The sequence below is a fragment of the Antechinus flavipes genome, chromosome 2 (assembly GCF_016432865.1).
Source record: "Antechinus flavipes isolate AdamAnt ecotype Samford, QLD, Australia chromosome 2, AdamAnt_v2, whole genome shotgun sequence".
NCBI lineage: Eukaryota > Metazoa > Chordata > Mammalia > Dasyuromorphia > Dasyuridae > Antechinus > Antechinus flavipes.
The window spans coordinates 616,408,748-616,552,926 of NC_067399.1; the positions used below are offsets into that span (position 1 = coordinate 616,408,748).

Here is a 144,179-nt window from a genome sequence, read left to right on the forward strand (position 1 = left end):
GACATATAAAAATATTGGGTTTGTTTTAGTAAGGGTTGTGATCATACAGATAAAAATCACATGTCCTTAGAGTACAGAAACAACTTGAATTTTAATCATTTGATAAAGCCATTGTTTTAAAATTAATTAGCCAAATACTTATCGAGCAATCATTATGTATTCATCACTCTTTTAAGAACAGTAGAAGTAGGGGCAGCTAGGTGGAGCAGTGACTAGAGCACCAGCCCTGAAGTCAGGAAGACCTGAGTTCAAATTTGACCTCAGACACTTAACACTTCCTAGCTGTGTGACCTTGGGCAAATCACTTAATCCCAATTGCCTCAGGGGGAAAAAAAATCAATAGAAGTAGATGTGCTCACAGAATTTAAAACTTTGTTAAGGAGACATTCAAAACAATTAAATGATAACTTAATAGCCATATGTGTGGTATAGTGTAAGTCAATACTATGTGTCAGGCACTGTGCTAAGAACCAAAGATACAAAACAAGACAAAAGACAATCCCTAATCTCAAGGAGTTCATAATCTAATTGGGAAAACAACATGTTAAAAAATTATACAAACAAAATATGTACAAAATAAGTAGGAAATAGCAGAAGAAAGGTGATGTGATATAGCATTTAGGATGTAGCAATAACTCCTCTGACCTTAGGAATGATGAAGATGGAAATGATGTGTTTCTTCCCTTAGCCTATCCTGTCCCAATTTATTCTACATGACCAAAATGGTGCTCCCACAAATATTGCTGGTTGTCAGATAACAGCCTGTTGTTCTGTAATAACAGGGTTTCTGAGACTAATGAGCAACAATAATGAGCAGAACAAAGTTGGGTGTCTGTCACTTTATCTAGTGACATTTCAGGCCTAAAAACTCACCTCTGGAAAGTTCCCCTATACATTCTTCCTTCCATGTAAGTGCCCTGGTCTTTTATGTGCCTATGAATTCTCCTCTTTCTATGTGATTCTTAGGATATATCTATTTTTTTCTCTATTGGTGGATATATTTGTGAAAGAGTATGCCCCAAGTCAATAGGAGAAAACTCTTAGACTCATGCCCAGAGAATTATGGGTATTACGCCTGTGTACAAAGTCAAAACCATAACACTCTTCAACTCCACCTCTAAACCATAAAATGAGCATATCAGTGACATGAAGCCCTTGGTTTCTCTAACTTTTCCCTATAAATTTAATTTTCTGCTCCTGGATCTTTGCTAACTTCTTTTGGGATTTAGTCCACTTTAATTGGCATTACAATTATAATAAACTTTGCCCTATGACTTGGAGATGGGTAGGAGCCAATCTTGAACTCCAACATTTTTGGAGTCCCCCTTGAACTCAAATAAAGGTATTAGAATTAAGAGGGTTTAAAAGAAACTTCCTTCAGAAACTAGAATTTTATCTGGGAATTGAAAGTCAGAAAAGTCAATTTTCCTATCTGTGAAATAAGGGAATTGACTTCTTAAAGTCCCATATAACTCTAAATCTGTGTTCCTAAGTCATAGGTAGATTATTAGGTCTGTGTAAGCTTCTGCAACTTGAATATTTCTCTGAGTTCAACCTGCTACTTTGCTCTTATTTTTTTTAATCCAAATTTTGACTCTTCCCCAAATCCATGACCTATAGCTTTTCATAGAATCATTGCTGATGGTGTGAATGGCATCATTTCCAACTATATCACTCCCAAGGCCACATTGCTATATTCTACATCCTAAGTGCTATATACCACATCATCTTCCCTCTGCTATTTTCTACTTATCCTGTACATATCTTGGGTAGAATTTAGAATTAGCAAGAAAAAAGGAAGGAAGGAGAGAAGAGAGGGAAGGGAGGGAAGAGGAAGGAAAAGAGGAAGAGAGGGAGATAAAAAAGAAGAAGGCAGGAAGGAAGGAAGGAAGGAAGGAAGGAAGGAAGGAAGGAAGGAAGGAAGGAAGGAAGGAAGGAAGAAAAGAAGGGAAGGGAGGGAGGAAAGGAGAAAGGGAAGGAGGAGGGAGAAAAAGAAGGAGGGAGGAAGAAAGAGAGGGAGAAAGAAAACAAGAGAGTGAGAGAAGGGATTTATTAAGTGCTTACTATGTACCAGGCACTAAGTGCTTGGGATACAAATATAAGCAAAAAGAAAGACATTCTTATGGATGAAAATACGCTGCAAGAAACTGAAAAGGAGGGAGAAGAAAGAAGAAAGTTCTTCACTCCACTCCCACCCCCATAGACTGGAAATCCATAAAGTCAGAAGTAGGTCCAAGAAATGAATGACATCAAGCTGAACTTGGCGCTTTTCCACAAAATGGAGGCTCCAGGAAGAAGTCGCCAATGGGAGAAAGGGGATAGACCTTGTAGAGGAGTATTCCAGGATGAGCAGACCCCAGGGGTAATAGACTGTTCCAGGGCAAGGAGTCCCTAGACACTTAGGGAAATTCTAGGATCAATAGAGAAAACATGGTTTTAAAATACAGAAAATAAGACTCAGGGATAGGAGCATTATGAAAGAAGCAAGGAGGGCATTCGACTGGGAGGAACAACATGAGCAAAGGATGCAAAACTGTCAATAAATAGGATAACTAAGTAGAGTGGTGAGAAGACTAAAGTAGCTGGAGCACAGGACAGGAAATGATATTAAAATTCAAAGGAATTGAAGTCAGGTAGGTAAGATAAAACTAGATCATGGAAGGCTTTAGATTCTGGGCAGAGAAATCAGAACAATATCTTGTAGAGTCATCACTAGATATTTTTGTTCCTGTGGTAACATAAAATGTACCTGGGGCAGGAGGTTCAGTGTGTCCTTCAAACAAATTCACTGGCCTACTAGTAAAAACTGGAGCCTGGGAGGAGTCAAAGCAGGGTAGAAAGAGAGGAAGGAGATTAGCCAACTGTTAGCTTCCTCTTTTATTTTTCAAAAATATGTTTTTCATTGATATCTTTTGTTTTACCTACATTTCTCAGTGTATCCCTTTTCCAAAGAGTTGTCCTTTCTAACAAAGGATAAAAATGTAGAGGGAAAAATAGTTTAACAAAGCTAACCAAAAAAATAAATAACATTACAGAGTATATTCCACACCCATAGTCCTTTGCTTCTACGAAGAATTGAGGGAAGTGCCTTTTCATAACTCTTCTTTGGAACCAAACTTGTACATTCTAATTTCATTCCATTCAGATCTGGTTGTTTCCTTTTTGCTATTCTTTCCATTTATATTGTTCTCTCTGTGTGTGTCTCTCTCTCACTGTGTATATATGTATGTATATGTACATATCTCTCTCTCTCTCTCTCTCTCTCTCTCTCTCTCTGTGTATATATATATATATATTCCATTTTTCTTTATTTTGCAATAATTTATTTCTTTCCACTATCTCTCTGTATTCATCATGTTTATGGTTTCTTATAGGTTAGTTGTTTTATAGTTATGAATCACAATTTGTGTAATCATTCCTAATTCTTTTCACTAAAACTAAGTGCTAAACCAAGCTCTGCTATTTCTCTTCCTGAATATCTGCAAAGTGCTTTCAGATTCTCTAAATACCTTTTAAAGGCAGCTAGGTGGCTAGTCCTGGAATGATACAAATGTGAATTTGAATCATGCCTCAGATTGCTAGCTGAGTGACCCTGGGCAAGTAATTCAACCTCTTTCAACATCAGTTTCCTTATCTGTACTTATCACTCCTGCAGAATGCAACTCTGTTGGGCTAACAATATTGTTCAAATACCAAATGTATGCTTGCCAAAATGACTGTTTTCACACAGGGTAAGCACTCACATGGTGGTCAGAAAAAGGTGATATGAGAATACTTTCCAAGTTTCTCTTATGAACTTTGGAATTGATTGTGCAACATGGGAAATACTGGCACACCCAATGACATACCCTCATCAGAGAAGGTGCTGTGCTCTATGAGCAAAGCAGAATTGAATTGGCTCAAAAGAAATGCGAGCTGTGCAAAGTTAAAGAATCCACCCCAAATGTTCATATGGAGGATCTGTGGTGGGGTATTCTGAGCTTATATTGATCTAATCAATCAGCCTTATTTGGACATACTGTAACATACTGATGTCATTTTGGTCCTCTTTGAGAACAAAGGACAAGAACCAACCAACCAGCCTTATCTGTAAAACAAGGAAAAATAATAGGAAAATAATAGGAGTTCCCTATTATTTTTCCTTCCTCTTTTATATATCATGAGGATCAAATAAAATAATATGCATAAAGTACTTAGAAACTGATCATCACAATGACCTATCTCAGTTACAAAAAAAAATTGGCTTTTTACTAGGGGTATAAATTAAGTAATCAAGCCATTTTATCTCTCTGGGATTTGTTTTCCTCATATGAAGTAAAAGAGTGAGACTTCTTGGCCCTTGAGATCTCTTGCAATTCCATGGCTATGCTATGACTAAAGTCATATAACTAATAGGAGGTGGAAAGTGGAGCAAGGAGATAGATCAAGTCTCACTTTGAATAGAATGAAGAAAGCAATGTACACAGGAATAGCAATATTCTAACACTGATCAAATATGAAAGACTTGGCTATTTTGATCAATACAGTGATCCAAAACAATTCCAAAGAACTCATGGTAAATAAATACTATCCATCTCCAGAGAAAGAACTGATGGACTCAAAAATGCAAGTTAACATTTGTTGTTTTTTTCTTTTCTTTTTCTTCCTTTCTTCCTTCCTTCCCTTCTTCCTTTCTTTCTTCCTCCCTCCCTTCTTTCTTTCTTCCTTGCTTCCTTTGTTCCCTCCTTCTTCTTTTCCTTCCTTCTTACTTAGCTTTCTTCTTTCTTTTTCCTTTCTTTTTTTAATTGGACATCAATAATGCTGGGATTTGTTTTGCATGACTATACATATTTGTAATGAGTTTTGATTTTCTTGCCTTCTCAGTGGGTGGAAAAGGAGTCTGAGGGAAAGAATTCAGAATTGAAAACAAAATAAAATTGATTTTAAAAAAAAGTACTGCTGACGTAATATTTCAAAGAGGCCTGGAGAGACATGCATTGATGCTAAGTGAAATGAGCAGAACCAGGAGATCATTATACCTGGCAACAACAAGACTATCCAATGGCCAATTCTGATGGACGTGGCTCTCTTCAACAATGAGATGATTCAAACCAGTTCCAACTGTTCAGTGATGAAGAGAGTCATTTACATCTAGAGAGAGAACCATGGAAACTGAGTGTGGACCACAACATCGCATTCTCAGTCTTTCTGTTGTTGTTTGCTTGCATTTTGTTTTCTTTCTCAGTTTCTTTTTCTTTTTTGATCCGATTTTTCTAGTGCAGCAAGATTGCTGTATAAATATGTATACATATATTGAATCTAACATATATTTTAACATATTTAACATGTATTGGATTACCTGCCGTCTAGGGAAGGGTGGAGAGGAAGGAGGGGATAATTTGGCACAGGTTTTGCAAGGGCCAATGTTGAAAAATTACTCATGCATATATTTTGTAAATAAAAAGCTTTAATTAAAAAAAGGACTGCTGAGTGAAGTATGGAATTAGTACTAGGCTCAAAGTGAGAAATTTTTTTAGACCTATAGGTCTTCAGGATTTTTATATTTTAATTTTTATGTTAGTTTCAAATTCTCTCCCTCCCTCTAACTCCTTTCCCACCCATTGAGAAAACAAGAAATACAATATCCATCATACATATGAAGTCAAACAAAATATATTTCCATGTTAGTCATGTTGAAAAAACCATAAAAATCAGGACAAAAATATGCTTTAATCTGTATCCAGAGTTCATTAGCATTCTACTTCTTTGGAGTGGTTAATATTTTTCATCATGAGTCCTTTGAAATTGTCTTGGATCTTTGTATTGATCAAAGTAGCCAAGTTTGTCACGTTTGATCAGTGTTAGAATATTGCTGTACCTGTGTACTATGTTCTCTTCATTCTGTTCAAAGTGAGTTTTATCTCCTTGTTCCATCTCCTACTAGTTGTGTGACTTTAGTTTACCTTATCATAGCATCATGGCCCTGGATCTGGAAGGAACCTCACAAGCCAAGAAGTCTCACTCTTTCACTTTATATCAGGAAACCAAGGTGCAGAAAGATAAAGTGGCATGTTGACCTAATTTGTATCACAGTAAGAAGCCAGTTGTTTTCTGTGTGCATTACTGGGTCTCATAAATTCAGTTAAGTTTTGCATAACTAAGGATTTATAACTGTGGTCCAGGATTGAAATAATAATCTAACCTGTTAGCCCCTGATAGCTGAGAGTTTATTGGACTTCCTGAAGGTGGATGAAATTGGAACCTGGTTTCTCTGCCCCAGCTGAGGATAATCTTTCTTCATAGAGAGGTTTTTCCTTCAAATGTCAAAGCAGCTATAGTGACAGCATCCACTGTAATAGACACCTAGTTACTTCCCCTTTCTTTCTAACCCTTCACACTTCAAACCCACCAATATATTCCTGAAGAGAATATATAACTTCATAAATAATTCATCAATGTAAGATGATTAGAAATATAAATAAAACTATCCAGACCTTAGATGCCCAAAACTCTAATATCTATTCTCTACTATTTTCTAGGTCTAGTTTAGATTCTCTAGTTCTGGATTAAATGATTTTCTCTTGACTTTTGAAGAGAATGGCAAATCTGACCTACTTCAAAAAGTCACCCTCCAATTTGTCACAAATGACATGAACTGGTTGTGCTAGGTCAGATTCATTTGACCCATTATCAGCCAATTAAACAGATTCTGGATTGCATAGTACATTTGTTTGGTACACTCCCAGCTCCACATCACTTGGCTGACAAAGTAGATTGTTCCCTCTTTCTTCAAAGAGGGCCGGGAATAAAAAGAAATGTCACATATAATTTTCTAACAACCTAAAAAATAAAATACAATATAAAATACAAATTAGACTCACTTTTAAGTCCTCCAAAGCTTGTGGGAACCATATTTTATATTTTCAGTTATTTTTTCCATCCTTTTGCAAATTACTCTGTGCTCAGCTGGATCTGTAACCCAATTTTTAAAAAATGTGCTTGATCTTCCTGCTTATCACAATCTTTTGGAATTTCCTTCTAGCTCCCTAAGTTGGCACTTTCTTGCTTCAGTTTAATATAACTGTAAATTTATCATAAACATTCTTCCATCATGTAAGATGGCATCGGGCCTGTATCTATGACCATTAACAACTTTTCTTAGATACATTGCTCCTTGGCTGACACTGACAATGGCTTATTAAGAATGACTTGTAATTATTCAAAACAATTCCCATAAACTTGGAATGGAAAATTTCAATCATATCCAGAGAGAGAACTATAGAGACTAAATGTGAATCAAAACATAGTGTTTTCACTTTTTGTTTGTTTGTTTGTTTCTTCTCATTTTTTTTTCTTTTTGATCTGATTTTTCTTGCACAACATGACAAAAATGTATGTTTAAAAGGATTGCATATATTTAACCGATATCAGATTGCTTGCTGTCTTGGAGAGGGGGGAGATAAAGAACAGAAGGAGAAAAATTTGCAACACAAACTTACAAAAATATACATTGAAAACTATCTTTACATTTACATGTATTTGGAAAAATAAAATACTATTTAAAAATAATGGCTTTTAATCACCAGTACACTTGCCTAGTTGTCATGCCAAATTGATGACTGATATAAGGCAAGAAGTCCAAAAAAGTCCCACAAAATGAAAAAAGTTAGAGTGACATTGCGTGTCTTAGCAGGAATAGAGCTAAGTTCAGGGGTTCAATTGAGAAAGGGAAGAATCATTCTAGAAGAGGCAAGCAGGGTTCAGAGAATTAGGGAGATGCCATAGAACTGACGAGAGATTCCCTGGTGAACAAGAATGTTAGTAACTCCTGATCCCTGGGGGAGAGGCAGTTTGTTCATTGCACTATTTAATACTGCTTTTTATATATAGGTAGTCCCCACTTACATGAGCCAGAAACAATTCAGAAGGAAAGGTGTTAGATATAAGTTCAGAATGTGTTTCTATATTACTTACTCCTCTGTCATTTTCCTTTATGTCACTTACTCTTCTATCACTTTCCTTTATGTTACTTACTCCTCTGTCATTTTTTTTTTTTTTTTTTTGCTGAGGCAATTGGGGTTAAATGACTTGCCCAGGGTCACACAGCTAGGATGTGTTGAGTGTCTGAGGCCAGATTTAAATTCAGGTCCTCCTGACTTCAGGGCTGATGTTCTATCCATAAATAGTTGTCCTCATTTTTCTTTATTTTACTTATTTCTCTCATTTTTATGTTACTTACTCTTCTGTCATTTTCCTTTATGTTACTTACTCCTGTCATTTTCCTTTGTTACTTACTCCTCTGTTATTTTTCTTCATGTTAGTCATTCCTGTCATTTTTATGTTACTCCTGTCATTTTTCTTCATGTTACTTATTCCTGTTGTTTTCCTTTATGTTATTTATTCTGTCATTTTCCTTTATGTTATTTACTCCTCTGTCTTTTTCCCTTATATTTCTTACTGTCATTTTCCTTTATGTTATTTACTCCTCTGTCATTTTCCTTTATGTTACTTACTCCTCTGTTATTTTCCTTTATGGATGTGAGTTTCCTCATATATAAAATGAGGGGAATAGACTAAAGCAGGTATGCTTCACTCTTCAGACTTTGCCACCATGCCTCGGTGCTTTCTCCATCGTTCCCTGCAACAAATTAGTAGGTTCTTCCCAGAATCTTCATTTTGAGGAAAGACCCAAATCAGCCATGCTTCATTCTCTTGACTTTGCCACCATGCTTCCCTTACCAAGTCCACCTTTTCAGCTCCCTTTTATGTGTTATTTTCCCTCATTATAATGTAATCTCCTTGAAGGCAATAATTTTTTTGTATACTTTTATTTTTATACCCACTTAGTACAGTACCTGGAATGTAGCAAGGGTTTTATAGATGTCAATAATTAGCTATTGACTAGATAAACTCTGAGGTTCTTTCTAGTTGTAAATTTCTATGAATCTTGCTTTTGGCTTAAGGCAGAAACAGAGCTAATGGGATTGGCCCATATTAATATTAATAGTAAATTAGAAAAATAATTTGTTCTGGATATCAGGAGGCTTGGTTCCTAATTTGGCAGTCAACAAGTAATTAGGTGGTATGTAAGCACTGGAGATATAAAAAAAGAAAAAACAATCTTCATTCTCAAGGAGCTTGTAGCCAAGTGTGTGGGGGGTGGGAGTGTTCAAAATGCAAACAAATATATACAAAGCAATCTATATTCAGGATAAATAGAAAATAATTAATAGAGGGAAAGCTCTGGAATTAAGAGAAGTTGGGGGAAATTTTCTGTAGAAAGTGGGGTTGGTATGCCCAATGGACTATGCATATCTTTTGATTCAGTAGTGTCTCTACTACGCCTATATCACAAAGTGATTATTAAGAAAGGAAAATGTGCAAAAAATTGTTTGTAGTATCCCTTTTTGTAGTGGCAAGAAACTGGAAACTGAGTGGATGCCCATCAGTTGGGGAATGGCTGAATAAATTATAGTATATGAATGTTATGAAATATTGTTCTATAAGAAACGATTAGCAGGATGATTTCAGAGAGACCTGGAGAGACTTACATGAGCTGATGCTGAGTGAAATAAGGAGAATCAGGAGAATATTGTACACGGCAACAAGATTATACAATGATCAATTCTGATAGACATGATTCTTTTCAACAGTGGGGTGATTCAGGCCAGTTCCAATGGACTTGTGATGAAGAGAGCCCTCTGTACGCAGAGAGAGGACTGTAGGAACTGAGTGTGGACCACAACATAGTGTTTTCACTTTTTTATTAGTTTGTATTTTGTTTTCTTTTGATCTGATTTTCCTTGTGCAGCATGATAATTATGGAAATATGTATAAAAGAATTGCGTGTGTTTAACATATGTTGTATTACTTGTCATCTAAGGGAGGGGGTGGGTGAAGGGAGGGAAAAAAATTTGCAACACAAGATTTTGCAAGGGTGAATGTTGAAAATTATCTATGCATATGTTTTGAAAATAAAAAGCTTTAATTTTTTAAAAGTAAGAGAAAGTGAGACTGAGGACTTTGTGTAGGTCTGCCTCATTTAAATCCAATTTATGCACAAATAAAAAAATAAAAGAAAGTGGGGTTCAGTTAGGACTTAAAGGAAACCAGAGAGGTCAGTGGTTGGAATGGAGGAGAGGAACTGTTCCAGGCTTGATAGACAATTAAAGAAAATGCCTGGAGTTGAGAAATGGGGGCAGAGGGGTCTTCCTCAAGGAATAGGCAGGAGAACAGTGTCAATGTATGATACAAGGAGTAAGAAGACTGAAAAGGTAGGAAGAGGCTAGGTTTCATTTGATTACCAAACAGAACATTTTGTAGTTGATCCTGGAGGGATATGGAAGTCAATTTAGTTTACTGAATGGGGAGGTGACATAATTAGTCCTATGCTTTAGGAAAATTACTTTAGTATTTGAATGGAGGATAGAGTGGAACGGGGAGACTTGAGGCAGGTAGACTTCCATGGTAGACTGTTGCAGTAATCTAAAAAAGAGGTAATGAGGATCTACAGTAGAGTGGTAGCAATGTCAGAAGAGAGAAGAAGGCATATTCTTTTTTAAATGTATTTTATTTTTCCAAATATATGCAAAGATAGTTTTCAACATTCACATTTGCAAAATCTTGTATTCTAAATTTTTCTCCCTCTTTCCCTTCCCCTCCTTTCCCTAGACAGCAAGTAATCCAATGTAGGTTAAACATGCGCAATCCTTCTATATATATTCCCATATTCATTATGCTGCATAAGAAAAATCAGATCAAAAGGGAGAAAAATAAGAGAAAAAAAACAAGCAAATAATAACAACAACAAGGTGAAAGTACTAAGCTTTGATCCACATTCTGTCTCCATAGTTCTCTCTTTGGATGCAGATAGCTTTCTCCATCATAAATCTATTGGAATTGCCTTGAATCATCTTATGTTGAAAAGAGACATTACAGTTGATCATCAAATAATCTTGTTCTCTGTACAATGCTCTCCTGGTTCTGCTCATCTCACTTAGCATTGGTTCATGTAGGTTTTTCCAGGCTTTTCTGAAATCAGTCTGCTTGTGAAGAGGATATATTGAAGAGAGTTGCAAAGATGAAATCTGAAGATCTTAGCACAATATTGGTTAAGGATATGTGAGATAAAGTGAGGAATTCAAGATTGCTCCTAGGGTGTTTGTTAGCCCAAAGGACTAGGAGGATAGTGTTTCACTCTAAAATGATAGGAGAGATAGGAGGCAGGGTGGAAGATAAGAAGGTCAGTTTTAGACATCAATTTCTAATTCAGTCACTGTTATCTTAATTAAGCAAGCTATTTAACCAACCTGGATCTTAGGAGAAGGTTGGAATAGAGAGAATTTAATATCCCTTCCTGCTCTAATTCAAACTATGTAATCTGGATTAAGTCAGGTCACTTTCTTGGAGCTGAGTTTCCTTATCTGTAAAATAGGGTCAGAGGTATTCAAAAGGATCAAAGAAAGAGGAAAAGGTCCTAAATGTACAAAATATTTACAGCAGCCCTTTTTGTGGTGACAAAGAATTGGAAACTAAGGGAAGAATGCTTTAATAAGTTATGTTATATTAATGTAATAAAATTTTATTCTAAGATGTGATTAAAGACATGGAAATCAGTTCCATGTACAAATCAGTTCCAATAGAGCAGTAATGAATTGAACCAGCTATACCCAGGGAAAGAATTCTAGGAGATGACTATGAACCACTACATAGAATTCCTAATCGGTCTATTTTTGTCTGCCTGCATTTTTGATTTCCTTCACAGGCTAACTGTACACTATTTCAAAGTCCGACTCTTTTTGTACAGCAAAATAACTGTTTGGTCATGTATACATATATTATATTTAACTTATATTTTAACATATTTAACATGTATTGGTCAACCTGCCATCTGGGGGAGGGGATGGGGGGAAGGAGGGGAAAAGTTGGAACAAAAGGATTTGCAACTGTCAATGCTGAAAAATTACCTATGCATATATCTTGTAAATAAAAAGCTATAATAATAAAAAAAAACATGGTTGTAGAGAAATCTGGGAAGACTGGTATGAACTGATGCAGGATGAAGTGAACAACACTAAGAGAACAATTTAGAGTATAACAACAATATGATACAAATGAACAGTTTTTAAAGACTTAAATTATAGAAACATTATAGAAACAAGTGATCAATCATGATTAGTGGCATTAGTGACAGAAAATGCTATTCATCTCCTGACAAAGAAAATATATATCTAAAGAATGATACACATTTTTAGACATGACTAATAGAGGAATTTTTTTTGCTTGGGTACACATATTTGTTACAAAGACTGTTTTTGTTTTTCTTTTTTCCCTCCAATGTAAGATGGGGATAGGAAGGAAGAAAAAAAGCTTAAAAATTTAAAATGTTAATTAAAAAATAAGGGGAGGTAGAATAGAATAGGTCTGTCAAAAGAGGTAAGACAGCTAGGTAGTGAAGTAGTTAGAGTACCAAGCCTAAAGACAGGAAGACTAATTTTCATGACTTCAAATTTAGCTTCATACACTTACTAGCTGTGTGACCCTAGGCAAGTCACTTAACTCTGTTTGCCTCAGTTCCTGTTAAAAAATGAACTGGAGAAGGATATGGCAAATTACTCCAGTATCTTTGCTAAGAAAACCCCAATTGAAGTAACGAAGAGTTGGACACAACTAAACAACAAGAAGAGGGGTAAATGATACATTGGAATACATGAAGAAAATATAAAAATTTCTATTTTACCTTAATGAATTAAATTTTGTTAATATTTAATATATATTCAATATGTTGGAAGCCTCATTTGGTCTATATATAAAAACAGTCACATTTTCTATACAAGATGTGAGGTATCGTGAGGGAATAGTGGGAGATCCATAATATAAAGGAGCTAAAATGGGGCCAGGCCTCTTCCATTTTCAGTTATTGCAACAGTTGGCAATTTACGTTTACAGGTCAAGTGGGTTTAGATCCTATTATCTAGTTTTCTCTAAACTAAGTCTCATAAAATAGATGAGTGGATTTAAAAGATTGCTACAAAGAAACCTTGGAATAAAGATAACACAGATAATGGGGGTTTTGAACAATAAGAAAAATGGCAGAGCTGTTAATTCCACTAGCAAGTTTCAAGATAAAAACAACAATTTCATCAAATCTGTCAATAACTCAGAAGAAAAAAACAGAAATTATCAAGATTATTAGAAATAAGAATTCATGTCTATAATTAATAACAATAAACTCGGATCTGAGTTTATATTGTACCTTCAGATATAGGCTATTTATAGTATGAATCTATAATGATTTGTGAAGGATTTTTAAACTTTAGGGACACTAAGCCCCTAATTCTAGTATACTCTTCTTTCATATTTTCTTCCTGAAAAATTAACTTTACTGTTTTATAGTTGTACCTTTATATAATGCCATTTAATATAAATAATACAATTTTATTGTTTTATCATTTTTGTTTGTGTAAAAGCTTTTCAGTTTTGTGTAATTTAAGTTATCTAATTTTTTGTCATCTCTATACCCTATTTTGTCATTAATAAATTTTTAAAATACAATGTAGATTTTTGTTGCTGAAGTTTATATTAACATGTTACTCTTAAAAATCCTCATTCTGCACATAAAAAAAAAAAAACTCAACTTGGAAACAATATTTTCTAATCCACTTAAAAATCTTCCAAAGAATTTCAATCAGTGTTGAACCCATTTGTTAAAAATATACAAATAAAAGACCTTTTGATTAACGTTAGTGAAAGTGGAAATTTACTAGCCAGATTTCAGCAGAAACCTTTGCAAGCTCTTTGAATGAGATGGAAAATTAAGTATTGTGATTTAGAAAGGGCAGCCAATGTTGTACTTTTTTCATTTGGGTCTGTGTATCTTTGTGATTTTCAATTATAAGAGGCACTAACATTAAACATTTCTCCAGCAAAGAAGCCTTCTGGCAAAGCTCTGCACTAGTTACATATAACATTAGTAACTTCTCCTGTGACTTTGATATCCTATCATCCAATTTCTCCCCTTATGCATTAGAGAAGGAATGCTATAAAACGTGGAGAGGGGAAAACTTCTTTGATTTGTTGCTCCCCTGTTCCATTCTTGGATCGAGCTAATATTCAGGCTCTGAAATGACAGATCTGCCACCTGCATAATTCTCTTTAAGATCAGTTTATAGGGTCACCTCTGAAAAAAAGTACAAGAAAGTGTCACAGTCAGGCAGTAGATGGTTCTTATATTCTGGAAGGATGGCTTGGGCAATGCAAGATAGATCATTTTTGTTACTGTTTGTGTTAGGGAGATTTGGAGTGGTCTAACAGTAGGTCTTGGGACCAAAAAGATTTTGATTTAATGTTAAATGATGGCTGTAGGGCTATGGCCTTAATCTCTCAAGACTCTTGGCAGTTCTCTAAGACAGTGAATTTTCAAACTTTTTAATCTCAGGACTCATTTACCCTCTCTTGTGTAGCATGATAAATGTGGAAATATGTTTAGAAGAAATGCACATATTTAACCTATATTAGATTGCTTACTTTCTAGGGAAGGGGGAAGAAGGAAAGGGAGAAAGATACGGAATACAAGATTTTGCAAGGGTGAATGTTTTTGCATGTATTTTGAAAAATAAAAGGCTTTTATAAAAAATTGTTGGGGACCTCTCCCCAAAAAGAGTTTTTGTTTATGTGGTTTATATCTAGTATGTTTACCATATCAGAAATTAAAATGCATTAAGATCATGATTAAAACACTGCTATTATTTATGGTTTTGACTTCACACACCCTCTAAAAGGGTTTCTGGGAACTGTGCCTAAAGAGTTATGGAACTGTTTGATTCAGCGGTGTCTCTACTGGGTCTGTATCCCAAAGAGATCATAAAAAAGGGAAAAGAACCCACATGTGCAAAAAATATTTGTGACAGTCTTTTTTGTAGTGATAAAGAACTGGAAACTGAGTGGATGCCCATCAGATGGGGAATGGCTGAATAAGTTATGGTATATGGATGTTATGGAATATTACTGTTCTATAAGAAATGATGAGCAAGATGATTTCAGAAAAGTCTGGAAAGATTTACAAGAATTAATGCCGAGTGAAGTAAATAAGTATCCAAGAGAATATCGTACACAATAACAACGATTATGTGATAATCAGCTGTGATAGATTTGACTCTTCTCAACAATGAGGTGATTCAAGACAATACCAATTGAATTCTGATGGAAAATGCATCTGCATCCAGGGAAAGAATTATTAGAGACTGAATATGGATCAAAGGATAGTATTTTCACTTATTGTTTGTTTCTTTCTCATGTTTTTTTCTTATGTGGTCTGATTTTCTTGTACAATATGACAAGTGTGGAAATGTGTTTAAAAGAATCACATATATGTAACCTATATCAGATTACTTGCTATCCTGGGGAGGGGAGAGGGAAGGGAGGAAGAGAAAAATTTGGAACAAAAAATTAATGTTGAAAACTATCTTTATATGTTTTTAGAAAATAAAATACTATCAAAAAATATTTTTTAAAGATTAAAAGTTACAGAGTTCCTCATGTGGGAATAATAAGAAAATTCCAGGTCCTTTGTTATCATCTCCAGTTGTTCTGATCTAGCTCTGGCCGTTGTACCTAGATGACTCTGGAAAAGACAATAAGGCTGATGACCTTGCATAAATCACTCAGCTCCAATTCACTTGCACATCATGGCATCACCTTTTTGATATTATGGTTGTCTTCAAGAATGAAGAATAGGGGCAGCTAGTTGGTGCAGTGGATAGAGCACCAGCCCTGAAGTCAGGAGGACATGAGTTCAAATCTGACTCAGACACTTAATACTTCCTGGCTGTGTGACCCTGGGCAAATCCCAATTGCTTAGTGAAGAAGAAACAAAATCAATAACAATGATAATAATAATTTAATCTCTTTTCCCTCAGTTTTTTCTTCTATAAAATGCGGATAACAATAATAACAGGCTTGTTGTGAAGATTAAACAATACAATAATTGCAAAGCTCTTAGCACAGTGTCTGACATAGTAAATACTATATAAATATCAGCTATTAATATCATTATTAATGACTATGAAAATACTTTGTAAGTAATAAATGCTTTATAGATATAATGTATCTTTATTATTTGATCCATTTTGCCCCAGCTGGAAGTGATCTTTTTTTTTTTCTTGAAAGAAAAATATTACTTTGTTTGCACCTCTCTTGCCCAGCCCCTACAGTCAATAAGCAGCAAAGCAAACCCTGTGGTGATGGGACCTGGCCAAAAACCGTTTCTTCAGACACTGGAGGCCTCACTTCCTCAATGACTACAGCAGCCAGCTTTGCAGTAAATATAGTTCTTATCACCAAAATCCTTGGCACTGACAAGTGGGTCAATATCAGAAACTGATGGGAATTTGGCAGTGGAAATGACTCTAAAGGAGATGCATTATTTTCTCTTATTTCTGTACCCTAAGGATCATGGTGACCTTCCTTCTGACTTGTAGCTGAAACCTCTTTTCCCCTCTATATATTATCCCTTCCTATGAGCATGTGACCTCCTTCAGAGCTGCTCAGTTATGGCAGTAGATTAGCTCTGAGACCCTAGACAAGACACTAAACCTCTCAGACTCAGTTTCCCCATTTGTAGCACCTTGACTCACAACACTTTGGGGATGCCTTTTATATTAGGATAGTGGAAAGAATGTAAGATTTGTAAGAAGGGTCTGAGTTTGAATCTTATCTCTGCTTCTTTTTCCTTATGTGAACGTAGACAAATGACTTCCAAGAGATATAGGATCTCTCTCATCTCTAAATCTATGATTCTATATGTAGTTCCTCCTATTCCTCCTTCATTAAAACATCCTTTTCTCTTGGCAATCTGCTTAACTTTTTGATTGTCTTTTGTATCCACATTAAAAAAAAGTTTAATCAGGGTGGCTACTTCAGAGAAACAAGTAAGCAATATGCATTTATTAAGCACCTGCTTTATGCCAGACATTGTGCTAAGCATGAGAGTTTTGAGCAGGAAATATTTTTTCTTGACCCTAAATTTATTCTTCTATCAAGGGCTAAGATCAGAGATGACAATCAAAGATTTACTCTGGGAGTCTGCGAGATAATAGGCTGAGCTCTGTGAACTTTTCAAGAATCAGGAAGAAATCCAAATTGTGATAATTCCAAGGGCTCACTATATGACCTAGTCTATTGCCTAGACTACAATCATCAGGATTTTATGAGACTATATGTTGATAACGGATGCAAAGCACTTTACAAATCTTAAATTTTTGTTGTTTAGTCATTCCAGACTCTCTATAATCTCATTTGGGATTTTCTTGGCAAAGATACTTAAGTGGTATGCCATTTCCTTCTTGAGCTAATTTTACAAATGGGGAAACTGAGGCAAACAAGATTACGTTGTGTATGGAGATTGCACAACCAGTAAGTGTCTGAGACTGAATTTGAACTCAATTCTTCCTGACTCCAGTCAGATCAGTCCAGTAGGTCAGTAACTCTATCCACTGCACCATTTAGCTGCTCTTGTAAACCTTAAAGAGCTAAATAAATGTTAGCTATTGTTACATAAATGTTTAAAATAAGGGATTTAGGTATTTCCACAATTTAAATCCCATTCAGAAGTTATCCTCTTCCTTTCTCCTTTTCATTTTTTTCTTCTTCTCTATCTATCTGTCTGTCTGTCTCTGTCTCTCTCTCTACACTCTGGTATTAATTCTACTGTAATCATATTGTAGCCAAATTATCATAATGGTTTCTTCTCAAACTTGAATTCAAAACAAAATACAACACAACAAAAATTAGTCCTCTCCTTTCTTTAAGTCTCAACTTAGGAATTTTCTTCTGCTTGTAATTTTCCTGGACAGCCTCCCATCTCCCCAAGATGAAAAAGACCTCTGTCTTTCTTCTCTCTGTTTCAGTCAGCAAGTATTTATTAAACATCTAATAGTGAATGGATAATAGCTCCCAATGAGATTGCCCCTAACAGTGCAGATCAGCATCTGTTTAATAATCAATATTCTTAGAGTTACCTTGAGCAGTGGCAAGATTAAGTGACTTTCTCAGAGAAAAGTAACTCAAAATTATTTATTGTTTTGTTGTTTTTAGTTGTATCCAATTCTTTGGGATCTACTTTGGGTTTTGTTGCTAAAGATACTAGAACTATTTCTCATTTCCTTTTACAGATCATTCTATAGATGAGGAAACTGAGGCAAACAGAATTAAGTGACTTGCCTAGGTTAGCACAACTAATGTCTGAGGCTGGATTGGAACTATGCCTAAAGTTATTAAACTGTGTATACCCACCCTATGACTCAGCAAAACTATGGTGTCTACCACAAAGAGATCAATGAAAAGGACCCATATGTATAAAAATATTTATAGCAGCTCTTTTTGTGGTAGCAAAGAAATGGAAACAGAGGATGTCTGTCAACTGGAGAATTGCTGAACAAATTGCAGTATATGAATGTGATGGAATACTCTTGTGCTATATAAGAAATGATGAACACCAGCCCTGAAGTCAGAGGGACCCTGAGTTCAAATATGACCTTAGACACTTAACACTTCCCAAGTCACTTAAGCCCAATTGCCTTAGCAAAAAAAGAAAGACAAGAAATGATAAAGAGGATGGTTTTAGAAAAAACTTAGGAAGACTTTTATGAACTGATGCTGAGTGAAGGAAGTAGAGCCAGGTGAATAATTTCTATAGTAAGAACAATATTGTAAAGATAATCAAACTTTGAAAGATTTGTGACTCTGATCAACACAATGACTACCCATAATTTCAAAGGTTTCTTTGAAATTGTTATCTATCTTTAAATAGAGAACTGATGGACTAAGTAGAGATTAAAGTATGTTTTCTCTCTTTTTTTCTTGTGTTTTTTTAAAATATGGTTAATGTAAACATCTGTTTTGAATATCCATACATATTTGCAGTTGTTTTATTTTTCTTTCCCTCTCAATGGGTGGGGTACATGGAGAAGGTAGGGAGAGAAATTAGAACTGAAAATGAAATAAAACTGAATTTAAAGGAAAAAGAAACTAAAAGCAATGACCACATTGATTTGATTCCCAGAACAAGATTTGGCGGAGCAGATGCCCAGGCTGAATGGGACATGAAGCATGAGCTGGGGCCTTTTATAGTGGGCTAAGAAATTGCATTCACTCATTCACCAGTCAGGAAGACTCAGCCCCAGTGTGAGGTTCCAAAGCTCAATAGATTGACTTGGAGAAGGGGGACTTGAAGAAAGGAAGTGGGGATGCAAGATCTCTAGAAGCCATGTCTAGGAGTGCAGGTCTAAGTTAAGATGATTTGCACATGGAGAAACAAGATAGTAGGTGTCCAAGATGAGACTTGAAGCTAGGTCTTGCTGACTCCACACCTAGCACTCTTCTCCACCATTATTCTACTGTCTCTTCAAGTCCTTGATGTTTTTATGATTTGGACTGCTATCTTCTTACTTATTGAGTTAAAAGAGTGACCTTTTCATGGCCTATCTCCCAATCCCAAATCTTAGCAGCTAAAGGGGGAAGGGCTATTACTGACTCCTTTATTCCCACCAGTTGTTGGCAACCAGGGTGAGAGAAAACAGAGAGCTGTATTGTCCCTTGTCAAGGCCCTTGTGCCCCAGAACAGAGGCTGGGGCCTATCCTCAGAGCCTGGGATTATTCTGTGGCTCAAAGGCTCCTCTGCCAGTCCTGATGATATAAACCTGCTGAAAACCCCAGAGAAGGATGCCTGATCAAAAATAACTGAAGGTCCTTTAAATTCAGAGAACTTCTTATCCAGGCAAGTTAGCTGTACTCTGCCCCAGTTGTCACAACAACTGTCTCCAAGGACTTGTCAAGGCAACTGTGGCAGCTGACAGTTATGACCCCAGACTTTTAGGAGCCCTGCTTCCTTAACCGACTGCTCCAGATCCTGAGCTATGCCATGGACCCTCTAACTAGGGTTTAGACCACTCTGACTAGCGACCCTTCTCCACCCCCTTGCCCCTCTACTTGACTTTGCCATGATCCTGACTAGCACTTGGCACAGTGCTTAGCATATAGTAGGTGCTTAATAAATGTTGATTGATTGACTTATGGGGAACACTGGACAGCTTCACTTCCTTTGGCTCCCAGTGGATAGCTGTAACTACAAAATCTTTTACTTTGGATAAAAAATTTAAAAAAGATTAGGGGTGAGGCACAGCAGTACAGATAGACAGGACAATCTGACCATTGGACTGTAGATCCAATGGAAAGATAACCTGTCCTTTTTATATCAGGGGTGTCAAACACAAAATGGGCCACATTTCCAAATGCAAGCCTGAAATAAATTAAATATAATTAAATACTTAGCAAAATAAATAAAATACAATTGAACATTTGTTGTCACTAAATCATTTCTGTCATGTCCAATTCTTCATGACCCCATTTGGAGTTTCCCTGGCAGAGATATTAAGGTGGTTTGCCATTTCCTTCCCCAAAATAGAACATAGAAAATGTCAATATGTGGTTTTCTAAGTCAATATACAGCCCACAGGGATCTTTAAATAAAATTTAATGGCCCCATTTTTATTTGCATTTGACATCACTGGTCTACATGAAGCATGGAGACTGTTCAGTCTCTGGACCACAGGAAGTAAATGAGGAATCCACAACCCAGGCATTATCATCATAGTTAACTATGTAATCCTTAAGTGGCATAGTGGATAGAATGCCAGGTCTGGAGTTAGGAAGAGTCCTCTTCATGAATTGAAATCTGGCTTCAGACACTAGACAGACAAGTCACTTAACTCTGCCTCAGTTTCCTCATCTGTAAAATAAACTGGCAAAAGACATAGGAACTCACTCCAGTCTCTCTCTGTAAAGAAAATCCAAAATGGGGTCACAAAAAATTGCATATGACAAATAACTGAACAACAATAATATATGCCAGACACTGGACTAAATGTCTTACAGATATTATTTTGCCTCAGTTTTCTCCTCCTAGTGATGGCTCTGTCCCTAATTACTTGAACCATTGATCCTGGACTAAAACACAATTAAATACTCATATCAGAGCATAATCCTAACTTTATCAACTGCCTAGTCATAAGTAAATTGGTTCAGAACCTCCTGCTAGGTCTAATTAGACACAGGGTTGAACTGACCTGGGAGACAAGCTTTTATGTCTTTTGGAGGAAGCATGTTTTCTATTCTCAAGGACCCTTGTATCTGGCAGGAAACCAAGAAATTTGTCCTGCTTATTCTGACCTTATTTTCCCAAAGTCCTTCCTTCTACCCATATACCTCAAGTGCACCCTGGATTTATATGGATAGAGAGGTGGAAATATAGTTTTTACTTTTTTAGAGTAGGGAAGCTTTGGCATTTGGATGATCATGGTGCTTCTACCAATCATCTGTTACAAATAGGAAGAACAGGTGTATTGCTGGAATATTCCTCCAGGAAGGAAAAAGTTGGACGGTTCTTGCAAAGCTGGAGGGAGCAGGGGTAATATCACTTACAAAGCTGAGGTGTCTGTAATGTATTGGGTCATCTTGGACCCTGCAGAAAGCTGAAGGATGCTGTCTCAGGCTATTACAGGTGCTTTGCTTTGGGGCACAGGCTAGCAAATGAAGATTTAAAAAAACAAAAACAAAAACAAGAAGTCTTTATTATGAGTGTAGTTTCCCCCAAGAAAATAGCTTAGGGACCAACTAGAGACCACAGGGGTGTGAAGGAGCAAAGCAGGGGAAGAGGGGTCCTGGGCAAAGAATACAGACAGCTCTCAGTAGCAGGAGGAAGCTGGTGGATGTTGAGGGCCATGGTGAGAGGAGGAAGAGCCTTGTCTACACTGCCCACAGGATTTGGAATGCCCAGGTTTCATACACTAACATCTCAGGCTCTTCCTGGTTTCACGAGAACATCAGGATTGTTTTCTTCCCACCAAAGCAACTTAGACCTTGCTTCTTAGGGAGGAATGGGTCTTGCTCGGGCACATCTGATTTGTTTCCTATCTTTGATGTCACAGACAGGAGGACCTTGGGGGCATTTGTCCAAAGTATGTGCCCACCTTTTAGCAATCATGGGACATGCAAATGTCCAAAATGGGTAAAGCTGAGTTGTCATTTAGGAAGAGAGGGTGTATCTATACAGAAATAATCTGCAGGACATAAAACTTGTTTATGGAGACTTCAGTCTCCAGGAGGACCATGACATCTGGGAGGGGATGCCATGATGCAAATGAATTGTATTTAAGTGAGGGAGGGCTGTGTAAGATTACCTGCCTCAGCTTCTTCTCCAGAACCATCTGGGTCCAGTGGCCAGATATAGATCAGGATGACTGGAGATGTCCCTGGATGCATGGGAGACCTTGGACTTTTTAAAATTAAAGTCTTCAAAGTCAGTTTAACTGAGGGCTGATGGTGATTAAGGCTAGGTAACAACTGAGGCAAAGAATCAACTCTTTTACCTAGTCCAAAAAAAAAAAATCTAAAAAAACCAAATTAATCTGGGAGGGGAAGCCCCTTAGGGTTTCTGGACAAATCAGAAAAGTCTGCTAATTACATTTGATCTAAGTCAATAAAGACCCAAACAATGACCAAAATGGGTTTAGCTATTAGTTGTCAATTAGAATCAGATTGGTTTTGGTTTAAGGCCTGGTCTGAAAAAAGAAATCTAGTCAGTAAACCCCAAGATATTGAGATCCATTGATTATCAATTCTGGTCCCAGAAAAATGAGGAGAATAATCTTGATCTAAGATCCTTTTGAGTTTTTTTTTTTTGATGCCCTTAAGTGCTAAACTGAAAGATTGTGTGATGATTCACTATTATAGATTTAGCTTTTCTCAACAATACAGTGATCCAAGACAATTCCAATAGACTTGAGATGGAAAATACTATCTACATCTAATGAGAGAACTGTAAATTGAATGTAAATCAAAGTATATTATTTTCACTTTATTTTTGTTTTTTTTCTTTCTAATGGCTTTTGCCTTTTGTACTGATTTTTTTTTCACAACATGACTAACAAGGAAATATATTTTAAAAGATTGTATATTTAAGATAATTGTCTTGGGGAAGGAGAAAAATTTGAAACTCAGAATTTTACAAAAATGAATATTGAAAACCATCTTTACATGTATTTGGAAAAATAAAATACTGTTGAGAAAAAAATTAAATGAAAAAAAATGAATGTTGACTTTGTGATATGGTGTAAGTCATTTAACCCTTTGTTTGCTTCAAGTACTATATCTGTAAAAAATGAAGATAATAACAATACCTACTTTACAGAGTTGTGAGGATCAAATGAAATAAACAATGTAAAAGTCTTTTGCAAACCTTGAAGTGCTTTTATAAACATCATTATCATTATTGTTAGAAAAAATAAAGGCCCCAAACTATCTTTACATGTAATTGGAAAAATAGAATGCTGTTAAGTTGGGAGGGCAGTGCTAAACTGAGTAATTGACTGTAAGTAAATGGGAACCTCTTGTAAATTTAGAGATTTTAACTGAAATACTGAGTATAACCCCAGTCCTGCCCAAATCTGGGTGGCTTTCCTGAAGGAAAACCCCATAATTTTCCCAATTGGAGGAAAATATGACTCCTGATTGGCTGAGAGGCCATAATTGTGTCTACTAAGCTGGTCCCCTCCCCTCGAGGTCACTCAGGGAAAACAATTTCTATTGCAAATTCTTTATCATATTATTAGACTATAGATATTTGCTCGGTGGTATATAGATATAATTCTGCCCCGATAACTCTCTTGGAGGTAAAAAGATTAAGGAGAGATGGCCCATCCAGTGGAGTGCTAGATTTGGTAACTCCCTAACAGGGCTGCAGGCTGTCCTTGAAGGGCATCTTTTTGCTCTCCACAAAAGTGGAAAGAGCACTTTCCCTTGGAGTTAAGTTGGGCCAATCCTTGTTACTCATAGGGGCAATGGTGTTTATCAATTAACAACCAGACCTTATCTTACACAGAAAACATTAGTGTTTCATGAAATGTCAGTGATTTTATAGTATCCTATAAGTATCATAACTAGGTGATACAGTAAATAGGTCTCAGATACTTATTAGCTATTTGCTTCTGGATATGCTTGAATCTCTCTCTGCCTCAGTTTTCCTCATTTGTAAAATAAAAATAAAAATAGCATTTACTTCTTAGTCTCGTCTTGAGGGTAAAATGAGATCCCATTTGTACTGTACTTGGCTAAACTTAGTTATATATACTTATATATAAAATCATCTTCATCATCATCATTGTTATTGTTGTAATTATTATTATTATATTCTAAGTTACCAAGATGAGGGAACTTGATCTGGAACCCCATGATATATATACAAACAGATCCTGGTAGGCTACACATAGACTTAAAGAACCACAAATTAACATTACCTTTATTTATTGTATTTTTATTTATTTTGATAAATATTTCTCAATAATCTTTTAATCTAATTTTGGAAACTCTTGGGAATTTTGCAGGCTCAATACAGCTGGGAAGAATTCAAATCCTACCTTAGATGTTTACTTGCCATGTGACTAGCTAAGCAAGTCACTTAAACTCTCTCTGCCTCAGTTTCCTCCTCTTTTTTTTAAAGGGAATGATGAAAATGATAACATTCAACTCACAAGGTTGTTGTGATAATAAAATGAGGAAAATATGTGTGTGTGTATATATATATATGTATGTGTAAAAAAGCTTTGTAAATCTCAAAGTACTATATAAATACACTAATAAATATTAGCTATTATTCCTCGAATTTTATTGTCAACATAAATATGTTGGAGGTAGAGAGAATGTATTTGGGGGGGTAGGGATGTGTAATTGCTGATCCTGTAACAATTGATGGTCACATCAACAATGGGCAGGATTTGGGAAAAAATCAAAGAGTATTCTCATGTCTGTATAGTTATATAAGGAATGGATACAGCAGAGCAGAGTGCACCAACTGTTAAAATCAAATCAGGGTAAGTTGGAGGGGGTGGGTAGACCACCTTTTTTCCTGTGTTTTTTTTTTTTTTGTAAAAACCTGTTATTTATTTTAAAGCTTTTTGTGGGTGGGTGGGGGTGATAAAGGAGAAAGAAGTGGGAAGTAAAATGACTGTGCTTTATTTGTAGGATTTTCTTTGGGGAAAGGGAAGAAGGGGGAAATTAGTAATTAATCAAATAGGCTTTGTGGATTATTACCCCCTATTTTTTCTTCCATTACATTATCTCTTTTAAGAACCAATTTTCCTGCTGAAATTAGGTAGGTCTGCGTATTGAGGGGTCAGGTTCCAGTCTGAAAAATTCAGTCTCTCTGGGCTTAACAAAGACATTCAATCATGGGCCTTTTTCTTAAGCAATTGGGGATTCAAACTAAGGCACTACGAAACTCCACAATCTCTCACAAGTTCTTTACCCCTTTTCATGAGTCCTATGAGGTCCAACCAGACTGAACTACTTGCCATTGGAGCCATTAAGTACCAATTTTGACTTTCATCAATATGGAGTGATGGGTTGGGGGATGGGTACAAAGGTAAGAGGGGATACATCTGAGAGAATGCTCAAGCCTTGTATATAGGTCTGTTGTAGGGAGAGAGATAACATTCATCTTATGGAGGGGAAAGGGGACTTGAGCTTACTCCAATACTGTATTATTGTTATGTCCATTTTCCAGATGAGGAAACTGAGGTCTGACTTCTTCAGAATTATACCTTGGACCCAACTGGAACATGACAAGATCCAACTGCTGAGGAATAAGGAAAGAGCAGAGGAGAGCAATGTTGGGAAGGAAATAACATGGAATCCAAAAGAACAATAATTGAGAAAAGAGAGCATTTTAATTAATTTTTTTTGTTCAGATCTACATCTTCAAATCTAATCACTTTTATAATTGCTAATTACTATTCTTTCAATGTAAGTAGGATTTACCTGGGATACCATTGGTTTAAGAGATTGTCTAGTATCATAAAGAAGCCAAGAAAATAAGATTGAACCAGGTCTTAATCTGAGGCTGGCCTTGTATCTATTAATCCATGTTGTCTCTTTAATTATTCTTGGCAAATAGTTGTCAAATACACAGGCTGTCAAAATTTAGAGAATGCATGCTGTCAATATCTTCTAAATTTTGGTGCCCTGGGACAAAACTCCAGTCACCACACCTTAGTTGTGGCTTGGCTTTGCCTTTACTTATAGTGACAGTTACTGAATCAATAACTTTGCTATTTCTTGCTCCTAGATTAACCTTTCCTGCCATTCTCTACCTTCACCAGATGAAATTCTACCTAGTTGAAAGCTGGAGCTAGAATGGGGCACGTGGGATGTTCAGGGAGGACTAAATACCTCTGGTGTGAGGGTCTTCGGAGCCCTTTTCAGTTCTGCTCATCCACCTTTAGTGTTTACCTAGCAGTGACTCTAAGAGGCAGGAGCATGTATACCAAACCACACCCTGGTAACACTACCTTGGCAGACAGGCTAAACTGGATTGAGAGTAACCAACACTGACTCTTCATGACTCCCTTTTGGGGATTTCCTGGCAAAGAGTCTTGAGTTCAAATGAGACTTCAGATACTTCCTAGCTGTATGACTCTGAACAAATCACTTTGCCCCGATTGCCTCAGTTTCTTCATCTGTAAAATGAGCTGGAGAAGGAAATGGCAAACCACTCCAATAACTTTGCCAAGAAAAATCCCAAATGAGATCATGAAGATTGGATATAACTGAAAGGACTTAATAGCAACAATTCAAGTCCAACTTAACTAGTGGTTTGGAGTTTGCAAATGGGCTTGCTTATATGGCTAATGTGAGCAAGCACTGGAGCTTGGTAAAGGTGTAAAGAGTGGGGGAGGTGAGGAAATTGATTCATCCTAATGTTGGTAGTTGTGGGGGGGGAGAGAAATGAAAGGATGAGGGAATTAGATCCTTCCATTCTTAGTCCTTCCCCCAGGACAGAGCATGGACATCAGTCAGCTTACTAAATCCACCAAATGAAGTAGAAAAGGAGAGATGAGAAGTGAAAGCAAAGCTCAACTTTGATGAAGCTTCATTTCATTTTTCTTGTCATGGAGATCTATTGCTAATGCTCTGATGGGGTGGATTGAATCTTTGGACACTCTCTTTTCTAAAACCTAAATTCACCTAATCATGGAGAGTCAGAAATTTCATTATTCTTCCATTTATTCATTTCCTAAAGCTTTAAGTTCTTAAGACAACTAGAGAGGAAAGGAAAAGGGTAATTCAAAAGAGAGGTAAGAGGAGTATTCAGTATTAGAGGAAGGCAAGTTCAGCAAGTGCTGAGTCTACAATAGCCAGGGTCCACATGTCAGTCCTTTATTATGCTTTTTAAAATAAAAATTAAAAATATACACATAACATACATATATGTATACACCTATGTACACATACACAGATACTTGTCAAAAAAATCTTGTTTCCCCTGACACATAGGTATTTATTTTGTGTTCCATCAAGTCACAAGTGACCAGGGAGCCACCTAAGGACAGTAAAATGGTGGTGGTAAGGAAAAAGGGACAGTAGAACTTAGTGTTCAAATCTTTTCCAAATAGTTTTTCCAAGCTCTAATAAGAGCTAAGAGGAAGGCCAAAGGGAATATTTCAACTGGGAGCATGTTGGAAGGTCTTTGAAGTCACACAATTCACATACATGTGCATACCCATCTTCTTAGGGAGACTGGCCTAAAGCCAGAGAAGATTGTGCTGTTATCCCTTTTTGTAATTGAGCTTGTAATGACAATAAGTTAAGGTCAGGGAGACTGAGTCATTCAAACTGCAAACCTGCCTTCTCATGTGTTGGCTCTGTGTCTAATTGTTTTTATTTGCTTACCTAATATTTTGTGAATTTCCTGCCAAGTCTCCCCATATTTCCTCACCCTTAAGACTCAGTGTTAATTTTCTACATCTCTAGCATTTCGGATTTACTTAACCTCACTCAAGTTAAAATTCCACCATCTATTTGCTGCTTGATCCTATGAACAGCTGGTAAAATCAAAATATATATGGGGAAAAAAGCAAACTTGGAGATAGGAGTCCACATGCAAGTCCCATCTCTGCTCCTGAATTCTGTGACTGTAGGCAAGTCACAATCTCTCTAAACCTCAGTGTCTACATTGGTAACATGAAGATAAGCCTGATATGCCAGCCTTGCCGTGTTGCTGTGGAGAAAGTGCTTCGTCGATCAGTGGGATGATTTCAGAAAGGCTTGGAGAGATTTCCATGAGCTGATGCAAGAGATCATTGTACACGGCAACAAGATTATATGATGATCAACTATGAAGAACGTGGCTCTTTTCAACAGCAAGATGATTTAGGCAAGTTCCAATGATCTTGTGATGGAGAGAGTCATCTGCCCCCAGAGAGAGGTCTGTGGAAACTGAGTGTGGACCACAACAAAGCATTTTCACTTGTTGTTTGCTTGCTTTTTGTTTTCTTTCTCATTTTTTTTCTTTTTCGATCTAATTTTTCTTATGCAACATGATATTTATGGAAATATGTATATAAGAATTGCACATGTTCAACATATATTGAATTACTTGCTGTCTAGAGGAGGCAATGAGAGGAAGAGAAGAGAAAAATTTGGAACGCAAAGTTTTGCAAGAGTATTAAAAACTATCTATTTGTATGTTTGGAAAATAAAAATGTTTGTTTTTTAAAGAAGCTGCTTCATAAACCTAACAATGCTATAGAAATGAGTAATTACGATAGGATCTTCACTAGCTACATTCTAACATCATGGAAAGAACATTGGACTTTGGAATCAGACAAACTTGGATTTTATGCTATTTACTACCTGTGTGGTCTGAAGCAAAGAACTTTTAATGAGCCTTTGTTGGGCCAGATGGCTTGTGGGGCCTTCCAGTGCCTCCTCCAAGCAAGGGATATTTCCTGAAAAAAATAAAGCAAAAAGGAAAGTGCAAACCTTTCCTAGCTAAGGCTCCACCCTCCCTTACTCTACTTTAGTCTCTGGGTTTAGACTTAATGCAGAATACATAACATTGGGTTTACTTCCAAAAGTGTCATAGTCAAGGAATGGATGAATCCTCATTTCTGCTATGGAGGGACTTCACTCCTCCCTGGCTGGCTCCTGGCACATCCTAGAATGAATTCCATTTCCTGGACTCAATTCTGGTGGCTCAATTTCTCTGTCCTGTCAGATCTAACAAGATCATAACCATCTTCAATCTCCTTTATCTACAACAAAAATGAACAAAGACAAAAAGGCAAAGACTCACGTTCACAGTCCATAAACCAGGATGAGAGGGCTGAAACCTCTTCTTAGCACACAGTCATTGCACACTGTGGTTCATTTGTTTCATCATGTTTTACTCTTGGTGATGCCTTCTGGGGTTTTCTTGGCAAAGATACTGAAGTGGCTTGCCATTTCCTTCTCCAGATAATTTTATAGATGAGGAAATTGAGGCAAACAGGGTTAATTGACTTGCCCAAGGTCACCCAGTTAGTAAGTATTTGAGGCTGGGTTCCAACTCATGAAGATGACGCTTCTGACTTCTGGCCAGCATTCTATCCACTGTGCTCCCTATGGTAGAAACTTAATAAGTGTTTACTCACTGAATCCTCTCCCCTCAGAACACTGTCTTTGACTAGAGAACAGCCAGGCAGGAAAAAGACCTATCTTCTCAGCCCTAAACCAATGATCTTACCTGATCTTGGCCAAAGAACTTTGCCTCCAATCTCCCCTGCTTGGTACCTTGGGCTTGACTCAAATTCAACATGTTCTCAACTTACCATTTCTTTTTAGTGGGCTGCCTTGCTCACCTTCCTCATTCTTATCAATGACACCAGCAATATTCTAGCTGTCCTCCTCCACCTCCAGTCCACCTCCAGTCACCTTTAATTCCTTCTTTTCCTTCTTCTCCTGAGTTATACCAAATCACCAAATCTCACTGATTTTTCCTGCAATGTATATCTTTTTTTTTTTTTTTGCCCTTCCTAATAGGAACTCCCTCGGTTTTCAGTGTATCTCAAAACTTCTCAGCCTGACACCTATCATTTCCTCAAGCCCTGTTAGAGGTAAAGGAGTCTTTTTTACTTTGCTAAGACCAATTAGATTCCTTGCTTCCTCCAACGCCTTATACTTTGCTAAAATAGATTCCATTCCTTGCTTCCTCCAGGACCTTCATCAATCAATTATATTTTCTCAAGCCTCTTCCTTCTTCCTCTCCATAATTTTACTAGTTCCTTCCTATCTTCTTATACAACTGTTCTCTAATCCTAAAAAAAAAAAAAAAAAAAAAAAAAAAAAAGCTTTCTCTTAACTTTTTATTCACTCAGCTGCCTTCACATAATTTTCCTCCCATTTGCTACCAAACTTCTGGAAGAAATATTGTCTATGCTTAATGCCTACATTGCCTCATTACCCTTAACCCCTTGCAAACTGGTTTTCTTCCCCCCCTCCCCCCCATGAAACTACTCAAAAATCACCTAGTTGTCATATCTGATGATCCTCCTTGAACTCTGATAGCCATATCTTCTCCTATCTCTTAACCACTCTTTTCTTTTTCTAATCCTCTTCCTGATCCTTTAAAGAATATTCCCCAAGATTCCATATTTGCTTTTCTTTATATCTTACCTCTGACAATATTATTTATTCAGCTGCTTCAACTCTCACTTTTTCATAGAGGATCCCCAGTTTACTTCTCTAGGGCTCTAGATCCATACTTTCAGCTGCCTCTAGAGTGGCTCAACCTAGGTCTCTCAGAAGCAACCCAAACTTACCATATCTCAAACCAAGATTATCTGTCCATGTTGCACCTAAACCTATTTCTTTTGACTTCATTATTCCTGTCACTGACACTTTTTCTTTTTTTTTTAATATTTTTAATTTTTATTTAATAATTACTTTATATTGACAGAATCCATGCCAGGGTAATTTTTTTTTACAACATTATGCCTTGCACTCGTTTCTGTTCCGATTTTTCCCCTCCCTCCCTCCACCCCCTCCCCTAGATGGCAAGCAGTTTTAGATAATGTTAGATATGTTGCTCACTGACACTTTTTCATCCTGTTTCCTATATTTAAAAATCTAGTGTTTTATAATCCTTATGTCTAATCCATTATCAAGTCCCATAGATTTTACATCTGCAATATTTCTATTATCCCCCCTCCCTTCACCTCCATTTTCATCATTCTACTACTAGTCCTGATTAAAAAACAAAAACAAAAACAAAAACAAAAAAAACCTCACCTCGAAAATGGCACTAGCCTCTCAACAGTTGTTAGAACAATCTTCTTGAATTACTTCCATGATGTTATTCTCCTGCAAAAGATTCCATTCTATAAAATCCAAACTCAGCCTAGCCTTCACAACCAACTGTCCACTCCTTAGTTTTACCCAAAAGTCTCTCTGTGGGCATTCTTTGAATATATCATTGTTACCATGGCTTTTCTTTCTCCTACCCTTCTTTCTCTCCACTAGTCTGTATACTTCTTTTAACTGTTTCAAACCCTAATTAGTTACATATTCCTCCCTTCTATGAAGCCTCCCTTAGTTAGTCCCACTCACTGATTGCTCCTCAATAGTCATACATTTAGTTCACCCATGTAATATTCTTTTGCACATGTTCATATGCTGATTTGTGCTTTCTACTAATTTTGCAGACATTTACAAGCCTTTATGTTTTTTTCTTATATCTCTCCAACCATACTAATGATATGGGTTAGTATGCTATTAGTGTTTGCTAAGGTCTGCTCAGGGTCTAGTTAATCCTTTAAACTCATTCTGGAACCATTTCAGTGGCAGGAATCACTCAGACGTGAAGTACACCTCTTAAATGAAGACTCATGTTGGAGATATTAAGGGTAGGGCTCCTACTTTCTCCCACACCCAGTTAAAGCTTTTAGTTGTTGGCTGCGAAGGGGTAAACCCTCAGTGACTCATTGATTTCTTTATTCAGATATAATTGCCCAGTTTTCTAGAGCCTCAAAGTGGGCAATATCACTGTTGTCAGGTAATAAGTCAGAAATATTTCTTCCATGTCTATGTATTGATAGGGTAATTTTTTGGTTAATTCTGATTTCTTGTTCCACAGTAAAATTATCAGTGGCCCACAACTCTGGGACTTGGTTTGGTTCTAGGCCAATCCTGGGAGGCTCATAACCTCAAGAAGGTTGGCCTCCTACCAATTTGTAATGGGCTAGAAGGAGAGATCATTCTGAGGGCAGATATTCACTCTGCAATTCCTCGTCAATCTTCTGTATTGCTTCCTCTTCTTCCTGTCTTGCCCTGTAACTATAATTCTCTTTCTGGTCTCTTGCGTATCTCTCTGTTTTCCTCAGAAAGTTCCCATGTATTTTTTTCTTTTTTGGTCTCAACGAACACTTCTGTGTATATGATTCTACAACTTTATCTCCAACTCTTACCTTTCACCAATTCTTGCATCTTATATATACACTTAAATTCCCTGCTTCTATCTCAAACTCTGTGTGGCTATTCAAAAATTCATCATTCCATCCTAGGGAAACTGGCTTCCCTTCATAGCTTCCTCACCATTGTCAATGGAGTTGTGATTCTTCCCATCTTTCAAGTTAGAAATCTCCAAAGTTCTCTTTTTGACTCTTCGCCCTCACTTATACACTGTGTTAATCTGTCAGCCAGAAAGTTTTTATTGAACATATGTATAAAGCACTGAATAAGTTGCTGGAAGGGGAAAGATGAGAAGTTCGTGTTTTTAATTAAATTTGAAGACAATACTCAGATAAAACAGGTAAGTAATAAGATGAGGCAAGGCACTGATTGGGATTAAATCCCTAAATAAGATTAATCCATTACCAAATTTGATTAATTCTTCCCTCATCTTTCTGAAATTGTCTGTCCTGAATAACTACAAGTGTCTTAGCTGAACTCTCTACCTTCAATTTCTCCCTTTCCAATCCCTCTTGTACTATATATACTTCCCAATTAACCTTCGCCAAACACTTTCATCATGTCATTCCTTGCTCAAGAAGCTACAATAGCTGCTTAATGACCAAGTCAAGTCTAAACTGCTCTGCCCTAGCTTTCAAGTCTTTTCATAATCTGGCCTCACCCTATAATAATATGATAACTATTTTCAAACACTCTATTTGAAGAGTTTCATGTGGAAGACAGACTACACATACTGTGTAACTCAAGAGGAAAAACTAGGAACAATTGGCGCAAGTTTCAGGATAGATTTTGGCCCAATAGTAGAAACAACTTTGTAATGAGGATAAGTGGCCATTGGAAGATACTACCTTTAAAAAGTAGTGATCTCTAATGACTATCTTTCAGCAATGTTGTTCTTGAGTCATTCAATCCAACTCTTTATAATCTTACAGACCTCTGCCCATAGAGTTTCTTGGCAAAGATACTGGAATGGTTTGCTATTTTCACAAACAGGTTAAGCGACTTACTTGCCCAAAGTCATATAGCTAGGAAGTTCCTGAGGCCTTTCTGACTCCAAGTCCCACATTCTTTATGCTGTACCATCAAGCTGCCTTTCAGCAGAGTTAGAGAGGGGATTCTTGCAGTTTAGGGAAGTAGATACAAATAACCTCTACAGTATCTTTAGAGTCTACATTTCTGTAATCAATTTGAAATTCTACATAGCCACACTTAACCCACAACTTCCCAACAAGGACCTTTTGAGATTAGATTCCCTTTGTAAAGTATATTAATTCTAGCCTCTGTATTTTTATTTCCACCTTCTTTTTATGCCCCTCCCTTACTCATCTTTGCCCCTTGGGCATTTCTTCCTGCTTGTCCAAGTCTTAATCATCCTCTAAAATCCAGCTAAAATACTGCCTTTTATATATCTTTTCTAATTAGTCTACCTTATCATCATGTCTCCTTCTCTAAAGCCCTTTATCATTTAATCTTTCTGCAATCTCCCATGAAGTCTGGCCTCCAATTCCAGAAGCATGAATTGTGAGTCATTCTTATCTTAAATACTCCATTGCAAGATCTTGGCTACATAGAAGGAACTCACTAAATACTTGTTGACTGACTGGTATTGGATACCTAAGAACTTCCAAGACAAATATGGCTTCCCAGGAATAGCTCAGCTCTGGGGACAACTCAAAGCCAATAAGATACTTTTGGTTGAGATAAATTTACATCCCAATGCTAGACTAGAACTAAATGACCAACAATAATAGTTTACCTTCATGTCTTCCACCTTTCTTTTTTTGGGGAGCAAGGGTGAGGAGAGAGTTAAAAGGCTGGGAAGGTTATGGGTCTGTGTAGTGTAGAGAACACCTAGTATGGAAACTCAGAAAACTCTTTTATCAATGCAAATAGGCAACTATTCTTAAAAGGGATTTGCTTAGAGTTCTGAAAAGTTAAATAACTTGACCTGGTCATTTAGTCAATATGTCAAAAGCGAGACTTGAACACAGGTCTGAGGCTTTCTGCACCATCAGTTATTTCAAGCTTTCCCTTGGCCTTTGTGACACTATCACATTCTGGACATGAGTACAGTAGTGATTAGGCCTCAAAGCACATAAAACTGGTTTCCTGCCCAAAACTCTAATGCAAGGATCTAGAAAAAAAGAGTTCTATGACCTTTTTCATATTGACTCGAATATTTGTGTGTATGTGTATGTATATATGTTTAAATAAACTGTTCACAATAAAGATCCATGCATTTAGGTATCTTTTTTTTCCTCTGTGTCTATAGAAATGCTCAGGTTTGTTGATGTTTTAGAAGTTAAAAATTACAAATATTTAAATTTAAATCCATTTTCAAAAGCATCCTTCATATTTTGTTTGACCAGGATAGATTATGTTAAGATTCATTAGCAGAGACAGCATGGAGCACCAGACTTACAGTTGAGAAGACCTGTATTCAAACCCTGACTCAGACTTACTGTGTGACACTAGATGGATCACTTAACTCACTTTGTCCCTCGGTTTCTTTCACTGTAAAATAAGAAACCCTTACCAGTTCTAAATTGAGGATATTGTGATCTTCCGAAACTCATTCTCTTCCTAACCTCCCCATCTGTCAAGAGTAGTACCTAGGTTTTTTATTGCAAATCATCCATAATCCCCTTTTCTCCCTTGTTTAACCAGTTTCCAAGCTTTGTTAACTCTCCTTCCTCCACAACCTTTCATCACCACCTTTTCTAAATTTAATATCATGTACTAGGCACAGGTTGAGTCTTTTTGAGGATAAGGCCACAGAAAGTCGAATCCTTCTAAAAAAGGGGTTCTCTAGAACTGGGGCAATGGACTTAATTGATAACTATATTATTTCCTTTTTAGCTGTGCTTTTTATGAATTTAAAAACAATATTCAAAGAAGGGATCCAAAGGTTTTTATGAGATAGCCAAAGGGGTCCATGGCACAAAAAAGATTAAGAACCCCTTTTCTAAAATCAAGAATTTCAGTTTTTTATTTTTCTCATTTGCTCATTTCCATATAGCCACTTGGGACCAGACACCTGGTACTCCCCTGGCATTATCCCCATGGCCAATCCCTAGAAGTCACCTAGCATCATGTTCAAAAATAAGTAAAACTCCTGTAGCCACTACCTGGAATTCTTATCTTCTTCTCCTTATTACTTTTTAATGGGAGAATATGGCTTAAAATAAGAAAGAAAAAAGACGCTGTTTTATAATAAATAAGTCAAGTCACTTTCCATCTTATCACATTGAGTCACAATAGGCAAAAAAAAAAACCCTTTCTCCTAGTTGAGGGGGCCTAATATTGCAAATTTGAAAAAACTTCACCCTGGGGCCAAAAGTTTGGCTCCTCAAATTTCCCAGGTCCCTGAAGGCAAGTCCAACATTTAATTTGCTTTCCACAGCAATCTAGTCAATGTAAACCAAAGAACTAATGAACTACCTAATGACTCTTAAGTATTATCTAAAATAAAAAGCTCAACTTCTCAGTGTACCACCTAGTAAAAAAACAATGTAAATATAAATACACAAAGCCTCTGGTATTATAGAACTCTCTCCCAGAGGACTTCCAAGTTTCATAGTAAAACTTAAGATCTCCCAAAAATCCTAAAATAAGATAGAAACCAAATGAAACTTTGTCTCTAGCAGTCTTAATATCCTAAGTTCTCTCTTCCAAACAAAAACAACTCGAGGAAGAACACTAGGAAAATTCAATGCCCCTTTTACTCACTGCTTGGAATGGAAGCAAAAGTGGCCAGCAGCTTTTTACTTCCTTTTGTAAGACAAACCCAACAAAACCATTTAATTTAAAGAAGCCTCTTTATTTGGAACCAGGAGGAGCTTGACTTTTTGCTCTATAATTTGGAGCAGGACACCTGGCTAAGGATGACGAACGAGAAGTTGTGGATGTTGTGCTGCTATGTGCAACACTGCCCTTCCTTGGAGGAAGCTCTGCTGGGCAAGGAAAGGCAGGAGAGCTGCAACAGGTACTGGCAAGAAGTGGCATTGGTGACGACACCCACAGCCTCAGAAGAGCCTTTTCCACCTTCCCTCCAGCATGAACCGGAAAGACTAACGCCAACCACAGATGGGGTAACAGGGCAGAAGGAGCAGGGCAGTACCAAGCCCTGGTATGATGTCACCTCATTTCCCAGCCCTTCGTTCCTCCTGGTGTTTGGTGATTAGGTATTTGAAGAACTCGTACACAGACCATGCAATGGCCGTGGAGGGGATCTGGTAAATGACTCTGGCCTGCACCCCTCGGAAGTAGGCGGTCACCCCGCCTACTTGGTACACCGTCCTGAAGGCACTAGCCATGCCTGTGATATGTCCACTAAGATTTGAGTTCAAAGCCAAGGATTCCTGGGTGTTGAGCAGTGTTTTGCAAACGTCCAAAGGAGTAGTGAGGGCAGCAGCTACAGCTCCTGCACAGGCCCCAGAGATGACATGGGAGCTGGGGTCATACTGTCTGTGTGGGTTAAAGTGCTCTTGCAGGAATTCGTAGGTCATGAAGTGAATGGCTTGGAAAGGGATGTTCATGGTTAACTGGGTGGTGTAGCTGCGGTAAAAGGCTCCAGCCCCTTCATTCTGCCACACTGCCCGAACACAGTCTGTCACCCGGTGGTATGGTGAGTTGTACATCTGCATCCTCTGTTTGACCACTGGTGATGGTAAAGGAAGAAGGGAGAAGGCAACCGACCCAGCAGAGGTGGCATCCAGGTTCAGATTCCCAAGCCAACAGATCAGCCAATGAAAGAGAAGAAAAACAGAGACGGATAAGCTACCAATTCAGTAAGGAGAGACTGAGGGGGGTGCAGAGGACATGGCGGATCCTTCATTCACTTCTAACTCGATGTCTTTACAATACTTCTAGGCCAATTAAAGAATCTTTAATGTTTATGGACTTTATCACTTAAGACTAAGCTGTCTTGTGGAGAGCATAGGACCCTTGTTCTAATATTTACCCACATCCAAGCTAGAAATGTAGGGGAAGCATGGTCTCAGAGGCAACAAAGGCTTTGTGATGGAGGGTCACTGTATCTAAGCTCAGGACCTAGCTCCATCTCTTACTAGCTTGGGCACGTCCCAACCTCTCTGAGGTTCGGTTTTCTCAGCTGCCAGATAGGGTTAGTACTTAACTCCCTACCTCAGAGTACTGTTGTAAATATGTTGATGGCAAACAGTAAGTAAAGACCTTTGTGATAATTAAGTGCTCTATAAGAAATTATTATTATTGGCAACAATAATTATAATAAACACAGACCTAACATTCCCAATCCCTTCTCCAGATATAAGAACAGCTAACTCTGAATACAGAGCCTACTTCCCTCCTGGAGAAGCTGCATGAAGGAACTCTGGTACCAAAAGGAAAAGAGCACTTAACCAGAGGACTTAATTCTGACATCGGAGCACCTCCCCCTGCCCAGAGAGAGAATGTGGAGAGCTGTGTGTGTCTCTTCACGGCTCCTGACCTTTTATCAAAATTGTTAAGCTCTGCACATTCCCAGCACCTGGCCTTGGCCCAAGCAAGTAAGGGCTACAGCAACACAAGGTAAATCCAACTGTGCCACAGAAAAGCCCCATTTATTTATAGCTATGTGGTTGCCTCTGTTCCCTACTGACCCCCTGACTGAGGGCTTACACATATTCCTCTAAGAAAAGGAATCAAGATTTTGTTTTCACTTCTCATCTGAAGAAAATAGTAGGATGCTCCTGGGCTTCCACGGATACTTATACCTAGGCTTGCTCCCCATAGATAGACCCCATGGAGGCTCTACAAAGCCCAGTACTTCCCCTGTCGAAGACTCCCCCCAATGACGCAGGGAAACACATCGTGGTACTGCCCAAGGAGACTGTCCCACCAAGCAGACAACATGAAGGAGCGGTCCTCTTGGGACCCAAGGTGCAATAAGGGTGTGGAAGATTGAGATCCCACCAGCTCTCTTCCCCTCAAGAAGCCAAGGGAGTCCAGAAGAGCAGAGACCAACTCCCTATTCAGGGAGAAAGGTGGGAAAATTGTTACCTTCTGCTGGATTCATGGCCGCGTCATGGAGTAATGTTGCTACACACCCTGCTGCACCTGTAAATAAGAAAATAACTGCCACATGTGAGGCCAGGAGAGGGTGAGCAGAGTGCTGGAGCTGGAGGCAGGAGGACCTGGATTCAAACCCCACCTCGGACTGACTAGCTCTGTGGCTCTGGACAATTCACTTCTCTATTCCTCATTCCCCTTGTCTGTAAAGTGAGGGGAATAACAAGTGTGCTGCAAACTTTAAAGAGTTTAGAGATAATGCTACACCTCTATCTGGATAGTATTGTAAACTACTAAGAGCCTAGGATGAAGTAGGACCCAAACACCAGTCACTGTATCCCAAAAGTCATCCAGTGTGCTGATCCAAGATGAGAAAAGGGAAAATGAGGCTAGACTGAGGCAAGGAATCAGAAATCAACAGCTTTTAAAATCTAGAATGGAAGGATCCCAACAACTCAACAAGGACATGCATCTGTAAAAGTCAGCTCATCTATTCCTCTGGGAAGAATCCTTCCTAGCATTGCCAAATCTCTATCAAGAGGTCCAGGGAGAGCCAATGAAAACTACTCAAAGATGTGCCAGGAAAAGACTTTTTTAAGAACTGAAAGAGCTTGTGACCCTGCAGAAGCCACATGAGTTACCCAAGAGATGGTTTAATTATCTCAATGAAGGAATGTGATCTTCCTGGGTAAATGCTAACTTCACCAAAAAAAAGACTCACCTTGTAGCTTCCTGATCACTTACTTCCTATTCCTAGATCTTCCTACCTGGGAGTCTTTTTGTCCGTAGCTCTCCTTCACCCTTCAAACCACAATCTCCCTAGCATATGCCCCAATCAATTCTTAAATTTCAGCATACTTTAAAGCTATGACCTAACCTGGCTTGTTTCCTTCATGTCCCAAAGTCCTTGTTTTCACATAACCCACACACTTCTTACTACCTGTGCTATAAATTGCTTTGACATTTATTCCAAAAACTTGCTTTAGAATCATGTCATTGTTCAGGACATTAAACCTCTTGTCTTTCTAGCTCCTACTTCCTAATTACAGTCAATAAATATTTATTGAGGACCTAGTGTGTGCCAGGCACTGTGCTAGTTGATTGCCTCCTTTACTGCAAGTACTCCTGCCCATGAGACATGACAACTGGCTATTTAAGGAATGATACAAAGATGGGTCATACCATGAGTGTCCACAGTTAGCATGACACTAGAAACTCTGACTCCATGAGAAAGGAACATGGAGTGCAGGGAAGAGGGAAAAGGAAAGACTAATAGTTGTTGTTGAAGCCAATGGGTTTTCTAAGAACACACGAGGAAATTCAAGGTTTGCTGGCGCTTCCCCTCTAATCTGGCCTAATCTTGCCCAAAGCTTCAGTTCAAAAATGTTTTGAAGCAGTTAAATGTTGAGAGCAGCAAAAAGACCAAAGAAAAGCTTGGGGGTGGGGTGGGGTTGCAGCACAGGAAAGATCAATACCATTGGCAATATGGCTATTGCCCCCGGGATGAATTACATCACTCAATGTCTTTTTTAACTTTTCATAGCAGGCAAAATAGAGGGCATGGGCAGGCCCGGCACCCGTTGCAGTGATGTTCAGCCCCCGCATGGGCCTCCACAGGCCTTCGGTTCGCACAATCCTCCACAAGGCCTCCAACACATTGCGGTATCGAGCAGCTGGGTCTGGCTGTAGGCTCTGCATCCGGGTCTGAAATTATAGAAGAAGAATGATGTAATGATGTCACAGAGCTAGGCATCCTCACCTGACCTCAACAGACACAAAGCTTCCTACTTAGTGGAAAGGTCACGTTATGCCAATCGTTATTGGTCTTCAAGAGTAACCCCTGGCTCCTGGATCCAATTCTCTCCAAATTGTCCAGTCTTTCAGAACCCTGCGTCCACTCTTGCTCCAGCCAGCTGAGCTTTTGTAGCTGTATCCCTTAGGAGAATCTCCAAATGAATTATACACATGAGAGCAAGGAGGTTCCTTGGAATTCAGAGGGAAGTTTCCTCCAGCTTTAATTGAATTAGATACTTGATATCCAAATAAACTCAAGTTATCTGAGAACTCTTCTACAAAATGGATTTCCAGTTCAATTTGACAAATACTTATTTAGCACCTAGTTCCTGCCCACATATTATGCTATTTAATGAGAAAATGGCTAATGGTTTTGACAAGCAGCAAGATGCCTCATTTTATCTGGGATTAGAAGGAAAAGCTCAAGATAGCAATTTGGTTTCCAAGGGATTACCTTGACAGAGATAAAATTCTACTTTGTTTTATAGAAGGAGAAAAGATACAAAGGTCTGATTTACTCAGAAACCATATTTCCTGAAACTCTAAAAGTGATTTACTTTTACCTGAAAATCAGTTCTAGATCATAAAATATCTCATATCATTCTCATGGAGAAGATGGAGAAATATGGATTAGATATGAATTAGACTCAGATCTGGTTGGCTGACTAGACTTAAAGAGGAGTTATTAATGGTTCAGTGGCAGTATAGTAGGTCTCCAGTAGAGTATCCAAAGAATCTACATGTGGCCTAGCATTTTTATCAATGACATAGATGGTATGCTTATCACATTTTCAGATCACACAAAACTGAGAAGATCGGTTTGACATTCAAAAGGATCTTGATAGCCTGGAGCAATGAACTGGATCTACCAACATGAAAAAGGGATAAATGTAAAGTCTTATCCTTGAATATAAAAAATTAACTTTACAAGTTACAAGTTAGGAGACATGTAGTTAGAGAACAATTGTTCTGAAAAGGATCTGGGGGTTCTAGTGGACTATAAGCTCAATGAGTCAGTATGTTGATATGGGAGACAAAAAGATAATATGGGCTCAGGCTACATTAAAAGAGGTTGAGCTTCCAGGAAGAAGGAGATGATGTTCCTACTGTAGTGTAAGCCTCTATCAGTCAGAATGTGAATTCAGTTTTAGTTACTACAGATTAAGATCATTTATAAGATGGAGACACTCCAGAGAAGGACACTCCAGAGAAGGTGGTAAAGACCCTCAGGTCCACATCACATGAGGATCACTTGTACAAATTGGGCATATTTGGCCTAAAAAAGCCTCAGGGAGGCCAAAACAACTGTCTTCAATCATCTGAAGAGCTGATGTGTGAGGGAGGGATTCTATTTAATCTGTCTGGCCCCAGGAGACAGAATCAAGGGCAACAGGGAGAAGTGGTCAAAAAGGCCTCTTCAGACCTGATGTCAAGAAAAACTTCCTCTAACAATGAGAACACTCCAAAGAGGAAGGGGCTGCTTCTTTCCTTTAGTCTTTCAAGTTGAAGTCAGCATGGGGATTCCTGTGGTATATAGGTTGGACTATATGGCCTCTCTTTCCCAGCTCTCAATGAATTTGCACTGAAATTTCTGTTACTAGTTGGCCAAACACCAAAGTGATTTTGAGGGCCCTGGAAAACAAGAACCCTAATAGTTTTCATCCATGCCATCAGTGAACCGAAAACAAGTAGAAAAAGCTATTTGGCATTTGTTAAGAATCCTCCTGTGTGGTACATGAGCAAATGTTAATGTAAGTTAAGAAGTTAATTTCACCGAAAAACCCTTGCAGACCACAATATCCTCTTGGCAGGTATTCCTCTGAAGAGCATTCTGCAGCCCAAACCACCGCCTGTTCATCTGTGTGTTGTAAGTATAAGTGTTATAAGTAAATGCCTGGAGGCCAGGAACCATATCTCGATCATCTTTTTATATTCACCCCAGAGCCCAGCACACAGAAGTCATTGAATAAATGTTTGTGGTGTTGACTTGAAAACATGAAATACCATGTGAACCTGGAATCAATTTAACTATCACATCTTTATATTGCATAACTGTGGTGACACTGATTTAGAAGACACCAGGCACATTTATCAATGAATCAAATTGTGCCTGAATAGGGTACTCTGTTTAAAGCTGCTTCATTTTAAAACCTAGCTACTTGTTTCTTCTCTTCAAATCGCTGGACTCAGTTTGCTCCTTTGTGCAAGTATGGTGCAATTCAAAAGTTGTACTACCAGAATAATCAAGTGGAGTCCATGAGAAACTAGATAAACTGGTCACTAACGAGTGCTCAGCAATCCACATTCCTCTATAGTCCTTTCCAAATGGTCACTATGGATATGGCTGAAACCCCTTAGAGGGATGGAATCCCAGAGGATTATACAAAGATATACTGAACCATTCATCACAATAAGCTTTTTCTTTTCCATGGAAAACACAAGAAAACATTTACTAATTTTTCAGATCACCTAGAGGCAGAACTATCTAGATGTACAGCTTAAGTAGCTAAATGACACTGAGTGGACAGGGTTACTGGTGAACAAGATGAATAAGCCAGATGATCAAAAATCAACAGCTCCTCAAAAATAAGTATAAAATTGTCATAATCAATAGAATTAAGAAGCTGTTAGTTCACCAGATAATAAGATTTTTGAGCTGGAATAGAATTTGGACATCAGGTTTAATCCTTCCATTTTAGAGAAGAACACAAGTGTCAAATAAGGTTTAAGGCCTTGCCTACATTGACAGAATGTGAACCCTGATTTGACCTCCACATTCAGTGTTTTTTCCATTCTATTTCTTCTATTCAATTTGGGAAGGAAGTAGGGGAGGTGAGATTTCTAAATTTCATTTTTATTGTAGTGAATCTTATACTTGGGTAATTTATTTTGACTCTATCTTTGAGAAATTTATATTACCAAAACAAGGTGGGGGTATGGGGAGTGAGTGAGTGGAGAATCAGAATATAAGTAAATTGACTCTACATCTACACCTAAAGTCCAATTCAAAAGACTCATTCTAGTTAATGTGGACACTTGCTGAGTAGATTCATTTAGAATCTGAAAAAGGTCTCTAATGAATGTGGTTATGCAAACTTATAAGTAAATGAGACCAAGCTTTCATGAAAGTGAAGGGAGGCCTATCCAAGCATGGACTTGAAGAAGGGGCTTGAACTTTGAAGTGTTCAGTGTGAAAGTGGCTTCTGGCTTCTCTGAAGAAAACCACCTAGCACCTTTATTAATACTCCAGGAAGGGCCCCATTAGTGTGAATCTCCTGAAGTGGTGACATGTATTTAAATTCCCATTCTTCAACATTTTAGAAATGTAAAATATAGATACTTTTCAAGCCCAGTGGGACTATGAAGTGAGATCTCCAGTCATGCGACCATTTCAGGGGAAGTTTCCCTCTTTTTACCAACTGGGGTTTCATTGTAGCTGGTATTTACATAGTATTTTAAGATTTACAAAGTGCTTTACATGTTATCTCATTAACAGTTCACAGCAACTTGGTGATGTAGTTGCTATTACTTCAGAGATGAGTCAGACCTTAGAAAAATCCAACAATTTGTCTATGGTCACAGTTACGAAGAATCCAAACCCAGGTTTTCTTGACTCCAATTTGCTTCCTCTGCCTCTTAATCTTACAATGAAAAGTAATTTCATTAGATATATTCAAACTATGGATGAATAACCTAACTTTTTAACAATAATCCTGTTGAATTTAAAGAAATATCCAATTGTGGATTTGTTCTTATGTTAAAAGACTTTTTTTTTTTAACTTAATAAGAAGTGAAAAAATTCAAAAAACTAGAATACCAAAGGAGAAAGCCATATTCTTTGGATTTTATATATTATTCATATTTGAATTTGGTAGGAATTTGTAGCCTTCTACCTCCAGGCACACTATATCACCTGGAAGATTTTAGTGTCTTCTTTCTTAACCTGTTAGTACAATCATAGAGAATCACAGGATTTGTATGGGATGGGTCCTAAGATCATAAAATGAATGCTACAAGGACCTCTGAGACATTCTAGTCCAGGGAAAGAGTAACCTAAACACATGAGCATAAGTGATTTGTGTATGATCATAGAAATCATAGTGACAGCTAACATACGGGCTCAAATTCTTGGATTCCAGATCCATTCTCTATCATACCATGCTGCCTCTCACTATTCTAATCTTTGCACAGTCATTCCCCATGCCACTGGAAAATATCTTTGATGAGTTTACACCTCAAATGAGGCTGATTATCAGTGGACTAATGAACAACCTCTATGAATGTTATTTCCATTAGAATTCATCTCATCTAGTACCCTCATTTTATAGAAGAAACTAAGGGCCAAGGGGGTTGTGACTTGCCTATGGTTACACAGAACAGCTGGAATTTTGAGCTCAAACTTTCTTACTCCAAGCCAATGTTCTTTTCCCAAGACTCCCAAAAGGAGGAAGGTGGGATGAACATTTGCCCAGACGGTGGCAATTATGGGGGTAGGATGAAAATCTAGGACCCCATTGATAAAAATGTATACTAGTTTTGAAGACACACAGATGGGAACCAGCACTTCTTAGGCCCAAAGACTCACAGGATTTGGACGCCATTTGGTCCATCCTCCTTTGGCTCCTACACCCAAATCACACACCCTTCAACTGTTGGCGAGATATAGGGCTATAAGTGGAATGTCTGGTTCTGCCCTGCTATGGATGTGCCACAATAAGCCTGGGTATCTTCTGTTTCATGCCCCTTATAAGATTTCAAGCTGGCCTGATCTTGATAAAGCATGTGAGAGTTGTGCAGGTTTGAATGCCAAGAGGAAGTGATAGCTTTCAGTTATAGAGTTGCTGTAAATGTTCTCTCTTGCAGTGGGGTAAGGATGTGTTGACAGAGGGTTGTTTCCCTTTTGCTTTTCCCCTTCCATTTGAAATGTGTCTGCTAGGAGAGTTGTCAGGGAAAGCTTCTAAGAGAAAGGAAGAGAACTGCATTTCCATTCTGTAATGGGATCAAACACTCACTTACAAAATGTTATCTATGTTTAACCTACTTCTCTCTCCAGTAACTTAAGATCTAGCTCCAGGGGAAAGAAAAAGGAATGATTCTACATAAAATAGCCTTTGAAGGCAGTAAAACTTCCCTGAGGACTTTTATTTTTTCCAACTCTACAAGAAGAGAGTAGCAAGTAGACTTTTCTTAAACTCTAGAATTCATGCATCTGAAAAATGAGTACTGCCCTTAAACAATCACCTTGAGGTCTATACCCTTGATTAGTGCTGTCATTGATTAGAGTCCTGGGGGACTTCTGCCTGGAAGCTGTCCTCAGGGTTGGTTTCTGGGCTGCCAGAAAATCAGCCTTTTGTCTGTTATCCTCTCCAAATAATCTTACTCAGACTTAAGAACTTTGATAGTCTCCAAGGCTTTCTTTTGAATAACTTAAGACAATCTCTCATTTCCCAGATTTTGCACCTAGGAGGGCGTTTCAAAAGACAGAGGGATCGGACAGCTATTCTTGGAGGAGCTTGTTCTAAGTAGTGGCAGCATTAACTGGCAAAAGTAGCCTTGCAAGATGATACCTCTCATTTGAAGACAGGCATTTTGGTCTGCTTGTGAAAAAACAATCTCATTTTAGAGTTACTCATTTTAGTTATTTTCTGAATTGTCAAATGATTTTCACTGCTCTTCTTTGGCCTGGTTAATTTTCCTTAAAGCATTATATAGCACCTTGAGTTTGGTGAAATAACTTATTAGTACAATTATCTTATAGCTGGATCCCCATCCCCCCAAACTTTTTCAAACTTAATTACTGACAATCTTTAGCCTAACATACTTCAAAAAGGGTTTGAATCTTTTTTCCTCGTGACAACGGGTTTAGGTGATTAGCCTAAGATCAGCTAGTAAGTGTCAAGTGTCTGAAGCTGAATTTGAACTCAAGTCTTTCTGACTGCAGGGCCAGTTGAATCTTTTTTCAACTAGACTCTTACTGTTCTGTATGTATATGATCTTTTTTTTGGTAGTTCCCTACTTGGTACTTGTTCCTCCCAGGTACATAGAATCTTGGAAGGGATTTTGGAGATCACCTCATCCTTTATAAAGACAACTGAAGTCCAAGGAGATATAAATATTCATCCAAAGTCACAAAGCTAATTAGTGGTATAGATTAGATCTGGGCCTAGCACCCAGGTTTCCTAGGACAATGTTCAACACATTCATTTCTATTTCTCCAGTTTATTGAGATAATATAGAATCTTTAACATTTGTGGCATCAAAAGATCAGAGATTTTGACCTGGAAATCACCTCAAGTAATCATCTAGTCTAACATTCTCATTTACATTTTACTGAGACCCAGAAAGTGACATAACTTGCCCAAGTTCACAGAGGTAATAATTAGCAGAGAATCTTCTCCACCCAAGTAACATTCAGTTATCTTCTGTTTCACACTTGGCATCACTTCCCAAAGGGCTAGCCATTCCTATCCATTCACTGTCATTCATAAAGCTTTAATAAGCACATTCTCTATTTCTTTGTCCAGATTACAAATGAAAATATGAAACACTATTGGAGCAAGAGGAGAGGCCTGGAGGAGCCTGTTTACCATGCATCCTCCACAATGTAAAACTAGGTTACTTTTAAAATCCAATCCTCCACTTACATAGAAGAATAGTGTAGTCTAAATTACATTTTCCTATTAAGAAAGAATATTACATGGAGAAAAGCATTTGTCAGATGTCAACTACTGTCTGACTTTTCACTGTAACTGGACCTGCTGTTTTGTCATCCCTCCTCTTCCTCCCACAATTTGACAGTGTTTTTTCCAATTCTGCCCTCCTTTTATTCATCACCTTGGCAGCTCCTTCATGGGCCACAGCCAATAAATAGTAAGAATCGGCTGGCCTCCATAGCCTCTCTTCTACAGGGGATCTAACTTTTGATTCATTAATTAGCCTGCGGGGTAATGAGCTGGTTCTGCTGGAGCTGACTCTAGCTTCAAGTGAATCAGATCAGACATCCTGGTTCGTCCCGATCAATATGCTTCAAACATCCTGGTTTCTCCTCACCTTCATCCCCTACCCACCTCCCTGGTTGGAGCTGCACCCATCAACGTAGGTTCTGGTTCCGGCTCAATTTCATGTTCAGCACAGTATGTTCAATGCATTAGGTTCCTGGACCCCCTCCTCCTCAGGCTATGCAAAAGGGACCCTCGAGTTCTGGCTGCTTTTCCGACTTCCAGTCCCACAGTGGGCAAACCAAGACTGTCCAAGAGTTTCTCCTGCTACCAAGTCCCAAACTCTGGGAGCAACCGAGGCAGAGAGCTGCCCGGGGGGACGAGAGGGTCACTCCCCCTCATCCCACAGCTGGAAGACCCCTCCCCCCCAACCTGGAGCTTGAGGAGCTATCACCGAAGCAGCCTGGGGGTGGGGGGCGGGGCTGGGGGTGTCTTTTCTCCCTCCCCCCTCGGGCTCCCTGATCAGACCTCGGGCCTTTTAACCGACGGGTCTCATTTTGGACAAAACCTCTCTCCTGGGCCTGGTTCGGACATCAGCCCGGTTCAAATCAAGTCCCTGCATCAGGTCTCAGTTCGAATAGGATCTTGGAGGCGGGTGCCGGCCAGGAGGGCGGCTCAGACCCAGGCCCGAGATTTCAGTCGGGACCAGGTGGTGCTGGTGGGGGATCCCGGTCCGGGTCTCACCTTGACACAGTCGACGGGGTACATCACGCAATGCTCCAGGATCCCGGCCACGGCGCCCGCCACCATGTGGGTGGTGACAGTGGCTCCGGCGGGCAGCGCCTCGTAGTCCGGGTCGGGCTCCGGCTCCTGCCGGACCGGGGGCCTACAGGCCCCGGCCTCCCCGCCGCCGGCCCCCCGGCCCACGCCCCGCTGCAGCCACCCGTCCAGCAGCGCCGACTCCCCGGGGCTCCGCCCCGGCCCAGTCGTCGGCCCCCCCGCCACGCCGCCGGCCCCCCGCCCCTCCAGCTCCATCCACCCGGGCCAGCTGCGGCTCCCACCCCTGCCGCCACCGCCGCCGCTGCCGTCGCCGCCGCCGCCGCTGCAGCCACCTCCCCTCGGCCCCGCCGTGTCCGCTCCAGCCGCGGCCCAGCGAGTGCGGGGCCTCCGGCTCCCGCTTGGCCCCCGCGGACACGCCCCCCAGCCAACCATTGGCGCAGCCGCCGCAGTAGCCCCACCCCCGGCCTCGCGTCTCGGAATTGTGCGCATTCCATTGGTGAACTTACCCGTCATTCCTTCAGCCTGAGGCGTTGCTAGCGTTTAGGATCCGCCTTTTCCCCTTTGATCTTCGGAGCTTCTTGTTTATTAGCCATTGATTGGATCCTCTCCGCAAGTGACCCTCCTCTGTCACCTTTGGAGGGCGGGAGAACTTCACGCTGAGCACTGATAGGCTCAAGACTTCAGGAGGTTTGGTCGCGGCCATTGGACTTCACCACCTCGATATCTGGTTGGCCCCAGAAAGAGAGGGAAGCCTCGCTGAGAGGAAGCCGAGTCGGGCGCGGGTTTCTTAGTGGCTCCTTCTGCGACCGGCGCTGCGGGCGGCATGACGTAAGGGGCGGGATGAGGGCTTCAAGGTCAAACCGCCTAGTGATACCGTTACTGTGGCCTCTCGAGCGGTTTCTGCTCCGCCGTCGCTCGCCAGTCCGGCGTCGCTTCCCTTTTTCGCTCCGGGGATGGGCTAGGGATGGGGTAGGGAGGAGGGCTTGCCCCGGGAGAGGAGGCCCCGCCCCGTTCCCGGTGCCGAGGAGCCGGCCGGTGTGCTCGCTGTTTAGTCCCGGCAGCGGCCACACACCTAGAGCCAGTTTCCTAACGCACCGCGTAGCCTGCCGGCTTGTGTGAACCGCCGCCCCCGGGGGTGGGACTCCCCCGCGATTCAGCCTCTCCCGTGTGCGGAGCCCTGGGAACCCTGCCCTCGAGAAGCTCAGCTTGGCCCGGAACGCGCCCCCTTCCCTTGGCGACTGTGCAGGAGGAGGCGTCCTCCGATTCCCTGTACGGCCGGGGCCGTACCCCCATTCCCCTTGCATCTGTCTCGTCTGGACGGCCCCTTCCGGATCGTGAGACCTGGACGGCAGGGAGCACGTGTTTGCACGCGGTGTGTTTTAGGAGAGTCTGACCCTGTGTGGGATTTTCTTGGCAAAGATAATGGAGGGGTTTACCATTTCTTTCCCCAGTGAATTAAGTTGCACAATTAGGGAGTGGCTGAAGCAGAAAGTGAACTCAGATCTAACAGACTCCAGACCCGGCGCTCTGTCCACTGAACCCCCTAGTTGCCTAGTGAGTACTTCATTCTTGATGAGGATGTCAAATGCAAAACCTCCAACTAGGTAATTTGAGGAGATGGGGACCTGGGGAATCGGGAAAGGAGGTGTCTCTTGGGCTATTTGGAAGAGAACTAGGGTTCTGTGAGGTAAAGAGGGAGGAGTGTGTTGGAAACATGGGAGACAACATAACTTCCTAGGACAATAGGTTTAAGAGTAGCATTCTCATTTGGAAGTGCCGAGTTACTGAATTCTATATCCACGAAAAGGCATGAAGATAGTGTTGTGTATTTAAGCAAAAGGCCATACAAATATCAACTATTATTTGCCCCATGGCACTGAGCTGTGTCTGCCAGCCCTTCCTGGCAGGACAGTTGACCTTCCAGATGTACTTCTTTTGTGAATTGTAGGCTGACTCGTACTTCTGCCATTCAGAGAACAAATAAAGCGACAGTTTTCCTCTGTGTTGTGAAAATAGGTGATTGTAGAACTTGCTTGGTGCAGGAGGGTGGATGTTCAGAAAAGAGGGAGGAAAGAGTGGATGGAATAAGAAGGCAGGGAGGAGAGAGATTGAACCTTTGTCAAACTTAGTGTAGGATTTCCAAATGTCATGAATCTGTGGGAATGGGTTAGGGAATTGACGTCTGATTTTCTTGGTATAGCATGGAGGTGCAGCCTAAAGAGAAATGAAGACATGGCTAGCTTGGGTTTCTTTGAAATGAAAGTACTTAAAGAGCCAGCTAATATGCTGGGGAGCCAAATAGGACGCCTAGACTACCAGACATACATAGATTTCTCTTGCCATCTGGGGTCTACTTTTTCATTTTCTCCTAACATGAGCAAATATATATCCATGTCTCCCATTTGTCCCTCTCTGCCTCTTCCCTTTTGTTAATAAAGAGAAAGAAAAGAGGAATGATAAGGATGGTCTATAGGAGTACAGTTTAGATGAGAAATGTTGAAGACCTGACAACACCACATTTAGTCAAATCTAGTAGATAGAGGTGCCCTCTTAGGAATGATGTTGGTCAGTGACAATTTATTTTTTAACTTAGATGGGTATATAACTATTTTGAGAGAAGTGTTGATTTGGGGACATTTGGAGAATTTATTGAGCAAGAAGAGACTCTCCTTAAATCCCTAGGTCATCTCCTCCTCCCCTCTCTTGCTAACATTGAATTAAGTGCTCCCAATGTGTAACTTATTGTGTTAGATATTAAGGAAGATGAATAAGGCTGTCTTTTTATAGTTTAGTGGGAGGAATGAGACATGTAGATGAATTAACTATAAGGCCTAATGATGAATTACAATAAAAGGTGCTGACTGAGGATTCAGGAGAGGGACAGGTTAAGAACATGCTTCAGTACTATGCTCAAAAAGTTATCAAACTGTGCATACCCTTTGATCCAGCAGTGTTTCCACTGGGCTTATATACCAAAGAGATACTAAAGAAGGGAAAGGGACATGTATGTGCCAAAATGTTTGTGGCAGCCCTGTTTGTAGTGGCTAGAAGCTGGAAAATGAATGGATGCCCATCAATTGGAGAATGGTTGAGTAAGTTGTGGTATATGAACATTATGGAATATTATTGTTCTGTAAGGAATAACCAGCAGGATGAATACAGAGAGGACTGGCAAGACTTACATGAACTGATGCTAAGTGAAATGAGCAGAACCAGGAGATCATTATATACCTCAACAATGATACTGTTTTGAGGATGTATTCTGATGGAAGTGGATCTCTTTGATAAAGCTAATTCAGTTTCAATTGATCAAGGATGGACAGAAGCAGCTACACCCAAAGAAAGAACACTGGGAAATGAATATAAACTGCTTGCATTTTTGTTTTTCTTCCCGGGTTATTTATACCTTCTGAATCCAATTCTCCCTGTGCAACACAAAAACTGTTCGGTTCTGCACACACATATATTGTATCTAGGATATACTGTACCTATTTAACATGTAAAGGAGTGCTTGTCATCTGGGGGAGGGGGTGAAGGGAGGGAGGGGGAAAATTGGAACAGAAGTGAGTGCAAGGGATAATGTTGTAAATAGGTTTTGTCAATAAAAAATTATTAAAAAATTAAAATAAAAAAGTATAAAGGAAGACAACAATAAAAGGCAAAGAAATCTTTAAAAACCAAACAAACAAACAAACAAAAAAACATGCTTCAGTGATAGCTATGGGACCCATGATTTCATTAGTCTGAAAACACCTGGTCAGGAACTTTGTGCCAATGCAAATTGGCATCTTTTTCAGTTCTTTCTTCGCCAATGCAAACTAGTACCACATATTCTTAGCTGCCTAGAGCTTGACTTCATACAGCCAGCATGTGTCAGCCAGTATTTGAACTCAGAGTCACCTAGCTTTGAGACTAGCTTGATTTCTGTTTGCTACACTGCCTCTGAATGTTGGGTCTTTTTAATGTCAGGATGCTTGGATCATAGAATTTCGTTAGAAGAGAACTTTGACATGACTGAGTCCAACATTATTATCACACAGATGGAGAAAGAGTAGCCCAGAAAAACTTTAGCTTACTTACCTAAGGTGACAAATGTCATAAGCAGCAGAGCTGAGGTTTTGTCTGTACATTCCACATCCAGTTCTCTTTTCACTACTCTTGCCTCCCTATTGACTCCATTCTATTAAAAAAACAATAAGCACCACTTCTGTTCATTACATCTTGACTCCCTATGGCCTTGTACCAGCTATGTCCCGTGCTTGGAATGTACTGCCTCCTACCCATCCCCTTTGAAAATTCTTTGTTTCCTCCAAACTCATTTCATACACTGTTTTCTGTGTGAAGACTTTTCCTGGTCTTTTGGCTGGTGCTTTCTCCCCAAAATTACCTTGTAATTAAATTTCTATATAATTATATATGTATATGTCTCCCCTAATAGAATGTAAGTTTCTTGCCAAGAAATGTTGCACTTTTGTTTTTATGTCTCTAGTATCTAACACAGTACATGATAGTATACAGCTAATATAATGGACCACCTACTATAGTAACCAGAACCAATCTAAAACCATTTGATAAATTCTTCTCTTCACAAAACAACCATAACCTTATAAGCAATGGCTTTTCCTATGGGACCTGAACAGTCATCCCTCCTTGCTGATGGTGGCAAAAGCATATCTATCTGAACTAATATAGTATTTTCTACTCCTGCTTATCTTCTCCTATATATTTTTTAGCAGTTGGGACTAGGAGTAGGACTAAAATTTATTTGTTCCCTGTCACCATCTCAAATTTCAAAAATCTAGACAAGTATGAGAGCACTTGTGTGGTTGGAGCTTGGCTAGCATGGAAATAGATCAACTTACCACCCCAAGATAAGAAATGATAACTGAAGTAAGAAGATTTCCACAACTCATTAGAAAATTTACCTCATTTCTTAATGATCATGCTATTACAATGTTAATCTCCCCCAAAGAGAGTGGGCTTCCCTATAGAATAAAAGCCTGTGTGTGTAGCAGGTGGCAGCATTACATAAATTAAGGAAATATAATAGAGATTGCCTTTTGCAAACTCAGTAAAATGAAAGAAAAATAGATTTTGAAAATAATCTCATTTACCACCTATGCAATGATGAATCCTACTTGAAATATCCATGCCATGATTATCCAGCCTCTGTTTGGACTGAACTAGTAATGTGTAAAGATCACCACTTAGACATTTTGGGAATACTCCTAATTGTCAAATTTTTCTTTTGGAGAGCTAAAATCTGCTTTCCTGATAATTAATAGATTTTGTTCCTAGCTCTGCCTTCAGAAGCAATACATCTCTTTTCTCTCTTAAGTGAAAAACTTTTCAAACATCTGAAAAATAGCTACAATATGTTCTCCATAAATATGTTCTGGGAGTTAAATTTCCAAAGATGCTGCCAAGTCAGATCTTTCTCGTCCCATATGTGTGAAATTAGGGTGTTTTAAATCCTAAATGTATTTCAACAAAGTTTGTCTAGTAATTGTGGATATACCTAAACTGTTGTCAAAATAAATGATCACAAAAATTGAGTTTTTAATAAAATGTATGGAATGTGTGTGTTCAGTAAAACTGAAAGTTTTCTGCCTTCACAGTTAAATATCTTAAATTTCTATCCCTCAGCTCAGGAATTTTTCAAGGGCAATTTTCAGATACCATAAGTTCAACAATGGCATTGAAAATGTACCTTGTGATTCTTTTTGGCCTGGGACTCATTTTATAAACCCAACTATTTTTAATGTGCATTGTTCTTTCCCTTACTCTGTTCTGATCCATGCCTCTGTACTCTGTCAGCCAAAGATTTGGAAGTAGAGATTCATTAGATGTGGTTATGAGGAAGTCCTTGGTGATCTTTGAAAAAATTAATCTCTAAAATTTTTTTAATATGTATTTTGAGAGTATGTGTCTTTATCTCACCCAGCAGCTCTTCACAGTTTAATCCCAGTCCTGAGCAGTATGGAAGCTTTAACCTGTGGTTCTTTCCTGGCCTGGGCTATTGTGCCCCTCAAGCAGCCTGATGGTCCTTTTCTCCCTGGTATTTAACCACACTGGTAAAATATTTTGTGTGGACTTCACATAGACTCTGACCCTCTGTAGCTCAGAATTGTTGAACTTGAGCTAATCTACTGGCCTCAGCCTCCCCAGTAGCAGGGACTGTAGCCATACATGGACCAAAGCCATTTCAACAAGATGATACTGGAATCCAAGGTCTTGGGGAGTGGGTGGTGAGGAATGATGTTCTCCAAGCCCTACATTTCATCTTCATCTTTTATCTTTTATGGCTCATCTGTTCTCCTTGCCTGAGACACATAACTGTCTCCCAGTTATCCTTCAGAATCTCTACTGGACGAATAGCCTAGTTGAGCAGTCATTAGTCATCTTCAGTGTTACCTCCTTTCCAGGCTTTGCTGATCTCATGAGAATTTGTTAGTGCTTTCTCTCGCAAATTTCTCACATCTGATCATTCTTGTCTTTCTATCCCCTGCTCCTAGCACAGGGTCTTGCTTTTTAAGCAGGTATTTAGTAGATACATTAAGTGCAGGCTACAGTTGCAAGACATTCTTCCATAAAGGAAAGGAAATGAGATGCCACAACTTACATTGAAGCTAATATTTCATTAACTTTAGGGGCAGTTTTATCACTCTGTTACTTCACATAATGAGATTGTGGTTAACTAAAACTGCCAGATCTTCCCACATGATCCACTGTTAAACCAACTCTTCCTCATTCTACAATTACACAGTTGATTAAACATATATGTATGTATATGGATATATGTAAATACTTAATTTATACATGTGTGTGTGCACATGTGCACAGGAATAACCTTTATAGAGCTTCAGAGCTGGGAAAGACTTCATTGGCCATGTGGTCTTATCAACAAAAGGATCTATGTTACTCCACAACCAATAATACTAATCTAGCCTTTGCTTGAAGCCTTCCTGTAAGGAAGAACTTATTATCCAGAAGCAGCTATCTCATTTTTGTTATAGTTTTTATAAGATCAAGCCTATATACCATATATCTGAAACATAGCCTGATATATAGTAGATACTTAAGTATTTGCTGATTGAATGATGCCTAAAGTGGCTTCTTTATAATTTGTATCCAATGCTCCTACTTCTGTCTTCTGGGGTCCAATAGTAAATTTAATTCCTTGTCAAATTAACATTTAAAGTACTTGAAAATAGCTATTAGTCAGAACCCCTTCTCTCCATATTCTCCTTTTCAACAGTCTTAACTTTGGTTAAGCATACCTAGGTCCTTCAATATATTTTCATTTTTGATAAATATGATGCCCTTTACTATTCTGATTTCACTCATATGGAACCTCTTGGTTTTGTCATTGTCCTAAAGGACAATCCCAGGAATTGAATATAGTATTCTAGATATATTCTGTTGATAGGCAGAATACCATAGGACTATCATGTCTGCTAACTGGATCGGCTGTTAACATTTTGGCAGATAATAAAATACCTTATTTTTTACCCCAAAGATCACCAGGTTTTCCTGCCTGTTTCATGTATATTCTCATGACAGTATACTTAATAATGCCAATATAGGCCAAACATTGCAATTCCTCTTAAGATGTTTTCATATCCATCATATTGCTCAAGAAAAATCAGGTCAAAAAGGAAAAAAAGAAAAAAAAGTACCACCAACAGTAACAACAAAAAAGGTGAAAATACCTAAAAGGGAATGGCTTGTCTTCTTGTAAATGGAGTCTATATATTTTAGAAATGAGGCCTTTTTCAGAAACATTGGATGTAAAATTTTCCCCCCAGTTGTCTACTTCTCTTCTAATCTTGCCTGCATTGATTTTGTTTGTACAATTTAAAAAAAATTTACATAATTAAAATTATCCACTTTGTATTTCATAATATTCTCTAGTTGTTTAGTCATAAATTCTTTCCTTCTCTGCAGATCTGAGAGGTACACTAAACCCCTGTTCTCCTAATTTGCTTATAGTATCACCACTTATGTCTAAATCATGAACCCATTTCTACCTTGATTTGTAGTTGTTGGTTGATGCCTAGTTTCTAGCACACTGTTTTCCAATTTTCCCCACAAATTTTGTCAAATAGTTCTTAATCCCAGAAATTGGAATCTTTGGGTTTATCAAACATTGTCATAATCCACTGCTCTATTTCTTAGCCAGTACCAAATGATTTTGATGACCACTTTTTTATAATATTTAACAAGTATTTTTTTGAAATAATACACATGAAATAATACAAGATGGCATATGAGCAAGTAGTATTATAGAAGATGGAAGACAGAAGCAATATAAGTTGGAATAGTAAGGGAATATAATGTAAAAGTGATATGTTGGGCCTTGAATGTTATTCAATAAACATTAAATGCCTACTATGTGACAAGTGTTGTACTAAGAATTGGGGATACAGAGAGAGGCAAAAGACAGTCTTTACTCTCAAAGACCTTATAGTCTCATGTAATGACCACGTATTTAAAATCAGCCGGAGTCAGGAATTCAGGTTAAGGGAAAAATCTTCAATCTTTATTGAAGTGAAGAGATGAATAAGGATTGCGATAGCAATATGGGCAAGAAAGATTGCGATAGCAGTATGGGCAGCTGCAACAGGAAGCCAGCTAACAGAGGGAGATCTGAGCTGAGAAAGCCGTAGCAATGGCAATGCAAACAGTCTCTCCTTCCCCTTCCTTTTCCACTCCCCTGCCTCCACCCACCAAAATCGTCATTTTCTATACAACACATCAGGACTTGCACAAAGAGTGGGCGGGGGCTATTCTTTCTCCAGGCTTATATATTAATAGAGTATGGTCCAATTACTATTTAGCCTCATGTGCTTGGGACCTCAGTGCATCAACTCAAGCCTCAGCCCATGACATCTCCCGCTTTCTTTTGTTTTAGAACACAGGTGGTCATGCCATCCCTGACTCCTCAGGGAAGTCAGAGTCCCCAAGGGGAAGTGATCATACCCTCCCTGACTTCTCAGGAAGGGAGGTGAAAGCACTAAAAAGGAGATAATCACGCCCTCCCTGACATCTCAGGAAGGGAGATGAAAAGCACCAAAGGGAAGTGGGGGTTGCTAGCAGGTTTCTGGGCTGAAGGGTCTTATTATGCACAAACCCATCAGCATGGGAAGTATTACACAAGCACATAGCAACAACGCAGAGGCTATTAGTGATGACTCTCCCCACAGTCAGTGCAGGCTTGATGTGGTGTAACAAACATGAATTATACACCCTAGTAACGGTATAACAAACAATATAAATCAACATTGTGTTGTAAAAGATTGCCAGAAGTCCTAGAAGGAGAATATGTAAACAGCAGTCACACATATACCTTCTTCAGCAGCCAAGAGATAGTCCAAAACCAATCTATTGTCCATTGCTTCACATATCAGGGAATCCAATGATCCCCCCAAGTTTTTGAAGTCCAGCAAAAGTCTTTTTATGTCTTAGGGAATTCAATGATTCCAGCAGATTTTGAAGTCCTATAACAGTCTTATCATTTCTCAGAAAATCCAATGATTCCTGAGGGTTTCAAGTCTTATGTCTCAAAGAATCCAATGATTCCTGAGGGATTTTAAAGTCCTACAACAATCTAATGTCTCAGAGAATCCAATGATTTCTGAGGGTTTTGAAGTCCAAAGATTTTCTATGTCCATGAGTCAAATGCCATAACTCTTTCAATGGTGAACCACCCGATGTTTCTTGGGTCTTCTTCTTCGTTTCAAGGGTCTGCTCTGTCTCTCTGCGATGACAGACAAGCTCCTTAAAGAGCTGATATATATTAGAAGCTGCAAATTTTATTTGGGCTGTGGAAATTCTTTGTACCACACCTACTGAATAGGCTGAATCAGATATTATATTTATGTCTCCTGGGTAATAAGTGAGAGCTAACATGATTGCATATAATTCGTTCTGCTGAGTGGACTGAAAAGGAGTTCTGACGATTCTCTTTATAGTTAAGACATGAGAGTATACAGCACAAATATTGTGTTTGGATGCATCTGTAAAGATAGTTGATCCTTTAAGAGGAACTTTAGAAACTTTTTCTTCAAGAATCCATCGCCAATTATGTAAAAGTCTAGTTATCTTTAATGGAGACCCATGTGCAAAATTTGGAGCCATGACTAATAAAATTTGCCACTCTGGGATGGTCTCACAACACAGACTGGGTAAGGAGTAAGTCTTTGTTCTGGTTGTGCCGGGAGGTTGTGCCAGGAGGTTCACCCACTCTATCACACTGTCTCCTTGATGAAGGACTGCTGTGGGTGCCTCTTGTGTGGCAAAAACTGATATTTCCAAGGGTTTTTGAGTGACTCTTTCAACCACATTGGATAAAGCCAGTTCAACTTTTCTCAAAGCGTCTTGAGCTTCTTTTGTAAGCTGGTGTGGTGAATTTAAAGCACTGTCTCCCCTTAAAATATCATATAATGGTTGTAACTGATAGGTAGTCAAGCCTAATACTGGTCGCATCCATTGGGTATCTCCTATCAATTTCTGAAAATCATTTAAGGTGTTTAGCTTCTCTGTTCTTAAGGACAGTTTTTGTACTGTAAGCACCTTAGGGTATACTTTGTATCCTAAATATTGAAAAGGAGCATGTCTTTGAATTTTCTCTTCAGCTATGTATAATTTGTAGTATCTTAGTGTTTCTATGGTCTTTTGTAGACATGCTTCTAGCATTTGTTCCTCAGGTGCACATCCCAATATATCATCCATATAATGTAATAGTATAACTTTTGGAAATGCTTTTCTTACTGGAGCAAGAGCAGCAAACATACATTTGACACATAGTGGAGCTGTTTTTCATTCCCTGTGGCAAAACTGTCCATTCATATCTTTTATAAGGCTCAGCTAAGTTAACACTGGGCACTGAAAAGGCAAATCTTTTCATATCCTCCTTATCCAGAAGGATAGAATAAAAACAATCCTTAATATCGATGACCCAAAGAGGCCACTCTCTAGGCAATTGAGTAGGAGATGGAAGTCCAGGCTGAAGAGTTCCCATAGTTTCCATCTGTTCATTCACTTTTCTTAAATCAGTGAGTATCCTTCATTTTCCCAATTTCTTTTTTACAACGAACACTGGGGAATTCCAAGGACTTGGAGAAGGTTGGAAATGCCCTTGTTCAAGCTGCTCCTGTACTATATCTAATAAGGCCTGAATTTTATCGCTACCTAAGGGCCACTGTTCTATCCACACTGGTGTATCAGTTTTCCATTGGATAGGAACAGGTGAAAGTGTTGGCAGGCCTTCAACAGCAGCCCTGCTTAAAAAACCGAAGTACTCATTTTTAACTCTAATTGTTGTAAAATGTCTCTTCCCCACAGATTGATGGGGATTTTTTCAACTATAAAAGGAGTAAAAACTCCTGTTTTGCCTTCAGAAGTCCATCTTATAGGGGCAGCACTAACTTCAGCTGCTATTGATCCTCCTACTCCAGACATATAGGTGTCTGCTTTAATCTTTGGCCAGTGACTGGGCCAATTGGCACCTCTAATAACTGTACGATCTGCACCTGTGTCTACCAATCCTTCCAATGGTAGGCCATTTATATAGATAGTGAGCATAGGTCAGTCAGCTGTTACAGCTGCTGTCCAGTATATTTCTGGATTTTGTGGTCTGGAGTCAGAATCTGGGTGACTATCAGCAGGTTGCTTATTAGGATTCTGTATGAGTAAACCTGATGCTACTAATTCTCCTGGGTGATAAGTCACACATTGTCTACCTGTATTAGTGACTGGGATATTATCTACATATTCCCCAGTTTCCCACATCAGTGTGTGGATGGACACTGGTTTGTACGTACAAAAAGGAGGTGAAATGGTCAAGCCTACTGTGCTTGGAGGTAAGAGATCCATAGGCTGGAGAGGAACAGATTTCACATTTCCAGGGGATATCTCAGTTGTCCCAGCTACATACAGCTCTATTCTCCCCAATTGTAATTCCTTTCTGCCATCATGTTGCTTCCTGGCTGGTTGACTGTGTAATCCCCTTCTCCCATCATATCGCTTTCTGGCTGATTGGTCATGTCTGGGTACTGGACTTCTAGGCACTCTCTGGGTGCACCATTGGCTGCCATCATGCCCCAAGTGTTTTTTGCCTTGGGCCTTGGGGCTGGGCCCCTCATCCCGTTTCCCTGAATCTGTCTACATTCTGAGGCCCAATGGAAGCCTCTGTTGCATTTTGAACATGAGGTATTGGGTCTTGTTCTCCCACCTTGTTTTCCCATTCTATCTCTATACCAACATTGAGCTTTCAGATGCCCTACTTTTCCACACTGAAAGCATCTATGAGTCTCTCTGGAAGTCCCTTGCCAAGAGGGACTCTGTCTTCCCATGTTTGGATTTTGGAAAGTCTGCATCATAGCCTGGCTATAAAAGGCATCTGTGCTTACTGTGGCACAGCGTCTTATGAGCTCCTCTAAAGGAGCATCTTTGTGCAGTCCTAGTATAATTCTTCTGCAAACCTCATTAGCATTTTCCTTAGCAAGTTGCCTTATCAAAATGTCTGTTATTGGATTTTCTCCATTTGTTCTTGTGATAGCTGTCTGCAAACATCCCACAAAGTCAGCAAAGGGTTCATTTGGCCCTTGTGTTATTTTTGTGAAGTCCCCACCCTTTTCATCTTTATTGTGGAGAGAAGCCCACGCTTTGATAGCATTAGCAGCAATTTGCTCATATGCTGCTATGGAATAATTAATCTGTACTGCGACATCTGCATAAGGACCTACACCTGTTAGTAGGTCACAGGTGATTGCAGCATGAACTCCACTTTGACTATTTTGTGGGCTTGTAGCCTACAGAGCTCACTATATTCAGAAAGCCATAGATTCTAGGCATATCTTTGCTATAGATTTCCAGTCATTAGGGGTCAAGATTTCAAAAGCCAAATTCTGTAATAACATCTTAACATAAGCTGATGTAGCCCCATAAAGAGTGCAAGCTTTTTTCAGGTCTTTGAGGATATCTATATCAAAAGGAGAGTATCTTCTACTTTCTTGACCTGAAGAATTAAACTGTTGAATAACGGGAAAAATGTGGTGTTGAAATTCCAATACATTTCTCCCTTCCTCTTTGGCCTTAATTAGTCCTTTTTGCAATCTACTCAAAGGAGCAGCTGGATGCAGGGGGGGAGGTGCTGGTGCTGTCACGGCCCCCCCCCCCCCCACTACCCCTCCTCCCTCCATCCTGGAGGATGGAGTTGATGGAGGAGAGTCAATTACCAGCTCCCAGAGGGGCTGAAGCTGCCTCAGATTCACCCTGCCCTTGAGCCTCGCTTAAGTCTCCATGCCCTGTGGGGATATGGCCATTAATCTGTTCTTTGTCTTCCTCCTTTATCTCAGGCTTCCCTATTTGGCTATTCCTAGAGTTTTTTCCTTTTCTCCTAGAACTTATATAGTATCTTAAGGCCAACTGTATCATATTGTATAAATAGAATGCCTCCATGGAAATTGAATGAGGACCGTTTTCATTGTAATATGCGGAGAGCTGTTGACCAACCAGTGCCAGTTATCTAGAGAGATTTGCTCTTCCTCTAAGAACCAAGAGGAGGTGCGTTTTAATGTACCCAGAAGTCTAGCTGCCTGTTCCCAAGTTATAAGTAGCCCTTGATCTTCTATCAGCTTAAGCAGGCTTTCTATAGCACCACTCCTGGGTGGGGCTGGGGGTGGGGGGGTAGGGTTGGGGTGGGGGATGGAGAATCTTTACCTAGGATCTGTCCCATTTCAGCCAAAAAGTTACTAGTTTAGTCTTTAAGAAAATAAGTTCCCTGTTTGTGTTATACTCACCTAAGTTCCTGGTCACTGGAGACTTCTTCAGTGAAAGTAGGGTCCTTGGTTCCCACGCTTAGGCGCCAAATGTAAGGACCGCGTATTTAAAATCAGCCGGAGTCAGGAATTCAGGTTAAGGGAAAAATCTTCAATCTTTATTGAAGTGAAGAGATGAATAAGGATTGTGATAGCAATATGGGCAAGAAAGATTGCGATGATGCAGCTGTGACAGGAAGCCAGCTAACAGAGGGAGATCTGAGCTGAGAAAGCCGTAGCAATGGCAATGCAAACAGTCTCTCCTTCCCCTTCCTTTTCCACTCCCCTGCCTCCACCCACCAAAATCGTCATTTCCTATACAACACATCAGGACTTGCACAAAGAGTGGGCTGGGGCCATTCTTTAGAAGTGAAATGAAGTTGGTGTGTTTGGGGGAACAGTGAAGAGATTCTAGTGGTTAAAATCAAAAGTTATTTTAGAATGGGCCAGAGTATGCAACACCTTTCTGCTAATGAGTCAGATAGTTGCTCTTAATTTAGGTCATTTGTCCTATTCGAGGATTTCTTTATTACATTGTTTAGAAAGATGTATGTATGTATATATACATGTTGTGTGTATGTGTGTATACACACATATGCCAAGAAATTCTCTCTTATGACAGATTCTTTCACATGTCTTTGGTTTTTTGCAGACTCCAGATGCTGAAGAAGTAGCAGATTTGAACAGGTCCAGTGGTTATGAACCATGCTCTGTGTATAGCTTAGTGTAACTACCATCTGTTCTTCTACCTCCACTTTCTTCTTTTCCTTGTCACTAAATTTACTTTATTCCCTTTAATTTACTCAATTTTCTTTTTGCTTCTTCTCTCTTTTTCTTTGTATTCCTAACCTTATTTTACGAAATTTACTAACTTTGTGTTCCTAATCTTTTCTTATTCTCCTCCTTGATTAAATTCCTAAACTCTGATTCTTTCCTCATTTGCTCTGTCATGAAGCACATTTAGAGCTATGAGGATGGATAAGTTACCTTAGAGGTCCTTTAAAAGTTCCCTGTTTGTTAGTAGTACTTCCCACTGTACTTTATGGTTTTTTTTAGTTTTGCTTTGTCTAATTGCTTCTAACCCCTTAACCCCCTAGGTGAAGATGAAGGGAGGAAATGAACACTGCTTATTGTTAAAATGGTGATGACTTTGCCTAGGAATAGGGAAAATAGAAACAAAATTACAACTACATATGTAGTTGTGTCTTCAATAAAAGGTAGTTAAAAATCAGTTTCAAAATCTAGAGTTTCGTAATGTGTTACAGCATGTTTTATACAATATAGGGTGAAAAAAAGACCAAATCTGGTTTATAGAGTTTCTGTTCATTAGCACAATAGATGAAAGAACATGATTTTAACCTATTTTTTGCTTCTGCTGATTGGAACACAAACCTGTAACCCTTTAATAAAAATTTTAGGGATATACTGGTAGTTCATATGGTCCTTAACAAATGAACAAAGAAATAGATTATCTTTGATTTTTAAAACTACAAAAGAAGTTTGGAGATTTGACAGATAAGTGATGCATTTGTTAAACAATTATTGTTAAAAAGATTAAATTAAAAAGGTATTTTTAAAAATTTTAATAGTATTTTATTTTTTCAAATACATGCAAAGATAGTTTTCAATATTCAACATTTAAACATTTTCAACATTTCAACAACCTCTTGTTACAAATTTTTCTCTCTCCTTTCCCCCATGAACAGAAACAGTCCGCTATAGGTTAAACATCTTCATTTCTTCTAAACACCTTTCCATATTCATCATGTTATGCAAGAAAAATCTGATTGAAAAGAAAAAAATGAGAAAAAAACCAAAAAGTGAAAATACTATTTTGATATTTGGCTCTCTCCATCATAAGACCATTGAAACTGGCCTGCATCACCTTATTATTGAAAAGAGACACTTCCATCATTTGATCATCAAATAATCTTGTTGCCAAGTACAATGTTCTCCTAATTCTGCTCCCTTCACTTAGCATCATTTCATGTAATCTCTCCAGGCTTTTCTGAAATCATTCTACTGCTCTTATAGAACAATATGATGTTCTTATAGAAGAATATATTGTTCAATAATACTCCATAATATTCATATACCACAACTTATTTAGCCATTCCCCAACTGATGGGCATCCACTCAGTTTGCAATTCCTTGCCACTACAAAAAGGGCTGCCACAAACATTTTTGCATATATGAGTTCTTTTCCTTTTTATCTTTTTGAGATACAGGCCCAGTAGAGACACTGCTGGATCAAAGGGTATGCACCTTGATAGCCATTTGGGTTAAAGGAGGGTATTCTTGATCACCATTCTAGTGAATGTTATCTGTTTTAACTTGTGGATGGTTAGGAAGGCTATTGAAAACCTAAATTATCAGGTTACCCGAGTTAAGAACACGTGGCTTTACTTAAATCATTTTCAAGACGTTGTTAGATTGTGCATCCTCTTTATGGAGCCGGCAGAGCAAACGGGCCTGGCCCGCGGTTTCCCAGCTGAAGAAGCTCGATGGAAGAACTGCACCTGCAGAACGGCCCCTGCACATCCCGGCTCCTGAGAAGGGTGCTCTGGAATCGTGAAAAGGAAGGGAGTGAGAGGGAGCTGGGGGCGGGGGCGCTCCAGGAATGACCCTGCAAATCAGGGCAGGGGAAAAGGAAGAATGGAAGAATGGAAGCAGGTCTTTAATCCCGGAGACCTGTCCCCTGGCTCCTCCCACTCTCAGTTTCTTCCGTTACGCTCTCCGTGATTGGCCGAGTTGTTCCTCTGGGCGGGCTGTAGAAAACAATATCTCCCGTGGATTGGCTCCGGACTGTTTACTCAGCGTTCTGTCTAGCGAGAGCCGGCCTTTTGGAGGGCGAGGCCGCCTCTCATTGGTTCCTGACCGTTTCCTTGGGGACGTGGCGCCGCGGCCGGTCCCGGCCCTTCTTCCGGCCGGGAATTCGACACAAGCAGCTAGATTGGGATTGTTGCTATCTCGGATCCTTTGAGTCGGCATTTGGGCCTCGGTGCGGAGACGACCAGTGGCGTGTGGCGGCCTGCGGAAAGGCGAGCCTCGGCACCGACTGAAGAAGCAGGCAGCGGGGAAGGGTCGTCGGTGGGCTCGGTGACAGCTTCCCCAAGGAGTGGAAGCAGGAGCTGCCGAAGCCGGGCCGCGCCGCCGGGGTTCTGCGGCCCAGGGCCCTTCCCCATCTGTCTTCTTATCAGGCTGGCACAGGCGGAGATGCCCGGGACGAGGAAGCCTCCTTGTCTAGGGAAAAAGAAAAGGAGGTGACAGGGGCTGAGCCCCCCGCTCCACTCCGAGGGAGCTCATGGCCAGGTAGATGTGTGAAGGAAGGGTCTTTGTGACAGAGTCTGTGTATGTCTGATCGAGTTTTACCGAGAGTCTAGGTGTAGGTCGTGTGTGTGACTGTCTGTGGATGTGAAAGTGTGTGTGAGTGTGTGTTGTATGGTTGTATCTGGCGGTTCGGCTTTGTGTCAGGGTGGGCTATTGTGTGTGACTGGGGGGAGGGAGTGTGAGAGAGAGTCTATATGTGGGTCGCGTGTGGGTGGGTGTGATTGTGTGAGTATTGTATGGTTGTATAGTTGTGTCTGTGGGTGTAAGACAGTGTGTGTGATTGTGTCTGGATGTGAGACAGTGTGTGATTGTATGAGTATTGTATGATTGTATCTATGGGTGTGTGGGTCCCAGACTATATGTGTATATGAGTGTGTCCCCCCAGTTGCAGGCTACACACTCCTTAACCTGCATTCAAAGTCCCTTTCAGGGTCCGCCTCAGCTTTTAGCTCTATTAGTGGACTCTTCCCACCTAGTTGCGCTGCTGCTAAGCTTGAACTGCTAGTGTATGCCTACCTTCTGGTCTTTGCTTACCCCAGGCCTGTGGCAAGGTGCTGCCTTCCTTCCCCCATCCCCTCATACCCACCCCTTTGTAAGACTGTTCAGTTATAACTTCCTCCCAGACTTCCCCAAGCCAAAAGATCTTTCCCTCTGGAGCTTTCTGAGAACCTTAGAGCATCTTTTTAATGTTACCGGTTTAATCTTTCCTATTAAATATGAACTTCTTTCTTTGATGGCAGGGACCACATTTTATCTTTGTGTTCTCATCATACAGCATGGAATAAGTGCTGTTTAAACTGTGCAGTGTGAGAAATCCACTAATTGGACAAATCTCTGTGCCTATTGCTTAGGTTGAAAGTTCAGGGAGTAAGCAGGCGGGTTGACAGGCTCTGTAAGTCAATTATCATATTTGTTACTCAGTTATACCAGAATGTTGTGTTATATGCCAGGAGATTCCAGATCATGTAAAGTAATTAGTGAAGTATAATGCCTGATAAAGAAACTCCTATTACTAAATACAGATAGGCAGCTATTCTTGCTGATTTTTGTTATAGAAAGTTGCCAGGGTCCTCAGATAGTTAAGTGACTTGCTCAGGGTCCTCAGGTAGTTAAATGACTTGCCATGGGTCCAAGATAGCCAGTCCAAGATGCTATTTGACATTGTCTTCCTAAAAATATTGTTTAAATCCTATTAAATGTCAGCTTGTTGATCTGTAGCAAGGACTTTGATCATACTGGAGTGTGAGTTAGTATTTTCCATTGACATCAATGAATCATAAGAATTTTTTTAAACTTTAGTAATGGTTTACTTTATTTCAGGATTAGTTTTTCCTATTTCTGCCCGGCTTCCTGGTATTTTACTGTGCCTACAGTGAGTCCATTTGCACGTCAGCGGGTAGCCTTTCTGGGACTTTTCCTCATCTCCTGTCTCCTTCTACTTATGGTTTTAATGGACTTTCGACACTGGGGCTCTACCTCACCTCAAGATAGACAGTATGAAAGGTGAGTCATCATCAGCATATCAATGTAAGCTTTGTCACTAAGATTAATACTTTAAGAGCAAATAACTTAATAAGCCATTTAACTTATGCCCCTTGACCTTTTCTAGGGATTCCTTTTTTTTTTTTTTAAGTAAAATTTAATGCAATTTTTCATACAAACGTTAAAACTAATTTTCTTAGGTTAGGGATTAAGGTTCAAAATTATTTATACTATTCTCTCTCCCTTCCCTACTCCCCTTGGAAAAAGATAAGGAAAGACCACAATTAACTTTTTAAATTTTTAATAAAGAGTTCATTCTTTTATTTTTTGCTATTATTTTATTACATATGACCTTGAAGATAGTATATTGAGTGGATAGAATCCTGGATTTGAAATCAGCAAGGTCTGAGTTTGAGGCCTGCCTTAAATAGTTTTCTAGTGGTATGATGCTGAGCATGTCAGTCTGACTTGCAAAATGGAAATAATAATGGATTGTTGCAAGAATCAATGTTAAATACTTTACAACCTTGAAATGTTATATAAAATTTTAATATATTTTATAGTTTCTGATGTTGCTAGCAATGCAGTTAAAAGTATTCTTTGGCATGTTTAGATGTTCTAGTCATTTTCAAAAATCCTTTTTCTTTCCTGGCAAGGAATACTTTTGAGGCTATTTCATTTAGATAACTGGACTTTATATTTCTTTGTTAAATTATTTGAATTTTGTACAAATGCCTTTTTAATTCCCAAGATAAAAGAAGTTATATTTTAACCTTATTTTTTATTGATAGTATCTTTTGTTTTTTTTATAATATTTTCATTTTTAAATTAAATTTCTTTCCCCTAACCAGTGAACCATTCTTTGTAACACTGATTTTTAAAAAGAGACAAAATGCAATTCAGCAAGCCATGTCTGATGGTATATGCAGTATTCCATATCTATAGTCTCCAACTTTTACAAAGAAAAGAGGATAAAGAATTTTCTTACCTCTTCTTCAGGGCCAAATATGTTAATTATACTTATATAATATTTAGTTTTAGTTTTTTATTACATGCAACTTCTGAGGGACACTAAGACAGAAGTCAGGATATTTGGATTTTAGTCCTTACTTTTCTCACTTCTAACTTGATTTTTTACTTTGAGCAAGTTACTTAAACTCTTTAATCTCAATTTCTTTATTATCAGTAAAATGAAGGTTTGGCATTACTCCATTGCAAAATTTTTAAACTGTAACCTTTTATGATTCATTCTGAAACATTATCTTTTCTTATATAATCAACTACCACCAAAGGTTTTTCCTATTACCCTAAAACTAACCCTAAAATCTGTAGAGGCTACTCTCTGGAACTTCTCTGAACATATCCGAAATACTATACTTAATTTTTTCTTTCTGAAGCCTGTATGAATTTATCTTCATGTTCTTGAAATAATGAATTTTTGAGGGAAGGAGCTTTACTTTATGACAATGATCATTCAATTTGATACGTCTTAACATGTTTATTTTATTATAATGTATATGTATGTAATATATTATTCACACTATCATGGAAAGCTTATATTCAGAACTTAAGAATCACTTTAGTAGTTTTTTAAACCATTTATCTCTGACTCCCATTGAATTGAATAATTTTATTTAACTTTTCTAAGTTAGGAAGATTATGGCAACCTTCTTATTGGATACTTTACAATTATAGAATTTTAGAACTGAAAGTAATCTTAGAAATTGTCTTATCCAAATTCTTTGCTCTATAGAGGAGGCAACAGATAGGGAACAGTAAAATGTTCTGGCCAAATCACACATCTAATTTGTGGCAAAGAAGCTTTAAACCCTGTTTTCTGCCTCTTTCTACTGTTGTACACAGGCTAATGAGATTTCTTGCCTCATTAAACTTTAGCCTGCTGAGAATTCAAGTTTGAGACACACATTGTCTCAAACATGTGGTGATGCCTCATTTTATCTAATGGTTGCTTATTTGTCACCTTCACCTTTCTGATAGTTTGGTGAGGCAGTGTAAAGTACTAAAAAGAACCCTAGACTTAAGCACGAGAGTCCTACTGATGGTGTACTAACTAACTAGGAGCAAATCACTTCTGTAAAATGGGGATAGTTTGTCTTATATATCAAATATATTTGCTGTTATAAGAAAGTGCTTTTAACTTATGTAAAGACAAAAGATACCCTCACAAAATTTTGTCGTTATTGCCAACAGTATAAATTCTATAGTAGAGAAATTAGAGTTAGAAATCAGAAATCTAGAATTAGAGAAATTCTATATAGTCTAGAGTACTACCAGAATGTGAAAGGAGAAGGTGGCTATTAGACACCAAAAAGCAGAATCATAAGAACCTCTCAACTAGGGCACAGGGTAGAATTTCCAATCTAGACTATCTAGAATTTCTCTAATTGACAATAAAAACAAAGAATAATAATAATGATGAGCAACTCTTTCACAAAAATCCTGCTCTGGTGCTTCCCTGTGGTATGAAGGTGACAATTTTCTAAGACTGTGCAACAGAGGGAAAGTGCTGACAAGCCTTACAAAGCTGGAAAATCTTGGTGGCTGACCAGTGCTGCTTGTTTGATGTCCATCCTAAGCCTAGAGATAGATGCTCATCTCCATTTAAGTTGCCCACAGCATATTTTTTCTTTTTTATTGTTAAGAAGGAACATTTTTAATATTGCTCCCTTCCCAATAGCCTTACTTTTTTCCCTAGAGAAGGAAAATTTCTGTATAATTTGAAGCACTGCTTTGTTTTATTCTAAGGCTGCTAGTGTAACGATTCCTCCTGCTTCCTTTAGCTTAATAGAGAAGTCTTTCTGTAATGTGACAGACACTGTGCTAAGTCCTAGATATACAAATACAAGCAAGCATGACAGTCCTGCCCTCAAGGATCTTACAAGACTCATTGTTGAGCTGAAGATCAGAGACTTGAGATTAGGGGAAGAAGAGTAGTTGAGAAAGGAGAATGAAGAGTGTCTTTTGCAAAATGTTAATGCTTGACTAAGTAGGTAGTGTGGGTAGATGTTAATAACATGGATTCCCTTCTTTAGAATGAATCAGGAAAAGAAGGGTTCCTTTGACTAGGAAATAGGGTTGAATTTCAAGATTAAAATGAGAGATTCTTTGGCACTACCATTATACCAGCTAGTCATGCTTAAAACTTGAGGGTGCTTTTTGATGCCTTTTCCCTTACCTTTTACATCCAATGAGTCAAGAGATTCTTTTGAGTCTATTTCTTTGATGTCCCATAGTTGCTCTCTCCTTTTGTATTCCAGCTGGTAGCACTCTAATCTAGACTGTTGTAGTAGTCTCTAAAGTAATCTTCCTACTTTCAGTTTTTTTCCAACTTTGCCTAGATGTTGTCCCACTAAGATATATTCCAGTGCTTCAGTGGCTTTCATCTTCCCTAGTCAATAAAGTCTCAGTTCCTTGGTTTGGTATCTGAGTTAGTTTTCCAGAGGAGTAGCCTACTGTTGTAGCCATGTAGTCTATCATTCTTTTATTTGAAACCAAATCAAACCATTCATTGTACCATGAACATGCACTATCTTTTTACACCTATTCTTGATCCCCACTTTTGAAGTGTTCCTGTATTTCTCTTTCCCTTTTATCTCCATCACTCAAAATTCTATTCTCTTTCATGAAGCCTTCTTTGATTTCCCTAGTTATTCTTATTTCTTTGAATCTTTCATAGACTTTGTTCTGTTATGAACTTAATATATTCTATTTTGTACTATAGTTATTTGTATATCAATCATTTATCTCCCTACTCCCTACTGTCTATAGTGTAAGGTCCTTGAGAACAGGTTCTGGTGATTTATTTGTCTTTGTTTTGCTTTCAAACTTAAGATTTTTTAAATGCTTTATTTTTATTAGGTACTTAGCATATTAACATTTAGTATGTCAGTATGAGCTATTATTAGTAAATTTTAATTAAATGGAGTTGAAAACCCTGGAACTCTTAAGCTATAGGGAACTTCTGGTTGGCAGAAAAAAATTCTACCCCATTTCCCTAGTTGAGAGGTTCTTATGATTCTGCTTCTTTGGTATTTCATAGCCACCTTCTCCTTTCACATTCCTTCTGGTAGCACTCTAATTTAGACTATGTAAATTTTCTCTAATTCTAGATTTCTAATATAGAATTTCTTTTATTGGCAATAAAGACAATTTTCTCAGATGATAAACTAAATCTTGTTCAAGGTAACCTCTATTCTTCAAAGGTACTTTTCTAGATATATATTAAAGTTCTAAGTCATACAGAACCACTGAAAATGAGAGTTAAAAGGATTCATAGAGATCATCTAATGTTAAGGACCATGCCAGGGTGAGGGGGCAGGTCAATTCTCCAAGACCCTCCACAGCTGTGGATCATAACACTTGAAAGAGTTGCAAAGTACTCTTTGCTTATGCTTTGCAGATTAGGAATGGGAATTGAGATTGGGAAATAATGAGAATGAAATAAATTGGAGGCAAGAGGGAAGAGGAGAGAGGTCAGACAATGCAATAACCTCTCATTGGAGAGGTCAGAGAATAAAACTGCCTCTCAGTCTCCTTGTATCATCATAATCCTCTCACATGAAAAGATCCATTCTACAGGTCTGAGTTAGATCTCTAGAAGCCACTAGCAGGTGGCTCCTGTATCATAACATATGGCGCCTGAACGTGGGGCATAAGAAGCAGCAGCGTCCAAGAGCTGTTTGTGGGTAAGATCCCCCAGAGTTCCTTTGGTAACCCACAGGGAAGAGGGAGAAGAGCCCCGGTAAGAGGTTTTTAGTCGGGGTAATTAAATGGACCAACACATCAAAGACCGAGTCAGGAGACTGATGAGAGACTTATGAAGAATGCTTGTTCTGACTACAATCCTTTTTTCCATTTGAAAGTTTACCTCCATGACATCTCACAAGAGTCAGCACCTGCTATAGTGTCTTATCCTACAACCATCCAGAAGTGATAGTGCTGTTTGTATTCTCCAGTGTGCGGACTCAGATAACAGCTAATGTACAAATTTGCTGACCATGCTTTGGAGGGGGGGAGGGGGGGAAATAACCATGTTTCCATAAAACAAAAAACAGAAAATTGTTAAAGACCATAACTGGGTGAAGAGGCAGGTCAGTTCTCTGAGAGCCTCCATAGCTCTGAATCATAACACTTGGAGTTGCAAAGCAGCCTTTACTTACACAGATGTTCCTTGTGGATTGAGAATGAAATAAATTGGAGGCAGAGGGAGGAGGAGAGAGGTCAGACAATGCAACTGCCTCTCAGTCTCTTTGTATCATCATCAACATCTTCTCACATAAAGAGATCCATTTTACAGGTCTGAGTTGGACCTCCAGCAGCAATTGCAGATGGCTCCTGGTATCCCAACAATCTAATTAAGGCCCTTTGAGAGAAACTGATTGGCCTATAGTCACATGACCAAACAGCATCACCTGAACTTAAAGCCAAGTGTTCTGACTCCCAAGTCCTGAATTCTTTCCGAAGCTTTATTTTTATTAATTTCCATATATAAAGCACATCCTGTAAATTATTTCATTTGATCTGTGCTGCAGCTCTCTTGAGATAGATGGTACACATAAGAGTTCAATTTTATGTATACTATTTCACTTGATCTACAACCCAAGGTCTTTGAGATAGATACACATAAAAATCGGTTTGCCATAGTGGATTCAGAAAGATCTGGGTTCAAATCTTCTGACATTTCTTAACTTTGTAGTCATGGACAAGTCCCATAGCTTCTGTTTCCTCATCTCTAAGTTGGAAGTGATAATATCTACTCTCTACATTATAGGGTTTTTCTGGGACTCAAGTGAGGCTATCTTTGTGAAATGTTTTGCAAACTTTAAAGCACAACATCAATGCCAGTTTTTATTTAGTTGCTTTCTCCATTAGACAGATGAAGAAACTGAATCCCAGGGAGATTGTTAATTTTGTTAAAATTATATAATAAATGTGTACCATACTTTAAGCCACAATGTGATTAGCTCTAGATACAGAGAAGCTGAGCTCCATTGAAGGTGACAGTTCAGATCCACCAAAAGGCAAACAGGAAGAGGTGGTTGCCAAGTGTTGATAAGTTGCCACTTTAATTGGAGTTTTATACTATCATTGATTTCTGTTTGAGCCCCCAAAGGGGGGTATAATTGGTGTTGATTTTGTATACTGGGTAATGGTTCAGTTTAATCCTGTTATGTTTTCAGGATAATGGTACTAAAAAGCCATTGTTTTCCAATTCTGTGTATGCTGATATATATGAGTGGGCACCTTTTCACTGACTCAGCTTAATAGAGAAAAATTGTGCTTTTCAAATGGCAGCGATCAATGTCTTTTAAAGAAAGTCCAAGCTACTTGAGGGCTTGAGGGATCCTAAAGCTTTGGTACATTTTTCCTTCTGGAATCTCATTTCACTTTGGAAATTGGCTTAATGCAGTATCAGCAAAAGTATTTAATGCTGATAAGAAGCACTGATGTCTGCCTCACAAAATTATCAGTGACAAAATCTATTTTGTGCCTGAGAAGCCATTGAAAAAAGTGTAGGCAGAGTGAGACTTCCAATTAGGTAAATATAAAGAAGCCCAGCTATATTGTAGAGATTCAGCTATCAAAGATGCTATTACTACAATCATGATTTTTTTGTATTCTGTGGATGCTAGTAACATCTGTTCAGTCTTGTGATGGAGTGGAAAGTGTCAGTGAAAGAGTTTGTTTTATTTCCTTGCTTTCTAGCTATAGTTCAGATATTTTTGGCCAAGTACAGTTAGAAGAATAGGAAAAAATGATAAGATTCCATCAAATGAGTATGTTCAGTTATTTAACTAGGATCTACCAGAAATAACCTGAAGCTAATAAAACAAGTTAAGGAAACTTTGTATGAATGAGACAGAGAGATTTGGGTAGACTTAATAGAAGCTATTACCAGATCAGGACCCTTGTCAGTGCATCCTATGGTCAAATCTGTCAATTATGAACATCTGTCTGTAGGGTAACTATTGTGAACAGAATGCCCTACTAAGTAAGAATTGGGAGAAAATGAAAGTTAATTTCATTTAAGGTGTGGATGGTCCTCTTGGAGTTTATTGTAACCTAATATTGGAGGCAGGTAAGTACTGGAAAAGACCCAAAGTAGCATTTTAAATTATAAACCAGCAAAAGAAGGCAGGTGTTGTGGAGCGGAAAAAAAAGTTAAAAGGCAAGCCTTCAAATGCCATTGGAGTTTTTAAAGATGTGTGTGGAACTTAAAAAGGGCTTGGATTAAATTACCTCTAAGGTTTCTTCCATTTCTAAATCCTAAGGTCCAAGGAGAAGATTACTAAAAGTATCTGTGGAGTCTAATGTTTAAAGAAATGGTTTTAATTGGTATATATCCATAGGGTAGATTGAAGAGGGGGAAAGAGAGAGGATGTAGTGCATCCTTAATCTGGGTCCATGAATTTGTTTTTTCAAATGCTTGAAAATAGTGTTTCAATATATTTAATCCTTTGTATTCTCATCTAATACATTTAAAAAACATTCTTAGAAGGGGTCCATAGACTTTCCCTGGACCGTGAGGAAAGGGTCCATATTCCCAAAAAGGTGAACAATTCCTCAGAAGTTGTTGCACTAGAGCGGGTGTAAGAAGGTAGGGAGGGAAAGGAGGTGATGAGCGTGGTTGTTGCCTTCATTATAACACATAAGAGAGAAAAGAGAGTATGGTTATAGAAGAGGCAGAATAGTAATAAAGTTGAGAAGGGGATAGGCTCCCAATTCAGGGGACAGTCCAAAGAAAGAATTCAGAGAAATTTGGGGAAGTAATGACTCCTGAGGATTATTATCTAATAAGGGAAGACTTAAAATGGGAGTTTTGATTGGCTCTTTGATTGGGGGAGGGGGGAAGCAGAAGCTTCTTTTTCTTTTTATTGGGTGATCCCTTAATGGCTATGAAGTGAATACAGAATTTATGAAACTTGGCCTCAAAGGTGAATTGGAAAATCTGATGAAATGGAATCCTGAGGTCTGTGAAGAACACTGGATTTTTCAGCATCAACAGATTTTTGCCAGCTGCTTCATTCCCATGAGTCCTATTTCAGATGAGTGGATACTATGAAATAATTTCCTCTGTCATTTTTTCCTCGTTTTAATTTAACATAATCTAAATTACTTAGAACATGAATGTATATTCTTTAAAAATGTGTTTTTTGGAGAATAGGAAAGATCCCTTCATTTCTGTTTCTACTTGGCCATTTTGATTTCAGGATTTATATTTCATATATATATTTAAGTAATAGTAATGGGAAATGGAGGAGTATCCTTTCCTCATGGGGACTATAAACTCTACTGTCTGAAATTTGAATTATCTGAAACAAAACAAAAAAAGCACAGACTAGATTATTCTGAAGTCTAGGTCAGTTATTATTAGCACAGTACCAGGCATTGTGTTAAACCCTAGGGATACAAAAAGAGATGAAAAAACAGCCCCTGCCCTCAAGGAGTTTATAATCTAATGGGAAAAGAAAATCCACAGAAAGAAGCTGAAAACCAAGGAGGTAGGAGAAGTAGGTAATAAGAGTATGTTTTAGTGTCACAGCATTTGCCATCATAGGATTGTGTGATCTAGAGCAAATCCACATAGAATTTGCTATTTGTGGAAAAGTCAATCATCACACATTTATTTCTGTGTACCAGGTATCATGAGAGCTCTTTGGCATAGAAAGACAAAAAATGAAAGTCTGCTCTCAAGGATCTTGATTTTTCTATCAAGGGGAACAACATGTTCTAATAAAAGTAGATTTAAAGTATATATAAGATTGATAAAAGCAATTTCAGGAATTCAGGGACTAAGAAGTGGGAGATAGGAAAAACTTGATGTGACCCTCGAACTGAGATCTGAAGGGACCTAGGGATCCTGGGAGTAGAGGGGAAGAGGGAATGCATTCCACAAACAGGGGAACTCTGTGCAGAGAGAGACCCAGAGGTGGAGATGGACTCTGGATTTTGTACAAGGAGCATCAAATGAGCCAGGTTAGCCAGAACATAGAGTGTGTTGGGGAAAAAATGTGTAATATGTTTGAAGAAGTACATAAGCCGATTTATGAAGGTCTTTAAGAGCAAATAGTTTTGTATGATACAGTGAAACTGCCACAAAAAGATATTGTAAAGCAGAATTGACAAACCTTTGGCATTTGATTACATGTGGGACATAAGGGCATGGGAAGAGTTACAGATGTCTGGAGTTTATGATTTTTAAAAAATATTTCATTCTTGTACCACAGTTTGTTTGGTCCCACATCTTATACTGAATTACTCAGACCCTGGGGTTCAAGTAAACAATCCTTTTACTAGAAACATATGCTGCCGTCCTGGAGTAAATGCAGTTTAAATTTAGGAAGATAAAAGCCAATAAAAGCCACCAGCAAGGAGGTCCCCCAGGATCTTAGGAACTGTCTGCCAAAGTTCTTGAGAAGGGCTTTTGTGCTCTTCTGGCTCACAGAGCCCACTGCTGGACACCAGAAGGGTCTGCCTGGGATCTGCCTGAGATTGGAGTAAACCACACCTGTACCACTTGCTTCCAGTTGTACCAGCTGGCATGGTGGGATTATTAGGATTAACTCCTGCCTTCCCACTTCCATCAGTATCCTGGCCCACAGCAACATTATCCAATGAATTGGAACTTTGTATCTATTTCTGGGCTACAGTAACAGAAGGTCACAGATTCTTAAACTATCCCTATTGTGTTCTTTATATATTGGAACGCTTATATTCATTGATGATTAAAGTTACATAAAAAAAGCAGAGGGAAGAGGATGCAAGTATGATTTTAAGGTTGCAAATTTGACTTAGAAGGATAGCAGAAATAGGGAAGTGAGGAAGGTGTAGATATTTGGGAATTAAATTCTTCAATTATGATGATATTTCAACATTCATTGAAGGTGACAGTAAACAATTCTGGGATGTGAGTCTTTTGATATAAAGTCTGTACTTTGTATTGGGAAGAAGAGTGTAGGCTTCATTTTGTTTACTTATATTTCTTTTCAGAAACTGCACTTATGGGAAACTCCACTCTCCAAGTAGGAAAAAGGCAGGTGTTGGACTCATTGTGCAGTGATACCTAACAACTTGTTTAAGGCCAGAAAAAAAGGCCATGGTAGAATTGAAACAGTAATTTCATCCTACATACTACCTACCCATAATACTGTTTTATAGCTTAATAACAATGAAAAGTTAAGGAAATCTTCCTGATTATATTTTGTTGTCACTTTTTATGTCTATGCAAAGGTTTGCAAATGGATTAATAAATTATTTGTCTTCTAGATTTGACTATTATTAAGTGCTAGGTTTTTCCAGAGACAGCCATCTATAATTAGTAGAGAGAAGGCAGATACTTTAATGTGAAAAACGCCTTATCTTTCAACTGAGCCAATTCTGTCAACATATGAGCCACATGGTGAGAACTTTCAGGTTGTGATAATGAAATCTTTGTAAAAGAATTTGCAATAGTTATAGTTTTTTGACTTGGATTCTGAGAAAACTGAAATATTAAATGAAGCAACAGTTTCAGTCATGGTATTACCTCAGAGTAATGATGATGTCATTTACAGGAGCTGTCAGTTTTCTGGTTTTGCTTGAACTCTCAGCCTTACTAGTTCAAAATGGTTCAAAACAATGGAAAGCCTTGTTTTCTTACTCCTGCCAAATCACATGAGTTCACCTTCTAGCTCTATTTCATATTTCTCAGGTTATACCTTATACACATCTCTGGAAACATTTCCACTTAAGAGTGTCAGAAGATCCCCACCTAAACATGATGTTAACTAGGGGCTGCTATGTACTCTGTGGTGTAGGGTGAAAAAGATTTCTGCAATAGCTTTGGTATTTCACCAAAATAGGGTACAAATTGAGCTATTCTCCTTTTTAAAAAGTTGATTGCATATTTTTATTAACAAGTACTTATTTTTCTCTTTTGCCTTCCCCCTGAATATTTTTTCAAAAAAGTAAGAAAAACAAAACATTGAAACAAATATGCATAGTTGTGTGGAACAAATTGGCCATGTCCAGAAAGCTAGGTCTCATTCTGCATTTTAAGTCTTTTATCCCTCTGTCAGGAGGGATCTTCATCTTTGGTCTTCTGCAATTGTGACTTGTCATTGCACTGAATCATGAAATCAAGTCTTTCAAAATTGCTTTTCTTTATAATGCTGTTGTTGAATAAATAAGTTCTTCTCACTTTACTTTATATCCATTCATAGAGGTCAGTGAACAATTGTTTTAAAGGTAGTGGGAATTCCCTTGGTAAAAATGTTTCAAAAGGAGTAGACAGTAAAGCATTTTATGTTCACATCCATCAGTATAGTTATCAATATTGAAATCTACTCCAAGAACCCTCATTTGTTGTGCTTTCTAAATATATGGGGATTTGGCTCCTGCTTTCCATGGCTGCTTAACTCTAGCTCCTTCTCTCCCTTTTCGCAGATATTTAGCTCGAGTAGGAGAACTGGAAGCTACAAATACTGAAGACCTAACGCTGAATTATGGCCTTGTGGTTGACTGTGGGAGCAGTGGCTCCAGAATTTTTGTTTATTTCTGGCCACGTCATAATGGGAATCCACATGATTTGTTGGATATCAAACAGATGAGAGATCGCAACAGCCAACCAGTGGTTAAAAAAATAAAACCAGGTACTAATTTGACTATTTTTTTATTATGGTGATAAATATCCACATTAATTAGGACTGGATAGGGGAAAAGAAAGAAGGAATCTGTCTTTTCTCCTCATAAGTGCTTTATGGGGGAGGGGAGAGAAAGTAGGTCTCTTGTTCTTCATCCTCATAAAATTATGTTTTAAATCAATTCAGCAAACTTAATTTTTTTTTTCTGAGGCAATTGGGGTTAAATGACCTGCCAGGGTCTCCCAGCTGGGAAGTATTAAATGTCTGAGATCAAATTTAAGTCCTCCTGACTTCAGGGCTAGTGGTCTATCCACTATCCACATAGCTGCCCCTTCAGCAAGCTTTTTAAAGCACTTACTGCTGACAAAGCCTTACACACTAGATCTTGGCAATATGTATCCCCATCCTCAAGAAGTTTACATTCTAATAGAATATGTATGTAGATAACTAAATAGAAGTTATTCTGAAGAGAGGGAGAATTAACAACTGGGCTGTACATGAGCTGATCTTTGAAGGATTAGATTTTGAGGAAAAAAGAATATTCCAGGCAAATGCTTGGTTTGTGCAGATGCACATTGGGACATGTAAAAGTGAATTTGGAGAACAACTGGTAGTCTAGCTTGGTTGATATATAAGATTGTATGAAAGGAATCATCATGAGATAAGAACTAGCACATAGGTTTTGGTTATTATTTTTAATTTTTTATTCATTTAAACTTAAATACAAAATGAGAAAAGAAAAAAGTGTTGCCATACAATAACTTTCCATTTTACAAAATCTATGTAATAAATCCTGTACATTATTTTCAAAGCTTTCCAGCTGTGCTTCCTTCTAGGTTTTCTTTTATTTTTTTGCTATGTACTTTTTATCTTATTTTATTTTTGTTTCTCTGTCCAACCCTCCCTTCAGAAGCCTTAAACACAAATCCACATACAACCATAAACATACACATATGCAGATGTACATATATGGAAGACCATATCATGCGTATTTCTATTTGTCATTTCTTTCTGTGGAAGTTTTTTTTAACAATCAACCAGCTCATTTCTTATATCACAGCGGTATTCCATCACAACTATCTCCTAGCAGAGATTGTCTATGAAAGTTTTTTTCCTCCAATTTTCTACTTCAATCTTGACTACATTAGTTTTATCTATATAAGAATTTTAAATTTAAAATAATGAAATTGATCCATTTTACCCATGGCAGGAGCGATTTGTGAAGGCCTTAAATTCTAGGATGAAGAGTTTGCTTTTTCTTCCAAGGCCATAAGGAACCACTGAATGCTTCAGATGTGGTGCCTAAGAGATAATGTGTTGGAAGCTGTGTGGAGATCAAGTGAGGGGAGACCAGTTAAAAGGCTGTTGGAAGTAGCCTAGGTGTAATGTGATAAGGACCTAAACAGCAGGGCAAAGAAAAGTGGAAAGAAAGAGACAGAGGAAGTGCTACCAAGGAAGAATGGATGAGACTTGCCAGTTGATAGAAGGTAGAGGGTGGGAGAAAGGGAAGAGTGGAAAATGATCCCAAGTTAAAAGGAGGCTTCTTAGGGGCTGGTGATGCCCTTCATAGATAGGGAAGTTTGAAGGATTCTTGGAATTGTAAGTCTTTTGGGACTCGGCTGTTATGCTGATGTGTGACAAATTATTTTCATTTTTGTTTAGGGATTTCTGCAATGGCAGAAACTCCAGAACATGCCAGTGATTACCTTCGCCCTTTGCTGAGTTTTGCTGCTGCTCATGTGCCTGTGAAGAAACACAAAGAGACTCCACTCTATATCCTTTGCACAGCTGGCATGAGACTTCTTCCTGAGAGGTGAGAGTAGGAAGAATTTAAACTAAAATGTAGATTCAATGTTTTGGAGTCCTTTAGCCTAGCTGTGGAGGGAATTGATCTTGATTGACTAGAGAAAGCCTGGAGCACCTGCAAGGCCTTTTGCTTAAACCCAACCTCTCTTATCTCATCTACTGCAGTTTCCTTTGCATTCTCTGCTCTGCTTTTGTGATGAAAATACTCCCTGAGAAGACCTGTCGTCTTAGTCCAATCAGTCACTTAATAAAATTGAATAAGTGCCTATTGTGTGCCAGGCACTAATTTTTATTCACTGGGAATACAAAAAGTCAGTCCCCTGCATTAGGAGCTGGCTATCTAATAGGGAAGACAATTGCAAATAAATACAAATTGCAAATAAAACCAAACTATATCCAAGATAAATATGGAATAATTACCAGAGAGAGGACACTAGAATTAAAAAGGGTTGGGAAAACCTTCTTGAGTGAGATAGGATTTAGTTGGGATTTAAAGGAAGCCAGGGAAAGCAGTAGGCAGAATGAGGAGAGAGGACATTCTAGGTATGGTGAACAACCAGAGCAGACTCTTAGAGCCGGGAAAATGACGTGTCTTCAGGAATCAGCCAGAAGGCCGAAGAGTACGCGTTGAGAAAGAACCTGTAAGCCTGGAAAGATAGGAGGAAGCTAAATTATGAAGGGCTTTGAGTGCCCAACAGAGCATTCGGTATGCAATTTGGAGGTCAAAGGGAGTCATTGAAGTCCATAGAGTAGCTATAGGGCCACGTGTTCTGCTTTTTAGGAAAACCACTTTAATGGCTGAATGGGGATGGATTGGAGCGGGAAGAGATTTGAGGCAGGCTTCAGCGGAAGGCTACTGTAGTAATCAAGCACGGGGGTGAGGAAGGCCAGCACCTGGCTGGGGACAGCGGCCGAAAGAAGGCTTTGTGCTCCAGAGATGGGGCAGAGATGAAAGCGGGAAGTGTGGCAGCAGCGTGGGTGTGGGCCTGATTTTTTTTTTTTTTGGGGGGGGTGGACTCCCCGGGGGAGGCCCGAGAGCCTGGGACTATGGTGTAGTCCTTTACTAAAGTTAGGAGGCCGGGAGGGTGTAGGAGGAGAAGGGAATGAGTTCATTTGGACAAGCTGAGTTTAAGGCGTCTGCTGGGCGTCCGCTCGAGATATTGAAGGGCACTTAGAGTTGAGAGATTGTAAATCCGCGGAGAGATTGGAGAATCTTCAGCAGAGATGTGGTAATTAAATCTCTGGGGGCTGTTGAGCTCTCCGAGGGAAGGAGACAGAGGGAAAAGAGGAGAAACCCAAACCTGAGGGACCCCGGCAACTAAGGGTGACTGAGGAGAAGTGCTCCGGGATTGGCGGGGAGGAGGAAGGAGGGCTGTTTTGGAGTTTCCCGAGCGCCGGCATGGCTTGGACTGTCGGCCCCTAAAAGAGTAAGAGAAGAGCAGGGGCGGGTGGGATGGGGACGGGGGAATGGAGGTCTTTGGGCCGGTGAGGAATTTAGGAAGAACTTGGCCATTTTATGTAAAACGTTGAAGGGGGCTGGTCTGCTATGAAAATATTGCTCCCCCTGCTGGTGGATCTTGAGACTCGGCCTGGCCTCCTTTAAAGAGCAAACGTCTGCATGCCGCGATTGGACCCACCCCTCTCTACCCCTGGGCTTTTCTCAACCATTGTCTCTCTCATTTTCCTCTCCATTTTTGTTCCATTAAGGAAGCTCCTAGAAGCTGTTTCCTACAAAAAAGGGTCTTTACCAAATAAACCAAATAAACAGATGTTTTTTGTTTTATTCTGGAGGTTTTCAAGGTACCCTCAGGATATTTTCTCTCCTTTCCTCCAATAGTATTTTATTTTACCAAATACACAGAAAGATAGTATCCAACTTAAATTTTTGTAAGATTTTAATGTTCCAAATTTTTCTCCCTCTTCCCCAAGACAGCAGCAATCTGATATAGGTTAAACATATCATCCTTTTAAACAGTTTCCAAATTTGTCAGGTTATGCAAGAAAAATCGCACCAAAAGGAAAAAAAAGCCACACCTGTCTCCTTTTTTTCAACATCTTTTTAAAAAAGTTTATTAAGGCCTTTTATTTTTACATTCTTGATATTTCTCCCTTATTAAGCTCTTTTTGACAAAAAAAAAAATCAGTTCAGTGCAATAAATATATCTTAAAACCTCTACCAGCTTTAAGGAACTGTGTTGGCTGCTGCAGGTACAAAAATGAAAAAAATGAGAGGCTTTTTCATCAAGAGGCAGATTAGGACAACATATACACATGATTCTGGTTGATAAAGGAGAAATCCAAAATGCTCTAGAAAAATATAAGGAGATCACTTCCAACTGTGGATGTGGTATAGGAATAGAGAGTCTGGAAAGGCTCTCCTAGAGGACATGACACCTGAGTGAGGTCTAGAAGGTAGGAAGAAAAGAATTTCAGGAGAGAAGGATGAGAAGGGAATGAGGATATGGGGGATGTAGGATGAGATCACAGAAATGTTAGTCTTGTTCTTTGGAAGTGCAGTAGTGAAGTACGTAGAGTGCTGGGTCTGGAGACAGATGGCATGAGTTCACATGGACTTGTAGCTATTTGACCTGTCTCCCAAACCATTTAAGTTGTCTGCCTCAGTTTCCCTATCTGTAAAATGGGGATAATAATAGCACTTTGCTCCCAGGTATAGTAAGGACACTTGCAAAGTGCTCAGCACAGTTTCTGGTACATAGTTGTTAAGGGACAGGTCAGTTCTCCGAGAGCATCCACAGCTGTGGATCATAGCATCTGAAGGAGTTGCAAGGCAGCCTTTGCTGACACAGGTGTTTCAGACTGGAAATGAGATAAATTGGAGGCAGAGGGAAGAGGAGAGAGGTCAGAGAACAGCAACTGCCTCTCAGTCTCCTTGTATCATCTCACAAGAGGAGATCCATTCTGGGTTGGATCTCCAGCAGCCAGGGTCAGATGGCTCTTGTGTATTCCAACAGCTCTCCCATCTATTCCAACACATAGTAAATGCTATATAAAGCTAATATTATAGGATAGCAGTGAGAAGTAAAGCTGGAAGGGTAGTTATAGTGTTGTGGAGAAGGAAATTGTATTTTATTGCACCTTTAGTGGCAGTAGTTAGAGAAGTGCTATAGTCAGACCCTAACATTAGGAAGAAAATTTTAGCAACTCTGTAAAACAGTAGTATCAGATTGACTGGCAGCAAGGACCTTCTAAACTCCCAAGTTTTTAATCTGCTGAAACCAAACTCTGTTATGGGCTAGAACTCTGTACTTGAAACAAGGATTCTTATAAGATGCTAAATCAGTGGAATTGATGAGACAATGGTTATCTACTTTAGCATGGTGATTAATGGTTCTCTAGTTCAGTATGATTGATTTAATCTATCTTACAACAAATAATGGTGTCATAGTGATATGATGATTGGTTTATACTCATTATACTCCATATAAGCTGGGACAAACTCAGCCAGAGAGACACATTCGTTCCAATTCCCACCTTTGTGGTGGCTGGAGGCTGAAGCACAAGCCCTCGGACTCAGAGACAAATTCACTCCATCTCACACCATTATGATGGCTGGCCTATCCTCCTGCATTTCCTCTACTGATACCAAGCTAGCCTGGGCCCCAGGCAAGGAGACAATAAAGAATTTGGACTTTATCCCTGGCTATTCTTGTGGTGATTACTCTGTTGAAATGAAGGCTGCTCCAAGACCTCCAGAAAACCAACCAGAACATTACATTGTGGCGTTCAAATGTGGGACTAAGGATTTAAGTCCAGACTGATACCATCCTGAGTTCAGTGGAAAAGTTTCCGTGACCTAGAAATTAGGGTAAGTACAAAAAATAGACAAGAAGGAAACTTTGTTAAGGGCTAAACTAGTATTTCAGCTGAAATGGGACAAATGTTTAGAAAGGAGCCTTTTCCACCTTAAGGAAAATGTGTAGAGAGCATGGTTAAACTAATAAAAAACTACGGTTTGATTGTAACTTGGAAGCAGATCATTGAACTCTTTGAAATATTAAAATACACATCTCCTTGGTTCTCTAAGGAAAAAGAATTCGAACCAGACGAGTGGAAATTAGTAGATGAGCAACTAATAGAATATTACAATGATAATGGTCCTAATTCAATTCCTAAAAAACATTCTATACATATAACTTAATACAATTGGCTTTAGGAAATTACATAAGTTATAGAATAAAGAAGAAGAAGTAAGTGTAGGAGGGGGAAGATACTGACAAACAAGGGGAAAATCAAAAGAATTAGACAAGAATAGAGTTAAGTACAATTCTGATAAAATTAAGGAGTGTGGTGCTTCTTAGCAAGAGCCATTAGGGCATTCCCCATCCTCTGACCTATCCCTTTCAATTAATCCTTCATGGGTGGAGAGAGAAGGAGAAGGAGGAGGGGCAATGACACAATAGCACCACCTATAAAGCAGCCTATGACACAATTATAGAAGGCACTAAAGCTAAAAAAGAAAGATAGGGTATATCTGATTTAAAAATAAATGCATACCTTGTTATTCAAGAGTTTGACTCTTCAGGTCAACAAAGGAGAAGATATATTCCTTTTGATCTGGAAAAAAAATCAAAAGATTTGAAAAAGGGTTGCATTATTTATGGGACTACATCGTCTTAAGATGGTATTAGAGAATTTGGCTTATGAAATTTTAACTCCTAGTAATTGGAAATCTGTAGCGAGGACATGTTTAGAACTTGGACAAAACTTGTAGCTTTCAAAGTATAGTGAACTCTGTAGAATACAAGCCCAATGAAATAGGCAAATTGGAGTTAATATACCTGTCACCTCTGACCAACTAGCAGGTATAGGTTATTATGCAGATGCTTTAGCACAGATTGATTACTCTTTGATAGCATATGAATAAATTGCTGCTGCTATCAAAGCATAGGACTCCCTCCCAGGAAAACAAGATGAAGGAGTAGCCTTCACAAAAATAGAGCAGGGTCCAAATGAACCTTTTGCTGATTTTGCGGGAGTCTGCAGACAATTGCCATAAGAACTATTGGAGAAAATTCAGCAATAGGAATAATGATCAAACAACTTGCTAGAGAAAATGCTAATAAAGTTTGTAGAAGAATTATTCTGGGACTACACAAGGATGCTCCTTCAGAGGAGATCATAAGACTCTGTGCCACAGTGGGCACAAGTGCTTATTATATCCAGGCTATGATATAGAACATGGGAAGACAAGGTCCCTCTTGACAAGGGACTTCCAGAGAGACTTGCCAGTGCTTTCAGTGTGGTAATATAGGGCATCTGAAAACTCAGTGTAGGCATAGAGATAGAGTAAGAGGACAGAGTGGGAGAACAAAACCTAAAACTCATGTTCAAAATGCAATCGAGGCTTCTATTGGGCCTCAGAATGTAGATTGACCCAGGGAAACAAGAGGTAGGGCCCAGCTCCAAGACCTCAAACTAAAAAACAGGTGGGGCAAGATGGCAGCCAAGTTTACACCCAGAGAGTCTTTAGAATTTCAGGACTCTGATATGATCAATCAAACCAAAAGTAATCTGATGGGAGAAAGGAATTACATGATCAATCAGCCAAAAAGTAATCAGATGGGAGAAAGGGATTACAATTGGGGAGAATACAGGCTTTTTAACCAAACAGAAGGGCAATATCCGATATAAACAGCTCCAATGTAATTGCCAGGTGATAAGGAGAGATCCTCAAAATGGTGAATGGAAGGGACTATAGGTTAATTGCTTGGGGGAAAAGGTTTGCTTATATCTTTACAGATGGAGAAGGAATCAGATGGGTGCCAACAAGCCCCTGAGAAGGAAAAAGAGAAAAACCTCAAAACAAAGGAGAAGACCTAAGAAACATCTGACACTGAAAGAACATGGCTGATAATGAGACTGTTACAGAAATTCAAAACCCACGGGAATCATTAGATTCCCTGAGATGAAAAAGTGTTGATAAGACTTTTGCAGAACTTCAAAACCAGCAGGAATCATTGGATTCCCTGAGACATAAATAAGACTGATACAGGACTTCAAAATCTGCAGGAATCATTAGATTCCCTAACACATAAAATAATGGATAGATTGGTTTTGGACTATTTCTAGGACTCATGGACATGTATAATTCCTCATGTTAATTCATGTTGTTTATTTATAATACCTTCCATGTTGATGGAGTTATGTATACTTGTTTCAAATGAGACCTTTCAGAAACCCGCTAATCTGGTTTGATTCCCCATTTCCTTTGGTGTTTTCATCTCCCTTCCTGAGATGTCAGGGAGGGCGTGATCACCAACTTTTGGGCGTTTTCATCCCCCTTTTTGAGAAGTCAGAGAGGGTGTGATCACCTCATTTGGGGGTTCTCACCTCCCTGAGAAGTCAGGGAGGGTATGACCACCTATGCGCTAAAAAAGCTAGAGATGTTATACACTAGAACTTTGTTCTTGAAATAAGGATTCTTACAAGGTGCTAAGTCAGTGGAATTGATGAGACAATGTTTATCTAGTTTAGCATGGTGATTAATGGTTCTCTAGTTCAGTATGATTGATTTAATCTATCTTACAACAAATAATGGTGTCATAGTGATATAATGATTGGTTTATACTCAGTATACTCCATATAAGCTGGGACAAACTCAGCCAGAGAGACACATTCGTTCCATTTCTAACCTTTGTGGTGGCTGGAGGCTGGAGCACAAGCCCTCAGATTCAGAGACAGATTCACTTTATCTCACACCACCAGGGTGGCTGGCCTGTCCTCCTGCATTTCCTCCACTGAGACCAAGCTAGCCTGGCCCTAGGCAAGGAGACAATAAAGAATTTGGACTTTATCCCTGGCTATTCTTGTGGTGATTACTCTGTTGAGATGAAGGCTGCTCCAAGACCTCCAGAAAACCAACCAGAACATTACAAAACTCAAATATAATTGGGGAATGTTTCGCAAAATAAGTAAAAATATAGTATAACATGATGTTAACTTTGTGACTTTTTAAGTCAACATGTCCCCTCAGAGATCTGTTTCTATTTGAATTTGACAAAGTGCTGTAAAGGATGGATTTGAATGGGGGGAGACTGTTGATAGACTAGGAGACCACTAGGCCTCTTTTCTTGTAGCCAGATAAGAGATGACCAAGATTTTATATGAAGGTGGGGGCAGAATGAATAGATCTGAGGGAAGTGAGATTGATGTTACCTGAGAGTAAATCAAAAGAAACTTAAAGCTATTGATTGGCTGTAGTGGGATGAAGAAAAGAGAATCAGAGATATATTTGACCTTTTTAGGTGAAGGGCAAATAAGATTTAAATAATTTATGAACTTTTAAAGAACCATTTAAATGTTACCAATTATTATCATTACTAATTTTTGTCAAGAGTTCGGGGGTTTGGGGCAGCTAGGTAGTGCAATGGATAGAGCACTAGCCCTGAAGTCAGGAGAACCTGAGTTTAAATCTGGTCTCAGGCACATAACACTTCCTAGCTGTGTGACCCTGGACAAGTCACTTAACCCAAATTGCTTTAGCCAAAAAAAAAAAAAGTTCAGGATTCAGGAGTTTAATGAAGAACCTGATGATCTAAGATGCATAATCTGCCTATATGAGTTCTTAAATCTGTTCTATATATGTTGACTGTTGGAATGAGTCCCGACTGTGGAAAATGTAAGATCAGTTTTGATTGTAAATTCTGTTTGTTCACCTGAGTAAGTCATAAAGTCATTCCTGACTATTCCTGACATGGTTTAAATTAAATAATTACCTAACCAAATTTAGAGAGAATCTTTTAATTGGAGTGCCAGAAAATCATTGCTGAAAGTAGAAGAGAGGATGGAGGTTCAAACCTTCCTTCTAATCCTGCCTAATCTCTCTGAGATTCACTTTCCTTATTGGTATCCATTGTTGGTTCTATCTCTACCTCCTCTCACATCATCCCCTGGGGCATGAATGGCAATCTAGATATAGATAGGATGGTCACAGATACAGTGTGAAGGGGCTGTAGATATCTGCTAGTTCTCATTTGGTAAAGGTAAATAAATGGGTTGCTGAGAAGTTTCATTGACTTGCCTGTGGTCACTAAAATAGTAAATAGCAAAACTAGGATATGAACCTGAAGGTAGCCCTTTTTCCATTACACTCTAATGACTGCATGGAAAAGAAATGGTGAAACAGATAGGAAAACCGTTAGGAGACAAACAGGTCAGAAAGAGATTCAGAGGGGGTGGGGGGAAGAAGGAAAAAGGAAGACAGAGACAGAGACAGAGAGAGAATGTGTATGTGTGTTAATTATCACAGAAATCAAAAAAGTCCCCAAAGGACAATTAGAATGAAGCTCATCAGAATTAGCTAGTATGAGATTATTGATAGTCTTGAAGATAAGTTTCATTAACAATAGGATTAAAAGCCATATTTCAAGAGAATCAGAAGTAACTGGGTGGTCTCAAAGTGGAAACATTTAAGTGAAGATGGTCCTTTCTAAGAATTAGCAGTGAAAGGGAAGGGGCACCTGAACAAGCAGAGTCAAGGCAAGGTTTTTGTTTTTGAAGACATTATAGATAAATGGGCAAATGAGGAAGGGGAAAGTTGAAGAGGAGAGAGTTTGAAGGGGCCACTTCCAATAGTTAGAAATTTTTTTGTTGTCTGCTCATTCATTTTCTTAGCCTGTTAACTTGGTTTTTAACTCTTTATTAAAGTAGGACTGTTTCTGGAGTGAAGGGGGCCCTGCCACAAGCTTTGGGATTTTGTGCAGCTGTTTTCAAAGACACTTTTAGAGATCTGACCAAAAGCCCTCTTTTCTACTCTGAACCTACTCTGTCCCTGCCCACTTTAGCTGTAAGATCTAATATCCTAAAGTAATAGAGTCCTTTTTACTGTCTTAGGGGCCAGGGCTGTGTTGACCAGCCTGCACCCGAGACTCCCACCCTAACGCCTCAGACTTTTGCTGCTGACTAAGTTGTCCTTGGCTGGAAAATGTTCTACTTTTTTTGGAGGGTATTCTAATACTCTAAAATTTGTTTAGAGTCATTATTTAGAGGAATTTGGAGAGGTTGGGGGCAGATTGGACAAGCACCACCATTTTGTCTTGTCTTGAAAGGACCACTTCCAGAGCAGATTAGTGAGATGGGATTGAAAGTACAAGTAGAGGGTTTGACTTTGACCAAAAGTACACTTGTTCCCTTTGTGTCTATAGCAAGTGAAGATAATAGAGGAGTTTTTGAGTTCTGGAACTGGAGTAAGGTAGCTTATTATTGATCGTCATTTTCTTGGTTAAGTAGGAAATAGAAACATCTCTTGAAGCTGTCTCTGAGGTGTTCTTGAGATCTTAAAAGATTTTAAAATTACTTTTGAGGGAAAGTAAGGTGTGATGATGAATTTTCTCGATGTTCATTATACAGTAACAGTGTTGGCTCCAGCAATCCTAAAAGAAAGTCATTGTAGCCTCTAAAGACCGACAGTCCTGACAAGAGTATGAGTGAGAACCCATGACTCATCTCTCAACAGCCCAAGATTCTGTTGCCTGGGAAGGAAGGATGTTGATAGAGAAGATTAGTGAGGGCAGAGAGCGTGCCAGGGGGGCTGTGCTGAATCTGGAGACTTTGGCCGATGGCACAGCCACCGCCACGTCTTAGGTGACTAGGACAAAAGGTGAGGAGGAGGGCCACGTCATCTGCTGCTGTTCAGCCTGTCCTGCTGAAATCTCATTCCTGCTCCACCTCATTACCTTTTATGAGCCAGAAATTTCATTTCTCACAAATAAATCTTCCTAATACTTTGTGTTCTTATATCACAGTAATTTCTGAGACAATTCCTTTTCTCCCTAATATAACAAAGAAAGACAGTTCAGTGACTTCATCTGATAGTGTATGCAACATTCTACCTTTTTAGTCCTCACACTTTTCTGAGGTGTTTTTTTTTTCCCCATTATATGTTCATTGGATCATTTTTGGTGTTTTTAGTGACTTTTCACTTATGTAGTTGCAGTCATTTTATTTATTCTCTGGATTCTGCTTATGTAGCTCTGAAGAAGTTCATATATATTCTTCCATGTTTCTTTGAGTTTATCATTCATTTTGTATAAAACAATAATGTTATATTAAATTCACATATTTTGAATGATAATTTTTTTGCATCAAAGTGGAAACATTGAATATAGATATTAATTAACAAGGGACTTATTAAAAAAAAAAGTCCTTTTTTTGCCTTGATTGTAACCTCCCCATTAATATTCACCAGCTTCCTTGTAGAAGATTTGCACCTTTGTAGTAACTTAAAAGGAAGTTTGTTCATTTGGAGGCCATGTCACTCTGCTATCTATTAGTGGAGATATGGAGATAGATAAGACCTGGTCACCAACCTCCCACAGCTTATCCAGTAGGGACAGATGATGTGTACACAGGATAGACTGTGATGGACATGGGGTAGTGGGAAAAGACCAGATTTGGGATTCTAAGATGTGGATATGAATTTTTACTCTGCAGCTTTCTGATGCTATCCTGCCATAGCTAACGGACCCTCTTGTCTGTGAGATAAAAGCATTGGGCAAGGTCATCTGAATTCCCCGAGAGCTGTGTGATTCAGACTTCTGAGGCCTTTTCTAGCTATTAGATGGCACAATTTTATGGCTTTGTTTCCCAAATTATCTGCATGAGCCAGTTCAGTTCAATTGTTTTTTTGTGACCCCATTTGGGGTTTTCTTAGCTAAGGTAGTGGAGAGGATTGTCATTTTCTTCTCCAGCTCATTTTACACGCGAGGAAACTGAGGCAGATAGGGTTAAGTGATTTGTCTAGGGTCACACAGCCAGGAAATGTCTGAGGCAGGATTTGAACCAAAGAACCTGAGTCTTCCCGACTGCTGGCTCATACCCTGCACTATGGCGCCCCCTGGCGGTTTAATCCAGTAAAGAATAGCTATTTAGCCCGATGCTCTCACGCTATCTTTCTTACTTGGATAATATTTAACACTGAAATATAAGGAACATTGCATTTGATGTTGTTAAGAACAGGGACTGGACTTGTGAATTCATTAGTGTAAGGAGCTTCAGGATGAGGAAATTCCCTGAATTAATGCAGCTTGGCAGATTTGCTGTGAGTTAAGTCTTGGGAGAATTAGTGCGGAGGACTCACGAATGTTAAACAGCCAGGACTTGTCAGAGGCGGGCTTGGCCCTGGGAACGCCTACTGTATCCAGTTGCTTCTAAGATAGGTTCCAGTTTTACGGGTCTTTCTTAATTGAAACTCAGGTTAATGATTGTATCCGAGCTGATTGTATATTTCTAGCCATTTTGTTTTGTTATTAGTCACATTTTCCTTGCTCTGTTTTTCTTTTTTAACAGTTAACAAAATGTTTAAGAAGTCATGATATTTTGATAGCTACTCCCTTATGAGCCTAATGATTATTTGTAAATATATTTGTCTTCACAACAAAACTTATATAACAAGATGCATTGTAAACTTTGAAATAAGAGCTGATTATAATAATGTATGAACCATTAAATAATGTTAAGGTTATGGAGACATATATATACATATATATAGTGTTAATCCTTTACCAAAAATACAATTTATAATTTTTTTTTACTTCTGCCCCCTTCATATACTCTTTTTACCATTTACTCCTTTCTTTTTCCCTGCCCTTATCCTAAATTTCTGAATTTGATGGTATTGACCTCATGTGTTCAAGTTTTTTTCAACCTTCCGTATGTTAGACCATTTAACTTTAACAAAGTACTTCTGCATTTCCTATTGTTTTTTGTTTTATATGCCAGTGTTACTGTTGTATTTATCTGAAAATATTTATGAATCCAATAATCCATGCATGCTTAAAATTTTAGAAGAAAAAATATTGAAACCAGAGTTATAGTGACCTTTAGATTTACATATTAAAATGCAAAGGATCTCATTGGCTGATATTTTTATCTAAGAAAGAAAAGATTGATTTTCTTAGGTTATATATAGGAGATGATATAATTATGAAATTAAGTAGTAGTTCTGACTTGGTGACATGGTACTTTGTTTATTGTATGAGGCACTGGAAATGAATTTAATACTACCATATATTGATTTCACTGCTTTCTTTGGAAGTAGTTAGGAACAGGTATAATTATTTTATAGGTCAGAGAATTGAGCCATCATTTTCCTGCAGCTTATTCAGACTTAGACTCTGGGTGGCACAGAGCCAGGGTCTCATTTTCCAAGCTTGTACTTAATCCTTTACTACATCTCCTGTTAGGACAAGATTGGTAGAAGCCATGTTGAAAGACTGTTAACCTTAGAGGTACATTTTTTCAGGAGTTAAGAGATAGATAAAGAAAGTAAACATTGAGAACATAAAGGTTAAATTGAAATAAGAGGATTAGGTCATTGAGGCACAAGGAAAGTTAATTAATGTTCAATTTTTGGATCTTGTCTTTCCTGTAGCAAGCAGTTAGCAATTCTGGCTGACCTAGTGAAAGATTTGCCCTTGGAGTTTGACTTCCTCTTTTCACACTCTCAAGCAGAAGTAATCTCTGGAAAACAAGAAGGTACTAGAGCTGAATGTATACTTGATTTTTCATTTAAATGGCTGTATTGTCAAATATTTCACAGTATCTGATTTGCATTCAAGACCATTTCATAAATAATTTTTGTCATTCTTTATGTGCATAATTTTTCTTAATTCTGTTATATATCATGCTGTCCATACTAATATGAATTTTTATTGACATTTTATTTCAGTTATTGTTATTGTAGGGCAGAAATATGGTTTATTTTAATCTGGTGTTTAAAACCCATGTGCTTGAGGGTATTTTGTATATAAAGAGGATTATTCTAGCTAATGATAAATTTGGAATCAGCTTGTGGTTTCAGAAACAATAATTGATTTCCAGATCAAATGACAAAGTGGATAATTAGATCAAACTAGGAGAAAAGAACACAGAACACAGAAAAGACTTATTTACTGTGTTTTACTCTGATTCTGTACTTGCTTTGCGATGGTTGGTTTTATTTTCTTTTGATGACTTCCCCTTCATCAGAAATTCTGAACCTTTTAATTTTTTTTTGTCATAGGTCCTTTGTTAGGCTGGCAAAACCCTATGAACCCCAGCTCAGACTTTTAAATTAAAGGAAAAGTTAAAGATTAGTGAAAATAAAAATGTAACTTTTGATGTTAAATTTATACACCAAAGTTTCCATTGAATTGCTTTTCTATTAGAAAAAAGGAGTAAATTTTCCTGGAGTTTATATTACATAATTGCCATTTGTATAGTGTCAGGGTTTCTCATCCTTTCCCATGAAATCTGTAAATTATTGACATCTGATTGTATATAGAGAGAATGTTTTCTTGAAGGAAAATGTAGCTTATGGCAGGTTGTCAGTAGAGAATGTTTTGGTGGAGATTTCAGGGGGATGGATATCAGGTGTAAGGTGGAGAGATTCAAGTGAAAGATTTTTGTTTCTCATTCAGGTGTTTATGCATGGATTGGAATCAACTTTGTGTTAGGAAGATTTGACCATGAAGATGGTAAGTGTTGTCTTGTGCTTTGCGATGGTTGGTTTTATTTTCTTTTGATGACTTCCTCTTCATCAGAAGTTCTGAACCTTTTAATTTTTTTTTGTGTGGGCCTATGAGAAGTGGGCCAGGGAGAGGTTAACTGATGATCTCTAGTTGGGGGGACTGAAACTCTATTGATGATTATTAAATCTCCATTGGCATCTGTCTGGTCCACTCTGAGCATATTCTATACTTATATCTGGAGTCTGCTTCCTGGTTCTTGTTTTATTTTTACATTGATTACATTTTTATGTTGATTGCTTTTTTTCCTCTTCTAATGATTTCTTAAATTTTTTCTTTCAGATACAGAAGCCCTGGGTCCCCAGGAATCGGTGGCTGGACGTAGGAGAACAGTAGGGATACTAGATATGGGAGGAGCTTCTCTCCAAATTGCCTATGAGGTTCCCACCTCTCCTACTTTCCTTCCTCCAGAACAGGTATGTGTCCCCCATGGGGGGAACTTCAAATTTCTGGGTGTTCCAGTGTTTGGGTAGTTTATACAGATGGAGGTAGCTAGGTAGAACAGTGGATGAAGTGCTGAACTTATGCTTAAAAAGACCTGGGTTCAGATCTGCTTCAAAGTCCTAACAAGCTATGTGACTACGGACAAGTTTCTTAATCTGTTCACCTCAATTTCCTTATCTATAAAATGGAGATAACATTAACTCCTTACTCCAAAGATACTGTGAGGACCAAATAAGATAATATTTGTAAAGTGCTTTGTAAACCTTAAAGCTTTGTATAAATGCTGTTCTTAATAATATCAGGTCCTTAAATCTCCTTTGATTTATTAGATTTTGTTTTGAGGGGAAACATTGGACACGTCAACAAGAAATGCAAATAGTTCCAGATGGTGTGAGATTCTAGAAAATGAGATGGGGAGAAGCCTGTGTTCCATAAGCAAGAGTATGAGTCTTTTCAGAGATACTCAGAGATAGAAAACAAGATGACAACAGAGGACTAAAGGGTCCTTCAAAGGACGTGTGACTTGGAGTTTTATGCAGCTGTGTTATGGAACATAGGCTGCACGTTACTGAACTTTGGTTCTGGTGCCATAAAACAGAGCTTAATCCAACTCTAGTTCCTTTTCTTGGCTTGGGATCACAAAGGAATTCCCCTAAAAGAGACTTTAAAGAGGGCTTATTATAGTCTTATGGTGGGTGGTCTCTAGGACTTAAGAGTGTAAATAAGAAGGTTTGAATGAAAAAGACCCCTGAGTTTAAAGTATATTCATAGTCTTGAAGTCAGGCATTTTGGCCCATGTTGACCTTGCCTAGAAATTAATCAGTGTTCTAACTTAGCTGTTTCCTTTCTCACTGAATAACAGGAAGAAGCTGCCAAAGTTCTGCTAACTGAATTCAATTTGGGCTGTGATGTACAGCATACAGAGCATGTCTACAGGGTCTATGTTACCACCTTTCTGGGTTTTGGGGGCAACTTTGCTCGGCAACGCTATGAAGATATGGTGCTGAATGAAACCTTTACCAAAAATAGGTAATATTGTATTGGAGTTTGTGCTTTGAACTAGGTCCTGGGTGGTCCAAAGATGTAATACTGCTAGTACTGACCCAATATCTTGTACTTAACAGGTCTTTAATAAAGTCCAATGAACCCTTTGTCATTTAACTTGCTGCATCTGTTTTAATGACCATCTTTGTCCATAGAGGGAACAGGCATTTCTCAGTATTTCTCTGCTTGAATCAGGGTTTCTATAGGAAGGATTTTAGGACTCTTAAGGAAGTGCTTATTATGAATTGAGCTTTGTTTAGTCATTTGTTTTTAAAATATAGTAAATATATTTACAAGTGGCAGTTTGGCAGAATAGAAAGTACATTGAGCAGACCCATTCACAAGATGGGTGGAGGCTTATTAGCTGTGTGACCTTGGAAGAGTCACAGAGCCTTAATTTCTTTTTTTTTAATTATAGCTTTTTATTTACAAGATATATGCATAGGTAATTTTTCAGCATTGACAGTTGCAAAACCTTTTGTTCCAACTTTTCCCCTCCTTCCTCCTCCCCCAGATGGCAGGTTGATCAATCCATGTTAAATATGTTAAAGTATAAGTTAAATACAATATATGTATACATATCCATACAGTTATTTTGCTGTACAAAAAGAATAGGACTTTGAAATAGTGTACAATTAACCTGTGAAGGAAATCAAAAATGCAAGTGGACAAAAATAGAGGGATTGGGAATTCTATGTAGTGGTTCATAGTCATCTCCCAGAGTTCTTTCCCTGGATGTAACTGGTTCAGTTCATTACTGCTCTGTTGGAACTGATTTGGTTCATCTCATTGTTGAAGAGGGCCACGTCCATCAGAATTGATCATCATATAGTATTGTTGTTGAGGTATATAATGATCTCCTGGTCCTGCTCGTTTCACTCAGCATCAGTTGATGTAAGTCTCTCCAGGCCTTTCTGAAATCATCCTGCTGGTCATTTCTTACAGAACAATACTATTCCATAATATTCACATACCACAATTTATTCAGTCATTCTCCAATTGATGGCCATCCATTCGGTTTCCAGTTTCTGGCCACTACAAAGAGGAGCCTTAGTTTCTTTGTCTTATAAGATTGTGAAAATCAAATGTACCATAAAGCACCACATAAATGTGAACTGCTATTGTCACTACTACAGTCTGCTTCACAGAAAAAGTCAAGAAATGTCTGTTAACTCCATTGTGTTTCTTGGAGTAGGGCAGAAACACAGAACTGGTAATATTGTGCCTCCTGTTACTATGACAGGTTGTCGGGCCAACAGACGGGTCTGACCCCAGAAACTCCCTTCCTGGATCCTTGCCTACCTGTAGGCCTGGAGGACGTGGTGGAGAGGAGCAGTGGGGTCCTGCACATCCGAGGCAGAGGGGATTGGCTCGCGTGTGGGGAAATGCTGCAGCCGCTGCTCTCCCGGGCCAATGCCACCCAGGCCTCTCTGAACGGTGTCTACCAGTCCCCAATCGACTTCAGCAACAGCGAGTTCTACGGCTTCTCAGAGTTCTTTTACTGCACGGAAGATGTATTGCGCATCGGTGGTCGCTATCATGGCCCAACCTTTGCCAAGGCTGCTCAGGTACATGTTGAAGTTTATTTGCACCTTTTGTGTATCCTGTTTATGGAGACTCCTGGCTATTACCTCCTATCCCTGAACCCCCAGTTTCTACTTGGAGAAATTTATCTCCAGTAAGTCTTCCCAGACTACTTTCCGTCTTTCCACTGGACATAGTCTCTTCTATCTCAAAACTCTCCTTGTATTTTCTTTATATATCTCTTAAATATTTAACATCTCCAAATTTATTAGTTATTTGTATGCCTCTTATCTTTTGTGATAGAAGAAAAAAAATTGAGAATGAGGAATATGCCTCCTGTATCTTTAATGTAGAATTGCTTTCATTTTAGAAATAATGACAATTAAAATTCACAACTCAGGAGAAATAAGCTGAGACATTATGCTTACAGGCTTTACAGATGAGGAAACAATATCGATAAAAAATTGTGCATCAAATGGCATCAGTTCTACATTCTTAAAGGAAAAACTAAAGTGCAAAAAGATCTGGCTAATAAAGCAATAATTGTAGGAGAGTTTACCTCTTTTCCCTCCTTAGAAACATGGGGAAGATAGCTTTGTACTTTGTATGTGTATAAAACCTTTTTTTGAAGGCAGCTCATGATGTAGTGGATAGAGTGCCCAGAGTCAAGAAGACTTTATTTCAAATCTGCCTCTCAGACATTTACTAGCTGTGTGATTCTGGGCAAGTTACCCAACCTTTGCCTGCTTCAGTTTACTCAACTGTAAAAGGGAGATAATAACAGTTCCTATTTTATAGGGTTGTTGTGAGGATCAAATGAGATAATACTTGTTAGCATAGTGCCTGGCACATAGTGGGTGCTATATAAATGTTTATTCCCTTCCTTTTCCCTTTCCTTCTATTCCCCCCTAGCTATTTGTTTCTGGTCTTAATAGATGCAGTATATGTGATGCATTCACTTGACATTGTACAGATTTACAAAGCTTTTTCTTTCCTATCAAGTCTTTGAGGTGAAACTGAGAAGTCGGCCTACTTGGCCTGAGCCCTTGCAAGGAAGAGGCAGGTCTGGCCTTCCAGTCCAGCCCTCCTAATTCTAATCCTGCACTTTTTCCGCTTCATTGTGCTGCAACTTTTTTTTTTTTTAATCAGTAGAGTAAATAAATACAAATGGGATAAACTTAATCCTCCTTTTGGAATTTTTCCCTCCCAGTTATTATACATCCTCTTTGTGTTTTCACCCCAGGACTACTGCAGCATGGCCTGGCCAGTGCTAACTCAGAGATTCAAGAATGGCCTCTTCTCATCACATGCAGACCAACACCGACTTAAGTAAGAAATCTCTTCCAGTGTCTCTGTGTGCAGGAGAGGAGGGTTAATGATGGGAGGTGGGGTTTGGTTGTCTCAGAGATGTGAATGGGTATTATAGCGAGTATGTGCTAGGAGACTCGGGGAGCCCTGAACTCATCCTAAGGAATTCTGTAGTGGTGAGAGAAAAACAAAGATGAAACCCTTGGTGGTGGTGGTAGTCCCCGGGAAGTGTGCAATGGGAAAGCCATAAATAGGGGGTTCCGCTCAGAGTTAGGAAAGTTAAGAGGGTGAGGGGAAGGCACCTTTCTCTGGTATTGGGTTCAGATGGAGGATATGAAAAATAGGTCTGTTTTCTTTGCAGATATCAGTGTTTTAAGTCAGCGTGGATGTACCAAGTCCTCCATGAAGGATTCCACTTCCCATATGATTACCCAAACCTGCAAACAGCCCAGTTGGTGTATGACCGGGAGGTGCAGTGGACCTTAGGAGCCATTTTGTATAAGACACGTTTCCTCCCCCTCAGGTAGAGTTGGACACCTTTACTGAGGTTTAAGTTGTGCTGTGCTTCCCGAGCTTGGGGTCATCTGTCCAACTCTGCTCGGCCTTAGGCCAAAAGGGGTTGTTAAAGATCAGGCCCAGAGGCTGGTTAGAATGAGCCTGGATGGCCAGAAAGAGTGTCAGCAACCCTCAAGGGGTCCTGTGGCCATTGGGTCTCAGCAGCCTCGCAGTTCTGGCCTCTGCCTGTGTCCGGGGATCCCATGGGGTGGGAGGGTCTCTAGCCCAGAATAAGCTTTTGCCTTAGGAAGTAAACGTTATTGTTCCCAACTTCCTGTTGTTTCCCCACAGGGATCTACGACAGGAGGGCGTCCGGCAGGTCCACGGTAGCTGGCTGCGTCTCTCCTTTGTGTACAACCACTACCTTTTTTTTGCCTGCATCCTGGTGGTGCTGCTGGCTATCATTCTGTATGTTCTGCGGTTACGCCGAATTCACCGTCGCCAAGCCGGAGCCTCCGCCCCCTTGGACCTGCTGTGGATAGAAGAGGTGGTACCCATAATCGGGGTACAGGTGGAACCGTGATGTCTGCTCCGGGACCGAAGCATCTTGAGAAGCAGAGGACAGAACTCAGGAGGTCCTGGACCCATCCTGAGGCTGCTTCAATAATCTGCGGGGCTTTTAGTATTGTGTTCTTGCCCTTCCTTCTCAAGACCAGCTATCCAAGAGAAGCCATAACCTGATCTGTGAAGTGATGCAGCTGAGACCCTCTGATCTAACAGAGGACCTCAGCTGCACCTGCCTAATGCCCTCGGGGCGTGCTTCTGCCCCTTTATCAGGGAGGGTTTGGTATTAGAGGAAGGGTATTCTTGAGCTGTCACCAGCTTTCACTCCATTAGATAAAGAAAGGAGTGTGGTATTCAGCAAGAGAATACTGGCTCTGAGGCATCTGATACCAAGCCTAGTATATTTTAGGAAATATGGCAGTCTTTTCTTTCTCTGTAACAGAGAAATCTCACATGTGGCGATTCACAGCCTTTTATTAATGATCCAAGGATCTTTTGGGACCAGCAGAACTTAGAAACAACTGAAATAATGCCAATGGATTCCATTTTTTCTTGGCAGTGCAGCTCTCATGGGGTAGCCTAATCCTCTGGCCTAGGCTTGCTGCTAACTTGACTTAAATGAGATGTGTCTGTTCAAAGGAGTCCGTTGAACTCTCTTGGGTTTCCTGTCTGCTTGGCATGAATCCATTTTTTCCATATCAATTTGCAGAAAAGGCTAAATCTAGGCATTATTTTTGCTTCTTGAGCCTTAAGGATGCTTGTAGGACTATAGATAGCAAGATTCTCCAGTTTTTGTTTTTTTGTTTGTTTCAAATCAGGATTCCTATCCCCATGCCCGTTATTTATCTGAGCCTCTGTGTTTGGATTCTAAGTTGCCATTTCATTTCACTGCCAAGATAGATGTACAGTGTTGGAAGGGAAGTATTTGTGTAGAAAGGAAAAGAATATTTAAATTAATAATTCTTGCCTTAAGGAATTTCTGGAGAAAGCAGAGTTCCAGGTAGGAAACATTCTGATCTAGCTAGTTTGATAATTGTAAAAAGCATTTCGCCTCCCCCAAACTCCCTTAACATTTCATTGAGTTAAAGAGAGAGAAAAAGGCAGCAATAATTAGACTAGACTGTTAGGTCCAAAGGGACTGACCTTTATGGCATTTTGTGGAACAATCACTGTTTCATTCACTCTGCTTCAGTACCTTTGGTTTTCTTGTTCTTGCAATAATCTTTGATGATTTTTTCCTCTCAGTTTTTATGAAACTTTTTTTTAAACTTTTGATTTTCCTCTCATAGGCCACTCTGGTTTTCCCTTTACATAATTTTTCTCTTAGTCCCCCTTTCACTAATTAAATGACCCTTTTGGTGGTTATAGGGTAGAAATACAAGTAACTGTTTGGTGAGAACTGGAATATGAAAGGATTCCAGCCAGGTGTCAAAAACTCATTTTGGAATTATTAGGGAAGGGTAATTTAATATTTAAAATTAATATTTCCTTCAAGGAAGTATTAAATGAATCAAATATGGGGATTCTATAGCTTTCTTTGAAAAAGATTTCCTATGCTACTTTATAGACTGTTATGATTACTTTATTCCAATTCCATCTTTTTTTCCCCTGCTTTCATATTTTAAAGTAAAAATATATTTGGTTGATATTTTAAAATGTATAAATGTATTAAGGGGGTAGGGCGGTGATTGGCACCAATCCAGTTCCATTTTTTTTTTTCTGCCTTGGCCTCCAAATGTTGGGAACATTGCCTTTAAGAAGATGAAAACTAAACAAAAGCTTTCCAATCAACTGCCAATCACATTCAGTGTAGAAAATATTTGGGGGTGAAGGGTACAGAAAGGAGAAAAATTCTTAAGTACATGAAAGCACTTATTTGTGTGTAGTTAATATGTTTCACTGTGATTATTGAGTTAAATGTTTTTTATTGTGTTTTTGTGTAAATTAGCCTTCATATTACAGATTTATTGGAAATGGTTTCGGATTTTTTTTTTTTTTGGTAAGTTTTTAAATTACAAGGTCTGGGACCAATTTTATTTTCAATCTCAAGTAAGTTATTACCTTTAAATTGTGTGAAAACATGGAAGATATCCAAATGTTATCTCTTAAAATGACCAAAAATACTTAATATTTGCTATTGGCATTTTATTTTGTATTACATTCCTTTGTTTCTTCTGTTAACCCTTTGTCAGCTTCCAAGTGTCGTCTTTTTAGAATCACATTAAAGAACATTACTTCCCTACAATATAAGAGCTGTGTTGCAGTTTTTTAGGACTTGTTAATAATTGCTGTTTGAAGAGTTCAGTTTAGCTTTCACCATCTTTCCTCTAACCTCAATCTTTCAGTCTTTCTGCATTTTTCTTCTACTTGGGTATCGGGTATCCATAATTGGAATTTTTCTCCCCATGAAGAGAAATAGCTTCATCAAACTCAAATGTTTTTTCACTTGCAATTTTTAATATGATCTTTGTCATTACTGATTCAGGTCAAATCCCATTACAATATATCGTACTGTAACAAAAATGGTAATGGCATTTTCCTGATCACAGAACAAGAATTTTATTTTGAATAATTGAATCTACTATATCCTTTTGCTTTCAACCTTTGTCTATATATTCATTATTTAGTAACATAAAATTGGTAAAGCAGAAAAAAAAGTGACCATTCAATAGTTTGCTATGGTATAGACTCAAGTAGCTAACTGTTAACTCCTCATAAATTTCCTTACTTCTAACTCTGCTTTTGGGCTGACAAAAGGATTTTTCAAAGATCTAAAATATTTTAGATTTGCTTGCTTTAGTGTCCTCTTACAGTGTTTCAACTTATTCCGACCCTCCCTTTTTTCTAATTCACTTTCATGATTCTTGGGAAGTGTTTCTCAAAATGTGGCTCATTAAATGCTGTGAGGATACAGAGTGGATCTCTGTGATTCCGTTTTTATGATGAATCCCTGGGAAAAGAAACTTTTCTCTTCCAATTCAGTTTAGCACTTTGTGACTCAGAGAGCACTAAGTCATTTGGCCAGGGTCTCTCAGCCATCATGAACCATTGCCATGCATTTCACAAAGAGCAATTTCCTTGTGGTGGGCCTGGATTAATACCAGTGGAAAGGGTGAGACCTGAGGGAAGAGCTGCTTTGCTTCTTTTGGATACTAGTCCCTCAAATTGATGGTGAAGACCTCATCTAACAGTAATCTTTGCTGTAGAATAAAATGTACTGACATGCCGTTATTCCAAGAGTTGATTCTAACAGTCTCATTTGCATAGTATATTCGGGTTTATGTTAACTACCTTTCATGCATATCTCAACCCCTGCAATTCTCTTTGTAATGCATTTCCTTTGTTCAAATGTAATGTATTTGTAATGCTTTGCTCAAAATGGGATGATTTTCATCATTAACTAAATGTTAATGAAAACCCACATACTGGCTTCTGCTCTTCATAGGTTTCATGATTCTAATTGAGGTCAAAGTAGGCATATATTTTAAAAATTTGCCTGCCTTTATAGTCTATATAATTCATCCAGCCAGCAATATCATCTAAAGTGATTCTAAGCTAGTCACTTTCCACGTTACTGAAGAATTAAATGAGGAATAAGCTCTACCTCATTAAACAATTGGACAACTGGGTAGTGTAGTGGTCAGAGTACCAGGTCGGAATCAAGAAAAAATCACGTTCAAATCCAGCCTCAGGCACTTGCTGCTTCTTTGTCCCTGGGCATATCCCATAAAGTAACCCTGTTTGCTTCATCTTTGCCAAGAAAACCCCAAATGGGATCACAAAGATTCAGACACAACTGGAAAATAACATTATTATTGCAAAAGGCCTTTCAACTTCCAGTAACAAGTTTCTTTTTTGCTACCTCTAGAATCTTGGCGGACAGGTTTAGAATTGTCCGATTCCCTCTTATCTGTACTAAAATGTCAGTTATGTCACCTAACTGAATTTCAATTAGATTAAAAAAGATAGCAGCAGCTACAGATGATGCTTAATATTCCATTGAGTTAGTCTCCATTGCATTCTTATTTTATGGCCATTTGTAGCCAAATCTTTGAGACTGTAAATGGCTTTTTGCATTACTTAAAAATACAGCCAGAATCAGTTCTTGAAAGCCTAAAGTTTATGGTTCATTTTTACTTAAATTTGCCATGCATTTCACAAAGAGCAGTTGATTTCAGATGAGTCACTCCTCTGAGTGTGTTCCCTCTCTAAAGGATTCCTGGGCCAAACCCCTTCCAACTCTGGCCTTCTTTGCCTGTTTTTGGAGGATTTTCATTTATTTATTTATTTATTTTTGCTTATACCATTCTCAAACCTATGGATTTAACCTCTGAGCTCAGTCTCTCCTTGGGTTTAGAAAGTGGATCTGCCCTGCTTAGATAAACAGCTTGTCCTTTTCCTTTGCTTCTGCTCCGGCTCCAGCTTTTAGTCCATTTTTATCATTGATGGCTATCCTTTTAAAGTGCTTTAAAAATATATATACCCATATTGCAGAGGGGAAAGTGAAGGTCAGAGGAATTAAATGACTTTAATAATTATTATTAAATTGAGGATTTAAACTCAGATATTCTGAATTCAAATCTAGATCTGTGGATCAGTCTCCCTTCTGTGCTAAACTAATATTCAATTGTTCCTGAATTATAACAACAGGTATTCTCCTTCCTTGGTCCACTTTTTGGCTACTTGTTTACAGCTCAGAAACCTTCACCAGAACAGAGGGCAGAACAAAAGGAAAAAGCATAAAATTCACATCATTTCAACAGCAGCTGTTCTAGTTGGATGCCTGAAGCAAAAATATCTTTCAATTTGTACTAATAGAATTACACTCAGCCTTTTATTAATAAGCAAGGTGCTATGAATGGGATAAAGCTGGGTGGGTGGTCTTCCTCATGGAATTTATATCTGCTTAATAGAGTACACATATATGAGTAAATAGAAAATATGTGGAAAACAATTTCAAGGAGAGTGAGAGATTGAAGTAAAGGGCCAGGAAGTGACCCCAAACTGTGGGTTGGATGATCTGATGTGGATCTGATGATTCCAGATAGGAGAGCCACTCGTACAAAGGAAGACCCCACAAACAGTGGGAGGTGGGATAATTTGCCATGATATGTTTTCTACTGACTCCAGTTTTTATATTTACACAACTGACTTAGAAATCTTATGTAATTTAACAATTTAAATGGAAACAGGTTTGCTTAAAAGTTATTTAATGTGCAATCATTTATATAGTAATTTCAAAAGTAAACTACTTTCAAAGTAAAACAAAAAGCACCCATCTCGTATCATGCTATTTGATACTATGTATGACAAAGATTTTATCCAGGTTTTAGGTAAAAGATTCATAATAGATTTTTTTGTATCCCTGTATTTCTTTCCATCCTCACAGTTGCTTAGTTATTTGGGTACCTGCCATGTGGGACTTGCTATTCCTACCCCAAACTCACAAGATCATCCATAGTTTTGACTCTTCTGTCCCCAGTGAATTCTCCCCCAAGCTGTTAAAAGGCCAAATGCACCTACCAGTAACTTCATGCCCTCCCCTCCCCCTCCCCAGAACAGACAAACAGTACAGTGTCATACTGCCCTCTGCCCACTAAGGGAGGAACCGAGGCCCAAGTTTGTGACCAAAGAAGGCGCTTTCTGAAACTCAGAGCTGTGCAGGGCAGGGGTCTAAAACACGACCTGCAACACTCATCTGCATGGGCTGAACGTAGAACAAATGATGCATCAACAGGGATTCTCCAAGGTTCAGTGGCCCCCATTTTTATTGGAGTTTGACATCACTGGTGGTGTGGGGGACAGCTTGGCTGGGGGCTTGCAAGACCAGGGTCACATCAGTTAAGTGACGCTTTCTCCCCCAGGTAAGTCACAGATCCTTGCGTTCTTGAAATCAAGTCTCAAGAAAAGAGTTTGTTAGCCCCTTGGAGGCTGGCTGCTGAGTCATGTGGGGCTTTTGGAAATAATGCGTGTGGCTCTGCTAAAGGGGCTTCATAATGAACCAAATGGCAAACTTCCAGATTTTTGGCACAAAATCTGATGGGTAAAGGTACCCAAAGGATTTGGGGTAAGGGGACACAGCTAAAACATCAAAGGAGTCAGTAATCCTACAAAGAACTATATATTCACAATGACAACTGTAAAACTCAAGTAAAAAAAACTTTTAAAATGAAAGAAATTGATCAGAATAAATGCTATTTAAGAAAATAGATTCTAGTGGAGAGGCAGGCTCTAAGGAAGCTGGAAAAGAATATGGCAGATGAAGTCAATGTCATTTCAGGTCACCCAATTCAGACATTCAAACAGAAGGCCAAGCAATCGGGGAGGACTTGTAAGGGCCAGAGTCACCCAGTTCAACCTCTGGAAACCCCAGATAAAAAAGCAGCTTTGCCAGGGTGAGTGTGTGGCAAGTGGCAGCCTCTCAAGGAAAACCCAGGCTTCCCAACTGGAAGCTTCCCCCTTCCCTCTATACCATGCTCGGCACACACACAAAAGGGGCAAGAATCCTCAGAATAGCATGGTGCTAAAGCCCACTCAAGAACCAAACAAACACGAGAAGCCCTAGGTTGCAATCGTGCAGACACGTGGGCCTGAGGCCTGGTTTTGTCACAAACTGTCCAGCCTTGGACTTCCCTTCTCCTTTCTGGGGATGATCATTCCAAAAAACCAAACCCTCAAAACTGCCCAGAAGGGAGACCCTGCTCCTCCAACACAATCTCCTGAAGCCTCCATAAGGCTCTCTCTACGTAGGCCCGTCCTCTTCAGCACTCGGGCATCGGAAGCTTTGATGACATCACAGCAAAGTGGGAGCGAGTGCTGCCTTTAACCCCTGACCCTGGACAAGCCACTTTTCTTCTCCACATTCGAGGACCCCAAGGCTGTAAGGTACAGAGAAGAGCTGACCCACCCTGGTGGAGGGAGGTTCCACACGAGGTGTCCCCTGCACCAATGAGATTCCTGGAATCTGGAGGTTCAGGCCCCATCCTTGGGATTTTGGTTCAGTCTTATACTATGTCTATGGGGCACCCACAAAGCTGATCCTGGAAAAACTGTGACATGGGAAGAACCTTTTTAAGGATTCCCTACACAGCCCCCCTGAATAAAAATCCCATCACTTTACTTAGGTTAAAGAATCACTATTTAAGATGTTACATTACCTAGCGTAAGATGCTAATAGTGTGTTTATAGGGAATCATATACAGAATTTTAAAGTAGGGATTTAAAATCTTCATTTTAAAAACTGGAGCTAGTGAGGCTAGGGTATGGCCAATTGATAGCACAGCTGGGACTAGAATCCTTATGTGCTGATTTTAAGCCATTTTGCATTTGTATCTCCTATGATAAACCTATCAGCGGTATCAGCCAGGAGATCTGAAGGAAAGCAAGACAAGAATGGAGGAAATGTCAATGAGAAAAGTTACTTCCCTCGGGGGTCAGAAAACAGTGACCACTAAGGACAAAGGAGCAGCTTTAGAAGAAGTTGCTTAAATAATATAAATACTTCACATTTTGTTTTCCCATATGCCACATGACTAGATCAGAATCAGGTTCTTTTAAAATTGTATTTTATTTTTTTCACCAATTACATATAAAAATAACAATTTTTAAGTTTGAAGTTCCACATTCTATCTTTCCCTTTCTCTTTTCCCTCTCCCTGAAATGGTAAGCAATCTGGATATACAGGTATGATCATGTAAAATATTTCCACATTAGGCATTTTGTACAAGAAAACTCAAACCAAAAAAAAAGAAAAAAATGAAAAAATTAGTATGCTTCAGTCTGTATTCAAACAACATCAGTTCTCTCTCTGGATATGTACAGTATTTTTCATCATGAGTCCTTTGCGAATGGCTTGTCTTGCTGAGAATAGCCAAATTCTTCACAATTCTATATACTGCAACAGTAATATTGTATGTTGCAATGTTATTCTGGTTCTGCTCACTTTATTTTCCATCAGTTCATGAGGTTTTTTTGAGTGCTCATCATTTCCTAAAGCACAGTAATATTCCATTACAATCTTACACCACAACTTGTTCAGGCACTCTTAACTGATGGGTATCTTCTCGCAATGTCTATTTCTTGAGAGATGTCCATCGGGGAATGGCATAGGTCGTGGTATGTGGATATAATAGAATAGTTCCATAAGAACTGATGACCAGAAAAACCTGGAAAGATTTACATGAATTGATGCTGAGTGAAGTGAGCAGAACTAGGAGAATATTGCACACAGTAACATCAACACTGTGCAAATGATCAACTGTGAAAGACTTTGCTCTTCTCAGCCATACAATGACCTAAGACAATTCCAAAACACTCATGATGAAAAATGTCGTCCAAACCCAAAGAACAAACTATGGAATCTGAATAAAGATCAAAGTACACTATTACCATTTTTTGTTTGTTTCTTCTTTCATGTAGTTTCTTTTTTCCATTCTTCTTTAACAACATGACTGACATAAAAATATATCTAATATCACTGCATATAGCCATATCAGATTGCTTGTCATACTGGAGAGGGGAGAGCAGAAGAAAAAAATGAAAATTTAAATCTTATAAAAGTAAATGTTGAAAATGAATAAATAAAAAAGAAAATTTTCATATTTTAGTTCCCACAAAAGGAACTACTATAGTTTTGTATGTTTGTACAAAAAGTTTTTTTTTTCCTTCCCTCCCTCCCAATTCTTTGAGATACAGACCTATCAGTGGTATTGCTGTATCAAAAGAATCAGAGTAGTGAAAGTTGGAAGGGATCTTAATAGCACATTAAAAAGCAAGTGAGAACTTATGGAAGAAGAGTAGTTTGTTTAGTCTGAAAAAGAATCCTCAGCTCAATAACTTTATTCTTGATCTTCTGATCTATCACATACATCATTTCTTTAATTCAGCAGGAGGGAAGCCTCATGCCCTCTACAGAGCTCTCAAAAGCCTGGGCACAGTCCAGAAAAATACCTGCCTGGGCATTACTTTGGGATTCGCCTCAGTTCGTTCATAAGCCAAAGGGCAATGCTGAGCAAAGCGAGGGATCCTGACTGGTGAACTGCAGCCAAAGGAGTTGGAACATACGTTAGTAGAGTACTAATGCCCAAGCCCACCTGTTGAAAAACAAAACAAAACAAAACCATAATGAGTGAGAACAATAGTAATTATAGTGATAATTAAAAGAAAATATAGCTAGCCAAAATAATGTTCTCTCATTAGCATTAAAGGTAAAATAAAGTGGGAACATCTCATAATAATTAATAGCACGTAAACAAACTACATCCATGGAAAGCAAAAAAGAAAATAAATATAAAGAATACAAAGACACAACAGAAGGAACAGAGATACAATGCCAAAACCCAAATGCTCCTTCATTTTGGGTAAAAGAAAGTGTTGAATGACTTAGTCCTATAAGTATGAGAGATCTGTCCGTGGTAACACATGTAACATAACTGTTGGGTTGGTATAGTGACTGCCAGGCCTGGAGTGAGGAAGACTCCTTAAGTTCAAATTTAGCCTCAGACACAAGTGGTATGATCCTGGACAACTCACTTCACCCTGCCTGCCTCAATTCCTCATCTGTAAAATGAGGTGGAGATGAAAATGGCAAACAACTACAGTATCTCTGCCAAGAAAACCACAAATGGGGTCACAAAGAGTCCTATGTGACTGAAAAACACCTGAACCACCATCGATCGTAGGGCCAATGAATTAGAGTTGGAAGGGGCTTTCACAGGTTACCTGACCTAACTTTATTTTATACATAATTATTTCCCTGGTCCTGGGGAAAATCCAGACAAAAGAGATACAGAATGACATGGTGGAGAAGATGCAAGCCCGGGGAGTCAATTCCCAGTTCTGCGTCTTCCTGCCTTGACCTTCGCCAGTCACCGACATCTCTGGATTTCCATTTCTTCAGTTACAAAAAGAGTAGGGTTCTATGACCTCTACAGTCTTGCTCACCTCGTTCTAAATGAAAGCAGGTGATCTTCCACTAGTCCTTCCAGGATCTGTGATTTTGTCAGTATGAATATTCCCTCTATCTACACATTAGCCCTTTACAAGTTGAATAATCTTTGAGAATTTCTATATATAAAAACATTATTCCCCCATAGGCTACCTAGGCAATAAGCCCCCTTCCAAAGGCATCTAGGTTAATCCAGACAAACCACAGACCATCTGTCACTGGCCCATACCCAAAGCCTATGCAGTCTGGTAAAACCTACATTGGCTTGCTTTGTCAGTAACAGTCCAGCGTCACCTTGCCAAGATGAACAATTGGGGTGGGTCTTAGAAAGCTCTTTAATGGAAATAAACATTCACAAGCCCTTGGACTAGGCCATCATTTATCACATAATTCCAAGATCTCTGTTGCTCTTCATTATAGGACAGAAAAGCTCCGAGCTATGAGTAGAACATAGTGACATCAAGGACACGCTCAGATTAAAAGATGTAATATAATGGAAAAAACCCCCACTGAACTCATCATTTAAGCTCTGGCCATCTACTTACCAGATTCAAGACTGTGGTCAAGTCACTAGCCTCAGTTTCCCCATCTATAAATGGGGAACCTATCCTACTGTTATGTCATAGGTTTGTTTGTGAAGATTAAATGAGATAATGTAAGCAATATGCTTTTATTCCAACATACCGCTTATGCAATAAGCTATATATAAATATGTATATAAATAGCAATTATTATCAATATCATTATAGGATCAAGAGTTAGAAGGGTCCTTTAGTCCTCATTTACATGGACACCCTCATTTTACAGATGAGTAACTAAGGCAATGAAAGCCAAAGGCATGGTCACAAAGGCACTAAAAGCAGAGTCCGAATTTAAATTCAAATTCTTCTACTTTCAATCCAGTATTCTCCCCAATATAACCATGAGAATTAAAGCAATCAATACATACCTGTGCATAAGCCATAGTCAGCAATGCTGCCACTGCCATTCTGGCCCTTCGAGGAAGAGGGATTCTCCTGGAGAAGAAGTAAAGCCCAGTAATGGCTGTGACTGTAGCGATTCCCTACAAGAAAGGAAGAAGCTAATCAGTGCTTCTAGTAAGAAATAATGACTGTTCCCTGATTTCTACCTTCCACCCCTTACACTCAATAAAAATATACATTGTTTTCTGGCATATTACTAATGCCTACCTATAAAGACTTATAGACCAAGAGATAGAACTATTTCCAATGGAGATGCTTTCCCCCCAAAATCTGGGTAAAGTTGTCATCTTCATTCACTATCATCTGATAGTGTTACAAAAGCTACACAAGATAATTGTATAAATACGTACGCCTATATTGGATTTACATATAGTTTTATCATATTTAACATATATTGGATTACTTGCTACTAGAAAAGGAGGTGGGAGAAAGGGAGGGAAATTGGAACACAAAGTGTGGTGGCTAGTGGACTGAGTGCATATCTACACTCACAGAGTCAGCACTTTACAGAGACAGCAAGGGAAGAAGGGGGGCCCACTAGACTAAGGAGAGGTAAACCATTCCAAGCCAAAAATGGAGCAGGTCAAAGGTCCTATGCTGATCTGAGTGGGGCTAGGCCTGTGAACAGCCCTGAACTTCCTGCTTTCTTTTAGATAAACATACCAGGACTCGATGATCAAATTGCACCATGGTTGGATTCTCAAAGACATTTCTAAGGATTGGAGAGAAGATAAAGAGATCCTCTGGGATCCAGCAGTCTCCCATCTTAGGAAAGGAGTTGTACACAAGTCCAGCATCCAGGCCTGCCACAAAGGCTCCTACTCAAAATAAGAAAGAAGCTAACAAATATAATACCTTGTATACATAAAAAAAATAGAATATCTTTTACACATAAAAAGCAAATATAACATCTTTTACAATCCACCACAAAATATGCTACAATTTTTTTTTTTATCCTGGTGCCACAAAGAAGAAAAAATAAAAATGATAGAAGTTTTCTGGTAATCCAAAGGCATTTGTTAAGCACTTACTATGTGTCAGGCACTGTGTTAACCATTTTTTCAATGGAGGAAAACACAGATACATAACATACTGCACAAAAAAATAACAGCCAGGTGAGTAGCACCTGCTTTTTATAAAAAGCGCAAAAAGGGAGGTTGGGGTTTTATATTTAATGCAGTAGCAATAGAGTGCCCCAGAAATTCATTGATTAGGAGCAACATGGCCAATCTGTTCTTTAGGAAACTCCTTTTGTAGAATGGTGTTCCATGTGAATAATACATTTAAGAAAAGCTTAGTCAAAATTAGTGATTACAGATTCAAAATTGGTTTGGTAACGTGAAGCTAGGAATAACTGTGACATCTCTCTCTTCTCAGGGATTAAAGCAATGCTTTCTCAGGAAAACATCCTTCAGAGCACTGAGATTTCATCAATTACGTTTTGAAGTGACAAAAGACTAGCAAATTAAAGATGGAGAAATGTAGACTCACATCTGAGAATTGAGGACAGAAAACAGAGGCTGAAGAGATAGATGAACTAGGAAAGGAATAAAAATCAAGAGAGGATCACAGGATGAATAATGGTACCATTCACCTGATAACAAGATCTCATACCTGAAAGAGCTGTAAGGAAAACCAGGCCTGCTGTCCCATGAGCAAATCGCCTCAGCTGCAAGAGCTTTCGGGTTTCTGGCAACTGTGCAACATAAAGAAGATGAATTACTTAAATGATACTGCAAATTTGGAACTATGCTCAAAAAAGTTATCTAACTGCCTACCTTTGACCCAGCAGTGTTTCTATTGGGCTTGTATCCCAAAGAGATCTTAAAAAATTGTGCAAAAATTTTTGTGGCAACCTTTTTTGTAGTGGCCAGAAACTGGAAATTGGGTGGATGCCCATCAGTTGGAGAATGGCTGAATTATGGTACATGAATGTTATGGAATATTATTGTTATGTAAGAAACAACCAGCAGAATGATTTCAGAGAGGCCTGGAGAGACTTACAAGAACTGATGCTAAGTGAAATGAGCAGAACCAGGAGATCATTATACATGGCAACAAGACTATATGATGATCAATTCTGATGGATGTGGCTCTCTTCAACAATGAGATGATTCAATTGTTCCAATTGTTCAGGGATGAAGAAAGCCATCTACACCCAGAAAAAGGTCTGAGTGTGGACCACAACATAGCATTTTCATGCTTTCTGGTGATGTTTGACTGCATTTTGTTTTCCTTCTCACGCTTTTTTTTTTTTTTCTTTCAAGATCCGATTTTCCTTGTGAAGCCAAGATAACTGTATAAATATGTATACATATATTGGATTTGATCTACATTTTAATATATTTAACATGTATTTGACTACCTGCCATCTAGGGAGGAAGTGGCGGAAAGGAAGGAAAAATTTGGAACAAAAAGTTTTGCAAGGGTCAATGTTGAAAAATTACCCATCCATATGTTTTTTAAATAAAAAAAGTTAATAAATGATACTGCAAGATTTAAAAATTAGGCAACATATTTTTTCCCAAATCAAATAAAAATAAAGAATAAAGACAACTAAGTGTCTAGCTCAAGAAGTTAAAATGCTTTACAATGTAAAAGCATTTTACATTGTAAAAAGCATTTACAATGTAAAAGCAAGAGATCTGTCCTAAGAGATAAGGCTATTTTATGCAGCACATACCAAATACTAAAAAAGGCTGGATAAGTTAAATATTCACTAGATGAGCACCGACAAGGTGCTAACAGAGTAAAAATGAGTCTCTATGTCTATTCCAGTTTTCTCTTTTCTTTAAAAAAATATATAATATATATATTTTTAATATTGAACCTAAATCCCCTCAAAAAGAGTATTTTCACACATGTAGCTAAACATAAAAAGAGAACTGTATATAAACATGTGAATGACCTGAAGAGGTCATTTTTCTTGTATTTTTAGAAAGTATATCACAAATTTCACTTTATTTTTAAAATTCTCTTATTTGGGACTCCTTTTATCCTTAGGTTCACTTCCGTGCTTTTTTTTTTTTTTTTTTTTTTTTTTGAGGCAATTGGGGTTAAGTGACTTGCCCAGGGTCACATAGCTAGGAAGTAATAAGTTTGTGAGGCCAGATTTGAACTCAAGTCCTCCTGACTTCAGGAGGCCAGAATTCTATACACTGCCCCATCTAGCTGCCCCCAACGTCTATTCATTTTAAGTAATGCTTCAAAAGCCTTGGGGGAGAGGGGAGAGGGGAGTTATCACTATTGCTAATCTTTCACGACATTCCCAACTGCTCCTCCAATTGAGAACAGAAATCCCTTGTAATAAATAAGCATTGACAAGCAAAATGAATCATCATAAGAGGCCATATCTAAAAATGTATGTTTCTTTTTGTACCCTGATTTCATCATCTTTCTGTTAAGAATAAATGAAAAAAACATTTGTCAAGCATTTACTAAAGGCAAAGCACTGAACTAAGTGTTGGGGACAGGAATAGAAAAGTACGATAGTCCCAGCTCTCAGAGCTCACACTCTAACGGGGAAGATAACACATCTGAAAGATCTCAGCTGCAAGTAAGATGGAAAGTCTCCATGATCATTACAATATAAGAGCAAAGCAGTTTTTAATACCTCCTTTTTTTCTGTCATTCCCACTAATAAAATGACATGTTTTCAAGACTGAGCCATCTGACAGGGCCAAGACAAGGAGCATGACTGTAGCTTCTGCAGGAGTGGTTGCTGAACTCCATCTTTAGCGGCTGCTTCCCAGGATGGTGGTTGTGAATGGTGGGTGAGACCCAGTACATTGCTATTCTCCAGGGTCTTGGGTCTGTTTCCATCAGGATCTGAGGGGAGATAGTGGTCTAGAGGGTACTTTGTAGTTTGACTTGCCTGGCCCAGGCTGCCCTATGCCCTCCCTAAGGATTCCTTGCCTTGGTACTTGAGTGAAGCTAGCCAACCTGCCTTATGAATGGCACTTGATAGGAATAGCAGGACCCTTCTCCACAAAAAATGTTTCTCTAGATGATACCAGTGAGTGCTGACAGGGACAACCTGCTTCATCCTCCATGTTTTAGTGCAGAAATTTCACTGACCAGAGTTCTTAAGGCTCCCAAAGTTGGTTTTTGTTTCTTTACAACTCTGCTGTCTTTGTTCCTTTACAACTCTGCTGTCTTTGTTCATACCTTTTTGGTGCTGCTTACTTTACTCAGCATCAATTTACTTTCAATCCTTTTCCATATCAATCCTCTTTCATCATTTCTCATGGCAAAATCATATTTCATCACATTCATATGCCACAAATTTATTTAGTTATTCCTCAATTGATGGGCATTCCCTTCAACTCTAGTTCTTTTCTTTCTCCTTTTTAATCCCACCTTCAGAATCAGTTTTGCTTTACTTGTGACTATTCTCTCTGGTATTAGATAAAACTTACAAGTTTTTATACAATCAAAATCAATGCAGCTAAAACTGGAAAGGAAACAAGTGGTTCAGTCATTTCAGTCATGACTGCTTCTTTATGACTCCATTTTTGAGTTTTCTTGGCAAAGATCCTGGAGTAGTCTGCCACCTCCTTCTCCAGCACATGACCAAAGAAACTGAGGCAAAAAGGGTTAAGTCACTTAACCAGGGTAATGCAGCAGATAGTTTCTGAGGCCAGATTTGAACTCACAAAGATGAGTCTTCCTGATTCCAGAGCTATATCCACGTTGCTACCTAATTGCCAAAGAAACATGTAATGGGAATGGAAGACTTGGGGCAGATCTTTGCAGCAAGTCTCATTGATAAGAATCTTCATGGGGAGGATTCTGGGAAGATGGTGGAGTAGGTTGGTAAATTTAAAGCTTTCCCACGTTCCCCCACAAAAAGAAGAAATTTGTGCTTCAGGATGAACAAGGACTGGTAAAAAACCAAGAAGAATTGGGGCAGAACAGGGGTCCTTCTGATACAACGCAACAAGATCTGAAGAAAGACTTCGAGCTGGGGCTTAATCTGTCTGAAGAGCAACCTCCCCTAGCTCTACAGAAAACACCAAGTGGGGATCCCTCAGCTAGCTGGTTGTGGCTGGAGTCTCAACAGGAACCACACAGACTTTCACTTCCTCAGAAAGTCCCAGAGAAAGAACCAGCACCTGTTGAGCACAGAAGAAGCAGGGCAGGGGCACTGCTGGCTGCAGGCACTTGCAGAAGAGGATAGCTCTTGGTTTGAGGTTCCTGGTTAGAGGAAAGAGCTGAGGTGAAGCCAGAGGCATCATCCCCCAAACCATGATTAGAAGTGTTGACATTAATACTCTTATTAAAAAAAAAAAATGCACTGGCAAAGAAGAAAGAACCTTACCATTGGAACATATTAGAGGAACAGGGAAGACCAGGGATTCATCTTCAGAGAACATTTTAGTTTAAAAAAAAAAAAAGCTTCTACTCAAAAAGTAAGGTGAAATGGCTTCCTGCCCAGAGAGAATTTATTGAAGAACTCAAAAGTCAAATGAGACATTAAGGAAAAACTTAAGAAGAAAATTAAAACCATCCAAGAAAAACAAGATTATGAAAAAAAAAGTTAACCAATTAGAAAAGGAAGTATAAAGTCTCAAAGATGAAAATAACTTTGAAAATTAAAATCAGGCAAGAGAAAGCTAGTGAAGAAATAACAAAACAGATTATGATGAATGAGAAAATAGAACAGAATGTGAAACATCTCAAAAGAAAGGAAGAAAATGGGAGATCTAGAGAAACAGATCAAGAAGAGAAACTATAAGAATAATTAGACTGCCAGAAAGTTGTGACCAAAAAGAACCTTGACACAATAATGCAGGAAATAATCCTTAAAAATTGTCCTGAAATGATAGAATATGAGGGAAATAGGAAAAAAATCCACTGATCACCACAAAGAGATACTTTGTGGAAAACACAGGAATACTATTGCCAAATTTCAAAAACCCCAGATCAAAGAGAAAAATTTACAAGAAATAAGGAAAAAATAATTCAAATTAAAAAAATAAAATAAAATAAATTGGAGCTATAATTAGAATTGTATAAGACTTATTTACAGACAAGCTAAGAAACTAGGGCTTGTGGCCAAAAATATATCCAGCAAAATTATCTATAATTCTAAGTAAGAAAAAAACTGGATATTCTATGAATTTGCAGACTTCCAGGACTTTTTATCAACCAAATCCGAACTTAGCAAAAAATATAACACATAAGAGCCAACATCAAAGAGCAATTTTAAGGATCTGTTTAACTGTTTAAACATGGACAAATTGTTTAATATGGGAAATGTATGCTTTATGTTTAAGATTTACATCAATAATAGGATAAACTCAAAAGAAAGACTGGCAGAGGGGCAACTAGGTGGTGTAGTGGATAGAGCACCAACCCTGAAATCAAGAGGGCTTAGTTCAAATCTGGTCTCAGATACTTAACACTTCCTAGCTGTGTGATCCTGGGCAAGTTATTTAACCCCAATTGCCTCAGGGGAAAAAAAGAAGAAAGACTGGCAGAGTAAAGGTAAAAATAGTAATCATTTTATATGAGGTGCAGAGGTATTAGAGGGAGGAGGGAAGGCTCATAGTTCTGAAAATCTATTCATATCAGGAAGGTTCAATAGGTAACAATACATATATACCATTAAGGGTATAGTACCTTCTAAAATCTATAATAAAATAAGGGGGGAGAGATAGGTGGATGGGAAAGCAAAGGGTGAGGGAAGAAGACAAGGGAGGGATCTCTGGATGGGGGGAGATTAAGTAATAGTAAGCTATGGAGTAGAATTTAATGAAAAAGCCAGTAGAGATAGGAAAGAAGAGATATGTAGAGTCTGGAGTGAGTGTGTGTATGAAAATATATATATATATATAAAATCTTTTCTTAACTGTAGCTTGCTTAGGAGTGATGGGGCAAGGAAAGAGAGATGTGTGTCTATGTGTGTATGTATGTATATGTATATAGCTACATATCTATAACTATATCCTTTCTTAACTGTAGCCTTAACTGTAGAGGTAAAGGGGGATGAATGGCAGGGGAAAAAAGAATAAAATAAATAAGGTACCCAGAAGAGAACAAAAGAACACTTTACAAAGAAATAAAGGAAAGACAAACATTCATGAATATAATTTTTTCTACTAAAATATATACTTTTTTAAATTGACATTTGTTGTTATAGATTTTAAATCCTCCCTGATGTTCTGCTGGGCACATGATAATGCTCTTTTTTGTTTTGTTTCATTTTGTTTTGTATTGCTTTTCTGTTTTCTTTTTGCTTATTCTATTTCTTCAAATAAAATAAATTTGGGGGAAAAAAAGGAATCTCATTTCCTAGATCTACATGGAACTGATTCAAATATATAAAAATAATAGCCATTCTCCAATTGATAAATGCTCAATGGCTTCCGCCTGTAAGCTCTTTTCCTCTGGTTTCCATGACTCTGAATCTCCTCCAACCTCTCTGATTCCTCCTAGGATTTCTTTGCTGGATTACCATTCACATCCTGCCACCTTAAGTATAACCCAAGCCTCTGCTCTGAGGCATCTTTCCTTTTTTCTTTTGGTATCTTCAATTCCCATGGGTTTAATTATCTCTTCACAGATGCCTTCAAGAGCTATTTATCTTATATCCAATCACTAATTGCCTGCTAGCTATTTCAGACAATGTTCCACAGGCATTTCAGACTTAAAATAATTCATTACATTACATCCATTCAAATCCATTTCTTTTCCTAACTTCCCTATTTCTGTGAAGGACACCATCATCCTTCCAATCTCCCATTGTTTGCAAACTCAAGAGACAATCTTAACTCTACTTTCCTGCACTCCTCATATCCAAACAGGCACCAAGTCTTGTCGGTTCCATTTCCATATATCTTGAATCTTTCCCCTTCTCTCTACTTAAAAAGCCACCACTCAGTGCACACTTCAACATCTTGTCTGGACTTAAAACAAAAAGCTCCATACTGGTCTCTCTGTCTTAAGTCTCCCCCTCTCCAATCTATCTTCCATGGCTGACAAAATGATATTCTTAGATTATAGGTGTGACCACTCTGCTGTTCAAAACACTGTGACTCTATTAACTCTGAGCTCAAATACAAATTCCTCTGTCCACATTTAAGGCTCTTTACACCTGTCTCCAAAGTGACCTTCTAGACTCCTATGTTCCTCCCTTCACAACTAGCCTTTTCCTTCTTTTGTGCCTTGCACAGGCTTTCTGCCCAGAATGAATTCCTTCCCCTCAGCTGTTGTTTATAATCCTTAGTTTCCTTCAAAGCTCAGGACAGACATCATCTCCTCCCTGTCAATGATAGAATCCTTCTTTCAGGTACCTAATCCTGAAGAAAGCAATTATATGTGAACACCTCCATCCGTCTTCCCTCCATTTCTAGATATATTTTTATATCTATTCCTTCTTCCTTCTCTTCTATGTCAATCAGTACTTCTGGAATGAGCCAATCAGAAATATCTCTACTGCTCTCAAAAGTTAATTCTCTAATTTATAAATTTTCTTGAAATGGAAATTTTTTATATTGAATTCTCATGTTCTGCTATATACAGGGAAATGTTTTTCCCCCTACTTTGTATTTAAGTTGGAAAAAATAAAAAATTTACCAAAAAAAAAAAAAAAAAAAAAAAAAAAAAAAAGAAAGAAAAAAAGTTAATTCTCTATGTAACCCTGCTTTCTCTTGGCCCTTGTCTTATTTTTCACTGTCAAACTCCATCAATTAGTGACTCCACTTGGTCTCTCCTTCCTGGTCCATTCTTTAAATACCTCTAATGCTCATGTCTGTACTCAGCTTTCTGTTTTTACTTTTCCTTATAGAGTTTATCCATTCTTATAATTTCAATTATTACTTTGAGATAACTTCATCTGTAACTCTAGAGGAGAATTCTCTCCTAAGTTCAAGTTTTCAATTTCAAACCACTTTCCTAGATGTTTCAATTTATAGGCTCTATCATTACCTCAATTACATTCTCATCTAAAGCATACCCAAGACTATTTTTTTTTTTTTTTGCCATTCTAGGCAGTGACAACATATCCCCCCCCCCCCCACACACACACACACAGCTCTGCTGTAGCATATTAGTGTTTACAATGATGAAAAGTGTCATACCTTGGTTTTACATATTAAATTAGTGCAATTACAGTGTCCTTTAACTAATATGTAGAACATACTAGTACACCACTAAAGTCCTATGCATACATGTAAGTATGTAAGACTTTTCTTATTTTATGTTACCTAACATTCACAAATAAACTTTGCTCTGAATCCTCTTATCTTCTTCCTTTGGATATCTGAGAACAAGTGCCTGGGGTTTGGTGTTTTAATAAAGAGGTTTTTAACCTAAGGTCCATCACTTGTTTTTTTAAAAAACTGTACCTAACTATAAGAAATGAACTGAGCTTTCCTTGTAATCCTATGTATTTATTTGATGCATTTAAAAACAATCTTCTGAGAAGTGGTCTGTAGACTTCCCCCAGACACTGACAAAGGGATGCAGGATATTAAAAAATGTAAAGAAGCCCTGCTGCCATGAGATTTCTTCCAAGCTCATTATTTAAAACTCTGTCTTTCCATCATCTTCAAAGGACTTCACTGTATACTGGAATGCTGATAAAATATTTTGCCCTTAAAGAAATTCTGCCTTTGCATGATTTCTCTAAGTCTCTTTCAAAAATTATTAGGTCATAGAATTCAATATTCCTTTCATTCTTAGTAACTTCTTGTTTCTAGAGCACTGATAGACTTCTTTATAAGGAAAGCCTCATTTAGGTCAAACACCATGCACAGTTCACAAAATTCTAAATCTTCTATTAGCCCGGACACCTAGTTCTCTAATACTAGCATCACTTCAAGAATACAAGCAGATGCCAGGAATTGTCCGTAGGATGAAGACTGTCTTTTACCTTGTCTCGAGGAAGCAAGAGGGAGAGTCCGGTCCATAAGCTGGCACAGTAGAGGACAAGGGCAGAACCCAAGTGAGCGGCCAGACGATACTGGCTCACCCGAGGGATGTCATAAGAATCTGGCTTTTCTTCTAATCCACTCTTCACCATATACCACCCCAACAGTCCCTAATAACAAATGGAGAGAGAATAAGATATAACATGATTCGAATTAACTACATAGCTATGTATTCCTCCCATCCATCCCCAAATCAAGCAAGGGCATTGATGTGGTGATATATGGGGTAAGGAGTAACACAATTTGCAGGTCTCTTCCATAAAGGAGAAGGGCAACCCAGCAGCATGAGGCAAGGGTTTAAGAGACAAAGGAAAAGTAAGAAAAAAGAGAATTGGGCAGAATAGGAAAACTGGATGATCTCAGATTTTGCATAGTTTGGACAATCTCAGAAAAGTCCCTGTGACTGGATTAAGGTATGCATGGCAAAAGGTAGAAGGCCCTTTTGTTCTAAAGAGATCCCTGAGAAAGAGTCCATGACAGGATTATTGGAGTTGGGGCAGCAAAGATTATATCATTCTCCCCTCAAAGAACTGGGCCCCAAATTCAATTGGAACTTTGGATGAACATCTCATTTTCTATAATTACTTCAGGCTGATAAGGGGTGTAGAGCTGGCCCTGCCTAAAGGCCTTGTCATAGGAGAATGGAGATGGATGTGAATTACTCCAGAGCAGTATCCAGGGTGAGACATCCTTTCCAGAGGATGAGGTATGAGTCAATAAAAGAGAAATAATTTAGTTTTATTATGAAATTGTGAAAAATGGATGAGGATTTAGTTTCCACAGAAATGAAATAATTAAACAACTGAAACCCACAAAAGAATGTAATCAGGAATGGAGGTTTTAGATTTGAACAGGAGCCCTCAGAACCTATCTTGGTTATCTTCCTCCCTTAAAAATGTAAGCTCTTTCAGGGCGGTGAAGTTCATATTCTATAATTTCTGAACAGTCAATTAACAAAGACTTGCACTTCAGGATAGGAAATAAAACACTGCCTTTGGTGTTTCAAAAGTGCATTCTTGCACTTTATACTCCTAAGAAGCTTTCTGGCATCTTTCCTGGCCCCTCCCTCTATCTATAACATCGTCATTTCTTATTGTGAAAAGTCATTTTCCTTTCTGTCTTTTCCAACTACTCTTCATCTCCTGTCTCTCAGCTGGTTAGTCCTGAAGCTCATACCTCTTTTTAGAGTTCATTGCTCTGGGCTCATGTTTTAGCATCTCTAGAAATACCAGATACATGTTTCTATCATCTTTTTAAGCTCTTACATTTACATTTAAAATGTACATTTAACTGTGGGGAGTCTTCTAAAGCTCTTTTCAGTCGAGAACACAAATCACCTCAATTAATATTTGTATTCATTTCTTACCTGTCCACACGCCTCAGGATTTGGCCTTCATTGCCCCCAAAATCTCATCATTCTGTAAGATAACTTCAGTCCTGGAACTTACACTTCTCAGATACCCTTCCCTCTGATTGGAAGCTCCACTTAAGGAGGGAAGCCAGGCCAGCGAACAATTTATTCCCCAATCAGTTGTACTCCTTTGGACTTGGTCATCATGTCCCATCCCCTTCCTCTTCCCTTATACATCCCCCTCTGTTCCCCAGCTTCCTTTTGTATAGTCTTCCACTAACAGTCGTAAACTCTTTGAGTGAAGGACCTGTTTTTCTTTTTGTATTCTCAATGCTTGACATTGTGATTGGCACACTATGAATGTTTAATAAATATTTAATGATAGAAGGAATGAATGAACTATGTTTATTGCTCAGCTAAATCTCTAACTTTGATCCCTCACCTGTTTTCTAGTTCCTACTTCACTTGGATATCTTTTTAAGGTAATCTCTATCCCCTTTCTCCCTTTACTAAGCTCTCTTCTCTAACTAATGCCTTCACAACTTCAAAATATTCTAAGGTGCAGTTATAGGATCATACATGTAGAGCTGGAAGGAAACTAATTTCAACCGCTAGTTATAAGAGGAAATCCAACAGCATAAAGAAATAGTCACAAAACTTGGAAACAGCTTTCTGATTTAGTCAAAATATAGGTTGATTTGTAAGCTCAAGTTGATATTTCTGAGAATTTTTGAATGTTGTGTAACTCACCTGGAAACAGACTAAACCACAGAGGGCAAGAGCACGACCTTTCATGCCATGGGTGAGCCAGCCCTTTCTCCAAAAGTAGACAGTGGGAATGATATATGCTAGGCCCACAATCCGTCCCCACATTCTGTGTGAGTATTCCATGTACCAGATAAACTTGAATTCCGCCAATGTCATGTTATGGTTCAAGCTAGGTGAGAGGGAAATCAATAAAAGAGAATATTTTCTTAGCTAAGTTTAACATGACAAAATAAAAATACAATTACATACCCTTACAAAATAGGAATACCTTGGGTTTTTTTCTGAAGCCAAAAGGAACTGCCCCTTGCTTAAGAAATTAAACATCAGAATTTATTTTATTTGCCAAGAGGTGAACTCTACTTCGTTCTGTGTGAAGCGCACGCGTGCATATGTATGTGTGTATGTGTGTGTGTGTACAAAATCAAGCTGCACTAAGAAGTTTAATCTCCACAATTCAGGAAGCCAAGTAAAATTAATGATCTAGTCTCCCATTTGTTAGTATCTTTAATACAAACAGCATTTGACATACATTTAGGAAAATTCAGTATCTTCAGTGTTCTGCATTCCTCAAAGGAATATCTTAAACCCCTTAAAGACCTGTAAATCTGTCAGTGACCAAAAGTCCACTTTGAATTTTTAAGTATAATCCAGGGAGCACAAAAATATATATACTAACAGAATCACATATTTTGAAATAACTGCCCCCAATTAAAATGTTCCTATGGGATTTCCGTTTTTGTTTTTCCCTTTACTTCCATTCAACAAACTTAATTCTACTTAATAAACATTTGGTGTCCATTATTAGTTGCAAGTTATTGTGCTTACATTTTAAATTCTGGAAACTGCTGGTATTTTTGGAACTCTGCTTCCCACTCTTCTTGGTTTGTGGGTGGTTTCATTTCTTTTATCAAGTGCCAATCTACCATGGAAAGCCCAGACTCTGTCAACCTTAAGATGAAAATAGAAATAGATATTAGGCTACTGGCTTCATTACTTATAAAGGAATAAAAATCTAGATTTAACCTTGCTAAGGATAACATTCTACTTTCCCTTCTAAATGATTTTTTAAAATAATTTTCCTTAAAGTCAAGATATTATCAGGCATGAGTTTAATCTCTCTCTTCTCCTATCTTTCTCTTCCTGCTAGTCTTTGACTGGCTCAGTCAACATTAAATCTGTTAAATGCAAGTTTTCCAATGAAATGTATCATTCAGTATATTTAGAGACTTAGAATTTCAGATCTGAAGAGCCTGAGATCATACAGTCCAACCCCTTCATTTGACAGATGAGGATACTGAGGCCCAAGAAGTTTTCATAATTTGCCCACATTAGTGGCAGTGTCCCATATCCTGTTTTTGAATTTTGTGCTCTTTTCACTCTGCATTATTGTGCTCTAAAAAAAGATATGAGAATCATACTTGTTGTAGACTCATTTCAGTTGCATCCCCATTTGGAATTTTCTTGGCAAAGATATTGAAGTGAGTCAACATTTCCTTCTCCAGCTAATTTTTCTGATGAAGAAACTGAGGCACAGGGTTGAATGACTTGCCCAGGGTCACACAGTTAATGTCTGGGGCTGCATCTAGACTCAGGTCTTCTAGCAGTCTATCCACTGTACCACCAAACTGCCCTCCATCAGAATTATAGGTGCCTAATTTTACTGACTGGCAGAAGTTTTATTGAGTACTGCTCACCTAGTCACTCCACCAAGAATAACCGCTCCTGCTACTGTTCCACTGCAGACCAAGAGCCAACGACCCATAATGCGCTGGGCAGCCTTCGTGGGGATAGACACTGCCCCCCTTCCAGACTGCAAAGCTACTTCAGACAGAGTACTGTGCTGTCTTTGCAAGAGAGATAGCTTTTGCCCATAATGGCAACCACACTAAGGACCAAGGGAAGAAATATCATGATTTTAGAATGAAAGTAAGATCTTTCTAATATGCCAAAAATTTTACCCTTAGTATGCATCCATTTCTTACTAATTATAATTTTCTTGAGGACCAGGATCATATTTGATCAAATTCACTAATTACAGTATGGTTTTCAAAGGGCTTTTCTTCATAACCTGGGTCTGGTTTGCAGCAGCTGGATTTGGAGTCAGGAAGATCTAGACTCAAATCCTACATCAGATTCTTATTACCTTAGGTAGAACTGGAAAAAACATTCGCCCCTCTTTAAATCCTGAGCTCTTTATCTATGATCCTATGACGTCAGAACTGGGATGCAATCATTTATCTCTGATCATATGATCATCACTAGAAGAAATCTTAAGGATCATTCAGCGCAGTTCTCATTTTTTCAGAGGAAACGAGACTGACCACTTATGACTTCCAAAGGATACCCATTTACTCGTTCATCCAACAAGTTTTTATTAAGTTCCTATATATAGTTCCCGGCGCTGTGCTAGGTGCTAACTCTGAAGGTGGGTGGGGGCCAGAGCCCAAGGCTCCGAATTCAAATTTTCACCTCAAGCACTTTGTGTCTTCCCCAGCACCAAGCACAGTGCCTTGTACTCATTCACTCAGGAAAGCATTAATTAAGCGCTGTGTCTATGTCAGGATCTGGGGCCCAAAAACATAAAGGAAAAAACATGAGCCCCCAGTGACCCTGTGAGGTCATTCCCGCTTTACCCTGGAAGACCTTGACACTGAGAGAGGTCGTGATTTGTCCCAAGAGCTTCCAGCCCGCCACCCAGCCACGGCAACTTCTAGCGTCTGCACAAAGCTTTATATACCTCAAAAAGTTTATCTTCTATTGGGGGGCAGAAAGGCACAGACTACGGGGGCCCGAAAGCAGACACAACAGCGAATGAATGGCGTTCTGGGGGCCGCTCCAGTCCCACCTCGGGCTCCACACGGCGCAGACCCTCCCCGCCCTGACAGACCCCCCAGTCTGCTCTAACCCTCTGAGAGCCCTGTCGGGGCGCCCATACCCGGCGAGCTCCCCCAGCAGCCAGCAGCCGGACGCCTGCACTGCCCAGCACCGCTTTCAGAGGAGGAAACAGCAGCCGCATCATAGCGCACGTCTCAAAGTCACAGCCCCGCACCAGCCTTCCTCGGTCGCCCCACGCCTCCTTCCTCCAAACGAAGAGAACTTCCGGGGCGCGTAGCTCTCGTAGCAGACGGCTTACTCTTGTCACGTGATCATGGACGCAGAGGGCACGTTGCCGGAAATTTGACTCCTGCGCTTGCGTCTACGCAAGCCGCGCTGCGAAGAACCCGGCTCTGGAAGAGGTGAGGCTGGGCGGCGAGGAAGCGTTGGGGTCGCGAGCCCAAGGACGTACCCTCATCCACATCTTTCTTCCTAACCGCGCCCACCCCGGGTGGAGACTGTGAAGATGAAGAGGCGGGCCCTCTCCAAGGATCGGAAGCGATCCCGGGCAACCTCGGTCCCGCCAGGTGAGAAACCCTGGAGGCTGACTGCTGTCTCCAGGGATGCCGAGGGGCCTAGTCCGTTTGGCGTGAGTGGAAGCGTGATGCCGCGGAGAGAGCGCTGGGTTCGAATGTGGGCCCTGCCTGGTGTGACCTTGGGCGAGGCCCATGCTCTCCCGGCCTCCGTTTCCTCGTGAGAGGTGAGAGGGGCGGGGGAGGGTGGGCTGCAGTTAATTCCATGTTTCCAAAACACTCGCCTCGCCCCGGGGATACCGAGAGAAGATGAGTGCTACCGTGCCAGCCCGAGAGCTGTGTGCCCCTCGGGGTGGGGCGGGGTAACCGAGGGCCGCACCCGGAGCCGGGGGGCTTGAGGCCGGATGTGACCCTGGACGTGCACCTGCCGCGCTTGACCCCTGTGCGCCCCGGGACAGGTCACTTCCCTTGCCTCAGTTTCCTTGTCTGCAAAAAGGGGCTGATAGTCGCGCCTGCTTCCCAGAGCGGTTGTGAGCATAAGTGAAGCCCTTTGAATTAGTACGTTATCATTGGGTAGCAAACATTGTATCCAAGCGAGAAGGGAGACAGGCCCCGTCCGTGCAAGTCTGTATTTGTGTACTCGGGCGATGGCCTCGGACAACTCACTCCTTCTGTCTCCGGTTCACTTATCTCTAAAATGAGCTGGGTAGGACTGGACAGCTCCTATCGGTAACTCGTTAGACGTCCCTGTGTCGCCACCGACCCGAGCGCGCAGCTACTGGGGGCACCTGAGGCCATCAGCCCTGCGATTATTTAGCGATCTCGGCAGTGTCTTGTTTGCACAGAGGTGTTTGTTTGAGACGGAGACTTCCTTAAGAACAGGGACTGGTGGACCTTTTTTGGTATCCTCATTGCTGAATGCCACCTGGCATAAATTACGGGCTTTAATAAAAGCTGTTTGACTTGAACTAAATCCAGGCCCAACTGGGGAAGTGCTGTCTCCAGAGAAATTCAAAACACTGTGTCGGCTTTGAGGATGGTTTTGGTTTTTCCAGTTGCTCTGAGCCTAGTTGAGTCTCTGCTTAAAAACCAGAGAAATTAGACATGGTTGGGGGAGGGAATATCATCTTTGGTGAATGTGGATGTTGCTATTTTAGGCTGCCATGATGTTGAATGTAGAATGCACATTTGCAGAATGGTCCACTATACTGACAGGTTTGTTTTTGTGCCTTGAAACTTTTAGAAATGACAAATGGATTTCTTATGGAGGTATGTGTGGATTCAGTGGAGTCGGCTATAAATGCGGAGAGAGGAGGTAAAAGAGGTACTGGGGAGGGGGGATGAAGTATTCTGAACCTTTCTCACATGCTTGCAAACTGACCTTGGGGAAGCCCTTGTAGTCACAAGTATGGAAAGCCTGGATCTAATCTACTGCCTCTGTGGACCTCCGTTTTGTTTTCTGGAGATTGAGCAGTGAGATAATCTAAAGTACAGCTCTAAAAACTCTGATTTTATGAAAAGAAACTGGAAATGGGACAGCTGCTAAGTGGCATCACAGTGCACAAAGCATTGGACCTGGAATTAGGAAGACTCATCTTCCAGAATTCAAATCAATCTGAGATACTTTCTAGCTGTGTGACTCTGGCAAATCATTTAACCCTGTTTGCCTCAGTTTCCTCAATTGTAAAATGGGCTGGAGAAGGAAATAATAAACTACTCCAGTACCTTTGCCGAGAAAACCCCAATGGGGGTCACAAAGAGTTGAACACAACTACTAAACAAACTATGAAAACAAAAACAGAATAAGGGGAATGTGAGGCAATCATCTGAATCAACCCCACAATATAAAATAAAATAAAGAAGATAACATTTCTATTTCTTTCATTTGATTGAGTAGGAACATGGGCCAAAATTAGTAAACCTAAAAGATAATTTCAGAAATTTGTTACTATTGTAGCAACTCAAACATATTTCCTACTCCACAGTCACCTTTAGAATTGCATAGTTAAAAGGAACTTCAGAGATTTCTGTCATTTCAGTAACAGGCTTTTCTTTTAGTTCTTTGCCACTTTTCTAATTTCATTTTATCAACTTGTGTTTTCTGTACCCTGGTCTTTTTGAGTTTTGGATGGCTTTTAACTCATAACTTGCCCTTGTCCTGGTCCTATTATAACTTGGAATTATTCAGAACCAATTCTGTACTTACTCAGCCTTTTAGAAAAATTTAACATAACACTGGAGTCAATCTAGAAACTCTTCCCCTATTCCATGATCCTTCCTCATAGTCACCTTTGGAATCATGTAGAGGTCTAGAATGGATATTAACTTTTAGATCCTATTATGATTGAATTTACTGGGCTACAAGATGTAGATGGATCAAAAGATACTGTTTTTTGTTAAAAACTATTTGGAACAAAGAAAGATTTTGTCTGGGATTTCTGATGACCATTGAGTTCTTTTATCACAGGTGCTGGCCGTGTTGAATTGTGTTCTGGTTTACTGGAAGGAGGAACTACACCCAGCATGGGTGAGTGCCCATTCTTCTAAGTAACTCCTTTTACTTTTGCATCCTCCAGTTGGTAGGTGCAAGTATGATGTAGATTTAGAGAACTCTTGACTATTTAAGGAAACAGTATGTTGTTGTAGAAAGTACAAAGGGCTGATCTTGGAATCAGGGAGTTTTAGGGTTATATCCTATCTCTGGTATATACACCAACTGTCTAACATGGGCTAAATTGCTTAATTTCCTGGGAAATTCTTAAGACTATTGGTTGTAAAGAAAATGCTGACCTGCATTGGGAGAACTCTTCACTGATGCTTTCCCTCCTCCAGTGAAATCACAGATCCGCTCCAGAAAATGAAAAATCTGTGACTTAGCACTTGGGTGACTTTGGGCCTTCCTGCCTATGTTCAAATAGCGTCATTTTCCTCTTGTGTAAAGTGAAAGGTTTTGATCTCTGATGATCTTTGCAATCCCAGCTAGCTAGTTAGACACTGTATGTGTCCATGTTCCTTTGTCCTTGTATAACCACTCAAAACAGAACTTTATTTATTTTTTTAATGAAGACTTCTTTCATTTGGAGAAGGAGTCAAACAATTTATGTTTTGGGAAACCAGAACTTGAAATGTTTGAGTTGGTTTTAAATAGTGCTTCAGAAAATTCAGGAGGAAAAACTTGAATCTCAGTGATTCTGCTGGCAGAACATGGAGACTTTTAGTTGTTACATGTTTAGGTGTTAGCTCCCAGTAAAATGTTGAGGAAGATGCTAAAAGAAGTTTTATGAGACCTTGAGTGACAAGTACTTTGAAGATTTCTGTGTCATGATTTGCTAATTTCTAACATTACTCTCATTACTCAGCCTTAGCTCTTAAGCATTTTTCCATTTTTCCTCTCCTCCCACCCGCTACTTAAATTTTTTTTTTTTTTTTTTGTTCTTGGCAGTTTGCTCTTTCTTTTCTGCTACAGATGACATATTAAGGAACAGATTGAAGAGTTAAGAAATACTTTTGTATTTGTTTTTCTCTGAGAGTTAAGAGTTTATTAGCTCCTGCTTGGTTTTTATCTTTTCACTGTGCATTCTTGTAGGTGTTCTACAAGTGATTAAGCAGTGTGTCCAGATCCCTGTCTTTGTGATGATCCGACCACGTGGAGGTGATTTTTTATATTCAGACCGGGAAGTAGAGGTCATGAAAGCAGACATCCACCTTGCCAAGCTTTATGGAGCTGATGGGTTGGTATTAGGAGCATTGACTGAAGATGGACATGTGGATACCGAACTCTGCATGGAACTTTTATGTAAGGATATAATGTTGAAATGAACCCTCTTAATTACCCACACTGTGATTATTTCCATATATACTCAGTTGGAAAGACCACTTAATACATTACTATTTTTTCCAAAAATCTTTTCCTGTGCCAGTAGTAGCTAGATCATTTTTTAAATAGGATCTTCATAGTAGGGAAGAACCATTCATCAGATCATGGATATCAATATGTAAAAGGTTAAATAGATCATTATCTATTGTGATTAAACTAAGAGAAAAAATCATAAATTTGTTTGTTACTTCTTGCTAAAATATTTGCTGAAAGCCCATTGTCAGGTAATCCAGTAATACTGTTCAAATGCAACTTAAATATCAAAAAACTTGGTACTATTCATTGATTTATCATTGACATGATATAAAAAGAATATACAGCAATGAACCTATTAGAAGTTCTTATAAGGAATTCATATTTTAACAATTTTTCTTTGATGACTTTGAAGTGTGAAAGTTATAATAACAATTTCTATTTGAACAATGGTTTATTCATTTGCTGTGTCTCCAGTGTTAATAGTCATAATGATTTTAAGTGGTCTTAAATGGTTTTTAAATTTGGATATATTTTTATATATGACCATTAAAACATACCCTAAGGTTTAAATGCAGAAATTACCATTTGTAAATAGACTTTTTGCTGCGGTATCATTATACAAGAATTATTCAAGTACAAAGGAAAAATTGATACGACTTTGAAAAATAACAAAGTTAACTAAAAACATTTGTTGATATGAAAAATAATGAATTACGATTTGGGATGATTTTCTATGAATTGACAAAAATGAACTTTTAAATTACTCCTAAATAGTAAGGTTTTTAATATCAAATTGCTGTTTGGTTGTTTGTTGGTTTGTGTTTTTTTTAAATCAGATTATATTTATAAAAATTAGTGTTTGAAAGACTAAAATCAAAAAATATTTTTTTCCTCTGCATTTGGTCAAACCCAGCTATCAGTTTTGTGGCCTGGTAAGCTTACAAATGTAGTTTATTTTAGATTTTAACTTACATTTACATATTAGCCTTAGCACATATGTTTATTGGGTGGCTGATGTTAATTGTAGCTAGAAGTCATTTCTAAGAATGAGTTGATTATAGCTGTTTAGAAAGCTTCAGCATTTTTCTTTTTATTTCGTATTTTATTTTGCAGAATAAGATCTGGAATGTCTTTTTTTTTTTTTTTTTTTTTGGAATAGTACCATGCCAGAAAGGCATAGTGTATTTCCATTTCTCTCCTAGTACAATGGCCCCTTGAATTAGAATTGAATGGTCAGAAGAATCATGCTAGGAAAACACTAAAGAATGACATAGGGAATGAGAAGGGAAACAACCAGGGGCAGCATTTTAAATTGTTTTAAATTTCAGTTTACTATTTCTTTGTTACTTCTTGCCACAACTTGAGTACATGTGGCATCTCCTACTCCTTTAAAATAAGTTTTGGACTATGTGATTGTCCGGAAGAGTAGACGGGATAAGTAGGAGTATGAGGTAAGATAGAAGGGACTCCTACATTTCCAAACCAAAGAAGTCTGTTGCTTGTTAAAAATGAAATAGATAAGAGGGGAAATAGCAGTCTTATTACTGAGCCTGCAAGTTGCCAGGCTTTTATAAATAGTCTGAAAACAATAGATGTTGGTCTTTTATGTATTTCATTCTGTCATTTCCTTATTCATGTATTTATTGAACATCCAGATATTTAAGGCATTGTGCTTTGGAGAATAGAATGAAAAACAAGACCCTGCCCTTGGTGAGCTTGTAATAAAATTAGCGACTCTCCTTTGATTTTCATTTTATCATTTAGCTGTCTCATAGAAAGAACTAAGATTTTGGAAATGCTTTGTGTATTTACCTTGTGACTTTCTTTTTACAGCTAGTTGCCGTCCCCTGCCAGTCACTTTCCACCGAGGTGAGTCACATCTTTTTTGAAAGATTTTTTGAAACCCACCTAGTTTCTTCACTCAGTTCAGTCTTAAAGGACATAGTTCTATTTCTTAAGAGAACTAATTCCAGGAGTAAAACTACAAAATGTTGTCCTGTTGCCAGTTATTTTCTTTAAATTAATGGAAATCACAGATTTAGCTATGTAAAATGATGAGAAATTTTAAAAGAAAAAAGATATTTGGTTGTGTGGAACCTGAAGGGAAGAAAAAATGAAACTTATACAATTAATTTTTAGGATAATTTTTAGGTGTGAGCTCATTTATTACTTTTTCTCTAATAGGTTTTTATTGCCTTTAACTTCAACTATTTAATTAAGATACCATTCCCTAGGATTTTTCAGGTGCTGATAAATCTTTGATCAAAATATAAAATATTTTATATATTTTCAGCCTTTGATATGGTTCAGGATCCAGTGCTGGCTCTAGAAACGCTTTTGACCTTGGGATTTGAACGTGTGTTGACCAGTGGTTGTGACAGCTCAGCATTAGAAGGACTGCCTATGATAAAACAACTCATAGATCAGGTATACAACCTTTTTAAAACTAAATATATCAGGTATACAACCCTTTTTAAATAGCACATTTACTTTGGATGTTGCTCTTCAGCTACCCTGTATCAGTATTTTACATGCTACTGTTATTTATCATTATTGTTAGTAGGTGGGGAAAAAAAGACAGATAGAAAAATAGATATTATTTCCCTCATATGGCTAAGGAGTCAGATTTAATTACAGATTTAATTAACTCATACAGGCTAGTCCCCTGACTTTTGTCTATTCAATTTTAAGCCTAGCTCACTGTCCATCTGCAGTGACAGTCTAAAATCTGTGTGCATTACTTTACCCCACATAGATTGACATATGAGATCCACTTAATCATTGTGCTGAATTCTGGGATCCAAAGATGAGAGTAAAAAGGAGATAAAATGAATATAAAATAGTTTCTAGAGGAGGAAATACTATCAACTAGGGGTTCAGGAAAGGTTTGGGGAGAGGACAGCAGCTGAGAAGGAAGCTCTACAGTTTATTAGATAAGAAGGGGATCCCATTTGGGCAAAGGTACATGGGCCAAAGGGGAGTTGTGGCTACAGGTAATAATCAGGAGGCCAGTTTGATCAGAACAGAAAGTACCTGAGAGTTAGTAGCATTAAGTTAGGAAAATAGGTAGGAAGAAGCGGGGTTAGGTTGTCCAGGGTTTTAAGCTTTGGGGCTCAGGATTTTTAGATTTTATCATAGAATAGGGGAATCACTGCAGATTTGGTTTTTTGTGGAAGGGGAGAATGAAGACATGTTTAAATCTGGTTTAGCAATGTCAGTTGGCAGATTTTCGGAATATAGATTGGAGAGGGGTGTTGGGGTGAGGAAGAAGGAAAAATTAGGAGGGAAGTTGGGAGTGGACCTGGGTTATTGGAAAAATTATTATGTCCTCAGTTGAAATAGAGAGTTTTGAAGGAGTAATAGGTTGAGCAGGGGGCAGGTTTTGAGTTCTCTATATAATGAGAGGTTTGGTAAGACCCTAGGCTCTTCATACTGTTTATAAGAGTAGACAATGAGCATTCTTTTTTATCTACTTGACTGTTCCTTATGTATTTCATTGTGTCTCTAAGATAGTGGTAAATTGGAAAGATTTAATTTTAACAAGTCTGTTGTCCATTTTAGCTAAATTTGGAGGAGAGCAGCTTTTGCATTAAGTGCTTAATTTTTCAGCCATCAGATTTTACTGCTGTATTATAGAGGGGTTTTATGGTAGGATTGCCCTTAGAAACCAAATTGAGAGGTTTGAAACTTTGGTTGATGACATGTCTTAGATTCTAAATATGTACCCTTTCCAAAAACACATGGAGCTCAGCAAGTATTTGCTTTTCTTCTTAGCTTTTAACAGAAGGAAATGTGAAACCCACATTACAATAGCATCTATAATATACCTGGGTCTGTTGTATTACCATTATAATTCAGGGCAGCGAGATAGCACAGTGGATAGAAGACTGGCTCTGGAGTCAGAACCACCTGAGTTTGAATACAGCCTCAGACACTTAATAGCTGTGTAACTCTGAGCAAGTCACTTAACTCTGATTACTTCAATTTTAAAAAGAAAGAAAGAAAAAGAAAAATATACTTTTTTTCACTTTGTTTTTATGTTTCTGTCATGGTTTTTCCCTTTTGTTCTGAGTTTTCTCTCCCAATCTGATTTAAAGAAATGTAAATTTGAAAAGTTAATATAAATGTAAAAAAATCATCATTTAATTAAGAGAATATTAATTGTGTTTTACTTACATTAACAATGCCTCAGGTTGTTGAAATGAATACAATTTCACTAGTTATTACAGGTTAAGAGGAAAATGGGCTCTCATCTGTTTCTTTTCTTTTTTATTGACACCATGGCATCTCACCTGGAGTGATTTTTTTTTTTTTTTTTTTTTTTTTTTTTTGCTTCCTGTTGCTTCTCTGTCTCTCCTGTATTGTGGCTGTTTCTCAATTTCACTGTCACAAATCTTTTCTTCTTTTACTATAGTCTTCATTCTAATTGCCACTTTTCCTTGTTTTACTTTGTATTCCATATTCTTGACTTTTCCTTTCTCCTCTCTGTCTTACTTTCCCTCTCTCTACTTAGTTGTATCTTTTCTTATCTCTGGTTGATCTTGTTTATTCTATCCAAATTTCCTCCTAAGCTTTGCTTCCTTTCCCTTTTATCTAGTTTCTCTCTTCCTTTTTTTCTCTTAATCCTTTAGGACTACTTTTCCCTTCTTTCCCTTAACCTTTATTTGGAATATGTATATATGGAATATATATATGGAATACACATGTGTTTTTTAGTACTAATTTATGACTGAATGATATTCTTCCCATTTGTCATATTATGTGGGAAAAACAACCTCACTAAGTTAAGTTAGCTCCCCAAATAGATAGTTTTTTTCTTGTGGCTTATCACTTACTAGAAGAAAAAATGCTTATCCTTATTACATTATATGTTCATATTCCCTAGAGCAATTGAAAAGACACTGACTAATTAGAGAATGTCGTTAACATTTATATATGCTGTCTCGTTTGGGCTCCCCATGATAACTGTAATATAGATGAGGCTGAGAGATTAATTCACTTGCTAATTATCATACAACCACTGAGTGTCTAGGCAGGATTTGAATTCAGCTCTTCCCAACTCATTTTATTCTGCAAGTAATAATGATAGCTGGAATTTACATAACACTTTAAGATTTGCATAGTGCTTTGTAAATATCTCATTTGATTCTTACAACAAACCTGACAGGTAGGTGCTATTGTTGCCATTTTACAGATCAGGAAACTGAGGCAGATGGAGGTTGAATTTGACATGTATATAACATGACTTGCTAGAGATAATTTTCATTTCCATTTCACTATGAAATGACTAAATATTACAGTGGAATCATCTTGTTTTGGCAGTTATTTATGTCACAGTAGACTGTTTTAAAAATAAGATTTAAAAAAAACCTGATGCAACATTGCAAGTTTAAAAAAAAGTCAGGAAATACCAAATTTTGTCTTCCATTATTAAAATGTCAGTTGTATTTAGAAACTAAGAATTAGATAAAGGATACATTAAATTGTACTACTGGTTAATTGATATGATGGTCCAGTAAGAATAGTTGAGAGTATGCAGTTTGTTTGACTTTCCTTTTTCAGTAATCTCTCTTTTAGAATATCTTGATGCTGTCACTTTTCTACTAAAATCCTTGTGAAAAATCAATTATCATCACCCCCTCCATAAGGGGATTCCTCAAGTGGACTTTTGAGACAGAAATTTTTGGAATTTCATTAGTGGTGATTAAGAATAAATTTTATATTTTTGTGGTGGAAAGGAATTGAAAATTGAGTGGGTCATTTGAGAAATGGCGAAGTTATGGTATATGAATGTAATAGAAATTATTCTGTAAGAAATGATGATTCTGATTGTGGAAAAGCCTGAAAGATTTGCATGAACTAATGAATGAAGTGAGCAGAACCAAAAAAACATTGTACATAGTAAAAGCAATACTATGTGATGATCAGCTATGGTAGACTTAGTTCTTTTCAGCAATAGTGATTCAAGACAGTTCCAATAAACTTGGGATAGAAAATGTCATCTGCATCCAGAAAAAGAACTATGGAGACTGGATGCAGATTGAAGTATATTATTTACACCTTTTTAATTTTGTTTTATTTTTTCCTTTCTTGTGTTTTTATCCTTTTGTTCTGATTTTTCTTTCCCAACATGACTAATATGAAAATGTTAAAAATAAAGAAAAGGAGAAGATTCTTATACTTAAGGGGGAAAAAGAATAGATTTTATGGTGTTACAAAGTTTTCCTATGCCTTATTTCATTTGTCCCGTGTGCCTGATGAAAATAGTGCTATTGTCATTATTTGCAGATGAAGACATGGAGGCTTAGAGATAGGGAGTCAAGATCAAGATCATCCAATTGGGACATGAATCTTCATCTTGTGATTCCAAATTTTTCCAGTAAACTACATTTGTGAATCCATATTTTCCTAGCTCTCATAATCTTTTAAGCCACTTGGGTTCTGGTAAAATGTTTCTCCTTTAGTATGTTATAATTAACCCTTTAGGTCTGGTAAAGCTTTTCTAACACAGCTCTTTCGGTTATCCCACTCACAGGCTCAAAAGAAATATGGCAGATCTATTTGAAATGATATATCAAACCTGATCATAAGAAACTAAATATGTTTTGACTCATATTTCTATCCTCTGTCTCATTATCACATGCAAAGGAAGAATGTTTAAATTTGCCTTTTTTCTTTTTTCAGGCAAAAGGAAAGATTGTGGTAATGCCAGGTATTTATTTATTTATCCATTTGCTAGCAGTAACACTGTGACATGTAGTGTAGATGAGAAAAGAGACAGATTTAGAAAAGCAAGCATTGTTTAAAAAAGAACATGATATTTAGGGGAAATTAAGGATTAACAGACCTGTGTTGACTAAGAATTTCACAGATTGGGTATTTCGGAATGAAGAGAATATACTGGTAGTGGGTGAGCTAGTAAGCAATTAGAATTGGAGAAATCCTAGGATGGGAGAGAATATCTGTGAAGTCAAGGTTTGTCTTTTTGTGGAAAGGATTTTTTGAAATCATAATAGTTTTCTTTTGGTGCATATAATGCCATTAGGAGAAATTCTGTGCCAGAAGAATAGACCACATTGTGGAATTAGGCCTTTGGAAATATTGCCATCAAGATCAGCAGTCACATTTTGTCAAGTCCAAGTCAATGAGTCTGTAAGTATAGGTGAAGGACATGGAGAGGAAATAATATTTCAAAGAAAAAATCAAATTTTCTGGGGAAAGTATGCAGATATAAATGGAGCATCAAATAAATGGGATGTTTTCTCAATTCCTGAAGATCAGTGGCCATTAAATTCTGGCTTTTCGACAATAAATGCATGATGAGAATTATTTATTCTAGGTGCTTCCAGTATTTCATATGGAATTGAAGCTTGGAAGCAAAATAGATGATTTGCTTTGGAAGTTATTTAAAGGCTCCCAAAGTCAAAGTGAAGCACTCAGAAGAAGAAACTTTGAATCCAGGATGTTGGGGGAGAGGGAGAAGTAGGAAGTGGGAGAAGCAAGATGAGAAGAAGAACCTTAATACAGTAATATTAAAGTAAGGGACATACATCAAAAATGCTTAGTGTTTCAGGGAAGGCCGTCTGTTTATTGTCTATAAGTTTAGAGAAAGGCATTCTTATTTACTTTTTGCTAGAGCAAATAATTTAAAATTGTATGCAATCTTTAAATCACAGCTTCTTAAACCTAAAAATTGCTACGAACTTTAGTGATGATAGAGTGACAAAAGTTTGGTTTGAGTAAATACATAAATCTGGGGAAAATTTATGTCTGTGAAATTCATTGTCTGCAGAGTAAAATTAGGAATAGTTCAATAGTTAACTCTTAATTTGTGGAGAAAATAAGTTGTTTCAATTGTGATTTGAAATTCCAGCTTCATTACATTCAGTTGTTGTGATTATTGTTTATCCTTTATTCTCAAAAAGGTCATAATATAGGGGAAGTATTGGATTTGAGTGATGAAGGGTCGCACAAGGTCTCCTGCCTCACTTTCCCTTCCAGAGCCAGATATAAAGACAACTAGAGATTCAATACAGATTTAGAAGGGATCACATTTAACTGAAATATATGAACATTCTATACATTGCTCAGAAACTATTACTGATGAAGATCAATTTAGTACAGAAAGGTCGGGAAAGAATAGTCAGGTTAATGGTGTTATGCATCCACACTGCAGTTAGCTAGTTAGCAGTTAGCTAGAGTTCAAACTATATGTTAGAAATTGATTGGTAAAACAATAATTCATATTATAATATTTATTTGGGAAAATCGACGTAACCCAAAGAAGATCTATTAGTACAGCAGATTCTTGAAAAAAGAGATCTAGAGCTACATACTTTTTACCAATCTTAGCCAAAACAATTGGTCACTTATGGTTTGGGATTCAGTGAGACACAAGATCTTGTTTCTTTTCAAGATATTATTGGCAAAAGTTCTGAAGTATAATTTAGTTTCCTTTTTTCTTAAAATGCCTAATTCAGAATGTTTAATAGGAAATAAGTGTTTTCTTTCTTTGGTTTTCACTGAATTTCGTAATGAAATCCCATAGGAAAAAATTAACATGACATAATAAAAGTCTCAGTTATGTATCCTGGTAACTGTCTAACCTTAATCATTCATTTAAAAATGAATTGGCTTTAAGAAACAGCAGTGTACATTGCTGACTCAGAGTATTGTGGTGATTGACATCCATAATCCATTCATGATGATATACCCTGAGACACTGCAAGGACCTAGAGGGTCTTGACTTAAATTTGTTTTGATCATTCATATTCTTGTAGGTTTAGTGTGTTCTAAATTTTTAAAATTCATCATGTAAGCTTTACTTGGTAATATTCTCCAGAATTTCAAATTTAAGAGTTTGTACTGTTCCCAAGCTACACATCTGTTGTTTTTAGATGGGGACTACCCTTATTCTCATGACCTCTCTCCCCTTCATTAGCCTGAGGACCTGGCCAAGGCAGCCGTCTGGAGCTGTCCTGGAGACGGATTGGGCCATGCCGAGGTCCAAGGCCTAACTGCAGGGGTCGGGTGTGAGGAGTCCGCACAAGCCTGCCTGGCCCTTGGTGACCTTGGAGGTGCCAGCTGGCCATGGGGAGGGAGAGTAAAGCAAGGCTGGGGCTCTGGCCTGTAATGTTGCCTCCACAGACTATGCAAGTGACAGCTGTGTCTGGGGGGACATTAGGCCAGCTGGTCAGTCTGTTCCACGTTCTTGGTTCATGAAGTTCCTGAGTTTGGAACTTTTGGGAGAAAGTCATGAGGCAGGAGATCTGCAGTGTATATGGGGCTTATGACACCCATCTTTCAGAGCTGCCCTGTGGCGGGGTCGACTGGTCACTATGGCCCCATTTTACAGATGAGGAAGCTGAGGCCCTGAGAGATGATTGTTACCCTAGCGATTTAGTGTACAAGGTGTCAAAGCCGAAGCTTCCAGATATTGTCTGTAGGGTGCTTTGTCTGACCCCAGTTTTGCCTCTGTGGACAAAGTCGTAGACCCAGCCGAAATAGGAGCGTGTTTTCTGAAAAGTGACCAGAATTATTGGGCAAACCCCGCGAAGAGCTATTGCGCAGGTGCGGGGCAGGGAGTGGGAGCTGCTTGATTGGTGGATGTCTGAGCTTGGGCTCCAGTTGGGTTTGACTCAATGAATGGCATGAGGTGCCATGGCTGCCATAGGATATAGTGCTTGGTTCTCTCCTCCAGGGGGCGGCATAACTGAGAGAAACCTGCAGAGGATCCTCGAGGGCTCGGGCGCCACCGAGTTCCACTGCTCGGCTCGCTCTGCCAGGGACTCAGGCATGAAGTTCCGGTAGGGGCGGGGCCTGGGAGGGGAGGCGGGAGGGGAGGAGCGTTAGGGGTCACTTAGGGGGAAGGGAACAGATCTTACTGTGGGACGCTAATGCTGAGAGGGAGATGAGGGCAGCCTGCTGGGGGTGACCAGGTGGGGCTAAGCCCTCCTCCTGAGACACGGGAAACGGGGAAGGAAGGCCGCTGCTGCCAGTAGCTGCCTTCCTCCTGCGCTTCCCTCCCCCTCCCCCTTCCGTGGGCCCAGCCTGGGAGTGGCTCCAGGGAGCCTCGGCCCCTGGCCTGGTCTGCAGTCTGGGGCACCGGGGTGGGGGCTCAGAGGCAGGGAGCGGGAGCTGGGGGGATGGGGCCGGCCTACCCCACTGTGGGAACTCACATTCCTTTATGATTTCTTTCAGAAACACTTCTGTTGCCATGGGTGCTTCACTTTCCAGCTCAGAATATTGCTCAAAGGTGACAGATGTGGCGAAAGTGAGGACCTTGACTGCCATTGCAAAGAGCGTTCTATAAGGCTACCCAGAGCCCGGGAGAGATGGGAACGCACCTGGATCAAGGTTGGGGGAGACCTGAGGTCTAAAGCTGGGAGGACCCAGACACTACAGCTTTACCCTTCTCTGGGCAGGACTGGAGATTGACCTTGGCTTGTCACACATGGACCGTGGGATCCTTCCAGAAGAGCCAGTTAGTTGGAGAAACTGCAGTCTCTTCCATTCTTGCCAGCCTTCTCCATCATCATCATGAAAAATAGCTGGATCAAGACTTTGCCAGAGACTTGGTCTGCCCAGTAAATGGGATTAATTTATAAGCTGAAAAAATTAAATTCAAGATTTACCTTTGATTTGTCTTTGTGAAATAAAACTTGTCATTTCTGTTAGATTGTTGTCTATTTAATTTTTATTCTGGATGTTGTGTTTAGCCCAAGTAAAAAAGGAATCATTAGACTTTTAGCTTTTTGGATTGAATTTTAAACATCAATCAACCAACCAACAAGTATTTATTGATTGCTTTTCATGTATCTTACACTCTTGTGTAGGTTTTGGGGGGAGATAAGTATGGAAAATGGTTCTTGGCATTAACTATTTCAATCTCCACTAAACTTTTTTGTGAACTTCCAAAACAGTTTGACTGTGCCATATAATTAATACTATGCCATGGTTTCCTTTTTGTGTCATGTATATAATCTCCTAGATGACAGATCATATTTTGCCCTGATATTTGTCATACTGTACTCTTTACTATTTCCATTCCTATTGTCCCATATTCACTATGTCCAATTACTATCCTGCCTTCAAGTTCTGAATGAAAAGCTTTCTCTTCTGTCCTCCTTGATCATGATACCAGTAAGAAGTAATCTCTCCTCCCTGTGAATTTTCATGTTTCATTTATTCATCTGCAGCATGGAAAGTATGTTGGATTTGGCATCGGACCATCAGGTAAAATGTCGAGTCTGCTTTTTACCAGGAGCTGTGTGATCTTTTGCAAAGCATTTGGTGTCTCTGGGTGTAGATTTCCTCATTTCTAAAAGGGTGGTGCCTGTGGAAGAATTCCAGGCTCAATCTCTACAGCTCTTTTTGTGTAACTTCTCATTTTAACATGGACTCTGGGCCTCTTGTCTTACTCACTTTTGTTCACCTATTTTACTTCCCCTGTGTCTGACACAGCATAGGGCCCATTCCCAGTTGCAGATTTGTCTGAACAGCAATATCACCTACAACAATCCCAACTGATTATCTAGGCCAGGAGTTGGTGATTGAGATCAGTGATAAATTTGGAAAGAGTGTATTCAGTTGAATGATGAAGTCATTAAATGAGTGGAAGAGAGAGGTCATTGTAGACTTCCTCATCTGTCTAGTCGTCCACATAACTGTCAATCTTCCTAAGTCACAGACCTGACTCATTTCCTTGCTCCCAAACTGTGATCTAGGTTCATGGGAATAACAGAACTGGAGTTAGCTTACTGTATAGAGGGCTGATCCTGGAGATAGGAAGACCTGAGTTCAAATCCAGCCTCACTTAGTAGCTGTGAAATACTGAGCCAAACCACTTAACTTCATTTTCCTCAATTGAAAAATGGGGATGTGACGTATCAATCAAACTGCTAAAAATTTATAGAAGATTCTTCTTGAACAAAAAGTGAAGAATTATTGAGGGAGTTAATGAAAAAAAAATCTAAAGGATGGTGGCTTAGCAATACTAAACACATAAAGCAGCAATCATCAAAACCATTTGGTACTAAGAAATAGAGTGGTGGATCAATGGAATAGATTAGATACACATGATATAATCAAGGCCTTCACTCTGACAAAATTGCTAGGAAACTGGAAAATAACATCAGACACTTGGCATAGACCTACATCTCGCACCCATAACTAAGTAAGGTCAAAATGGGTACATGATTTGGGCATAAACAATAATGATACTATAAACAAAATAGAAGAGGAAGGAATAATTTTATCAGATCTTTGGAGAAGAGAGAAACATGATCAAAGAATAACCAGAGAACATTATGAGAGGCAAAATAGACAACTTTGATTACATTAAATTAAAAAGTTTTTGCAGAAACAAGAAACAAGATTAAAAGGGGAGTACACAGCTGGGAAAAGTTACAAGCAGAACCAGGAATACATTGTACACAATAACAGCAAGAATGTGCCACGATCAGCTTTGAAAGATTTGGTTCTTAATAGTTCAGTGACCCAAAACAATCCCAAAAGGTTTTTGACAGAAAACACCATTGCATCCTAAAAAAGAACTATGGAGATTGAATGTAAATTAGCACATGCCATGTTCATTTCTTTTTTGTTTTTGTTTTGTCTCCCATAGTTTTCCTCTTTTGCTCTGATTTCCCTCTCCCTGTATCATTCATATAGCAATGTGTATTAAAAATAAAAATAAAAAAAATTTAAAGAGGGAGAGAAAATGGAAAAGAAAAATGGAGATGATAACAGAACTTTGCAAGCTTGTCATTAAAAGTACCAGCCACACATAAGGCACTATATAAATGCTTGTACTCTTTCCCGTTCCTTCTAAGGTCAGCTAGTTCAACAGCCACATTTTATGAAGAAACAGGAAACAAACTTCACAATGTGCCTTTTGTTCCTTGAGCTTCCTATTGCATTTTTTGCCTTTGTGTATTTGTCCAAGTGGACCTATATTTCCAGAATGCCATTTTTTTTCCTTCTCAGATTCCTAACTTCCTTCAAGGGTCAACTTAGATGCCACCTTTTGTGTGAAATCTCTCCCAATATTTCCATTCTCTTATCACTACACACCTGTCAGATTGGCTAAGATGACAGGAAAAAATAATGATGAATGTTGGAGGGGATGCGGGGAAATGGGGAAAACACTAATGCATTGTTGGTGGAGTTGTGAACGAATTCAGCCATTCTGGAGAGCAATCTGGAATTATGCCCAAAAAGTTATCAAACTGTGCATACCCTTTGATCCAGCAGTGTTTCTATTGGGCTTATACCCCAAAGAGATACTAAAAAAGGGAAAGGGACCTGTATGTGCCAAAATGTTTGTAGCAGCCCTGTTTGTAGTGGCTAGAAGCTGGAAAATGAAAGGATGCCCATCAATTGGAGAATGGCTGGGTAAATTGTGGTATATGAATGTTATGGAATATTATTGCTCTGTAAGGAATGACCAGCAGGATGAATACAGAGAGGCTTGGAGAGACCTACATGGACTGATGCTAAGTGAGACGAGCAGAACCAGGAGATCATTATACACTTCGACAACGATATTGTATGAGGATGTATTCTGATGGAAATGGATTTCTCTGACAAAGAGACTTAACTGAGTTTCATTGGATAAATGATGGACAGAAACAGCTACACCCAAAGAAGGAATACTGGGAAATGAATGTGAACTATTTGATTTTTGATTTTCTTCCCGAGTTATTTTTACCTTCTGAATCCAATTCTCCCTGTGCAGCAGGAGAACTGTTCGGTTCTGCAAATATGTATTGTATCTAGGATATACTGCAACATATTTAACATATATAGGACTGCTTGCCATCTTGGGGGGGGGGGGAAGAGGGAGGGAGGGGAAAAAGCGAAACATAAGTGATTGCAAGGGATAATGCTGTGTAAAAATTATCCTGGCATGGATTAAATAAAATTAAATTAAAAAAAAATTTCCATTCTCTTTTCAAATGGATTGTTTACTTACTTATATACATGTTTATTTACATGTGTACACATTTATTTACCTATGTGTATGTTCATATTTACTTGTAAGTGTACATCTCCCAGCTCTCTGAGAGCAGAAATGATTTCATTTTTGCTTGTGTATTCGATTTTAGTATGTTTTCTGCTGATATCGGCACATATTCTGCTTTATTCTGTTCATTGTTTTTATTAATGCAGCCTTGGACAACTTTACCTTTTTTAGACTACCATGTCAAGCTTCTGCTGACATATGGAACTTGTCCATTAAAACTGCTATCTCTTTTTCACATAAAATATTATCTAACCACACTTCCATTTTGTATGCACTAGATACCTTTTTACCCAACTATAGGACTTCACCCTTATTCTTATTAAATTTATATTTGTTTAATGAGGGAATGAAGATTCTTTTCTACTATTATAGCCATAAAAGATTTCATAGAAGAAGTGAGATTTCAGTTGGGCTCTGAAGAAGAGAAAGGCTTTCAGTTGGCAGAATAGGTAAATTCTCCATAACGTTGAGGTGATGACCTACATAAGGAACCAGTGAATAATCCAGTTTGGCAAAACTGAATAATCTATTACGTCTAATGCTGCAGGATAGCCATCTTCAATGATGAGGTCCTTGGTAACTGGTGGGCATTGACCAAGAGAGCTTGAGTTACTGTAAACTTCTGGAAGCCCAGATATTGAGGAAGCTAGGAGGGAGACGCCTTGATAGGATTATAAATGGACTTTTTGATTTCAGTTAAGCCTTTTCTTCAAGTGGACCTTTATTTATAGTCCCCTTCCAGGAAAAGAATTCTTGGCAGAATTCTTTCTGTTGACAAAACCTGTGTCATTCAGAAAGCCAAGTTATAATGTCAACCCCAGAGGATATATCTCCATTATAAAATGCCTACTTATAAGGTAAGCCCCTACCAACCTCTTTTAGGACCCTAACTCCTTTTTTTCAGTTAGCCCAAACTTGCCATACCTTAATGGCAGTTTTCCCTAATAGCAGTTTCCTCCTTAATGGTGTCTTAGCCCCTTGTTAATTAACAAAACCCCTTTCCTTGTGAAAAATCCTTATGGATTTAGCCTGCTCTTGGGGGTATAATAAAATCTTTGCCCCTTAATTTTGGAATTCTAAGTCTATAAATTCTTTTGAAATAATCCATGACATCAGCCTATAAT

The 144,179-nt window shown here is 38.7% G+C and overlaps 4 protein-coding genes and 1 long non-coding RNA gene across 10 annotated transcripts; 2 read left to right on the plus strand and 3 right to left on the minus strand.

Moving 5' to 3' along the window:
- Nucleotides 1–36,115: 36,115 nt before the first annotated feature.
- SLC25A28 (solute carrier family 25 member 28) lies at nt 36,116–48,113 on the minus strand. The gene is made up of 4 exons (XM_051981843.1): nt 47,823–48,113; nt 39,822–40,050; nt 38,338–38,394; nt 36,116–36,976 (listed from the first exon to the last, which is right to left on the minus strand). The coding sequence occupies exons 1-4, from the start codon at nt 48,111–48,113 to the stop codon at nt 36,459–36,461; spliced, it is 1,095 nt and encodes a 364-aa protein (XP_051837803.1). The 3' UTR covers nt 36,116–36,458.
- A 15,138-nt stretch (nt 48,114–63,251) lies between these two features.
- LOC127551778 (uncharacterized) lies at nt 63,252–64,367 on the minus strand. The gene is made up of 2 exons (XR_007951170.1): nt 64,063–64,367; nt 63,252–63,464 (listed from the first exon to the last, which is right to left on the minus strand). It is a non-coding gene; the product is annotated as an uncharacterized LOC127551778 (long non-coding RNA).
- A 273-nt stretch (nt 64,368–64,640) lies between these two features.
- Nucleotides 64,641–101,096, plus strand: ENTPD7 (ectonucleoside triphosphate diphosphohydrolase 7). Its single transcript, XM_051981844.1, has 12 exons — nt 64,641–64,993; nt 66,332–66,514; nt 77,939–78,144; nt 79,798–79,948; nt 92,333–92,436; nt 93,360–93,416; nt 93,750–93,883; nt 94,774–94,940; nt 96,199–96,523; nt 97,723–97,808; nt 98,149–98,310; nt 98,634–101,096. The coding sequence occupies exons 1-12, from the start codon at nt 64,986–64,988 to the stop codon at nt 98,863–98,865; spliced, it is 1,815 nt and encodes a 604-aa protein (XP_051837804.1). The 5' UTR covers nt 64,641–64,985; the 3' UTR covers nt 98,866–101,096.
- Nucleotides 101,097–106,394: 5,298 nt separating this feature from the next.
- LOC127551779 (cytochrome c oxidase assembly protein COX15 homolog) lies at nt 106,395–124,903 on the minus strand. Of its 2 annotated transcripts, XM_051981845.1 has the most exons (9): nt 124,765–124,903; nt 123,524–123,714; nt 122,655–122,777; nt 121,812–121,998; nt 119,653–119,820; nt 111,390–111,471; nt 110,439–110,593; nt 109,742–109,855; nt 106,395–107,938 (listed from the first exon to the last, which is right to left on the minus strand). In XM_051981845.1, the coding sequence occupies exons 1-9, from the start codon at nt 124,846–124,848 to the stop codon at nt 107,807–107,809; spliced, it is 1,236 nt and encodes a 411-aa protein (XP_051837805.1). In that variant the 5' UTR covers nt 124,849–124,903; the 3' UTR covers nt 106,395–107,806. The 2 variants fall into 2 exon arrangements, with proteins under 2 accessions (XP_051837805.1, XP_051837806.1); XM_051981846.1 differs by lacking the exon at nt 123,524–123,714 and having other exon boundaries at nt 124,765–124,863.
- A 125-nt stretch (nt 124,904–125,028) lies between these two features.
- Nucleotides 125,029–139,705, plus strand: CUTC (cutC copper transporter). Of its 5 annotated transcripts, none has more exons than XM_051981847.1 (9): nt 125,029–125,230; nt 126,420–126,500; nt 127,644–127,703; nt 128,763–128,972; nt 130,863–130,898; nt 131,323–131,456; nt 135,714–135,741; nt 138,730–138,835; nt 139,230–139,705. In XM_051981847.1, the coding sequence occupies exons 1-9, from the start codon at nt 125,170–125,172 to the stop codon at nt 139,339–139,341; spliced, it is 828 nt and encodes a 275-aa protein (XP_051837807.1). In that variant the 5' UTR covers nt 125,029–125,169; the 3' UTR covers nt 139,342–139,705. The 5 variants fall into 5 exon arrangements, with proteins under 5 accessions (XP_051837807.1, XP_051837808.1, XP_051837812.1 ...); XM_051981848.1 differs by having other exon boundaries at nt 126,420–126,491; XM_051981852.1 differs by lacking the exon at nt 125,029–125,230 and adding an exon at nt 125,259–125,403 and having other exon boundaries at nt 126,420–126,445.
- Nucleotides 139,706–144,179: the final 4,474 nt, after the last annotated feature.

Bases quoted from the DNA above. Each gene is read 5' to 3' on its own strand.
- SLC25A28 (XM_051981843.1), bottom strand. From the start codon at position 48,113: ATGGAGCTGGAGGGGCGGGGGGCCGGCGGCGTGGCGGGGGGGCCGACG. The intron at 38,395-39,821 runs GTATTGATCTTT...TCTTATTTACAG, and splicing joins CAATAGCCATATTGCCAATG to GTGCAGCAGGGTGTGTAGCA. The intron at 36,977-38,337 runs GTAACAATTTTC...TACCATCACCAG, and splicing joins GGCCATGAATCCAGCAGAAG to TGGTCAAACAGAGGATGCAG.
- ENTPD7 (XM_051981844.1), top strand. The intron at 93,417-93,749 runs GTAAGTGTTGTC...TTTTTCTTTCAG, and splicing joins AAGATTTGACCATGAAGATG to ATACAGAAGCCCTGGGTCCC. The intron at 98,311-98,633 runs GTAGAGTTGGAC...GTTTCCCCACAG, and splicing joins ACACGTTTCCTCCCCCTCAG to GGATCTACGACAGGAGGGCG.
- LOC127551779 (XM_051981845.1), bottom strand. From the start codon at position 124,848: ATGATGCGGCTGCTGTTTCCTCCTCTGAAAGCGGTGCTGGGCAGTGCA. The intron at 123,715-124,764 runs GTATGGGCGCCC...CTTGGTCCTTAG, and splicing joins CTGCTGGGGGAGCTCGCCGG to TGTGGTTGCCATTATGGGCA. The intron at 107,939-109,741 runs GTATGTATTGAT...GTTTTTCAACAG, and splicing joins TGACTATGGCTTATGCACAG to GTGGGCTTGGGCATTAGTAC.
- CUTC (XM_051981847.1), top strand. From the start codon at position 125,170: ATGAAGAGGCGGGCCCTCTCCAAGGATCGGAAGCGATCCCGGGCAACC. The intron at 125,231-126,419 runs GTGAGAAACCCT...TGAAACTTTTAG, and splicing joins GGCAACCTCGGTCCCGCCAG to AAATGACAAATGGATTTCTT. The intron at 126,501-127,643 runs GTACTGGGGAGG...CTTTTATCACAG, and splicing joins GGAGAGAGGAGGTAAAAGAG to GTGCTGGCCGTGTTGAATTG.